This window comes from Natator depressus, chromosome 4, assembly GCF_965152275.1.
Source record: "Natator depressus isolate rNatDep1 chromosome 4, rNatDep2.hap1, whole genome shotgun sequence".
Taxonomy (NCBI): domain Eukaryota; kingdom Metazoa; phylum Chordata; order Testudines; family Cheloniidae; genus Natator; species Natator depressus.
The window spans coordinates 81599934-81744112 of NC_134237.1; the positions used below are offsets into that span (position 1 = coordinate 81599934).

Genomic DNA, 144179 nt, shown 5'->3' on the forward strand with positions numbered 1-144179 from the left:
ATGGGTATTGTAATTTTAAGAATTCTTGATAGAGATCCTGTAGGTGTTTGTCTCTGTCTGAGGGGTTGGAGCAAATGCGGTTGTATCTTAGAGCTTGGCTATAGACAATGGATTGTGTGATATGGTCTGGATGAAAGCTGGAGGCATGTAGGTAAGTATGGGGTAAGTAGGTTTCTGGTATAGTGTGGTGTTTATGTGACCATTGCTTATTTGCATTGTAATGTTGCCACTGTTGAGAATAGGCCACTTCCACTTAATTGAATTGGCTCGTTAGCACTGATCCCCCACTTGGTAAGGCAACTCCCAACTTTTCATGTGCTGTGTATTTATACCTGCCTACTGTATTTTCCACTCCATGCATTGATGATATTGGTTTTAGCCCACGAAATCTTATACCCAAATAAATTTGTTAGTCTCTAAGGTGCCACAAGTACTCCTGTTCTTTTTGCGAATACAGACTAATATGGCTGCTACTCTGAAACCTAAGAAAACACTGTTTGCCAGGCTCTCTCACCTCCTGTTTTCATCTGCTCAACCATGGACCTGACCCTACTCCTGGGAATTTTGCTTTTGACTTCAGTGGGAGCAGAGCTGGGCCCACAACAATGAATATCATGCTATAACTTTTCCCAGTATTTTCAAATGAATAACTGCTTATACTTATGATGATGATGGAATTTATTTGCATTTGGATTTCAATGATGAAAGCAGTGTAAAATGTTGAAATAATGTAACCTTTTCATTTAGAAATGCTGACATGTAAGTTCCCATCTCTGCTAATTCATTTGATACTCACTATCTGAACAATTCTCATACGTGGCCCATCTCATGCCCAACACATCAGAGCTATGCTCCAAGGGAAGGACTATTTTCAGTAGGGCAGCAAGCGGGAGATACAAAGTGCGTGTGCCTAAAAGAGCCATACCAGTGCTGGTTTGCTGCTTTATATACTCTGTATTTATCAACTTTCACAAGGGTTAATTTAAATTTTATCTGACTTTTTCTGCTTCCGGAATATTTTACTCTGTAGTCCATTACAGTGTTCAAATGATGTCTGCCACTTTAAATAACAGCAAAGTACTTTTTTACCATCTAAAATTGAATATTTCAATGAAGTTTAATGACTCCGGGCACATTCTTACAGCTTTTATTCACATGAACAGTACTTACTACTCACATGCATTAAGAATTGCTTTCATGAGTAAGGTTTGCAGGATCAAAACCTTAAACTGAAAATGCAGAATTTGCTAAACTATTTCTGTTGCACTGCTCAGTTGGGTTTGATTTCATGTTGGTTAGCTAATAAGAAGATTGGAAGAACTGTGTGTATTTATTACCTGATTCTGCCTTTATTAGATCAAATATATAGTAAGTAGGGTTGGTGGCAACACCTACTAATAAGATTGCCTGAACTTCCCACTAGAAGACAGTTTTCAGTTGGTTATACCTGAAAAGTTTGGGCTGATATTTTCCATACCAGGTGCAGGGGTGCTAGAACAGAGGGAACCAGGGGACCATGGCCCCATCACTTTTTACCAGCCATAAGGGTGAGAGATGCGGGGGTCAGAGAGGAGTAAGCAGGGACGGGGTCTCGGGGAGAAAGGGCGGAGCCTCAGGGAGAATGGGCAGTGTGGGGCAGGCTTGAGGGGGGAATGCCTTCACACTCACACTTTTATGGAGCTTCCACTTCTCCTGACCAGATGTCTGTCTCAGGCTGAATTGATTTTGGAAATTTTTGACCAGAATAGTTCAGCCATTTGCAAGAATGAAGTTAGGAGAAAATACATTGTTTTGCCCAGTTTAACAATTTCTGGTGAACTTTTCTTTATGTTTAGGCTCAGGGATTCAAAACTTGGTAGGTGGGTGGCCTCTGTGCCTTTTTCCTTCCTCCACAAACTCTGTACAAATTCGGCCAAGTTGAACAATCCCTGTTCACATGTACTCAGTACAGACGTCTGAAATGTAGCTGCTAACTTTGCTTAAGTTTCTGTCAGCACTGGACATACTCCAGCCTGGGGAGCAGCTCTGGACTGCTGTGGAATGTACTAGGTCCGCGTCTGGGCCCAGGCACCTGAGCAAATAGAGTAGAAACTCTCTCCTGTGCTCTCAGTGGCTCCCTGCTGGGTCTACACCACATGAATGAGACAGTTGCCGGATATGATTGCAGAGGGCACAAGACTTGAACCTTGGGGGGATAGGAAGAAGCAGTAAATTGGAATAAGCAGCAGGAAGGCAGAAACTGGGAGCAAAGGCTGGCTGGGCAGAGAGGGAAATTTGGGACTGGGAGCTTGGGGTGAAGGACTGGCTAGGCAAGGAGCATTGAGGTGGGGGGCAAGGGATAGGGAGATTGGACAAAGAGACTAGGGAGGGAGTTTTTGGACTGACGGCCAGGGGGATGAGGTTGTGGGGAGACTGGAAGCCAGAAAGGGGATATGAGAGTGTTACCTATCACTCTGTGTTCTTGGGTACCCAGGGTGCAGTACCCAGCCTGTCTGACTCACAAAAGACCTCCCCCACCCCACCCCAGTCTCTGCTTGAACCAAAGCCGATCAGAAGAAAGACTTACAAAAAGCAATGAAAAGGCAGTGGAAGACACACCTAAACCCCTCCAGACAAGGGTGACAGGATTAAGGAAACTCCCCTAGCCTCATTTGCATCAAAGATGGGACAGGGAGGCATCGCCATTAGCATACAGAATGGAGAACAGAGATTCCAAGGCAAGAACCGCACTGAACTCTGGGACCAGGAAAGCACTGCGTGATGGGGAATCTCTGCTGCAGATGTTAATGAACCCATGCCTGCACACACCCAGCTCAGTAGTTATCAGACCAATTCTAGTATTAAATCCTTTATTGGTATACTGAAGCTGCCTAATTGCATTTGTGAGCCTCCTCAAAGGAACACTGCCCATAGCCAGGAATGATCAGTTCCTATTGTCTAGCCTGAACAAAACAACTTTGGTATACTCCCTTGAGCCATCAGTTTACCCATAAACAAATCTAGTGTTCTCCCTTGAACCATTGTTCTTTCCCTACAAAACCCTCTACCCATGCTCAAGTAAGTGTTCCGATGCCTTGATCCAAAATCTGCATCAGTTCCATTGGGACTTCATCTTCTCCTGACTGATCGTGTTGGGGACTCTGCCTGTCTCCAGCACTCCAGACCCTCAGCTACCACCACCACCTCGGACCCCTGATTGAGTCAAGCTTCACAAAGTGGTGAGAACCCAGCTCTCTGTCTCAGTATAGCCTTCTGACCCTTGATCAGTTATAGTTTTCTAAACCTGACTTTTATAATCAAATTTAAGTTAGAATTGATATTATAACTGTTTTGTTTGTTTGGCTCCCCTTCTATGATTATTACCTGGCAATAAATAACTTTCATGGTTAAGCTGGTTGCTTCTCTCCTTCTACCCCTCTGTGTTTTTTTGACTCCCCATTCACTCTGCAGCAACGCTCCTCGTACCTAAGCTAAAGATCCCTACAGTGCCCAAAAATCTTGTGGGTTTGCTCATCAAGTGGGCTTCTACCAGAACAACTGTAATATGAAAGTGGGGATAGGGATGTCCTGAACCTGGGGCATATGAGGGGGCAGCTTGGAAGTGCTGTTTGACCCAGCCTGCTCAGGCATACTCTATTCCGGTGCGGTTGTTGACCTGAATTTGATGGGTTAGTTGTTATGGCTCGCCACTGATCGCGTCCGACCAGAAGATTTATAGGCTCTTAACCAATTCAGACTACAGAGTTCAAGAACTCAGAGAGTTCTATATTGGGAGAGGAGTCTCAGGGTGCTTGGCAAGAACACGTACGCTGAGGACAATACCAAATTGATAAAACCTTTATTGAAATTAACATAAAAATAAGAAATGCAATGAAACTTGTAACTGCAAAACAGTAAAAGAATTCCAAAACTCCTGGTGGTACCATTTTTCTTATACCTTAACCTAATATACTCACACCCTTCCTTGAGAACCCAGTAATAGGAGGTGCAGGACCAGCCTCACTCCTGGCATGCCCGATTACGCGATGGTGCTGGCTTCCCCAATGGTTAGGAATGTTGAGTAGTTATACTATACTGCACAAGCTGAGCTGATAGTGTGATAGAAGATAGAATAGATAGATAGATCTTAGCATTTAGAAGAGCTGAACTTAGCAGAACCCAACTACTAAGAGCTCTCTTACAAGGTATTTTATAGGATTCTGACCTATGTAATTCAGGCCCAACCTCCTATACCCAAATCTTATTTCCGTACGCTAAGAAATTTATGGGTATCCTTCTCCTATAGGTTAGTGGATTATAACACTTACTTTCTAAATATATTAATAAGGATTATCTCATTCCAAAACTGCCAACCTAGGCTCTCTTGATGACCTCCAAGCTGTGGTGTACCCTGCGGTTACCAATTGATGTAGAAGCTGGATAAACCTGTGATGTGCTGTAGATAGTTCCTCCCTTTGGTTCCCCAAAATTCAGGAACCATTCTTATCTGTGCCAAAGGTTGCCAGCTTTTATGCTGACATATTCTTAACTGATTATACTTTTTACTATATAGCAGATCTTACCGGATCTTACAGGCCAGTAGGCTTCTTGCATTTCAGCAAAACTTATTATTCAGAAACAGGTGCCTCAACACATCCTAAATTCCATGGAATTAATACTGATAAAATATAAGAATAAAACATATTAATTTCAGAAAAAGAAACACATTAATTGATACTGCTGGCTGGATTAGTAGGATATAATAGCTTCCAAAATAATCCTGTGGGCTACACAGTGCCCACAGCATATGAGGGTGACAGCTTGGAGGTGCTGTTCGACCCAGTCTGCTGAATCCAAGGGCATTTGAGGGTGACAGCTTGGAAGTTTTGCGTGACCCAGACTCCTGAGTCCAGGGACATATAAGGGGTCACCTTGGGAGTGCTGATTAACCTGGTCCTCTCAGACGTGCTCTGTTAATGTGTGTGAGTTCATCTGATTCTGGGGCTGGAAGAACTCAGCCCTGCGGAGCGTAGGTCCTGCAGGATAGCTCCACTGGGAGGGAACTTGCAGCAGGGAGAATTAGAGCTCCGTTTGAGAACACAAGTGACACAAGCAGTACATTAATAGCATTACAGACACCCCCACCCCAGAAGAGTAACCCTAATAAATGAGCGTACCCCAAAGTAACAGGCAAATCTGTTTTTTTTTAAAAGGAGAACTAGCATAAGAAGAAGGGAGTGGATGACTGGGTCTGGCAAGGCAAAGAGCCTGCAGCTAAGAAGCTGTGAGATAGGGGGAAGTGGAAATGGCTGGGCAAGGGGACTGGGACTATGGGGGCGGGAACACTGAGATGGGCAGTCTGGAGTGGTAACACAAGGACCTGCTGGACAAAGAGATTGGGACTATGAAGAGAAGCTGAGGAGTGGAGATTTGTGATGCATGGCCCGAAAGGGCTAAGCATCCTGCAGGATAAATGACTCAAATTCAACCCTTAAAGACATATGGGGAGATAATGTTTGTGTTTTTGTGTACTTACATATAAATGGGCAGGGATCAACAATGTAATCAACAGGCCCTGTCTAAGCTGTATTCTGTTAATTCAGCGATCAAAAGAACATCCTAGCATTGAAATGAACTGGAAACACGGGATATTGCTGTATTCATCTCTCTTTGAAATGTGTAGCTGCTCATCTGAAAATGGTGAAAAACAGGCAATTGCCTTATGTTAATTTGTGTAGCTAATTACCGGTGAAGGACCTATTTCAAAATCTCTCTGATTACCTATAGTAAGCCAAGGGACTCCGGCCTGTCAAAGGCTTGAAATTGTATAAAAGATCCTTGGGTCCTGATCCTGTCATCTCAGATCTGCTTAAGCTTCATCAGGGGAAGTGTGAGTCGCAAGATTGAGATCCCAGGTAAGCTGGTACACCCTGAATGTGCAACTACAAAGCTCACCATCTCTGCCATGAATCTGAACCTCAGGAATGTCTGCATATATATTGATTTTTTTAACCTATACGCTCTCTCTCCTCTTTTTTTAATAAATTTACTTTAGTTAATACGAATTGGGTGTAAGCATATATTTGGGTAAGATCTGGAATATTCAATAACCTGGAAGGTAATGTGTCCGATCCTTTTGGATTGGTAGACCCTTTTTCTTTTATATGATGAAATAAGATTTTCAGAAATCTTCATCATGTTTGACTTGGGTACCTGGCTGGAGGTCTGAGGCTGGGTTACTTTAAGGGAATTGTGTTGTTGGCTTCTGGGCAGCCAGTGAGATAAAGAAACTGTTTTGTGCTGGCTTGGTAAATCTGAGTATTGAAATATCCACCAGCTTTGGGGATTGTCTGCCCCATTCTTTGCAGTTCACCTTAATTGAGTGATCTCAGCTCGCTCCCACTGGGATCCCGGTCACAAGACTGAAACTGGCTAAAGGAGTATAGGATTGGATGAGGAGCCAGGGGTAGGGACAGGTTGCAGGGGAGGAGCAGAAGGGGTCATGCCTGGGAAATAGGCAGCGGAGTTTGTGTCCACTGCAGCACACTCCCCTCCAGAGCCTGGAATGGACCTCAAGATTCCTGAGGCTCACCATTCCTCTGCTGCCAGCAAATAGCTGTTAAATACACTAGCGAAGTGTCCCACCTTTCTGTAGTGCTGATTCACAGAGAGGATGACCTACTACTACTGTTATCAGTTATTGCCTTAGCTCTCGTGGCAGAGGTCTGTGTGGTGGATAAGCCCTGCTTATGACTCATGGAGGTGCCAATATGATGGCACATGACAGATCTTCTGGGTTTTTGTCACTTTTAAAAAAAAAAGTAAGAAAACTATGCTCAAAAAACAAAACCTCTTTTAAATGACCATAACATTACAAAGCCAAGAACGCAAAAGATAGAAAATGCCAGAATTAAAGTTGCCTGTGCAACCTTAACTTAGTCCCCTAATGACTATGCATTATGATTAATCACAGGATCACAAACCATTTTTTTTTCAGCTGGGCCCCAGCCTGATTCAGAGCATAGGATGGACTTGCTCTGGTGATGAATCAGGATTGTGTAGGGAAGAAGGCTGTTTGTAGAACCTCTGCTTTCTTTTTTGCAGAAGTTGGAAGGTGTTTAGTGAATGAGGCAGGGGACTGAAGGGAAAAAAAGAACTGTCTCAGTCTTAAGGCAGCTGAGCGCTGCCCATGAGAACCGGACTATGCTGCAGCCTCTGCCACAGAGTTCCTTTGTGATGCCTGTCAAGTCACCTAAACCAAATGTTTTATGGGTGATTACTAATTTTGTGTTCTTCATTTTCTGGGTCCCTGGGGGGTCTGATTTGCAGAAGTACTGAACAAACAGGCTCTTGAATATACAGAGTGCTATATAGTGCGAAATGCTCTGAAAAATCAGATCATAGGTGAATTGGTGAATATTTGTTTTACCTTCATCTCTCTGCAATTCTGCAACAAAAAAACTTCAGAAACAGACTCCAACGAGAGACTGCTGAATTGGAATTAATTTGCAAACTGGATACAATTAACTTAGGCTTGAATAAAGACTGGGAGTGGATGGGTCATTACACAAAGTAAAACTATTTCCCCATGTTTATTCTCCCCCCCCCCCCGCCACCCCGGCTGTTCCTCAGACAGTCTTGTCAACTACTAGAAATGGCCCACTTTGATTATCACTACAAAAGGTCCCCCCCCCCCCGCCCCAGCTTTCCTGCTGGTAATAGCTCAACTTAAGTCATCACTCTCCTTACAGTGTGTATGGTAACACCCATTGTTTCATGTTCTCTGTGTATGTAAATCTCCCCACTGTATTTTCCACTGAATGCATTCAATGAAGTGAGCTGTAGCTCACGAAAGCTTATGCTCAAATAAATTTGTTAGTCTCTTAGGTGCCACAAGTACTCCCTTTCTTTTTGCTTAATCTCTCTGTGACTCAGTTCCCCCTCCCCCTCCCTTCACAGGAGTGTTGTGGAAATAAATTCCCGTTCGTGAAGCACTGAGCTACTGTCATGGTGGGTACCATAGACAAGCCCATGAGGACATGAATAATTCTGACTTCAGAGCAAGGTTTGAATTGTGTGCAGGGGTTTGAGTAATGTGCAGTAAATAGGGACACATCAAACAATGAGGAAAACACAAATAATTGAATAGCTGCTCAGTATATGAGCTCCATACATTCTGTGCCCTAAGTAAAGCAGAGGTCTCTGGAAAAATAATATGCAGTCATTTAATTAAAGATTGTCTCACACTGCACACACACAAGGGGATGAATTGAGGATGCCCTGGGCAACCTTAATTCTTGCATTTCCTAACTTTGGCATGTTTGACTTTGCAGCCTTAACATTCTTTTAATGGAGGATGAGGCGATCTGTATAAAAATAGGATATGAAAACGTCTCCGTGGAGGAGCCTGCATTCGTGGAACTTTATTGGTACAATATTTTTAAGTTATAGGTGTTATTAAAATATTTATAAACCCAATGCTTCATAACTGACAATCATCAGGCTTGAGCCTTTTTTCCTTGTATAAAGAATACAGGATCAACGCCCGCTATTTTTCCCCGTTATATTCATTAACCCTGTTTCTCCCACTGATATGTCCTCAAGATTTGTGTGGCACTAGAGCAGCTATTCTCAGTAGCTGAAATGACACTGATTCAAAATTGACTGAATTTGAGCTTCAGCCCTGCAAACTGGAGACAAATTTTTCAGTGTTTAAATACTGTTAAAACATTGCAAAATGCTTGATTCTGTTATTTCCATCTTTATGCACACAACAACAAAATAAATATAACTTATTAAGGGGTTTCTTGGTCGTTTCCAGTATTGACAACTCCACGCATTCAAAAATGAGTCAGGCCCCCAAAATAATGATTTAAAAAAATTGGGGGGTTTCTTTTTGCTTGTCTTCGGGTTTCCCAATGGTGACACTGTGGTCACATTTTCAAGCTTTACTCTGCAACAAGGAGGGCTAGAAACTTGCTTTTTGTTTTAAATAAAAGCTGAGTCGCTCATCTAGCCACTGGACTCCAGGATCTGTGACTGAAGAACAACAGATGTTGCCAGATTCCCAATAAAATCATGACCATTGGGAACATGGTGTTTCATGTCAGTGATAGAAGTGCAGGGAAGTATGTTTTTAATACCTTAGCTATACTATATAAGAGGGTGTAATCACACATCCTGGGTTCAAAATCCCTTCCCCTCACAAAGAGCTTATGTTCTCTTGATTTTCCTTATTGCCTTGTATTGGATGAGAGAAATCTTACTTAGACCCTGATACTCTGAAGTCAGGCCAGAGCACCTGTATGGAGTCCCATTTACTGTTTCATAGATTCATAGATATTAAGGTCAGAAGGGACCATTATGATCATCTAGTCCGACCTCCTGCACAACGCAGGCCACAGAATCTCACCCACCCACTCCTGCGAAAAACCTCTCACCTATGTCTGAGCTATTGGAGTCCTCAGTTTGTGGTTTAAAGACTTCAAGGAGCAGGGAATCCTCCAGCAAGTGACCCGTACCCCATGCTACAGAGGAAGGTGAAAAACCTCCAGGGCCTCTTCCAATCTGCCCTGGGGGAAAATTCCTTCCCGACCCCAAATATGGCGATCAGCTAAACCCTGAGCATATGGGCAAGATCACCAGCCAGATACCCAGGAAAGGTTTCAGAGTAGCAGCCGTGTTAGTCTGTATTTGCAAAAAGAAAAGGAGTACTTGTGGCACCTTAGCGACTAACCAATTTATTTGAGCATAAGCTTTCGTGAGCTACAGCTCACTTCATCGGATGCATAAAGTGGAAAATACAGTGAGGAGATTTATATACACACAGACCATGAAAAAATGGGTGTTTATCATACACATTGTAAGGAGAGTGATCACTTAAGATGAGCTATTACCAGCAGGAGAGTGGGATGGGGGGAGAGAAAACCTTTTGAAGTGATAATCAAGGTGGGCCATTTCCAGCACATTTCCAGGAGTTAACAAGAACGTCTGAGGAACAGTGGGGGTGGGGTGCGGGTAGGGGGGAGGAATAAACAAGGGGAAATAGTTTTACTTTGTATAATGACTCAACCACTCCCAGTCTCTATTCAAGCATAAGTCAATTGTATCCAATTTGCAAATGTACAAGTACTCCTTTTCTTTTTCCGATACCCAGGAAAGAATTTTCTGTAGTAACTCAGATCCCACCCCATCTAACATCCCATCACAGGCCATTGGGCCTATTTACCATGAATATTTAAAGATCAATTAATTATCAAAATCATGTTATCCCATCATACCATCTCCTCCATAAACTTGTCGAGTTTAATCTTAAAGCCAGATAGATCTTTTGCCCCCACTGCTTCCCTTGGAAGGCTATTCCAAAAGTTCATGCCTCTGATGGTTAGAAACCATCATCTAATTTCAAGTCTAAACTTTCTGATGGCCAGTTTATATCCATTTGTTCTTGTGTCCACATTGGTACGGAGCTTAAATTCCTACCCCTCTCCGGTATTTATCCCTCTGATATAGTTATAGAGAGCAATCATATCTCCCCTCAACCTTCTTTTAGTTAGGCTAAACAAGCCAAGCTCCTTGAGTCTCCTTTCATAAGACAGGTTTTCCATTCCTAGGATCATCCTAGTAGCCCGTCTCTGTACCTGTTCCAGTTTGAATTCATCCTTCTTAAACATGGGAGACCAGAACTGCACACAGTACTCCAGATGAGGTCTCACCAGTGCCTTATATAATGGTACTAAAACCTCCTTATCTCTACTGGAAATACCTCGCTTGATGCATCCCAAGACCACATTAGCTTTTTTCACGGCCATATCACATTGGCGGCTCATAGTCATCCTATGATCAACAAATACTCCAAGGTCCTTCTCCTCCTCCGTTACTTCTAATTGATGCGTCCCCAGCTTATAACTAAAATTCTTGTTATTAATCCCTAAATGCATCACCTTGCACTTCTCACTATTAAATTTCATCCTATTACTTCAGTTTACAAGGTCATCCAAATCTTCCTGTATGATTTCCCGGTCCTTCTCTAAATTGGCAATACCTCCCAGCTTTGTATCATCCGCAAACTTTATTAGCACACTCCCACTTTTTGTGCCGAAGTCAGTAATAAAAAGATTAAATAAGATTGGTCCCAAAACTGATCCCTGAGGAACTCCACTGGTAACCTCCCTCCAGCCTGACAGTTCACCTTTCAGTATGACCCACTGTAGTCTCCCTGTTAACCAATTCCTTATCCACCTTTCAATGTTCATATTGATCCCCATCTTTTCCAATTTAACTAATAATTCCCCATGTGGCACGGTATCAAACGCCTTACTGAAATCTAGGTAAATTAGATCCACTGTGTTTCCTTTGTCTAAAAAATCTGTTACTTTCTCAAAGAAAGAGATCAGGTTGGTTTGGCACGATCTACCTTTTGTAAAACCATGTTGTATTTTGTCCCATTTACCATTGACCTCAATGTCCTTAACTACTTTCTCCTTCAAAATTTTTTCCAAGACCTCGCGTACTACAGATGTCAAACTAACAGGCCTGTAGTTACCCGGATCACTTTTTTTCCCTCTCTTAAAAATAGGAACTATGTTAGCAATTCTCCAATCATTCGGTACAACCCCTGAGTTTACAGATTCATTAAAAATTCTTGCTAATGGGCTTGCAATAGGACCCGGCATAGCAGTAAGGGTCCACCACAAGGATCAGCTTGTAGGATCAGGCTGGAATTTGTGAAATTTCTTCCCCTTCATTGAGAAACACCTGCTTTTGTACCACTTAATTTTTAGCATAATCTTACATTTTTAAAAGTTCTGCATTCTGTTGTTTGGTAGTTTGAGAGGGATGGTTAAACCTGTTGATACATTCTTTTTTCAAAAGTGGGGAGTCATGGACGTAATCAGCTAAACACGAGCTCCTAGTGCAATGCTGTGGCAAAATGGGCTAATGCAAGTCATAGGCTACACCTACAGTTGGAGCTGGGGGTGTGATTCCCAGCTCAAGTAGACATATTTGCGCTAGTTCTCATGACACTAGCCCTCTAAAAATAGTAGTGTAGCCATGGTAGCACGGGCAGCAGTGAATGGTGTTGAAATGGATCTTTTAATGGCCCACAGTTGAGCAGGGGTTTTCCGGTACTAGTGAGAATCTGGAAATCAGTACACTTAATGCACAGTCATTTATTTGAGAGAGAATCACTCAAATGTACTTAAAGTTACATGGTGTACATTCTTTTCCATAAGCCTCAGTTCCCCAAGCCTAAACCCTCAGTAACTACATTGGCTTTACACAGTATCCTGATTGGCAAAGAAAGCAGATATATCTACCAGCTCTAGATGGAGACTACTACTCTTTCTTCTTTCCCCTCTCTGGCACTTGGTCTGTCCCTCAAAGCAGGGCCTTGGTTACCCTAATGACCTCTGGTTCTAAGGTCCCTCGCGGCAGGATCTCGGTTACCCCGACGACTTCCGTCTCTCAGTCTCGAACCTCTGGATATTAATTGGGGATTGAACTGATTTCATTCACTTTGCTTAGCATTTATATACCCTTTTGTTCTCAAAGGAGTCACTTGTCACAGAAATATGCCTTGTAGGCATTTATTACTGGTTTTCTTCATAATTTTGGAAGGGACTGCAAAGCGAACACACAGACAGACCAAAGCTCATCCATAATTTACCCTCTCATAAATCATTCACTCAAGCACTTAGCGTGAGGTTATCCAAAAAGGGTCATTTTGACCCATGTCAGCTATGTCACCAAGCCCACTGATTGCATGATCTTACATGTTCTTTACTTTGTGAGCAGGTTTTTCTGCTGATATATTCCGAAGTTCAGAGCTAAAACACACATGCCCATTAAGCTGTTGTTAGCCATTCCAGTGCATTTTCAGCACCTCCAGTAGTATACAACTCCATTTATCTAATGCTAAGAGAATCCTGGTCCCAAAAATCTTCTAGCAGGTTCAAACATACCAAGCCATACCAAACTCATGCTTGCCACATTTATCCAGATCAATCACAGCAATTCATAAGAATTTAGCACCATCTCAACAAATGGCAACACAGGCTAGCTGCCCTGACTACACACACTCCCAGACCCCTGTGGGACTGTACTCAGGGCAGCTAGCCCATGCCACAGCTCACCCTGCCTGTGCAACCTCAGCTACACTACTATTTTTAGCACACTAGCCTAATGACAAACATAAGTAGGTCTACTTGAGCTGAGACTCACACCCCCAGCTCCAAGTGCAGCCATAACCTTAGATGCATAAACAGGGGGACCTGGCCTAGGAGCAGAGAAGTTATAGTACCACTGTATTTGGCAGTGGTGCAACTGCTGCAGGACTATTGTGTCCTGTTCTGTTGGCCCCAATTCAGGAAGAATGTTGGGAAGTTGGAGAGGGTTCAGAGAAGCGCTATGAGAATAATTAAGGGATTGGAAAACATGTCTTATTGTGATAGACACAAGGAGCTCAATCTATATAGTTTAACATAGAGACGGGTAAGGGGTGACTTGATCACTGTCTATAAGTACCTACATGGGGAACAAATATTTGATAATGGGCTCTTCAATCTAGCAGACAAAGGTATAGCTTCCAATGGCTGGAAGCTGGAGCCAGACAAATTCAGACTGCAAATAAGGTGCACGTTTTTAACAGTGAGAGTAATTAACCATTGGAACTATTTACCAAGGGTTGTGGTGGATTCTCTAGCACTGGCAATATTACATTCCAGATTGGATGTTTTTTCTGAAAGGTATGCTTCAAACAGGAATTAGTTCAAGAAAGTCGTGTGGCCAGTGTTATACAGTAAGTCAGCCTAGATGATCAAAGTAGTCTGTTCTGGGCTTACAGTTTATGAAGCTGTGGTGTGCATAATTGTGTATTCACTTTACACTTCCATAATTACATACAACCAGGTAATGACAGCAGAGCTGGCTGAATAATCAAAACAATTGAAAACACTGTATGTGAAATTGTTCTTCAATATGTTATACATTCAAGAATTAACATTCAATTAAAATCTTACAAGTCATTCTCCAACATGAGGAAGTTATGAAAAAAGTCCATTTATTTTTAAATTTTCACAAATTTTGTCCAAATTAATGATTAGACAAATGTTATTCAACAAAGTCTTGATCAAACGATAGGTACTCATAGAATGACACATAACAGGCGAAGTTTGGGTTTCACATACATTTATGTAGCTGTTATGAAATTCAGTGTAACTGAAAGCAGAATTGGGACCATCAAGTTCATTAAACTACCATCTCAGTGTACGGTGAGGAAGTTCCAAACACTCAGCCATAGGAAATTTGCAGGTAAACATATAATTGTAATAACTACATATTTATACTAGCTTGGCAGAACAACCATTTATAACGTACATATTTCAGGAGATTAAGCAAATCACTCCCTGCCTGGAAACTCCTCCCATAGCTACTTTATTGTGAAGTTGGTCATTAAAGAGGTTGTTCGTCTTCTTCAAACAGTAGTGGCTAATGTCAGAGAAGATACTGACTAGATGGACCATTGGTTGGATCCAGTATTAAGTGAAGCCATTAGAGTAGCTGTGCTAGGGAGGAGGGAAGGCCCCTGGGAGGGTAGGCTGAGTTGTGTTTTCTATCTGATGTGAGTCTTCTCCCTATTGGGAACCAAAACACCACCTCCCAGCTTGCTTTCTCATGGCTTGTCTACACAGAGAGTTCGTACGTGGCAAGCCAAGGCTGTGAATCTACAGTGCGCTAGTTTTTTGCACATTAACTGGCTGCATGGACCTTGCTACTGTGTGCTAAACATTCCATAGTGCAGTTTCAGAACTCCTGTTTCAGTGCATGCCAGGCAATAATGTTCCATGTAGACAAGTCCTCAGTGAGAGTTTGTTTCCTCCTGATCTTTAATCCTGGTCCCTCCCTCAGTCCAGGAAGCAACAGGGGAGGGTGTCATGTGGCTGGAGAACAAGATGAGGGGGTGGGCAGCAGGGTAACCACCTGCATTTCACGGAAATAAAAGCAAACTGTATGAAATATACAGGACACTTCTGTTGAAGGAACATCACCTCGTGGTGGTTTATTCATGGTACAAAAAATATACATTGGCATCACAGTGCAGAACCCTTTGCATGATTATTGCTTAAACTATATATTTGTATCTGATAAAATGCTTATCCGTATTAGGTATGGGTGGAGGACCATCTGACATCCCTTAAAATAAAGGATTGGTGGTTACATTGGGCTGGGGTATGCTGACACACAGCCGACAGCACTTCTCATGAAAGAGTGGATTGGCGGCTGCGGCCAGGTGGGTGGGGAGAGTCAGGCTGGTAGCCTGCTCAGACATGGGGTAGAAAGGGCCATAGTTTGGAATATGAAATTAGAGAAGGGTTAATACTGAAGGGAGAGCGAAGGAATTATCCTGGAATATGGCATGAGCCACATACTGAGTTGGGGCAAATGCTCAGGTTGAGCATATACATCATCAGTGCAACTATCATCCTTCTGTTCCAAGGGCTGTATACTGGTCCTTTGGATTTTAACATGCATATTTTGATATATATCCTGACCACAGATGCAAAGTCCACCTGAGGATAGTACTGCAGAGTTGGAATAGTTGCCGTATCTAAGCCGGTGGAGCATACCTTTTAGCATGGCTTGAAGAAGTCCTTTCAATGTGTAGCCTATGTAGTTATATGTAATTTAAAATATTTCAATTCTTTCTTCAAAATAACCACTAGTTATACTTTGTGTGTTGTGAGGGTGTGACCTAGATAATGCATCACTAAAGATTGCACAGAAGTGTAATTGTGTATCCATGTAACTATTTGATTTGGGGAGGGCGGGGAAATCAAGCTTACCATTAGCAGTATTACAACATGTTGATATGATTCTTGTCCATCCTTGAACAAATTCTCCAACGTCTCATCAGGGTATTCAATGTTCTGTCACACTTTCTAATTTATGGCTTCTAAGCAGTAATTTAGGTTACTATTCTAGGGCTTGATCCTGAAGCAGTTAAACAAGTAGTTCTTGCTGAAGTCAATGAGATTACTCCATTTTCATGAGAATACTTGTCTGAGTAAGAGTCTGTCTGAGTAAGAGTTCTCAGGATCAGGACCCCATTTACATGTTTATAATTAAATGCCATCCTTGTGCACCCATATGGGGACGTGTGTGTGGCATGTCTATTTTCATACAACCATAGAGTTACATATAGATGATAATTTCCGGATATCTGCCAAAAGCTTGTAGGATTTCACCAATATAGCAACAATGAAACATGGCTAGATAACAGAAGTTTAATCAAGCCATTGAGTTAATATATTTACTTTATTTAAAAAATAAATCACATAGACAACTCCATTGGATGAGGTTTATTTTGCAGAGATTTCGCAGGCAATTTCACATTCCTCCACAACCTTGGTATAGACCTGGATAGCTGACAGTGATGAATTTTTTAAAATGAAGAGAGAAACGTAGCTAGTGTAATGGTATGCTAGGTGTCCTGTACATGTATGAAAGTAAATATTGCCAGATCCTCATCTGTTATAAATCAGTGGGGCTATGCTGATTTACATTAGCTGAGGAGCTCGTCTTTCATCTTTAATATTAATATATTGGCATAGTTTGTTTATAGGCATGTTATACATGATGTATCATAAATATGATGGTCAATATTCAGTAATATGGCTGTTTTGGGTTGCCAATGTGTATTAAAGTAATCCCAGATCAGTTTTAACATATGCGCCTCTTCCTTTCACCTTTCCTTTCTTTCTTCTAGAACAGAATCTAAGAGGTGTGTACTGTGGGCAAGTTATATTCTTTTTTATATAATTAGAACTTCCCAGAAACATACAAGGTATTAAGGTAGGATTTTTTTCTTATAATTGAAAAAACTGAACCACAAAATGGGGTTCTCATTTAAATTAGGCAGAAATTTGAGCTATATTACATGGCATGTGAGGCCATGACTAGTGTGTTCTTCTGAATTGGCAAGCAAGTTTATCTTCGCTGGCACATATCCAGTCTAAAGCCTCAGTCAGCAAATGGCAAACAGTAGCAAGTCTTAATTCTTTTTAAAGTGCTGGGAATTATTAATTATGAGCAGAAAGAAAGTGCACATATTGGAAAGGGATTAGAGAATATCTGTTATTTTGCATTACTACTGGTTTAGAAACAAGCTACTTTGAAGGCTCTGGTTCTAGGCTTTTTACATTGAGACTGCATGTGCTTATTGTATATATGTTGTTTGCTGTGCAGTTTCAATGGACCAATGAATTCCTTTGTGTCATAATTCTTTTTGAAGCTAATCAACAATAACATTGCAAAAATAGTTCAAAAAGCAATCCAAAGGTGCAGTACAGACTGATCGTAGCAGGATGGGTTATTTGTTTCTACACAGACTGATTAGAATAGAATAGATGATTATGGATTATTGAAAGATAATCTTCTCAAACATAAAGAAAAACCAGACAACAGCTTTGTTGTTGCTTTGATGTCCATACAAAATAACACATTTTTTTGCTGCTTTTCTATATTGTTCCACTAGTAGCAGAGTGGAGCGAAAGAAATATTGCAATGAGCACTATACGTAAACTATTCAAAATTAACGTACGTAGCTGCAAACAATCACTGTTTAAATACTATAAACACTAACTAATATTAATGTGTTAATATTTTCTGTGCTAGTTAAAAGGAAACAGTGCTATACTTTTGTGTTATATAAAGCTTGCACTGAAAATCACCACCAATAAAATGAAGACTGTACCAAACACAGCAATAGTGTTATTCAGGATGTGATGACACACACAGACTGACTGTTAGCACAACCAGGATCATACAGAAAAAAGAATTTTCATAGGGAAAATTGAGACTCGTTTAGCCATTGATCATACAATGTGTTGCACCTGGGTGTATCCCTGCTCATGCCTGGATGTCCATTGGCTTCACTGAGGCTCAGCTCAAAAGCAGAGGTCTATCCATGTGTAACACATTCCAGGACTGGGTCCTTAAAGAGTGAAAATCACCCATATTCAAAGGGCCTATGCACCACTTAAGCCTTCAAAATACAGTTTAATTGGATTAAGTGGTGTAGCAGTCCTACGCAGGTCTTTTACACAGGGGTGAATTTCATCACTTTGAAGGTAAAAATATCTTTACTTATATCTTAGGGATCATCCATTTGTACAGTTCAATTGCAAGACTTGTTTGGGTAAACCCCACAACTGCCAGAGCTTAGTTCTATTTTTACTGAGCAAGAAGCATCCTATGTTCTCCAGGCATTACTTGTTGATTATAGATGGCCCAGTTCTTGAGATGCTGAGCAACTTCCAACAGAGGCTGTTCATCATGTTGCAAGCACCTCACAGGATCAGGCCATAAATCGTTCGAGGGAACTTAAACACTGGTACTTCGGTTTTAATTTGCAGTTGTTTTGCATTTGGAGGTGGTGATGTTGGTTGGGAGTGACTTTGGAAACCACTCCTAAAAACATACTATGGAATGGTTGAAAAATAAGCAGAAAAATTTGAAGAGGTCAGCAAATAATTTCCTAAAAGTTCCAGCCATATGGTCATCTGTGTTAATTTGGAGGCAAACAAATAGCTACAAGCAACAATACCCCCCAAAAGAGCAAGGGATTAGTCTTTTTAAAATTATTGCTCTATTTAGCAGCTCATATCATCACCAACATACACAATTTCTGTAGTTTTAATATTAATATAAATCCTTCAAAATACCAGATCTGAAAAATGCTCTCAATTTTAATTACAGGCCTGTTCACCAAAATATAGACCTTTGGTATAATATATGATTCATTGTGTCTAGCAAATGAGTTTTATTATAATCAAAAATATATTTTCGCACTTGTGAAATAAGAGGGATTTTAAGTCCTCAGATAACCCACACTAATGGCTGTTTCAAGGCTTATACGTGTGTAGAAGTGATAAACATGTAAGTTTCCAGTTTGAAATGGGCAAGTGAAAAAAAACCTTTGACAATACTACATTCACTGATGATTAGGCTACTGAAACTACTTTATCAGATTCCCCACAAAATATTACATTGTTTTAAGTGAAAATATTTGTTTTAAATAAGGCAAGACTTTTTGTAGTAATTTAAATAGTGTATTTCTTATGTGACTCATATAGGGTGGTCTTGCCTCCCTCATTATTGTGCTATAACTACACACTATAAGCAATGCCAGTACATGGCTAAGCATCCTCTAAGGATGAAATCACTGAAGGAAGCTGTGATGTACTTTATACTGTTAATCATATCATATGATGATACCACAATAGAAGAGAACTGGTTATTTACAGAGCGGTTTTGACTGCCCACACAGATCTGAATGTAAAGAAAGATGAGTCAAGCACCTTGATAATGCATTGACTGGTCTGTTCATCTGGACATTGTTTCATCATTAGTTAGTTAGGTTCATTACAAGCCTGAAGTGAGTGAAGGACAACAGGAGGCACCTGTTTTTAAGGTAAGAAACTGTTCAGATGCCAAAATATTAGTGTGGTTTCAAGTATGTATGAATGTTCTGTTTAGCTCATAATTTATATTAAGTCAAGTGTACAATAATATATGCCCAAAAGACATGAGATGCTTTTAAGGCTGTCTACAGTGAAGGAATTATAGAACACAGTGAGTATTTAATGTTTTCAAAGACATCTAAGGTGTTGAAATCCAAATCTTTTTCTAGTGTATCATGTAATTATTTTAATGAACCAGTTTCAATATAGTGTATATTTCAACATATAATAATAAAATGCTGATAAACTATTAAAACCTTTTAGTCTTGTAGAGATGGCTGGAACTGTCTTGGAAAAACTCAAGCATCAGTGATTGTGGGAAGTAAATATATTCCAGGATAGGATGGCTAATGATTAGAAAGCTATGATAGCTGAAACCTTTACAGATCTAATTCAGTGATCATTCCTTTTAATGATAATGCGAGTTAGTGAGAGAACAATCCTTGCATAGTGTTTGAAAGGATCTCAGTCCATTAACTGAAAAAGCTGAAACCTATTCTTGTAAAAAAAAATTTTTTTCACCAAATGAGTTCACTGTAAGTGGAGATTCACTGTAGAAGGCCAAGGCCTGCCTAGCTGCACTTCCTCCCTTCCCCACCCTCTTCATCTCTTGCCCATGCATGGAACACATCTATGGGTAGGCCACATAGGGAATGGCTGGTCCAATACTGGGAACCATCTATTCCTTTGTCCCTCTACCACAGGGTAGTGGTGCCTTCTCTTTTCTCTTCTCTATTATTCTGGTCTGTTAATCTCTCTAGGCTTTTATACCATTTTCATCCGTGTTAACTATGGATGAGGTGTTTAGATATCAACATTTCAAAAAGCTTTTTTGGACAATTTCGAGAAGCAGCCAGGGCTCTAACGGCTTCTAGAGCTTAGAACAGGGTCACAGGCTCATTTTGGGAAGCAGTAAGTGAATCTGATATGCTTATCTCAATCCTCCAGGCTTCATGTGGTTGAGAGTTCAGCTAAGCAGTCAGAACCCATGGAGGCCCTGTCACTCCCCAAAACAAACTCCCATTCCCCTCAGATGCCCTCATAAGTGCATTTGGCTTCTTGGTCCATGCCTGGCAATTCCCGCTGCCACACATAGGTCACAGAGGAGCAACAGGCACTTCTCTCTACTATCTCCAGAGGATATCTGCCCCATTCTCTCCTTTTGGGTGGCTTCCAGGCTTCTCCCATTGTATTTCTCCTGGACATTAGGGAAGTTGGAAGTTCCCATACCTCAAAATCCCCCCACGTTCTTTGAGCTCCTGCTGAACCCATGTGTACTCCCTGCCATCCCCCAGCATGCCCCTAGCTGTTCTATAGGCCCTTGAAGCTTTTGAGATAATCAGACATGCATATTTTTCCTCCTAAAAACAGTTTTAAAGAGGAGAACTAAACAAGGGCTGTGTAGTTACCTGAAAGGAGTGGTAAGGCTTATTTGCCACAAAGTTATGACTACTCTAGGAACTTAAATATATAGACTGAGATTCTTAGTGAAACATTTCAAGTATTTTCCCTCCTCTTTTCACGTTCCCACACACTGGAATAAATAGCTCCCATTTTTCCTTTAACAGAAGTTGTTAAGGGTGTCAAGATCAGTACCATAGCCTGCCTTGCAATTTAGGGAATCCAGATCGATGCTTTTTCAAACAGTCAGTTAATATGGCAGTTCAGTTCCAATCCATCTTCAGTTATCGATGTTAAACAGAAAATTTAAAAAAATTCTATAACCCTGTAATAACTTAAGCATATAAGTGAGTCATTATTTGAAAGATATATTGTACAACAGGAGGCTCTTTATGTCAAGGCTGTGTTACTTTGGCTCACAAATACTGTACCCAGAACATTGTCCAAGTACCTTTCATATAGGACTAGTATTTCAGTACAGCACTTCAACTGTGTAGCTAATAAAACAGAACTAGTGTTTGAATGTTGTAGATCGGCAATGGTGAGGGTCCCAATTTCACACTGAGTCTACCTTCACTTGATTGTTGTTTGTAATCAGTGGTGAGGGTTTGGTTTTCATCCTATCTGCTGCATCATTAGAACTATCCTGAAAGAAAACCTTTGCTGTACAAATTGTGACAATAATTCTCTTGTATTCTCTTCTGAAATTCTGGTTCAGGAGTCCATATATGATAGCATTAAGGCAGCTGTTGAAATATGCCATGTAGTAACTGGATACAAACAACCACTCTGGAATCCTAGGGATTATTGTGTCTGGGTCGACAGCCACAGCCAGGCCTATGAAATTCAAAGGAGCCCAGCAGATCGCAAACAGTACAAATACCACAAACATGGTGACAAAGTTCCTAAAGTCATGTGGCTTCAGCCTGGGCTTGTTGTCAGGTTTAACCCTTCGCCTTACCTGAATAACAAGGATCCATATTCTCAAGTAACAGAAAGTAACTATGCCTATGGGAAGCATGAAATGGAAAAACACCACTGCTATTGTATACGGTGAGCTCACAGATTGTGCAAAGGTGCACGAGTAGATTCGTGGATCATATTGTAGAGATCCAACAAACAGATTAGGAACAATAGCAACAAATGTCAGGATCCAGATGAGAATGACGTAGCACAGAGAATTCTTGTCACTATACAGCTTGTCATACTTGAGGCTGTGGCAGATGTAGCAATATCGATTAATAGCAATGCCTGTAATGTTGAATATTGATCCAATGACACTTAGGCCCATCAGGAAACCACTAATTTGGCAGTGGAGGTAGCCCAGATTCCATCCATTATGAAATACAGATGTCAGGACCAGTGGGTATGGGTAGATCGCCACTACCAAGTCTGCAATGGCCAGGCTTACAACAAATATATTTCCTGCAAAATAAATATGAAAAAAATATTTATTTCTCTTTTTTCTTTTGTTCTTTTTTCCTTTGTGTGTCTCCAGATTTTTAACAGCCAGTCTCAGAGCAAAACTCTACTTTCTATTAACCCCAAACTTTATTTTCATGTATCAGAAATAAGACACTTATTTTTCTTTAAAGAGGAAATGGTTCAATTCAAGGTGTACTTTTAAAACAAAAGGTTTTATTGGGTTTAGTTACCATAAAACTTCTATTTTTATTATGTCATTTACTTGGATTCTCCTAATCACACAGATCCAGAATTCATGTCTTATTAAAACAGACTCTCTTGAAAAAATGAGCATAAATAACATGACGACGAATATGGTGCCATTTAAAACTCTCATTCACTTTTCACATTTAACTCCATTGCTTTTCCTTAAATTATCCCCAAACTTTTCTACTTCTGAAACTTAAATCTGTTTTCCTGTTTGTATCTCAAGCCTTTATTGGGTGATATTACCTTAATAAATTTTAAAGACTCCAGCTACAATACTGCAATTGTATTAATATTTAGAGACAACATCCTTCTGGTATTTTTCAAGGAAAGAGTTTCTAAAACCCTAAAAAAAAACCCCAAATCCCAATTTTTTCATCCTGTTTTTAAAATCATGTAGGGCTGACAAAGATAGTTTAAAGATCTTCAGCATGGAACACTGATGCCACATACTCTTACTCCTTCTTCCTGATTGCTCTACCTAAAGGTAAGCACAGCAGATGCAGCAGCAAAGAGAAGTTGCTGAAAAGATACAAAAAGAAAAGGAGTACTTGTGGCACCTTAGAGACTAACCAATTTATTTGAGCATAAGCTTTCGTGAGCTACAGCTCACTGCATCGGATGCATCACGAAAGCTTATGCTCAAATAAATGTGTTAGTCTCTAAGGTGCCACAAGTCCTCCTTTTCTTTTTGCAAATACAGACTAACACGGCTGCTACTCTGAAATCTGAGAAGATATTGCTGACTTTTTAATGGGCTTTGGATAGGGCCCTCAATCAAGCAGGTAAATCAGAATCAATCTATTTTAGGCTGTAGCATCTGAGCACCTCATAATCCTTCAAGTATTTTACAAATGTATGAGTTTATGTTCAATTGAAAACACTAGTCAATCTACATGTTTATTTGCCTCTATATTGCAAGCACGAAGATTATTATTCTCATGAGACATTTACGTCATACACTGTAGGTCACATGGGAGGTCTTATTGCAAATATAGAGACTATCTTTCCTCTAGAGTGCTCAATCCCTGGTCTATTGAGCACTCACAGAACTCTTAGTTCTGCTAATCCCAAAGGAATAGTGTACACCAGGTTGTAAAATTCCACTCGGGATCACCACTTTACTTACCACACAATGCTTAGATATAGTGAAAACAATAAGTTTATTATCAAACAGAAATTCAAGTGATAGAGAGTGAGAATATTGGTAACAAATGGTTACATATAAAACAAAATCATAACATGTTTTCTGGAGACTAACAAAACAGCTTACCCCAAGTCCTTTCCACAGTGTTTTCAACTAATTTAGTTGAGACCTTTGCTCCTGAGATCAAGCCCACTGGCAGCTTGTCTTCACAGACTGAAGTAATCACTGGGGGTTCCTCTGCACCTCCTAGATATAGTCTCTCAAACCACTGTTTTAGTTTGAGATCAGGATATCATTCTGCACAGCTCATTTTTTCCTGTGTGCTTTTTTCATTGATTTCACATCCCTGCATTAGCATTTGACTCAGTATGTAAATGTGTCTCCACTGTAAAGCTTACAATACTTCACTTTCATGTAGCCAGACAGCTAAACATTTCTTACTTCCTGTCTGGTGGAACCATTCTAAAACATGTCACCTTATATGCTTTAAGAACATAATTTGTGTACGTACATACACAACTCTTTAAATATCACCTGTACATACATCGCTCAATCATTGAGATGACCAGTATGACACAGGCTTTCATTAGAGACCTTACTTGACACTCTTTCGTCAACTAGAATGTAAATTCCAGACCGGGGGATCCCTGTAACCCTAATGCACTGTTAGTAGTTGGTATCAAGAGGTCCCTACAATAATATGTGTTCATTGTCCAGAATATTATACAATGTAGGGAAGCATGAAAAAGAAAAGCTCTGTAGAAGCTGGAAAGCTTGTCTCTTTCACGAACAGAAGTTGGTCCAATAAAACATATCACCTCATCCATCTTGTCTCTCTGGGACCAACACCTCTACAACCACAGTGCAAATTAAAAACAATGACAAGCAAAACATGGAACCAAAATTCAGATAAAAGAAATTGTGGACAGATTATTGATTATAAGGGATGAAATCATGGCATCATGGAAGTTAATGTGTATTGGCTATTGACTTCAATGAGGCAAGGATATTTTTTAAAACAACCCAACATATTCTCTCTTATCTTTCTATATTTTTTTTTAAAAAGCCAACTTACTAAAAGCAAATTTTTTGGGACAGTGTTTTATTCAAGTTTTTCAGCATGTAAGCAAGTACCATACTGTTAAATTATAACTGAAAATCAGCTTTAAAATGAAAATACCAATGCAGTATCAAGCCCTTTGCACTGCTGCAATTCTCAACATTGTGCTCCACTTCTGTTAATATAATTACATTAATTAAAACATGGTAAAAAGCATTTTCTCCTGCTAATCCCATGCTTTAAATGTTCATGGGGAAATACTAAATCTCAAGACACATGCAGAGATCAGAAACGTGGAAATATTTGGCTCAGAATAGTATGTATTTTTTTGTATTTTAATTTTATTCAATGCAGGCACGTGATGCCCATGAACTGTTCCTACTAACAGAAGCTGAGATAAATGGCCTTATTTAAAAGATTAAGATATACTGGTTTTTTATAAGTTTTGTACCTAGTTTTCTAGATGCCTTTCTCTTGTTGATTTCTGAAATTGTTTCCTCTTTTTGACTGAGGATCTAATGCCATCCTAGAGTCTGCTTGTGATGAAGCCTGTGGCAGAGGTCCTATTAATTTCAGCGGCAGCATGAAAGGAGGAAGTTTGAATAGAAACAGAAGGAAAATATAAAATCCATTCCCTCTGTTGGTCTTTGCTCAAAAATCTGTTCATGACCCACTGGAAGATTGTTTGCAGAATGCTGTAAGTGTGTAAATTCAACACTATATAAATTACAGGTGGGGCTGAGTCACTTCCTATTATAAGGCTCTGTTTCATTTGCCCATAGCTTTGCCAAATTTTAACTATTTGGGCTGAAATTTTCCATGCTGGTTTCTTCTGCAGGCTGATTTTTTTCCCCAAAAAACTTTCAGCCACAATGGTTCAGCCACTTCCAAGAACAAGACGAGGGAAAAATAACTGGTTTGCCCATATTGAAAAACTTTGATCTTTTTTATGAAAAAAATGTGCTAGCATCCCCGGACTTTAGAGCTGCGGCTTGACATTTGGCAGCAGGGGGGGACTTCTGTTCATTAATTGAGCACCTTCCATTCTGTGCACTGAATGAGTAGGGAGTTCTGTGGAAAAAATAGTACGCCATCATGTAATTAAAGACTGTATTGCAATGCATACACACAAGAGGAGTGAATTAAGGTTTCACATGCAGTCTGAATTCTGGTATTTCCTAACTTTTGAGGGCTTGACTTTGCAACCTTAATAATGTTCTTTAAACTTGTAAAGAAGTGTGGAGAAAGCTGAGCTGGTCTGACTAGAGTCAGTAGGCTCTGCTTTTAGATACAGTCCAAAGAAATGCTCCATAAAATATTGGCAGTGCTGTGAATGCAGAAGAAACCTGTGTGACTGCTCATGCACAGTACATGTTCCATATCAGACCAATCTGCCATCTCACAATTTTTACGAAAGAAAACAAATGATCCACACAATTCCACTTTCCCCAAAGGGAAACACTGCATAAAATGAATGGAATAAATGTGACACAGGGAAGTTGTAGGAAAGACTCACACTATTAATTTTCATGATGCCATTGCCAAAATAGATGGAGAAGCAGCACAGAAGATCCACAGGCTGTTGTACTGGCAGTAATTGATATCTGTGTAACACATCATATTTTGTATCCTCGTAATGATCCCATAGACTCTGTATTTGGGCTTGATCCTTTAGCACTGAAGGTAATCAGATTTTTGCCTGTGACTGGAATGGAATCTAGCCCAATATGAGTAGAACCTATAAAGGAAGAAATTGCCAATGTCAAACCTCAGACTTAGCGTTCAGGGAACTCAGCACCATGCCGCCACATTACCAGGGGAAAGAAGCCCAAATTCTGCCCTCAGTTTTGCTGACACAACTGAGAGCAGACTTTGGCCTGGAGACCTGAGCTCCCCAAATGTCAAGAGGCAGGTATTGGCAGGGGCAGAGTTGACTTTCTCTCTGCTGGAAGGAGTGGTAAGAATAAGAAATTTTGGAGGTTTTAGATCTATGATGCAAAATAACTAAATTTTATAAGGTTGGTGAGTCCTATTTAAGATTTTGGGATTATGAAAAAACTTCAATTGAGTAGTAGAGTGGGAGGCCTGGAGATCTTATTTTAGTGGCAACAGTGATAAGGGATTGCTATTATTTTTCAACACATTTATTTAGACTAACATTTTTTAGTTTGCTGTTTCTACTCTTCACTTTCTTATGCTAACTTTTTATTCTTCACCCAAAGAATAAAATTATTTTATTACTAAATTTATTTTCAGGTGGCTTCATGGTCTAGCCATGGTGTTAATCCTTAGTGAACACAGCAATCTGGTTTCTGACTTTCAGGGACCAATTTTGGCCCCTATGAAATTTGGCTATGAGAAACAAGCAAACAAATAACCAGAATAAGCAAAGCAGCAATAACTTAAATATGAATAGAAACAAAAAATCTAGAATCATCTCAATGAAGAAGAAAAGAAAAACAGGCAAGTAATTATTTTACATGTATAGAACAGCAGAACGTTCACACTTTGTCAACAGCCACAGATTATTCTATGCTAGAAAGAGGGAAAATATTTTCCACCTAAATAGATAGATCAAATGAAACATCTGCATTCCCCCCCCTAAAAAGTTATTAAACATCTGTAATTGATCTTCTCCCTTTCAATCTTCTTTACACCTAAACCCCTATGCTTACATTGACCAGTTTGCATCATTAACATAATTTAATGACATATTTAGTATTTGTATTGTATTAATAGCTAGAGGCTCCAGCTCTAGAGATACAAGACTCCATTCCCAATATCTTCTAAACCTGTATGATGTGTATGCATGTTTAACATATTATCTGTAACCTTCTTCTAGCTTCTTGCTTAGGGACCTCCCACACCCATCTGTTGTTTACTGGGTATCCAGGAGCCACAAATACAGACTGTACTGCATTCAGGTAAATAATGCGTTCTCTTTCTTTTAATGGACTGTTCACATCTCATATGCACATAGGTCTGATGGGACCCAAGCATGTTTTTACATTTTTCTAACTTTGAGACATTTTTTCAATCTTTCCTTTTTTACCATAAGTGTTTATTTTGAGGCAGGACCTGATCCTATGGCCACTGAAGTCAATGGGAGTCTTTCAATTGACTTTAATAAGAGCTGGAGCAGGCCCTTAGTGCTTATTTATTAATTCCCCACTCCCTAATGATAGTGGTATGTAACATTTACAATCTAGGGTCAATTATGAAGTCAAATGTAGTTTCTGATTAGAATGTCTATGCAATTCCTAACTGCTTTTTTAACACCTCTCAAATATGCCCAGATGTGAATGTCGAAGCATTAGCTTCTGATCTTGATGTAACTAATTATAGGCTAGGCTTAATTATTGGGATTTTTTTTCTATAAATGTAGGTCAAATTCTCTGGAGGTATAACTTGTTCAAAATGCTTCACTGCCAGGATTCTTAGGACTTGGTACTCTTATCACCATATCTTCATAGTAAAGCACCTTGAATTCTTCTAGTGACATCTTATAAGATTTCCGGTAACTGCTAACATTTTTACTGGTTATGTCCAGGGGTCTCTCATTGTATTTTATTTAATCATAAAACTATATTTTCCCTTTAGTCTAGATATTTTCTCATTTAGTGCTATAAAATGCACAGGCTCAAAAGATAAACCCAAAGTTGTGCATTATTAGATAGACATAAACAACTAATTTAACATTATGCTCACCAAACACGTGTGCAGCAAAGAAGGGAAAGAGTCAAACATTGTGCTCCATAGTCATAAAACCAAAAATACAAACACGCTGATATTCTCCTGTAAAAAACTAGCAACACTTTAATAAACTAGCAATCCTACTCCAGAGCAACACAATGCTAGGAGTGACCACAGTTCCAGATTACAGTACGTCACAGAGAAACCAGAAAGTACTGGTCTAGATTGTATGGAAAACAGGACTAGAAAGCTAAAAACAGTACAAAGTGAATTCACCTTTACTTTTGCAGAACAGGCCATGAGCTACTTTCCTTTGGATGCCATTTTTGTTTTGTAAAATAGAATGGTGCATAGTCTTAGGAAGCATATCATGCTGCCATTTTCCCTGTGACCACACTGTTTTGTGAGGTCAGTGTCCCCTTTTGGTTTGCACATAATGGCATTCAAAAAGATTAGACCAATCATGAACAGGCTATCTCTATACTGTGTGACAAGGGATGCCCTAAATGTTCCTTCAATTTTAAAATGTGTTAATTAATAACTGCTCTCCAGTGGTTTTCTAAGTGCTCAGTGCTAGTTAACTAACCTACTCCTCTTTGAATTCCTGGTCCTGTAAACAAGTAATTTACAAAACGCTCCATTTACGTTCAAGGTATCAATATGTTCGTTACTTGGTACAACTATGATGGGCTGTTAGAAATCAGCTACAGTCTCTGATATAGTTATTTCCTACACAGTAGGGGGATGATCCTGCATTCCATGTGCCCACTGATATCCCCCCACAAACAATTAGTTAATATTGGGTTCAAGGAAAGCAGGATCAGCTCCAGTCCAGTATGTTCCTGGTGGCAATGCAGAATGTGAAAACTGCTACATCTAAGTATCTCATTTGGAATTCTACAAGGGTTAAAGTGCCCCAAAAGTATTATATGGAGAGGAATAGCCTGCAAGTTGAGTCAATTACCATTTCTTCCCTTCAGGGTTACTTCTCAGCCACCATTTCAAAGCCAAATAAGTTTGCTTAGATAAGTAAGTTTGCACAGACAGTCCCCAGTTTCACTGAAGCACAGGTCCTAGAGGATTAAGAAACTTAATGGTCTATACAACTCTGCATCAAAATGGTACAAAACCATTGAAAAGAAATGCAGAAATAAATATTGTATAAACTCCAGTTACTCTTGGGAACTTCATTCATTTTACAGATTATAATATCAGCTCCCTTAGATGTGAAATGCCTATTTTTAAAATCAAGACTCTATTTCTAAACCTGGCTTGCATCAAAAATTCCACGTGTATATTCAATTTTAATTGCGTGATGGAGGCCTTTGGGGTTTACTCCTGATTAACAAATTAAATCTGGTACCGCAGGTGGTCATGCAAGAGGATGTGAATGGCTTTAAGCCCAGCGTGTATATTTCAGCATCAAACACGTGCATGAAAACATCTCTCTCTAATTTTCTTTTTAATCTGAAAAGAGGCCTCACATTACATTAGGGCTTCATTGTTATAATTGTTATACAATTTCTCATAATAGAAACAATGTTCAGAAGGGCATGAAAAATCCAGTATTGTGATCCTTGACCTTTCAGGCATGTGTCCTCTTGTCATAGAAATATCACCTAGTGACGGCTAACCAAGCCTAATGTGTAATTATTACAACCATAGAATTTGACACATCCATAATGTCAGGCAGGAAGCTTGTTAGCACTCAGTAGACAGTATTAAATATTTACACTTCCATTCATTTATAACAAGTCTAGTAAGGCAAATATTTTGAATACCACAGTACAGCTCAGATTCTGTAAGGAGCTGAGTCTCTTCAGCTCCTATTGAAGTCAATGGGAACTCAGGGTGCTCAGGACTGGACCCCAGGAGAGCAGGAACAATATACTATACGTGAGAGATGAGAAAGAATAGATACATAGCTAGTGTTGCATATAGGAAAGATCATAATACTGTGTTTAGATTATACTTAATTGTATACTGCAGAACAGAGTTATCATACACAATCTTCCAAAGAAGCAACAGCAACAAATTGATTTGAAATGCCTGCTCATCCTCTAGCCAAGGATATTATATGCAAATTAGAGTGATTGGAGGAGAGGGAATAAAATATTAGGGATCAGTTCCAGATTGGCCTTGGCCAAATAGGTTGTGCATATGAAGAATAGTGACTAATAAAACAAGTTTGCAAATAAAGGATAACGTTTACAACAATGGTGCCTAAAGTTAGGTTCAAAGGTCCATATTTAGGTTCTTAAATAAGTTGCCCAATTTCCAAAAGTGCTGAGCAGCCAGCAGCTCCCTTTGACTTGTACAGAAAAACACATGTGAAATACTGATCATGAGGACAGCATCTCTGAATTAGAGCTAGTGAACAGGGAAGATTTCTGCAAACAGTTTTGCAAAAATTTGTTCCTATTTTTCATAAAAATTTACAAAATTCAAAATTTTTTGACAAGCTCTACTCTGAATATTAAAACCTGTATAAACAGAGTTCCTATTATACTAGTAAAAAGAAAAGAAGTACTTGTGGCACCTTAGAGACTAACAAATTTATTTGAGCATAAGCTTTTGTGAGCTACAGCTCACTTCATCGGATGTAACTCACGAAAGCTTATGCTCAAATAAATTTGTTAGTCTCTAAGGTGCCACAAGTCCTCCTTTTCTTCTTGCGGATACAGACTAACACGGCTGCTACTCTGAAACCTGCTATTATACTAGTATTCTAGGTTCTTGTGGGCTGCAGAGAACCGAAAACTGTCACCCAATTTTAGATTCCTGGGTAACATATGCTTAAGGACACTTCTCATTCTGATGTCTGTATTGTTCTTCTAACACAGACCTCACTTGGTGAAAATGATCAAACCGTACTGGAGTTGGGAGAACATGGAAAAACCCAATTGGGAACCTGGGCAAAAACCAAATGTAAATAAATGCTTGCTTACTTAACCTTTTCCATGCCTTAGTTGACATATGGCGTATTTTAGTCAAACACAACGTAGGCTATTATTATTATTTTGAATGTATTTATGGGGCAACAATATAATGCAGTTGATGCTTTACATAAAAAATAAGACACTATCTATCCTAAGTAGCTTACAGTCTACTTCACTTGTAGACAAAACAGATCACACCCAAATACTACGTAGTGTACCAAATGATTTTGGAAGGGTTTAAGTATCTAGCAGTGGTCAGCTTTATAGGCTTTGTACAAATGCATTTTCAAGAAGGATTTGAAGGAGAAAAGGGTAGGTTATCTGGGCTACTGAAAATAAACAAAACCTCTGTGCACATAATCATTCTGTTTTTAAAAATTTATCATGCCATAACAAATATTTTGGCTTGATCGTCCAATAGACGTGGCTTGATGTTGGTGTACAAGGTTTTTTGCTTAAAAAAGCAGCATCAAATCCATATGAGAAATATTCTCTAGCTTTTTTATCCTGGGGTGGAAAATCTGTTGCATTAAATTAAAACTGAGGTATATAAATCAATAGATTTTTAATGCGTTGGAAGCTATTGAAGAAAGTCACACTAATTAACTAAACAAGTACATTTCTAAAATCTTCCTATGCCAACAATTGAGATTGGCTAACAATCCATTACCATTGTTTGCATATCTGCAATAACCATTGAAAAAAACTGATTACTATTTAATCATTATTTTACAAATATTTGAAGTACTGTATGCTAAATAAAACTTAGTATCTTCTATGATAATCAAAATCAATATAATTTATCGTATCACAATGATAATCTGAACCATTCATTTTATAAAATGGGTAGAGAATTTCACAGCTGTACAGATTTAACAGACGTTTCAGGTTTGTCAATAAAGTGTAAAAATCCTACATTACCAAGGCGTTCCTATGTTTTAGCCCTCTCCCAAGGTCGTATGATCTCCTTTGATGCATGGTATGGAAGAGATCAAACAAGCTCAAATAATAAGCCAGATGAGGCCAGTAAAAACAGTGTGGGAAGCCGTATTAACTGCTATCCCCCTGAGAGGGTGAAGGCACATATACATCTCACTCTTGGATCAAAGGACCTAATCCTTACGCAGCATTATCACTGGCTAAACCTGTGGAGTGTCTGTCACCAATCCAATAGTGTGTTCAGGATTAATGCTGTTGATGCATTCTGTGGCTTCCACACCCACCCCCTCACTGGGGATTGAGGGATAGGGTGAACCACAGACAAGCCCCAACGGCAGCACAGCTTGTGTATGAGCCATGTTGTCATGGGGCTTGGGACTGGAGTCCAAAGCAAACACCATGGCATGCAGGCAGATTGCCTGAGCTCTGTGGTACTGGTTTTGACTCTCAGGGCATCTGCCAGGATGGGAATTCTTTATGGATCCCTGGGCACAGAGTGGTTAGGAGGTACCACCATTTGTCCTCTTCAAATGTCCATTAGCCCCTCCTCCTGAGAGAGAAATGCATCAGAAACTGAATGGATTTACCTGAGTAACTTATCCACTTTCACAAAATGGATTTATATTGATCATTTCCACCTTTCATTTCTATCATCCATTTACAAAACAATTCCTACGGCCCAGCCTGTGCTCCAGTGCTATTTCTTTGCCTAGATGTTTCAAAACACTAGTGTTGTTATCACAATTGTAGAAACTGTATGCAACTGCTTAGAATAACAATACTACTTAGTGCCACACACTGCTGCACTGGACCACTGCAGAAAAGTGAAGTGTAAGGAGATGAGCCTAGAGTAAAGTCCAAGCAAAGGGAGGGAAAGGAAATGAGGGTGGGGCCACAGACTAAAAGAAAGCAAAAGGAAAAAGCAGGGTATGACAGATAGAGAGAGTGACCCCTGCACATTATTATTATATTTGTATTGTCATAGAGCCCAGCCAGGATCGTGCCCCCCCCGGCGCATGCTAGGTGCTGTACAAAAAGTAGGAAGAAATGGCCTCTTTTCCTGAGACCTTACAATCTAATTCGCAGCATGACAAAAGTTAACAGACAACGGGGGCGGGGTAGAAAGGGTGATGGTAAAGATAATACCAGTCATACAGTTACCGAGATTGCTATGTGGAGTTACAGCCATGTAACTGACAGCAGAATTTGACCCACTGTATAAAACTCAGCTCAATAACATGGAGGACCAGAGCATACACTGATTTAGCTCTCCGTGCAGCTACATTCAAGTCATTGGTGTCACATGGGGTTTATGGGTTGAATTTGTCCATGGTATTTATCCCAGGGAAGGAAAAAAATGTTTTAAAAAAAGAACAACACAATATCCCTCCCACAGCCCCTCACACAAATCAGAAGTAATATAAGCATAATTAGCCGTCAAAGCAATCCCAACATTTAACAACAGGTTCCAGGGTAGAGAGCCAGCAAAGTTAATTAAACATGAGTTCTTAAAATAGCCACTTCACTGCTTTCTCCTAAATGCAGCTATGTAGGACACCCACCAAGGAAATACAAAATAATGTTACATTAAAAATCAACTGACCAGGGGTGGTGTGTGTTTACCCTTGCTCCCCCCAACCCATTCCCCTTTCATTTCTTTATCCCTTTCCTTCACTCTTGGACTTATTCTATCTCCTCACTCCCCTCTATCTTTCCTCACAGCTCCTCCTCTCCTATCTGTCTTCCCTCTGAGTTCCCTCATCTCTCCATTCAAATCCTTTTTCTCCTTTTGCCTCCTAGTTCCTCTTACTGCCCTGAGTCCCTGAGAGAGGTGGGGAGGAGCAGAAAGAAACAGTCCTTATTTCTCCCCTCAGAAAAAAAAAGTTCATGCTGCCTTAGATAGGAGCGCTCAACTCTGCTGTTACTGAGGGGAGTTGGTGTAGTGGCCTGCAGCTGTCTCTTTGTCTACCTGCAAGGCAGTTGGCATCCCTAGATAATTAAATAGAGCTGTTTTAATAAATTAATTAGTAGGATTTGTTTGTGTCGGTAACTTTACAGAGGGCTCTTTGGCAATGGAACATTGCTGATGTGCAAAGAGGGGGGAAAACTAATTGTGTGCATGGGAGGGAGAGGGAGGCGATGCAAACGGGGATTTAGTCCCTGGGGATTTAGTCCCTCTCGAGAACAGCTCCCTGCTCATCAGTGCATAAGTGGAGAGGGGAGACAGGAGGTTGCCTGGCTGGACCAATGGAAGGAGGAGCAAGGATCAGATGATCTACTACAATATGGACCTTCTTCCCTGTGAGATGCTTGTATAAGGATCTGCGGAATCTACTTCAGACACTGAGCTGCAGTAACCTTTCCAAAACAACTAGGCACACACCAGGTGGGGGGAGGGGGGTGTTTATCACCCAACATGTCCCTGCCCAATACTCATCCTAGCAGCTAGATTCTTGCTTTGCCCCTTACTATTTTAACAAATGTCAGAACAAAATGTTTAACCTGAACTACATATACAGAGTGCCAGTCAAAACTTGAATGTGTCAAGGCTACAATTTATGTTTCAGACACTTGGCTTAGGAATAGCATGTAAGCTAATAAATGACAGTCTATAAAATCTGTGTAAGAAAGCAGTACTCCTCCTACAGCAAGCAAATCAAGTAATTGCAATGACAAATATGGTAATGTCAAAAGCATCGCAGCAGTTGTATAACTTGACTCCTTAGCTCTCCCTTACAAGAACCCTAAATTCAAAGATGTGATACAACAGAACTGTTTAATAAAGGTATTTTGGGAAGAATGCAGTTTTTCATGGTGTTGATTCAACAAGGTACTTAAGCATGTCTCTAATTTTCAGCATATGAGTAGTGTCACTGACTCCCAAGGCAACAGTTATTAGCTTGAAATTAGGCACGTGCTTAAGCAACTTGCTGAATAAGGGCATAGAAAAGTAACATATCTGCAATCAACATTTTGCAGTGGGGAAGGTAGAATACGACTTTCAATCCAATATGTATTGTAATTTATTTCATAAAGTTTGGGAAACTCTCTACTCAGGAGTTGTTTTTTTTAATTAGAAGTTTTCAAAAAAAATTATTTGGTCTTGGGTACACTATCAATACTTTCATGCCACATCACATCATGATGTACAATTTTACAAATGCACATGTATTAATCTTTCGGTCACCACTGTAGTGTATTCATTAGGTCTTTTCAAAAATTAAAAGAATGCCAGTTGGCTGGGATATTGTAGTTATAACAATGTGGATAGTTCCATCAGAGCCTCACTGATAGCTGGTATATGAATTTGGAGTGTCTTGTCTTTATACAATATGACTAGCGACAGCTCATGATAGCTCCCTGTAACAAACCTTGTTGCCTACTCTCTCCCCATATCTACTCTAGCTATACCATCATAGGACCCAACCGCATAAGCCACACCATCAGGGGCTCATTCACCTTCACATCTACTAATGTGATATATGCCACCATGTGCCAGCAATGCCCCTCTGCCATGTTGTGACCTTATGAGTGTAATATAATATCTCATTGAAGGTGACAGGGCCAGAAAGAGTTAATTAACTCACAGACTGACCTGACCCAGGGCCGAACTTTAAAGACTGGTTAGGAAGATATGGAAATGAATAGAGCTTTGAAATGCAAGTCTGCATTGTTAGAGATGTTTGTTCAGGTCTTTTGATGTAAGCAAACAATTCTTGTCTATTGCTATAGCTTTGATTCAAAGATCAAAAAAGGAATATTAACATTTAGGAAGACACTTGAGTGAAATAGTATTATTGTCTATATGTCTCTTTGAAGGTTTTGGTAACCTGTATCTGAACTGTTTAATGGATAAATTACTTTGTGCTAATTTCAGAGTAACAGCCGTGTTAGTCTGTATTCGCAAAAAGAAAAGGAGTACTTGTGGCACCTTAGAGACTAACCAATTTATTTGAGCATAAGCTTTCGTAAGCTACATCATCCGATGAAGTGAGCTGTAGCTCACGAAAGCTTATGCTCAAATAAATTGGTTAGTCTCTAAGGTGCCACAAGTACTCCTTTTCTTGTGCTAATTGCCATGATGTTTGGGAGAAGGAAAGTTAAGTCCATTGTTTTCTCAGGCCAAAAGGCTGCTGGAAATGTATAAAAACCTTGGGACACGATCCTTCTTCATCTCAGATCTGCTTTGGGTTTCAAGAGGGGGAAACCTTAAGCCATAAGGATTGAGAACCGCAGTCACTGACTGGAGTCACCATGAATATGGACACTGGACTATAACCGATGGACTATTTCCAAAAAGACTTTTGGCAACTACAAGCTCATCTCTGTTATGTATCTGAACCTCAAGAATTGAATTCAAGTCTGTAGGTATACTGATCTTTTAACCAACACTCTCTCTTTTCTTTTTTAAGAAATTTTAGTTTAGTTAACAAGAATTGACTATAAGCGTGGATTTTGGGTAAAATCTAAGTTATAATTAGACCTGGGTGTGTGGCTGATCCTTTGGGATTGAAAGAACCTTTTATTTTATATGATGAGATAAGATTTTCAGTAATCATCATCATACATGACATGTGTGTCTGGATGGAGGCCTGAGGCTGGGTTACTTTAAGGGAACTGAGTTGTTTGGACTTCTGAGTAACCAGTGAGGTACTACAGGAGCTGTTTTGTACTGGCTTTGGTAAATCTAAGTATTGGAATATCCACCAGCTTTTGGGGTTTGTCTGCCCCGTTTTGTTTGCAGTTCACCCTAATAGAGTGACCTCAGCTGGCTCCCACGGGCAACACCGTCACACATGTACATTGGCCAAACTGGACAGTCTCTCGTAAAAGGATAAACGGACACAAATCAGACATCAGGAATGGTAACATACAAAAGCCAGTAGGAGAACACTTCACTCTCCCTGGACAGTCAATAACAGATTTAAAGTAGCCATTCTTCAACAAAAAAACTTCAAAAACAGACTTCAAAGAGAAACTGCAGAGCTACAATTCATTTGCAAACTTAACACCATTAATTTGGGCTTGAATAGGGGCTGGGAGTTGCTGGCTCACTACAAAAGCAATTTTCCCTCTCATGGTATTGACACCTCCTCATCAATTATTGCGAGTGGACCACATCCAGCCTGACTGAATTGGCCTTGTCAACACTGGTTCTCCACTTGTGAGGTAACTCCCCCTTCTCTTCATGTGCCAGTATATCTATTCCTATATCTGTAATTTTCACTCCATGCATCTGAAAAAGTGAGGTTTTTTACCCATGAAATCTTATGTCCAAAGAAATCTGTTAGTCTTTAAGGTGCCAATGGACTCCTCATTATTTTAGAGCTCATTATAGGGGATTAGAACTGCACTATTATTTGGGGAAATGTGAAATATGCATTAATGCTTGTGATTATATCTTTTCCCAATATAATCTTTCCTCCATTAGAGTGAATGATAAAACTTCCTTAGACTTTGGTGGGAACAGAATCAGTCCCTGAGCCCTGGTATACTCTACAAACGTATGTCGATATAACCACGCAGTTATATCGACCTAATGCCTGGTGTAGACAGCATTCTGTCATTGGGAATGCTTCACTGCACTGCTCCTGCCTCTCGGGGAGGTGAAGTATTTACACTGATGGGAGAAGCTCATATAGAGTTCTGTTTCTTCCTATCCAAGGGGATTTTTTTATTCTACTTAAAAGAAATTTATGGAGCAATGAATATACTCAAAGAACATTCAAGATGTGACAGAAGCTAATTGACCTTCTGTACCTAGCCCTAATGGGGTGACTCCTTAGCTATTTCCATAATGCACCCCATTGTGCTTCGGTCATTTGAAGTCAGGCTCTGTCTACACTACCCAGCTTTTAGCGACAGGGCTGTGCCACTACAGCCAAGGCACGCAGTGTAGCCGCTGTTTGTCATCAGGAGAGAACTCTCCTGACGACAAAAACCTTCCACCCGCAACAAGCGGCAGAAGCTTTGTTGGCAGGAGCACCCCCAACAAGCAGCAGCTTTGTCGGCAAGAGGGCTCTCCTGCTGACAAAGTGCTGTTCAGACGGGTGCTTTTCACTGGTAAAACTTTTGTCCTTCGGGGAGGTGGTTTTTTAAACGATGACGTTCCAGCCTTAGGGTATGTCTACACTTGTAGAGTTTTTGCGCTGTAAGTTTCACCGGTGATAAGGCACCGGTGAAAGTAAAGCACTGGATTGTGTTCTCACTCAATTCCTCAGGCGGCAGAGAGTAGTTACACGAGCAGCACTTCCATCGCCGATGAGAGCAGTGCTGTAGGGCAGCTATCCCATAGTGCAGCTCTCTCGATAGGTCTTGTGAGAAGGGGGGGTGAGTGGAAGGCATTCTGGGTCCCCGCTCAGTGCCCCGTGCTGCCCTGCTTCATGTCCCAGCAGCCCTATTACTTCCTTGTTTCGTTTGTGGCATATTTTTTTTAAACCCCCTGATGTCTGGCTGCTTTCCCTGCCATATCTACAAGCAAGGGAGTTTCAAACTTCCCAGGGCCTACGGGGGGAGGGGCAGATGTCCGTTTACCTTGCGTAAGAGCAGCCGAGATGCTGGCCACTTTTGGAACTGTGGGATATCCTTCAGAGGCCAGAAGGAGTTTATGCTGGTAGAACGTGTCTTCGCTTTCACAACAGCACAACTAGAACAGCGGTAAGAGCTATACGCCTCTCATGAAGGCGATTTTCTTTTTGCGGCGAAACTTCAGAGTTTCGCCGCAAAATGTCATTAACCAGTGTAGATGCTTCCGTGCTTTTAGTGCAAAAAAGGGACTTTTTGCGCTCTAAATGGTAAGTGTAGACATAGCCTTCATCTCATAAAGAAACTTCCTTCTTTTTAATACCTTCTGTCACACAGTCTTAACATTTGTCAATGTATTTTGGTTAGTTAATTAAATAATACATGGCTTTGTTGCACTTATGTACTTAGTAACATTAGAATGGGGTTAGAAAGTGCACATTTCCTCCTATCAGCACTGAACAAGGTACTGTACAATATACAAAGCTATACATCACCAGTGCAATGCATGCATTGGCAAATATGGCAGCTTATGCTTAGAATAGGCTGGGGAATTAGGACCAAATTCTGTTCTCTGTTAAAGTGATGCAACTAACTCCACTGACTTCAAACAAGTTGAACTAACCCAATGTCCTGAATGCCGCTCCTAAAGTGATTATTGAGGATATTATTTTGATACACCTGAGCCTAGATTTGATAACTTTAATCTTGCACACTTATCTAGGCTTTTCCTCCATGTGTAGTGGAATTTAATTTTTTTAGAAGCTTCTGTTTAATGTTTGATGGGTATGACTCAGTTACTCTCGGTTCATACCTGCTGTGATGCACCAAGCAATTCTGGCAGGTGCAATGCAATAAACAAAGGTGCCATAGCTGTTGGAATTTTTATTAGTGTAAGTCCCACCTGGATAGTTTCTAAGGACTAGAAAGAAGGATCTCAGTTTAATATCTCAGCTGAAATATTTGTAATCATTGACTTCTTTTTAATGATACAGAAATGGTATCTGCTCATTGCAAGAATCCAAAATGCTCACTGCAAAATCACAAGTTCAGAGCTTGCCATAGAAATGTGAACATAGCTCCCTATGCAAAATGAAAATAAATATAGAAAATCATACCTACAATATAATCCTGTCTCATTTTAGACTCATAATATTGTGTCTGTTATAACTTTGCTGATAGAGCCCCCTTTCTGCTTTTTTATTTCTGTTTTATGCAGTTTTTTCTCTCTGTTTAAACATGTAAGAATAAAGACTTACACCAAAAAAAGCTTTTAAGGAAACTGAACAGCTAAATATAGACAGCTAAAGATAGTTTCCTTTTAAATATTCAATGAGAACTCACTCAGCCTGTTCTCCCTCTGAACCTTTATTTTGAGTTCTCCATCCTTTTTTTAGCTACACATCTATATGCAAACCTACTTTATTATTTAACAAGATTTAACAAACCAGAAAACAACAAGGAAATTCTTCACTTAGGAATCTAAAAATAAAAAAGGGCGCTGACAGAAGATGGGATAATTATCTCAATGGATAACAATCAAAAATTCCATTACCAAATCTTGAAATGATCGCAAAATGCTGAGAAAATGGAGAGGTACTGCCTAACTAATATATGTACTTTTAAGGCCTACTATAATGGCACCACTGTGATACAAATGCATTATAACATTAAGTTTATTATTTAAATAGTGCATTGTGTCCAAGTTATATAACCTTAGTTCCTGCCTGGCCCCAATGACCAACCAAAGTGACCAGTTTTAAACTCATCCATTTGGTTTTCTTTGAGAAATCTCATTTCAGTAGGGACAATCACCTTTAAGTCTTTTAGAATGTCCACGTAAACTGGCTGAGCTCTTCTAAAGAGGGCTGAAGATTAAAACTTGGCAGTAACCCCTTGGCATCCCTACTAGGGCCTTCTAGCTTTCCTTGTTTCTATAAACAGCTCTTTATCCAGATTTTTAAGTGAAGTGGGGTCCCTGGCACAAGGTGGGAAGTGAAAGAGTTTTGGCCTCTTGGAGAGCCACTTAAATGTGATAGTGGGTATTTTCACAGGTGAACACAAGACAGAGTTTTGGCCTCTTGGAGAGCCACTTAAATGTGATAGTGGGTATTTTCACAGGTGAACACAAGACCCTATCCTGTCTGCAGTTAGGCAGAAGCAGATGAATGCCTTTGATAGTAACAGATAGGTTAATAGAAAGGTTGCGCCCAAAGAAATGAGAATGTTTAGTTCTTTAATCTTGTAAACAAGAAACAGAATCACTTACCTCCACCAGCATTCTTCGTGGAATTGCTCTGCCCCCATGATGCTACATGGGTGGTAAAGGGAAAGGGCTTTTTGATAATCTGGAGAGGTGGCTCCTTCAAATCCATTTTATAAAACTTAGGGGTGTCAATGCCAGCCATTGAAAAGAGAGAGTGCTATTTGCTACATCTCTATATATTCTTCTCCATAGGCTAGAGTTCATTACAAGTACCAATTCCAACCCCTTCAGTGAATGATAGCAACATTCTAAGTGTTGCAGGTTTTGTTTTCTCCGGCAACATACGAGTTAGGTCAAGCCATTTCTTCACTGATTGAACTTTTATCTTCTTAACTGCAATTACTCTATTTGTTACAATAAACACTAAGGCTGTCAATTAATCACAGTTAACTCATGCAATTAACAAAAAAATTAATCATGATTAAAAAATTAATAGTGATTAATCGCATTAACAATAGAATACCAATTGAAATGTATTAAATATTTTTGGATGTTTTTCTACATTTTCAATATTGATTTCAATTACAACACAAAATACAAAGTGCACAGTGCTCACTTTATATTATTATTTTTTATTACAAATATTTGCACCGTAAAAATGATAAACAAAAGAAAAGGTATTTTTCAATTCTCCTCATACAAGTACTCAAGTGCAGTCTCTTTATTGAGAAAGTGTAACTTACAAATGCAGATTCTTTTTTGGTTACATAACTGCACTCAAAAACAAAACAGTGTAAAACTTTAGAGCCTACAAGTCCACTCAGTCCTAATTCTTATTCTGCCAATTGCTAAGAAAAACGAGTTTGTTTACATTGACGGGAGATACTTCTGCCTGCTTCTTATTTACATCACCTGAAAGTGAAAACAGGCATTCACATGGCACTTTTGTAGCTGGCATTGCAAGGTATTTACATGCCAGTTATATTTAAACATTCATATGCCCATTCATGCTTCAGCAACCATTCCAGAGGGCATGCTTCCATGCTGATGATAGTTAAAAAAAGTAATGCAGCAATTAAATTTGTGACTGTACTCCTGGGGAGGGGGGGAACTGTACGTCTCCTGCTCTGTTTTACATTCTGCATATATTTCATGTTATAGCAGTCTCGGATGATGACACAGCATGTTCCTTTTAAGAACAATTTCAGGGCAGATTTGACAAAACGCAAAGAAGGTACCGATGTGAGATTTCTAAAAATAGCTACAGCACTCAACCCACAGTTTAAGAATCTGAAGTGCCGTCCAAAATCTGAGAGGGAAGACGTGTGGAGCATGCTTTTAGAAGTCTTAAAAGAGTAACACTCTGGGGTGAAAACTACAGAACCCAAACCACCAAAAAAGAAAATCAACCTTCTGCTGGTGACATTTGACTCAGGGTATGTCTACACTATGAAATTAGGTCGATTTTATAGAAGTCAATTTTTAGAAATCAATTTTATACAGTCCATTATACACTAAGCACATTAAGTCGGCAGAGTACATCCTCACTACCATAACTAGCATCGACTCATGGAGCGGTGCACTGTGGGAAGCTCAGTGGGCGGGAGAGATAGCTCAGTCTGTTTGAGCATTGGCCTGCTAAACCCAGGGTTGGGAGTTCAATCCTTGACGGGGCTATTTAGGGATGTGGGGCAAAAATTGGGGATTGGTCCTGCTTTGAGCAGGGGGTTGGACTAGATGACCTCCTGAGGTCCCTTCCACCCCTGATATTCTATGATTCTACGATTCGACGCGCTATGATTCTGGGTCATGATTCTGCATGGTCACCTGTGCTGCTGAGTTTGCCACGCTGACCAAACAGGAAATGAAATTCAAAAGTTCCCGGGGCTTTTCCTGGGTATCTGGCTAGTGTACCGGAGTTCAAAGTGCTGTTCAGAGCGGTCATAATGGAGCACTCTGGGATAGCTCCTGGAGGCCAATACCGTCGATTTGAGTCTGCACTATCCCAAATTCGACCCAGCAAGGTCAATTTTAGCGCTACTCCCCTCGTCAGGGAGGAGTACAGAAGTTGATTTTAAGAGCCCTTTAGGTCGACGGAACAGGGTTGGTTGTGTGGACTCAGTCATTTTTAAATCGACCTAACGTGGCTAAATTCGACCTAACCCCGTAGGGTAGACCAGGCCTCAGATGATGAAAATGAACATGCATCAGTCTGCACTGCTTTGGATGCTTATCATGCCATCATCAGCATGGAAGCATGTCCTCTGGAATGGTGGTTGAAGCATGAAGGGACATATGAATCTTTAGCGCATCTGGCATGTAATATCTTGCAATGCCAGCTACAACAGTGCCAAGCAAACCCCTGTTCTCACTTTCAGGTGACATTGTAAACAAGAAGTAGGCAGCATTATCTCCTGCACATTGTAACCAACCTTGTTTGTCTGAGTGATTGGCTGAACAAGAAGTAAGACTGAGTGGGCTTGTAGGCGCTAAAGTTTTACATTGTTTTATTTTTGAATGCAGTTTTTTTGTACATAATTCTATATTTGTAAGTTCAACTTTCATGATAAAGAGATTGCACTACAGTACTTGTATGAGGTGAATTGAAAAATAAAGTTTTTTTTATAGTGAAAATATTTGTAATAAAAAATAAATATAAAGTGAGCACTGTGCACTTTGTATTCTGTGTTGTAATTTAAATTAATATATTTGAAAATGTAGTAAACATCCAAAAATATTTAAAATAAATGGTATTCTATTGTTGTTTAACAGCACGATTAATCGCGCAATACATTTTAAAAATCGCTTGACAGCCCTAATAAAGACCAAACCCTGCTCAGTTATAACACTGCCTGTGTATCAGAACGATGATATAGCTGCCATTTTTGCTTATCACCTTTCTCTTTCTTTTATTATTTGTACTACTATAGTCCAGAGTTGGAGCACTTGTGTACGGGGTGCTGTACAGATACACATTAAAAGACAGTTTCAAAGGAGAACTGAGAGGATCCAAACACAATCAGCTTCCACTGACAATTAAGCTGGTCCATCCTTCCTCTTTTGTGGAGGAGGGGGGATAAATATGGCCCCATTTCCCATAAAAATAGTTCTCTTTGGGTAAATGGGAATGTTTCTTTTCCCTTCACCAACCCACCTGCTGTATGTAGATGGGAAAAGAGGCCATTGGGTCACATGTGCCTGTCCTGTTCCATTGCTTCCATTACTGCTGGTCTTTTTCACGGGTGTGGGAGGGGTTGATCCTACACCCTCTTTCCCCAAAGAGCTGCTAGTTCTTCTCCTTAGTTACTAGCTTCTGCTATGAGGAAGATCTAGGTTTCCCGTCAGATGTCATCAGCGGGAGACAGGCATATTCCTGTTATGAGGCAGGTGCCTAAATATTAACCCAAACTGATTTGTTGTTAATTTAGGTCAGATTGGAATCTAGCTCTTCCTGACCCTCACATTTCTACAAAGTGAGATTCAGGGATACGGCAATGCTTTAAGACCATTTTCAACACCGATATTCCTTTGCTTTGAATTTCCATGCTTTCAGGTGTTTAAGTTGGTCATTTTAACATACAATACATATCCTGTCTCATTTATCCCTATGAAAATGTAGACATATTCAGAGGTTTCCATACATATACAGATTTGCCTGTATGAGTGTGTATTCTAAACCCTGTGTGAACACAAATAAATGTTTCCGCTACATTATAAATGGCATAGTCATATTCATGTTAACTGAAAAGAATATTATAATTAGGGAAATAATTATATCTAAATTCTAAAGACCAGAAGAAGGAAGATTTTTTTGGGTAGTAAATGAATCATGACATCGAATGAAATCACTGCTGTCTCCAATTCATAAGTGAAATTTGGAATATTAAATGCAATGTACTATACTGATACAACAGTAATGCTGAGAACTGAAAATGGCCAGATGTCAGATCATTCAAATAAGTTCCCAAAGCAACATCAACTCAACTGTATTTTACAATACACAGTATTCTGCATTATTATTTATAGTGTTGAATTTATGTTCAAGCACGTGTTTCTGTGGTGATGTTATTGTAAGATATCGAGTTCAGTGGGCGACCTGATGCCACCTTTTATCTCATTAACAATCTGAGTATATCTTTACTGACTAATCACAGGACTCTTGCACCAGGCTGTGTTCTCCTGTTGGCCAGTTGGGTGAGGGACTTCCAGGACACTAACAATCACATTTTGAACCAATACATAAAAAAAAAAAATACAAACTTTATCCTTTATGAATAATACTACTCAGTTCTTACATAATGCTATTCTCACACAGCAATCAAAATGTTTAACAAAGAGAGGGGCTGTTTAATTGCCATGTAGACATTCCAGCTCGGGCTGCAGCCTGAGCTCTGGGACCCTCCCAACCTCACAGGGTCCTAGTCCCTGAGCTCCAGCAGGAGCCTGAACATCTCTGCGATTAAACAGCTCCTGAGCCCTGCAAGCCTGAGTCTGCTGGAACAGGCCAGCTGGTACAGGTTTTTAATTGCAGTGTAGACATTACCCTTAGATGCCTTATGCCACTAGTAAATATTTGTGCTTAACCACTCCTCTCCCACACACCAAGCCCTGTCAGCAGATCAGAACACATGTACATTTCCATTGGTTATGTTTGTTTGCAGTTGCCCTTTCACTCTTGATTCTTCATCCCTGTTACCAAGAGGCAGTAAGACTGGAGTTCACAGCTTTCAGAATACTGCTCTATTGTTAGAATACTATGCCTGGAAGTAATAGAATTAAAATGTTAGCTTTTGCTCATCTGTGTCATTCATCTTCTTGAGAGCTACTTGAAATGTTGTCTTTGTGGACAGTAGCTCTGGGTTATTTTTTTTTAATGCAGTTCAGAAAATAAAGAGCAGGTTTATTTTTTATTTTTAATTGAATTGAAATGGAGCATGAATAAATAACTACATATTAATGGTAAGATATTGATCTTTGCAAGTTCCAATGCTGTAATCAATATTGGACCAGTCCCCAGATTAGTATACCTGTCAAGTCTGACATTCTCTGTTGTAGCCACATAAAAGTTAGTTATTCTGTGAATGGAGCTCACTTACCTGCATTGAATTTAGGTTAGGAATAAATGCAACACAGGAGGGTCATTAAAATGTAATTCTGCATTCACTTTTGAAACAAATTCGAGGCAATAGGCAGAAAGCACAGAATGCTGGGAAATGGATTTTCAGAGTTCTGAAAAATATATATAGCTGAGTCCCCAAGTCCTCCAGTCTAGAGGCTGAATCAAATAATGGCTCACAGAAATAACTGATAGTGAAACCCCTAAGGTACTAATTTGAAGCCCCTTTTAAGAGCCCTTTAAAATGAATGATAGTACATGATTGTGTCACTAGTTGGTGAATGCTCTTAGCTAACAGACACGGTTGTGAATATTTCCCATATCCTGAGGTAGGTGCTCGCTGCAGAACTGTTCCTGCTTTTCACTGCTTGTTGTCCACGGAGAGGGACTGGATTTTTTTGTTTTAAAGCAGCAGGAACACTAGACTGGGTTGAGAACTTGGTGTGAAGCGGTAGCACTGAGCTAAGACACCTGCCTGAAATGTAGGTTCTGCTAAAAGGTCAGAGGAAGAAGCAGAACTCCCTCTTCCGCAAAAGCTGCTCCCCTTGGCATTTTCAGGGGTAGAGAAATGAGAAACTCCCCAGCCCTAAGGCTATCAGAGAGTTGCAAAGCTTTCTAGTGCACATCTCCACCAGCCAGAGGCTGAAGCTAGATGTACGGCGGCTGAAGAAACTAGAACTAATTCCCTTATTAATAACGTTCAGTTGAAGGGATTGCAGCCAGCATGGACATTACATGAGGCACATGGGGCAAGGATTTCTGTTCTTCTGGGGATGATAGAGGGGAGAATTGAGGAGGCGCATGTTCCAGCTCCAGTGAATGCCTCATAGATCGAGATCTGACACTGATCAACATTTAGAGCTGCTCTTTTTTCTTCTTCAGTTCTTATTATCATTGCATCTTTTTGACGTTTCCTTCAAGTAGACGCTGGGGGGGAGGGGGGGCAGAAATAGCATGTGTCAGGAGCATATACTCCATGATTCTGGAGCAAAGAAAGACAAAAAGACAGAAGGCAACTGAGAATATGTACCTACCATTCGTGACAGTTATTTTGATCTTCTTTCTTGGTAGGTACTGGCACACTGCTCTGCTCTGATGGGCTGTAGACAGTGTGACAGGGTCAGCCCGATGGCTACGGGAGAGTGATAGAGTTTTTTTGAAACAGAAACTTTCTGGAAACAATTAAGGCAGACAGGCTGATTAGAACACCTGCAGCCAGTCAAGAAGCTGCTAGAATCAGTTGAGACAGGCAGGCTAATCAGGGCACCTGGGTTTAAAAAGGAGCTCACTTCAGTTTGTGGTGTGCATGCGAGGAGCTGGGAGCAAGAGGCACAAGAAGCTAAGAATGAGAAGGCGTACTACTGGAAGATGGAGAAGTACAAGCATTATCAGACATCTGGCGGAAAGTCCTGTGGTGAGGGTAAAGAAGGTGTTGGGAGGAGGCCATGGGGAAGTAGCCCAGGGAGTTGTAGCTGTCACGCAGCTGTTACAGGAGCCACTGTAGACAGCTGCAATCCACAGGGCCCTGGGCTAGAATCCGGAGTAGAGGGCGGGCCCGGGTTTCCTCCTCCCTCCATCCCTCCCCAACTCCCTACTTGATACCGGAGGAGTTGACCTGGACTGTGGGTTCCACCAGAGGGGAAGGTTTCTGGCCTGTTCCCCGATCAACTAGGTGGATCAGCAGAGACTGCGCGGATTGTTCTTCTTCCTTTTCCCCATGCTGGCCAGTGATGAGGCTAACTGAGTGAATGGCAGATTTGAGCCACGAAAGTGGCCAAACTGAGGGCTGCCCTGAACCTCTGAGGTGAGCAAATCCGCCAATAAGCGCAGGACCCACCAAGGCAGAGGAAGAACTTTGTCACAATAGTTAAAGGAGACCCTCTCCATAACAATATACTCTCCACAACAATATATCCTATTCACATTTCTACTAGGCAGACACAGAACATTATTGAATGTCCCAACTTAATTCTTGTCATGAAGTATTTGTAGATGATACAGGCAGTTAAGAGGGAACACAACTTTTTCCAATGGCCTACATCATGCTAAAGGGGTTGTGATTGTACTCCTGATATCCTCACGTAAAGCTGCCCTGGGAGTCTTATACAAACTGTAGTGTAAGTGTCCTTTACTTGAGATCCTGATTTTTCTAAACACATGGCAATAATCAATTCAGACTGAGGCTGTAAAACTGTTACTGGCTGCAAACTATTCTCAGCTAGTGTAAATCAATGTAATTCCATTGACTTCAATGAAGCTATGCAGATTTTCAACAGCTGAGAATTTGGCTAGTTTAAGTTTGGTCAAATTTTAGGCCAAACAACCTTGACAATATCCCTGTAACAAAAAATAAAGCCAGTCTCTACTGATGGCCTGCAGACCTGCCAGAAAATGAAAGTAAAAAAGCCCCAAACTCTGCACTGTAATGTAATACCTTTTTGAAGTCTATGGCATTACACCAGCATAAAACACCTTCATGCTTTCTCCCATGCTTCTTCTCCTGGTTGGGCTGAGCTCCCCATAAACATTCACAAAGGTACTTCACTATCTTTCTTCAAACTCTCCTTTGCTAGGATAACTACAAATAACTTGACAATGGTAAGCTCACTGGTGTGCTGAGACCACTGTCTACCCTGCTGACCAATACTGCCTCATTATTTTCTTGCAATTCCTAGTATATTACTTCTAAGGAGGAGGTCCAGGTTGGTCAGCCTGTATCCATCTGTTGTCTTAGCCCTGGTCTACACTACAGGGTTAGGTCGATTTTATAATGAATGCGTCTACACAAGCAACCCCATTCTGTCGACCTAAAGGGCTCTGAAAATTGACTCCTGTACTCCTCCGCGGCGAGGGGAGTAACGCTAAAAATCGACCTTCCTAGGTCAAATTTGGGATAGTGCAGACACAAATCAATGTTATTGGCCTCCAGAGTGCTCCAATGGGACAGCTCTGGACAGCACTTTCAACTTCGATGCACTAGCCAGGTACACAGTAAAAGCCCCAGGAACTTTTGAATTTCATTTCCTGTTTGGTCAGCATGGCGAGCTCAGCAGCACAGGTGACCATGCAGTCCCCCCAGAATCACAGACGAGCTCCAGCACGGAGCGAACGGGAGACACTGGATCTAATTGCTGTATGGAGAGAAGAATCTGTGCAGGCAGAACTCCAATCAAAAAGAAGAAATGCTAATATATATGCCAAAAATCACACAGGGCATGGTGGAGAGAGGCTACAACAGGGACACACAGCAGTGCCATGTGAAAGTTAAGGAGCTCAGCCAAGCCTACCAAAAGACAAAGGAGGCAAACGGTCACTTTGGGTCAGAGCCCCAGACATGCCGCTTCTATGATCAGCTGCATGACATTCTATGGGGGGACCCTACCACTACCCCACCACTGTCCGTGGACACCTGCAAAGGGGAAGTCTCACGCAACACGGAGGAGGATTTTGTGGATGAGGAAGAGGAGGAGGAGGACGCGCAGCAGGCAAGTGGTGAATCCATTCTCCCCGGCAGCCAGGACCTTTTCATCACCCTGGAGCCAATACCCTCCCAAGGCAGGATCCCCAACCCTGAAGGTGAAGAAGGCACCTCTGGTGAGTGCACATTTGTAACTACAGTACAGGGTTTAAAGCAATAGTGTTTAATATTTGATTTGCCCTGAAGACTTGGGATGCATTTGCGGCCAGTACAGCTACTGGAAAAGTCTGTTAACGTGTCTGGGGATGGAGTGGGAATCCTCCAGGGACATCTCCATGAAGCTTTCCTGGAGCTACTCGGAAAGCCTTTGCAGAAGGTTTCTGGGGAAGGCTGTCTTATTTCATCCTCCACAGTAGGACACTTTACCATGGCAAGCCAGTAGCAAGTATTCTGGAATCATTGCAGCACAAAGCATGGCAGTGAATGCTCCTGGGTTTTGGTCGCATTCAAGCAACATTCGGTCTTTATCTTTCTGTGTCAGCCTCAGGAGAGTGATATCATTCATGGTCACCTGGATGAAATAGGGGAATTTTTGTAAGGGAACAGTAAAAGGACTCCGTTCATGCTGAGCTGTTTGTGCTTGGCTAAAAGGGATGATCCCATAGCCATGCGGCGGGGGGAGGGCTGAAGGGATCATCCCAAATAGCCACGCGGAGGGGTCGGGGGAGGTATGTGCTGCACATCCACCAGAAAACTGCAGCCCCTCCTTTTAAATGGCAAACCCAACCGGCATTGCTTGCTATGGGAAAGGAGGATGCTGCAGTTTGAAAAACATTCACAAATGTTATGAAGGCGTTAGAAGCCAAACCCGCGTACCCTGTGGCTTACCATGGCTGCCTGGAAACCGAATTCTCTTGCCAAGCCGTGTGTGATGTGCCACCATACCGGCAGATGCTCAATATAAAAGGCAAAATGCGACCTTGTACCTAAAGCACATGTGCTGTCTGCTGTGAATTGCTTGTTTCACTGTGAAAGAGTCTCCCTTTTGTTCTCAGAAATGTATCATCTTAAATTTTACTTTCCCTTTTTATCCCCCTGCAGGTGCAAATGTTTCTATGCTCCCCCTATCATCTCTGTCCCTGAGATTATCACAGATTAGAAGGCGAGAAAACTGCACTCGCGATGACGTGTCTTCCAAGCTCATGCAGTCCTCCCGCACTGATAGAGCACAGCTGAATGCATGGAGGCATTCAGTGGCAGAGTCCAAGAAAGCATTAAGTGAGCACGATGAGAAGAGGCAGGATGCAATGCTGAGGCTAATGGGGGAGCAAAGGGATATGCTCAGGCATCTGGTGGAGCTGCAGGAAAGGCAACAAGAGCACAGACTGCCACTTCATCCATTGTACAGCTGCCTGCCCACCTCCCCAAGTTCCATATCCTCCTCACCCAGATGCCCAAGAATGTGCCGGGGGCGGTGGGGAAGAGACTCCGGGCACCCAGCCACTCCCCTCCAGAGGATGGCCCAAGCCATCAAAGGGAGGGGGTTTGCATCAAGGAGAAACACACACAACTGTCACACCGTAGCCTGGCCAGTCATGAAACTGGTTTTCAAAGCTTCTCTGATGTGCAGCGAGCCTTGTTGTGCTCTTCTTATCGCCCCGGTGTCTGGCTGTTCAAAATTGACAGCCAGGCGATTTGCCTCAACCTCCCACCCCGCCATAAATGTCTCCCCTTTACTCTCAGATATTATGGAGCACACAGCAAGCAGTAATAACAATGGGAATATTAGTTGTGCTGAGGTCTAACCTAGTCAGCAAACAGCACCAGCTAGCTTTTAAACATCCAAAGGCACATTCTACCACCATTCTGCACTTGCTCAGCCTATTGTTGAACTGCTCCTTACTACTGTCCACACTGCCTGTGTATGGCTTCATGAGCCATGGGAACAAGGGGTAGGCTGGGTCTCCAAGGATAACTGTTGGCATTTCAACATTCCCAACAGTAATTTTCTGGTCTGGGAAGTAAGTCCCTTCTTGCAGCTGCTCAAACAGCCCGGAGTTCCTAAAGATGAGAGTGTCATGGACCTTTCCCGGCCATCCCACACTGATGTCAGTGAAACATCCCTTGTGATCCACCAGTGCTTGTAGCACCATTGAGAAGTACCCCTTGCGGTTTATGTACTGGTTGGCAAGGTGGTCCAGTGCCAAGATAGGGATATGCGTTCCATCTATCGCCCCACCACAGTTAGGGAAACCCATTGCAGCAAAGCCATTCACTAATACCTGCACATTTCCCAGAGTCACTTCCCTTGACAGCAGAATGTCAGTGATTGTATTGGCTACTTGGATCACAGCAGTCCCACAGTAGATTTGCCCACTCCAAATTGATTCCCAACTGACCAGTAGCAGTCAGGCACTGCAAACTTTCACAGGACTATCGCCACTTGCTTCTCAACTGTCAGGGCAGCTCTCATCTTCGTATTCCTGTGCTTCAGGGCAGGGGAAAGCAACTCACAGAGTTCCAGGAAAGTGGCCTTACGCATGCGAAAGTTTTGCAGCCACTGGGAATCATCCCATACCTGCAAGACTATGCGGTCCCAGTCTGTGCTAGTTTGCTGGACCCAGAATCGGTGTTCCAGTGTATCAACCAGCCCCGTTGCTGCCATGATGTCCCAATTGCCACAGCCCGTGCTTTCAGGAACGGCTGTATCCATGTCCTCCTCACAATTGTCCGTGTGCTGCCGTCTCTTAGCCAGGCTCTGCACATACTGCAGTATAATGTACAAGGTATTTACAATGCTCGCAACAGCAGCGGTGAGCTGAGCGGGCTCCATCCTTGCTGTAGTATGGTGTCTGCACGAGTAACCAGGAAAAAAGGCGTGAAACGATTGTCTGCCGTTGCTTTGATGGAGGGAGGGAGGGAGGGAGGGAGGGGAGGCCTGACGACATCTACCCAAAACCACCCGTGACAATGTTTTTGCCCCATCAGGCACTGGGAGCTTAACCCAGAATTCCAATGGTCAGCAGAGACTGCGGGAACTGTGGGATAGCTTCCCACAGTGCATCGCTCCATGTGTCGATGCTAGCCATGGTAGTGAGGACGTAGTCTGCCGACTTAATGCGCTTAGTGGGGACATACACAATAGACTGTATAAAATTGATTTCTAAAAATCGACTTCTATAAAATCGACCTAATTTCATAGTGTAGACATACCCTTAGATTGTAAGCTTTTTGGGACAGGAACCATCTTTCTGTGTTTGTACAGCACCTTGCACAAAGGGATCCTGGTGCTTGACGAGGGCTCCTAGACACTGTGGTACTACAAATAATAAATAATAATAATTAATCTATACTTTTAGCCTTAAATTATCAACGCTATGCAAAGAAGGATAGACACACAATTCTTATTAAAAATTAACATCCAAACCCTGTCCATTATTCTATTCTAAAACAGTCTGTTAGGAATATTGTTATAGATGTGAACATTCAATTCTTAAGAAACAAAGAGCATCTGAATGACTTATTTGTTCTAGGGCCTATTCCTCAATCACATTACTCAGTGGATGGCATGGCAATGAGTATGAATGTTCTTCAAATCACCCTATCAATCATGCTGTGAGTTATCCAAAGGGTCCTGCTCCTGGATGGATAAACTTGATATGAGAATCTTGCCATTATAAATGGCCATTTATTAACACAAGCATGAAACAGAACTCAAACAATTAAGCACCTAAGAACAGGTCAGCAATGACTTCATAGCCCCCTTCCAGCATAACATACTGGATCTAGTAGGTACAATCTCAGGGATTCCAGACTTCTGTTCCACAGCCAGAACTGACACAAGGAAGAAAGGAAAGCAGCAGAATACGGACCCTGGACTTCAGAAAAGCAGACTTTGATTCCCTCAGGGAACTGATGGGCAAGATCCCCTGGGAGAATAACATGAGGGGGAAAGGAGTCCAGGAGAGCTGGCTGTATTTTAAAGAATCCTTATTGAGGTTACAGGGATAAACCATCCCGATGTGTAGAAAGAATAGTAAATATGGCAGGCGACCAGCTTGGCTTGACAGTGAAATCCTTGCTGATCTTAAATACAAAAAAGAAGCTTACAACAAGTGGAAGATTGGACAAATGACCAGGGATGAGTATAAAAATATTGCTCGGGCATGCAGGAGTGAAATCAGGAAGGCCAAATCACACCTGGAGTTGCAGCTAGCAAGAGATGTTACGAGTAACAAGAAGGGTTTCTTCAGGTATGTTAGCAACAAGAAGAAAGTCAAGGAAAGTATGGGCCCCTTACTGAATGAGGGAGGCAACCTAGTGACAGAGGATGTAGAAAAAGCTAATGTACTCAATGCTTTTTTTGCCTTTGTCTTCACAAACAAGGTCAGCTCCCAGACTACTGCACTGGGCAGCACAGCATGGGGAGCAGGTGACCAGCCCTCTGTGGAGAAAGAAGTGGTTCAGGACTATTTAGAAAAGCTGGACGTGCACAAGTCCATGGGGCTGGATGTGCTGCATCCGAGAGTGCTAAAGGAGTTGGCGGATGTGATTGCAGAGCCATTGGCCATTATCTTTGAAAACTCATGGCAATTGGGGGAAGTTCCGGAGGACTGGAAAAAGGCTAATGTAGTGCCCATCTTTAAAAAAGGGAAGGAGGAGGATCCGGGGAACTACAGGCCAGTCAGCCTCACCTCAGTCCCTGGAAAAATCATGGAGCAGGTCCTCAAGGAATCAATTCTGAAGCACTTAGAGGAGAGGAAAGTGATCAGGAACAGTCAGCATGGATTCAACAAGGGCAAGTCATGCCTGACTAATCTAATTGCCTTCTATGACGAGATAACTGGCTCTGTGGATGAAGGGAAAGCAGTGGACGTGTTGTTCCTTGACTTTAGCAAAGCTTTTGACACGGTCTCCCACAGTATTCTTGCCAGCAAGTTAAAGAAGTATGGGCTGGATGAATGGACTATAAGGTGGATAGAAAGCTGGCTAGATTGTCGGGCTCAACGGGTAGTGATCAATGGCTCCATGTCTAGTTGGCAGCCGGTATCAAGTGGAGTGCCCCAAGGGTCGGTCCTGGGGCTGGTTTTGTTCAATATCTTCATAAATGATCTGGAGGATGGTGTGGATTGCACCCTCAGCAAGTTTGCAGATGACACTAACCTGGGAGGAGAGGTAGATACGCTGGAGGGTAGGGATAGGATAGAGAGGGCCCTAGACACATTAGAGGATTGGGCCAAAAGAAATCTGATGAGGTTCAACAAGGACAAGTGCAGAGTCCTGCACTTAGGATGGAAGAATCCAATGCACCGCTACAGACTAGGGACCGAATGGCTCGGCAGCAGTTCTGCAGAAAAGGACCTAGGGGTGACAGTGGACGAGAAGCTGGATATGAGTCAACAGTATGCCCTTGTTGCCAAGAAGGCCAATGGCATTTTGGGATGTATAAGTAGGGGCATTGCCAGCAGATCGAGGGATGTGATCATTCCCCTCTATTCGACACTGGTGAGGCCTCATCTGGAGTACTGTGTCCAGTTTTGGGCCCCACACTACAAGAAGGATGTGGAAAAATTGGAAAGAGTCCAGCGGAGGGCAACAAAAATGATTAGGGGACTGGAACACATGAGTTATGAGGAGAGGCTGAGGGAACTGGGGATGTTTAGTCTACGGAAGAGAAGAATGAGGGGGGATTTGATAGCTGCTTTCAACTACCTGAAAGGGGGTTCCAAAGAGGATGGCTCTAGACTGTTTTCAGTGGTAGCAGATGACTGAACAAGGAGTAATGGTCTCAAGTTGTAGTGGGGGAGATTTAGGTTGGATATTAGGAAAAACTTTTTCACTAGGAGGGTGGTGAAACACTGGAATGTGTTACCTAGGGAGGTGGTGGAATCTCCTTCCTTAGAAGTTTTTAAGGTCAGGCTTGACAAAGCCCTGGCTGGGATGATTTAATTGGGGATCGGTCCTGCTTTGAGCAGGGTGTTGGACTAGATGACCTCCTGAGGTCCCTTCCAACCCTGATATTCTATGATTCTATTCTATGATTCTATGAACTGACATCTGCTCAATTTCCTATTTAAAATGTTAATTGTAAAATAAAAGTTTAATTAGCTAATCTTTGGCACGGGCTGATGATTATAAATCATAAAACATGATTTATATTTTTAGTTACTGTCCTCTTGCTACAAATCAGCAAAATCAGTGTTAGAAGAATTTTTGAACTCTAAATGATTACCTTTTTGATGCATTATACTGGCCTTATATATGTTAGATAAACTCTCTTTTGGCCCCAGTGTTAACCTATAATTTTGAGACTGATATTACTTGAAAGAAGCAGAAAGGGCTTATCATGGCAGCTCAGTCACAACTTGAACTACACAGCTGTTACTGCTAATCTACAATGATTATGCCTGGGGGAGTGGAGGGGTCAGGGAGAGGAACGGATGAATACTTGATAGCACAAAGACTTATACATTGAAGGTGATCAACAATCTTGGTACTCCTCTGCTTCTTACCTGGCTGAATCTGAATGGTTCAGCGTAAGAAACTTTAAAAGAAGGGAGAAGGAGGCATACAAAAAGAAATAAGTGGTGCAGTGTCCAAAAAGCATTTACATTTGGCCACAGCATGCCTGCTTTTGGAGGCTCAATATGTGAATTTAGAGCTGGATGGGAATTTTTGGGGGAAGCAGGTTTTTGTCAGGATAAGCGGATTCATTAAAACGTTTGGCAGAAATGTTTCGGTTTTGATGAACTTTTGCTGAAACACAGTCAGGCAGGGTCCTGACAGAACCCTGCCTGGTTTCCTGCTGCCTCGCCTAGTGGTCTGCTGAGGAGCCCGGAGTTTCAGTGTCCGTGGTTCTGGGGCAGCCCCAACATGCTGACTGCCTCAAAGTTGGGGACCCCAGGACTTCCTGGTCCATGGCAGGGAGGCTGGCAGTCCTTGAAATGCTGAGTGGACTTCTAGGCTCCCCCACTCCCTTGCCTCACAGGGCTTCCCGCAATTCCAGGGAACTCCTTGGGCTGTTCTCTGCTCTCTGGGAGCAGCACAGGGAGTGCCATGGGGGAAGTGTGAGTAATCCCTGAATTGGGGCAGCTGGCTGCTCTGGTTCTTTTGGGGGGTGGGGGAGAAGCAAATAGCTCAGTTTTTCCAAAATGAAAATTATTTGACATTTTTCCCGAAAATGTCTAGGTTTTATTTCAATTTGAAACTAAATATGTTTGAAATGTCATAAGATCCTGCAGAACAGAAATTTCAAGTTTCTACTAGCTCTATCTGAAATATAAATGGGCCCAACTCAGAGAATTTGGACCTGGAATTCTAATCCCCTACCCACAAGCTTAGGTTGGGGAGGGGGGTTGGTTCTGGCCGATGTCTAATCTGCTATGCAGGAGAAATGTCTCTGGAATGAATTAGCAGAATCCCAAAGATCCTCAGTTAAGTAAGGCTTATTGTGAGTGAAAATGCTCCAAAGAGTCATTTTTTAGAGACAGAAAGTCGCATATCTGACGGCAAAATTTTGCCCAGGGAGTTTTGGAGAGCATAGATTTACTTGGGAAAAGTTCTGCATAGAGCCAACCATAGCCACCATTATGAATACACTCAGTTAATTCAAAGATTTTATTAATTCAATGAATAATTTTCCCCTAAAGAAGATTCCTGCTGCTTCATAAAGTTTTAATTTACATTTGTAATATATTTTAAAAATCCTAAACCGCTCTGTGCTGTGAGTTAAAAGACATGGAAACATCTTCTTCCAGGCACTTGTTTGCTCATGCAATAAATTACGTACAGTATTTATGTACCTGCCAAGCTCTACTCATTTGAAGTGAGACTAACAGCTGGCATGCATTCAAAATTCATTTGCTCAAAGAAAAAGTTATGTATAAAGAAATGTTGACATACTGTACCTAAAAAAGAAGCTTTGTTTGAGCAACAGTTGAGTATCCAAATTGCAGTAGTGGATCTATTCTAGGCAAATATTCAGTAAATTTAGCCATTTAAAACATACATTCCATGAATAGAACCAAAGATCTGTTTTAAAAAGTAGAACTAAGTGACCTGAAAATTGTGCCGTCAGGTTGCTCTCACCTTTTAATGTTTGGGTATTGAGTTAGTCTCTTCCCTCTAGGTGGGATTACAGACAAGAGAGGTGGTGGATAGGTTCATAAGTAAATATAAAGTGGAAAATAAATCTAGAATGTACTTGTAGCTATTGACAAGGCAAAGGATGTTTTGGATACATTATCTTTTAGTTTTTGTTTATAAAGACACAATTTTTAATATATTGAATATTTTTATCATTTTTCTACAAAAATTACCACCTATGCAAAAATCTTCCATGATATTCCAGAATTCATGGTCAACTGGCATGTGATAACTAACTCAGTAGATGTTTACACTGTATCTTAATTCTTTTTAAAGCTGGGGCTAGGGTGAATGCTGCCAGTAGTAAGGGACAGTGGTAGGCATACCACCCCAAGTAGGAAATGCACAATCTTCCTGAGGCTCCCTGCTGTGCTGGAGCAGGAAAGTAATTTGCAAACCTCCTATTCAGGAGGCAGCATACTCCTCCTCTGCATCTTCAAGCTAGTGCATAGGGAGGCAGCATTATGGTTTCCCACCTGTTCTCATGTTGAGCGGGAGGGGGTAACGTGGCATGCAGCCATTATGCTCCCTCGAATACTGGAGCTTCAGTTAAGGTAGCCCTAATGCAGGACCTGTGCGGGTGTGTTAAGGCTAGGCACAATCTAGCCTTTAGTCTTGTACACACAAAACCACTCTCAACAGTTTAAATAGAGTGTAATTAGTAATCACTGACTTAAAAGAGAACTTGATAGTTAAATTTGTAACTCTAGTCAAATCTGAAACAAGACAAATATCTGTTTCATAAGGCATACATTATAATGTGTGATTCAATACTGTTGTTTTTTGTTGTCTGCTCTGGGATGTACATTGAAATGGAACTGTCAACTCATTCCAACTTTTCTATAGAAAAATAATTATAATAATAGACTATACTGAATCCAGTGACAAACATATAAATGAGTTTTTTCCTATGGTCCAAGATATTGATGCATGAATTTTATAAACAGGAAAACCCATTCCAGGCGGATTGGAGGATTTGGCACTGTAAATACAAGTTTTAAATGGTCATTTTAGACAAAAGATTTACTGACAGTTTTGTAATAAAACGAATTACCTACAACCACCAAACTGAAAGCCAACAAAGTGTAATATGTGGGAGCATATTATCTTTAGAGATGTACATCTGCATTACAAGAAATGGAGATGCTTTGAAGAAATGAGATTCAGCTCCAATGGATGAGCCCTTCAGCATCTAATTACAGGCACGTACTCCCAGTTACAGTAATTCAAATAAATCATCATCATCTAAACCAGTAGTTCTTAACCTTTACTGCAGCCTGCACCCCTTTGCTTCTCAAAGTATGTTCTCGCACCCCTTATCAAGTAGGTCAGTTCTTTAAACCTAGATATATTTTTTGTTTGTATATTACAGGAATCGTTAAAAAATGTATAATGTTAATAAATACATAGGTTTGATGAAACAAAGTACAGTAGTTGTACTTATGTGCCTGTGCTTAATTTGTGTTTTCAATGATTTACCTTCTAAAAAAATCTGGCATGTCTCACACCCCCAGAAAGGGCATCTTGCACCCCCAGGGGGTGCGTGCACCCCAGGTTAAGAACCACTGATCTAAACCATAAGAACAAATTAAGGTCTGCACAGTAATAAAGGACTGAAATACAGTAATTTAAAGACTAGTATTTTCCTACTAGCTGGACGCACGATGAAAAATTATTGTAATTTGGACACATGTGGTATGTAATTGCTTGAAGTAATAACGAGACCAAATTATGCTGCCAGTGATCCCCCACAAGTATAAAGCAAGTGAAAAGCATAACCACTATCAGGTACTTTTAATGAATTAAAAGTTTAGTAAACTACATTTCTTAGGCAGTAAAAGTCATAGCCAAATCAGGTAATGGGTCTGATTCCCTTCTCACTCACCCCAGTGTAAATTAGGAGTAATTCAACTAAAGGCTATAGAGTTTGGCCAATGTAACATTATTCGGAGAGGTGAATCAATCTCAGTGTTTTTAATGAATATTTAGCTCCGAATCATGGTCAAAGCTGCATGGCTATGCACCGGAGTAAGAGGGAGTTAGACCCCTCTCTCTGCTTCCATGCAGCATCCCTGGTCCTTGGGTCTGGGAGCATAAGGGTAAGCGGATTATGAGCACATGCAACTTCCCCTTTTGAGCAGGTGGGCGGGATGGGCCATAGAGTACACAGAAACTAGGTTCTCACCTCCAATCTGCCAGCAACTCAGCTGAGACAGCAAGAAGGAGTAATTCTACTGTACTGATTTGGGGCCAGTAACTAAGAAGCCACTGGAGCAAACTGGGTTGCAAGGAAGGAACATGTTTTGAGAGCCCTTTTAATGAGGCCAAAATAAATGCTGAGGAAGAGCCATAAAGATTCACTAGATGAAAAAGATAAAACAGCATTAAAATTAGCTACAAAAGGCCACATTTGTCTCCATATGAAACAGTCACATGTAGCAGAAGTATCTCATGGCCTTTTTCACTCCAGTGCAGCTAATGGATGTGGCAAGCAGCTTATCAAGCAAGTCAATCTGAATTCCATTACAGCAATATCAACCAATCAGTTATCTATTTGGAGGTAATGGCTGATGCAGCAATGAAATATAAAAAGCAGTCAATGATATATATTTCTCCAGTAACAAGAGAAAGCACTTCCTTGGTGGGTTATATACAGTTATATACTGCAAATGAAGCATCAGCCTGTTCCCCGGTGGCATAGCACCAACTGGTGAGTGTCAGGAGGAAGGTTAATCTCCTTCAGAAAGGACCCTGGTCCCTTAATCTCATTGAATGATACTTTCAAAGCTACCTTGGGTATTTGCATTCACATTTGACATTAATTGTAATTGGAAAAAGAAAAGGAGGACTTGTGGCACCTTAGAGACCAACAAATTTATCTGAGCATAAGCTTTCGTGAGCTACAGCTCACTTCATCGGATGCATTCAGTGGAAAATACAGTGGGGAGTTTTATATACACAGAGAACATGAAACAATGGGTGTTACCATACACACTGTAAGGAGAGTGATCACTTAAGATGGGCTAATACCAGCAGGAGAGCAGAGGGTGGGGTGGAGAAAACCTTTTGTAGTGATAATCAAGGTGGCCCATTTCCAGCAGTTCACAAGAACGTCTGAGGAAGGGGGGGGGGGGAGATAAACATGGGGAAATAGTTTTACTTTGTGTAATCACACATCCACTCCCAGTCTCTATTCAAGCCTAAGTTAATTGTATCCAGTTTGCAAATTAATTCCAATTCAGCAGTCTCTCGTTGGAGTCTGTTTTTGAAGGTTTTTCGTTGAAGAATTGTCACTTTTAGGTCTCTAATCGAGTGACCAGAGAGATTGAAGTGTTCTCTGACTGGTTTTTGAATGTTATAATCCTTGACGTCTGATTTGTGTCCATTTATTCTTTTACATAGAGACTGTTCAGTTTGACCAATGTACATGGCAGAGGGGCTCATGCAGCTCAAGAACACAGCAGTATATCTGGGATGTTGTATGATATTTCAAACTCCTCACTATACCTGAAAAAGATCTACACCAGCAATGCAGGGCACTAGAGACAGTGTTGACACATGATGACATGCGCGATATTGATGCGAGTGATTTAGGTGATGAACTGAAAGCCTTTTCAAGATACATTTCAGCAGGATCAACTCCAAAGGCTGTTCTGGAATATATGTGCACAAATAAGATGCTCTTTCCAAATGCTTTTGTTGCTCTGCGCATACTTCTAACACTTCCTGTAACAGTTGCCAAGCGCAGCTTCTCCAAGCTGAAGTTGATAAAAACCACATCTACGCTCCACAATGACACAGGAGAGGCTGGTCGGCCTTCCAACCATCTCAATAGAGCATGAGCTGGCCCAGACTGTGGACCTTCACGAAGCAGTTCAAATCTTTGCAACCAAGAAGGCACGGAAAGCACCACTTTGATTATTCAAACAGATAAAAATGTCAGTGTTTACTATGCAGACAAGAAAAGTTACATTTGCTGTTCAGGCGTTTGAAAGTTAAGTGTTACTTAAAATTTTTGAACAAGGCATTTTAAGTTGTTAGTTCTCCTTTATTGGAGTAGGTAGCAACGTAGTTCCATGAGAGGAGCAGAACAGGAAGAAGGCAGAACTGAGACCTTTCAAAGTTTTGGCCCAAGCGAGGGGGCACCGGGGCATTGTTTGAGTTCCCCGCCTCAGGTGCCAAAATTTTGTGGGCCGGCCCTGCCCCCTGTGCAACTTACAAGAATAAGAGAAGCAGCAAAAGACAGGGAACAAAACCACAACCATACCAAACCCAGATCCTGGAATTGGTTACACTAGCAACATGTCAGATTTCCAGGGAGAGTCATTCTATCCTCTAAGTTATCTGGTTAGAACTGAGGCAGCTGTGACCCTGAATTAAAAAAAAAAGTCACCTTGCAGTTTGCAAGAGGCTTTTTTCTCCCTCCCCTTTCTGATACTTCCTACATGAAAGCAGAATCTGTGCATGTCAGTGTGCGTGGGGGAAAACCCTCCCAACATCCCCCTCCATTTCAATTACTCCACTAGAAGCACTTCATTCTTGGGAAACATCTCTCACACGTGCAGTATCATTCAAATAAGCAAAACTGTTCTTGTGCCACATTCTTAACTGAAGGGTCAAGAAATAGAATGAAAAACTGCACTCCAAATAGTCTGATCGCTCAGGAGGGACCCTTTCCTGCAGCTCACAAACTCCCTTTATGTCTATCAGAACATTTAGATATACTGTATGGATCAGTCTCGTGATTGAACTAAGTTGCCACTCTCTTTTGACTAAAAGAAAAGGAGTACTTGTGGCAACTTAGAGACTACCCAATTTATCTGAGCATAAGCTTTTGTGAGCTACAGCTCACTTCATCGGATGCATAAAAGTGGAAAAAGCAGTGAGGATATTTTTATACACACAGACCATGAAAAAATGGGTGTTTATCACTTCAAAAGGTTTTCTCCCCCCCCCACCCACCCCACTCTCCTCCTGGTAATAGCTTATCTAAAGTGATCACTCTCCTTACAATGTGTATGATAATCAAGGTGGGCCATTTCCAGCACAAATCCAGGTTTTCTCTCCCCCCACCCCACTCTCCTGCTGGTAATAGCTTATCTAAAGTGATCACCCTCCTTACAATGTGTATGATAATCAAGGTGGGCGATTTCCAGCATAAATCCAGGGTTTAACAAGAACGTCTGAGGAAGGGGGGGTGGGGGGGGGGTGGGGGGACGGATGACGGACGGACAAGGGGAAATAGGTTACCTTGCAAATGACTTAGCCAGAGAAAACCTTTTGAAGTGATAAACACCCATTTTTTCATGGTCTGTGTGTGTAAAAATACCCTCACAGCATTTTCCACTTTTATGCATCCGATGAAGTGAGCTGTAGCTCACAAAAGTTTATGCTCAGATAAACTGGTTAGTCTCTAAGGTGCCACAAGTACTCCTTTTCTTTTTGCGAATACAGACTAACACGGCTGCTACTCTGAAACCTCTCTTTTGACTATCAAGCTGTATACTGTATATACAGAAAAGGTCAGAGAATGTCAAGCGTATAAAAGTGAGATACCTACCGAAAATAGCAAATTAGAAAAGGGTTAACCATTTAAAATCTTAAGACACAATTGGAGTTATTACCTACCTTTCTCCCCCACTGCTCTTTGTCTCTCTCCCCCCCCCCCCACCCCTGCCACACACACACACAAACTATATTTTCCACTCATGTTTGGGAACTCATCTCCAATAGAATCTCTTCTACAAACATTGACAAATACATTAAAATTGGCATAAAATCTGCAGAGTTTAAAGAACATACACCTAGTTCACTGCACAATACACACATTTATAGTTTCATTAAAATCAGTGTTACTTTAGTAAGGGCTTTTTTACCCCGGTATAATTTCAGTGTAGATTTCCAAAATTTTGAACCGTTTACATTTTAATGGGCTACAAGCAACCTGGAGGACAAAGAGTTAATCCTTTTTGTTCTTGCAGACAACGTAACTGGTCTTTATGTTCTGATGTTGAATCTCCCCAAAAGGACATGATTCAAAAGTAGGTGCATTTAATACTTCGAGGGTCATATTCACAATAGTGTCCACACAGGCCCCACCAAGGGGGCCACCAGAGGCTGAAAGCCCATCAGTCTTGGGAAAAAGTCTACGGAGGTTATTATTTGGGTTTGACCATTCATAACCATGAAATATGATCTGATCATGTCCTGAGGTATTAAAGTTGCAGTCTATAAAGTTTGGGACCATAAAACTTTTAGAAGATTATCAGAAATATGTAAATATACTTTTTGAGGTTTCCCAATTGTCATTTATGTTACAGTCTTTGAGAAACAAATGAAAGAACCAAACACATAGACTGTAGACTAGAGTTTTACTCAGAATTAACCTTTATATCACACTTTTATTTGTTACATTAATTATCAACATACCATATTGTATGCAGTGAGAGAATGAGCTTTTAATCACTGGGTGCATAAATAAGGATTAGGACTCCATAAATCTTGAGAGTTGAAGCTGGAGTGGAACACTAAAGGGTTTTTTTTCTTGATCTATCTTTTCAGATTTTGCATTCCATTTAAGTGGCTGTATGTTGGACACCTACAACTTCATAACTAAGAAGACGATGGGAATTGAGGGCACTCAAACACCACACAGGATCAGCCATTTGAAATCATGTATTTGATGGAATTTGATGGGCTGTATTTTTAGAATAATTTCAGAGTCATGAGTATAATTGTAAGTGGCAGACGTTTGTGAAATTCATAGAATAAGTACATGCTGGGCCATGTAAGTTTTCTTTTTTAATATGTAATATGAGAAATTATATTGAACATGATGTAACTCATGCTTTTGAAAGTTTGCTGGGAGATTAACTATGTCCTCGGGGGTCAATTTTATTGGATTTGGAAAATAGTTTTAGTTGCTGTGAAAATAATGGTTTAGCAGTATTTTGTGCTAAAACTATTACCAACTGTATAGTTATCTATACATACATACATTGTGACACAGAAAGACTATGACTTCTAATTTGATTTCACATATGCCTCCATATAGCCTAGAATTTCAGCTAATCTAAACAATATTTTGTTTTCTTTTTCCTCATAGTTTATCTCAGGGAACTTGATAAGTACATTAAAAGAAAGATGAATGTCCAAGAAAGTCATGGAGACAGTAGAGAAAAATGAGGAATTAACCTACACAAGTAAAGTATATATATAGATGTATATATGTCTAGTCTCTGTTTTTAATTCTCAAAAAATTGGTTGCATAAGGACATAAGAAATTCAATAAGGACAAATGCAAAGTACTCCACTTAGGAAGGAACAATCAGTTGCACACATACAAAAAAGAGAAATGACTGCCTAGGAAGGAGTACTGCATAAACGGATCTGGGGGTCATAGTGGACCACAAGCTAAATATGAGTCAATAGTGTGACAATGTTGCCAAACCCCCTCTCCTCCCCGCCCAAAAAACCCCAAAGCAAACATCATCCTGCAATGCATTAGCAGGAGTGTTGTAAGCAGACACAAGAAGTAATTATTTCACTCTACTCTGCACTGATTAGGCCTCAACTGGAGTGTTGTAACCAGTTCTGGGTGCCAGATTTCAGCAAGGATGTGGACAAATTCGTTAAAGTCCAGAAAAGAGCAATGAGACTGATTAAAGATCTAAAAACATGGCTCTCTACCCAGCTCTGCGTGGCTCCTGGAAGTGGCCGGCATGTCCCTGCAGCCCCTAGGCAGAGGCGCAGTCAGGGGAGTCTCCACGCTGCACCCATCCCAATCGCCTGCTCCGGTACCTGCAGGCAGAGGCAACACGCAGAACTGCCTGGCTATGCCTCCACCTAGGAGCCAAGGGAGGGACAAGGGCTGCTTCCAGACCTCCATGACAGACTCACAGCCTTACCTATGAGGGAAGATTGAAAAGACTGGGTTTGTTTAGCCTGAGAGGGGATATGATAACAGTTTTCAAGTACATACAAGGTTGTTACAAGGAGGAGGGAGAAAAATTGTTCTCCTTAACCTCTGAGGATAGGACCATAAGCAATGAGCTTAAAGTGCAGCAAGGGAGGTTGGGGTTGGAAAAACATTAGGAAAAACTCCCTGTCAGGGTGGTTAAACACTGGAATAGAATGCCTAGGGAGGTTGATGAATCTCCATCATTGGAGATTTTCAGAGCAGGTTAGACAAACACCTGTCAGAAATTATCTTCATAATACTTGACATGAGTGCAGGGGACTGAACTAGATGAGCTCTGAAGGTCCCTTCCAGTCCTGTGATTCTATGATAAACTGAAACTGTCCTGAAACAGCTTTTACAAGCATGGCTAACACTTACTCAGCGAGTCAACATGAGCTTCCAAGACCTTGGCAATCCAGCAGTGATATGTCATCTCACAATGAGTAATTCTTGAACCATTACATTTATTAGATGCAAACAGGTTTTCCCAAACTATCATGAATGCAAATCATCTTTCCACCCTGGTTTTTTTTTAGGAAAAAAATTAACATTGGTATTGTTAAGAATCTGCAATTTTTTGTAAAAGTTTCAGTTTTCCCATACGTCTTAGGTTACAGAGGGAATGCCAAGCCTTATTATACAACCATTTCTTCTTCTTAAAGAAGTCACCTGAACTTAAGGTACAGCCAAACAAATAATGTCAATCCACTAACTAGCACTAATTTTTTTTTTAATACAAAAAGTTCTCTCCCGTTCCAAACAGTTATAAAATCATATCTTTTAGAAATAAGTAGAAAATACATGCCATAAAAATGACATAACCACAGCAGAAAACCCACTGGATACTATTGTGCTAATAGTAACTAAATCAATACTGTACTTTTAATTTATATTGTATGAGTTTTCAGCTTCATTATGACTGATTTTCTCAATGAGAATTTCTTTCATTGAGGATTGATTGCAATGCGATGAAACAACAGGCTTGGTACTGAGTACAGCAGAGTTCAATTTTGTGGAATGCAGGTTAATCCTTCTTGAATTGCACTTAATCTTTGTTACTAGATTAACAAAATGTGTGTTTCTGCTTCTTGCATATTACATAGAAGTGCTTGCTGTAAACTAGATGGGAGCTCAAGATCCAAATCTTCTACAGTTATGGCTAGAACAAAAAACATTAACTGTCATTGGCAAACTCTTTATGAAACATGAAGACACAGCCAAATCAGAAAAATAACATTTATATAAAGGAGCTTCTTGATGTATCAAGAAATTCATCTTTTAAGGTCTTCTCCTGTTCCCACACTTAAGTCAATGGGGCCCTCAGTGCTCTTTTAAAAAATTATATACTTAGGGTCAAATTAATCAGTGGCATAATTACAGTGACACAGAGTAACCCAAATGATAAATTTGGCACACAGAATGCTAGACATGTGAGTGGTGGTAATGTAACTATGTACTGCAGGAGGTACTGAACCCTCACTTGAACTTTAGGTAAATTCAGAGCCATATCCAAACGTATGGCTCAAGCCCATCTCTGTTATTAACCCAGATCAGCCTAGTATTTTTTTAAGATGCATTTATCTGATCCAACCTGGTAATTTGATATAGAAATTGTTAAATAAATAGTGTTAGAAAATGGTGTGATACACTAGTATGCTCCTTGATTGTTTAATATTATTCATAAATCTCAGCAACAGGACTCATGCATTAGGGATATATTTTCTCCTTGTTGAGCATACATCAGTCTCATTAATATTACTTGGACTGATTTATGCATATTGGGAGGTGAAGAGGACATTTAGCAACTGCATGGATATGTGCTGAAACAAGCCTATCACTTACTTCTGTGTACTTGTGGAAGTCATTATCTGCAATTTTTCAAATCATGCTAAGTAGGACGGCTTGCTGTCTTTGTAAATATTTTCAGTCCATTACTTATAATGCCTTTCAAAATGTGTACTTTAAACATCTCCTGGATATATTTTACATAGTATTAAATATATCACTTCTAATTTATTTAGCACCCTAAAAAGTTCTTCTCATTAGGCATATAAATTCATTATTAGTCAAGTCATTATAATACAAGAGAGCCAAGCACTGACAAATAATTGGTAGGAAACAAAGTTTCAAAGTCATCATATAGTCACATTCCTAAGAGATTAAATGAAAAAATTATAGTCTGGTAATAACTTTTAAGAAGTTTAAACTAACTGTAAACAAACTCCAAACATAAAACTTCTAATCTGGTTAAATATATACAAAACAATCCACTTTCTTATGGAAACTGATCAACTTGTAGAACTCCTTTCATTAATATTTGGCTGCTTTTGACTATCAGGACATAAGCGCTTAGGCTCCACCCTTGATACTCTCAGCTCGGAGCATGAGGGACATCACAGTACATATGTGGCTGCCCCTAAGGGTACAGCTTAAGAAAACTCTCCTGCACTGGTGCATGAGACATGCACTGCCTACAGTATAATAGATATGTGCAACATATCTCAAAGAACATTAGTTACAAGAAGATGAGTAACCGCTTCTTGTGGAGAGATGGATATAAAATAAAGAAAAGCTAGCACTGAAGAAGCATGTAATTTTCATTTTGAATGGCTGCCAGCTATCTCAACCCAGCAGTGAGAGGAAATACAGTTAAGTCTGTTGGTGAAAACTAGGCAATAGTAAGAATATTCACTAATAGGTCCTATATAGATTAACCGCTATAAAAAACTTAATACCTTGAAAATCTTTTTACAGCAAATAGTAATTAAGGCAATCACTTAACAAAATCCAGACTCTTATTTTTACACTGGTATATTATTTTGGAATAATTAATAGTTAATGTCATTTCCAACTGCATTTTCAAAAAATATACTATTTTTTCCTGTAAAACTGTTTGCTCCATAGAAAACTGAACAGCATAGAGCAATGCAAAATAAAGGCAAGCAGGAGAAACTGAAATTACTGAAGAAAATCACAGCCTACAATTTGGACTGGGAGAGCCATGAAGAGTAATTTAGCAACATGTTCTATATATTTTTCATCAGGCCCGTGAAGAGTGACTTTATTAAAATGGTCTTAAATTATCTATAGAAGAACTCTGTTCCCTTCATATTTTCTTGGACTTCATAAGAACTAAATAAGAATCAATATAAAAGGATAGCCGGTGGTTCTATTGATATTGTCGGAAAATAAAAGTAGGAACACCCCATACATAAATGGAACGATCCTTTTCAAGTATTCAAAAATTAACAGAAAACATGACTTCATATTAGCAGGAAGGATGATTTTACCTATAGATTTTCTTTTCTCTTACATAACATGACCATCAGTCCTTCCAATGGACTTGCATCCTTCTGTGCAGAAAAGCTCTAGAGCGGTCAGTCATGAGTTGGTGAATAAAATGAAGCAATTGTTGTTTCATTCCACTGAAATGAGTTCTGTTGCCACAAGAAGGATTTTCTGGAGGGGAAGGTTAAGGCCTCCAGCTCATTATTCATTGTGTAATTTTGGCTTTGAGTTTTCTTTTCCTTTGCTTGCTTATTTTACTTATTTCATTTCTTTTCACATCCGCGTTCAACCCTGTTCCAAATCTTTGAGGGTGCTCAGGAAATAGATTTGCTTCTAGATGGCAATAAAATGAGACAGTGTGGTTAGTGTTCGTATCTTCCTTATTCTGTATTTCTTTCTTAGTAACCCAGTTTTGTGGAACAAAATGGTGCCCTCCCCACAGCATGACCTTGCATGCCCATAGAGGACACCATTTTGTAGTTTACGCCTTGCATGCGAAAAAATTGTGGCGTGCTTTACTGAAAGTGTCATGGTATGCCACTGCTCAGGCTGAGTTTCAAGACATTCAGGTGCTGCATATCCTGTTCTGCAAGGCTTTCCAGATATGACCACGTCACTGTTTGCCTATACAGTACATGTATACACTTTGTACTATATACGCACTCCTCCTTTCAAACTGTAATCTCTTCAGTTTAGAGATCTGGTTCTTTATTCAGCACAGTCTTCCGACTGTAAAGCACTAATGGCAAAATGTAAATAAGAACACTAAGAGCAGCAGAAAAGATATTGGCTGATCAGTTATTTAAAAACTCATTAAAATAACATAGCTGTTTTCTCTCTATCTTCTTTGATGGACTCTGATAATAATGATAATGACGGAAGAGGCTGCTGCTAGGGTCTTCTCTATTTTTTCACTTGAGAAGAACAGAAGTACAGTAGCTTTCTTAACTGAAAAATAAAGTTCATCATGGGAGAGCCATACTGAAGAGAAGAGGTTGTAAATGCCATTCTTTCTCCCAGGTTTGGATTACTCTCTTCCCTTTGAAAATAATCACATAGCAAAACTGGATAAGTCAGGAAACTCTCCTCTTTAGGGTTACTATTTGTAATCATTGAGAGTCTGTCTACCTGGGCAGGAAGGCTCATTGTCAGCTGGATTGTAACCATCCCTGCAGTGACTACAGGTGTATATAGGATAGGTATCCTAACGTTCTGTCTCTTGGTTGTTTAGAAAAGTGTGATTAGAAAAGAGTTGTGGCCTCTGTTCATTTCCTAGCAAAGAGATGTTTGCAGATCACAAAAACCACCACCAGAGGATGACTCTGATTGGCAATCTCAGCAGAGAGGCCAAGTAGTGAATGGATCTGAACTGCACGCTCACCTGTAAAGGTCCTCAATCAAAGGAGGCAGCATATTGGCAGTATGGGGAAATGTGTGCTATTGGCAGCTAGGTTTAACTTTAATTTCTAAATTAATTTTAGAAGAAAACAGTCAGATGGAGAAAGTTTCTCCTGAGAATCCAAGTCAAAGTCCTTATTACCAAAACAAGAAGTGAAGTACTAACACTTTTCTTATTGAAAAATAAAACAACAAAAAACCAGCCGCTTGTGGAGGACCTTTGCTGGATTCTGAAAAAAATCTGTAGGTTCTTCTGGGGTCATACTTTCTGCTCAACACAAAACAAAAGGAAGAAGTATTGTCTCCTGAAGCAGTAGACTTTTGGCCCTGTCTTCTTCCCTTACTTGCTATTACTATGTCAGGTAGTGGAGGTGCTATTTCATTAACAAGATTACAAAAATTGTTCCCTGCAGACATAGCAAAAAGAAGGAAGTAGAAATTTGGGTAATTCATTGTTAAATGAAAGAACGTTCAAACAAAAACTAAATCTCTCTGAGAAAGTGAGTGCCAAAATATCAGGACTGACACACACTGAGGGCCCAATATTCTGGTAGAAACAACAGTAGGCTGCTCCTTCATTTTAACTGACTGATGATTGATAGCTTTAAAATTGCTTTCAGTTCTCTGCAAGGAAGGCCATAACTAAGTAGTAATGATTAGTAGACATTTTCAGAAAAAAAAAAACAAAACAAAAACGCAGCACTTATAGTCAAGGGTGTTTATTGTACTGAGAAGAAGGGAAGAAAGGAAAACATTAAAACTAGTTCTCTTTTGGCCTAATTCTACAAGGTGCTGAAGTCCCTTAATTGTTGAAGAGTTGAGGGAACTCAGCACTGTACAGGAGTCATTCTGATTCTGTACCTTAAAAGATCAGAGCTTCTGGAAAATTCAGACACCATTGTAGAATATGAGACTGACCCAGCACTTCTTAGTCAGGCAAAATTCCCACTGAATTCAGTGGTGGTTTACCAAAGTAAGGACTGCAAGATCGGGGTTTATCATAGGCTGATTGCAAATGACTGCTCAGTAAAGAAATATATGTTTATGGTGCCAGTGTTGTTTGAAATTCAAGCACAGTGCTGATTCAAGAAGCTATTACTGCTGTATAATCAAACAATTGTTACAAGTGCTAGAATATGAGTAACAAATCCTATTTAAGTAACAGTATTCTATTTATGAAAAGTGGTGGGTAAGGTGAAAAGTACTACATTTTGGATTGTTTCTCTAGGCTCCAAAAATGTGGAATATTTTTCCCTCTGGTGTCTCATAGGTGAAACTACAACTGCTTGAATGGATTTTTGAGCAATTTCAGTATTTTAATGGATGTCTAAAGATTATGAAACTTTGCTATAGGTCAACAGCATGTTTAGATATAATTTGAATTTATTAGACTTTATTTTCTAATTAACTATAGATTATCGGCCCAGTCCTCCTCCCACTGAAGTCAAGGAGAGACTTGCCATTAACTTTAATGGACAGTACATTCCTCACTATAATAAAAATAATGGGGGAGGGGGAAGCTACTACAAATTAACGTACACAGCTAATTTTTGTATCATACTATGGAGTCATAAAAACAATAAAATTTTAGTAAATGGCAGTGAACATGGCAAGAAACTCCTGTTGCACAGAGAGAGACTAGAAAATGTGGGTAATTTAATAGGGGAAGATGTGGAACAATGCACGGCTACATATGCCAGTATAATCTGTAATAAAAGGCCATAGCTTCTAGACATGGCCAACATACTTTCCCAAGCCCCTTGCAATCTGAGATTAAGCCTGCCACTGAGCCCCACTACGTATCAATGGGCCTTACATGCTTAAGATACTCACTTCTCTGTTAAATTTTACCACAAGACTCTGCATATTTTTGCCTATAAATTAATGCCACTCAGGACAGTCCCATTTTCTGTAACTTACTTGCCCAAGTAGCATTTGCAGCACTTTGCTGGTGCTATCTGACTCCTCACACATTTTTTTCAGACCAAACTCCTATTTTTTTCCGATGAAGGGTCTGCCCATTTCCAGAAGCAGCATGTGGAGGAAGGTGGAGAAAAGAACAGGCCTATGGTTCCCTCCTACTCCTCACCATTCCCCGCTCTCTTGCTCTTGAAGGTTTTTTGGAGAGGGGGAGGGGAAGGCACGTAACCTTCCTGCTCTCCCTCTACCCAGACTCATGATCTGAATAAGACTTGAACGATCACACAGAGGGGAAGTGTGGAAGAGGGACTTCTTGCAGCTGTGTAGGACTGAGTCACAATCAAGTTGTCAGGTGTTAGTCCCACTGTTGCTATTCTCACAGTAGCATTGCAAGCCTCACAATAAAATCAGACATTGCATGAAAATCTCAGCTCCCTGATCTGAACCACTTTCCTAGAAACGAAAAGCTTACTTACTAATTCCAACTGATTTTCCAATTTAGTGTAGAATCATTCAGTTTCAGTCAGGTTCCAGAGTTTCATGGAGCATATGTCATTTAGAAACACCATATGTTAGTGCTTCTGAAATGAATTTTTTTTTCTTTGGGTTTTTTTTTGGAATTTTCAGTTCATGGAATTTTCTAAGCCATATCTTCTATGCACCAGAAATTCTGTGTTTCGGACAGCTCCAGTTAAATCTCATGAGAACAGCTCATAAGATTTCTGTGCCCTTGATTCTGAACCCATCCCCTAGCCCTGATCTGACTTCGAATCTATTCCCAGACTCTGATTCAGTCTCAAACCTGAACCCTACTTTGAACCTCATCTAGTTCTGGAATCAAATTCCATGCTTTTGGTCATCTCTATTATTTACTTTGATCAACTTTTCATATCTGTTTTCCAAAATCTCAAATACCATTATTTCAACTTTTTTATTGGATCTGTAGTATTACAAATATGATTTTGCTGTCCCCTAGGTAAGAAAAGATGCACTGGACTAAAAAAGGCAAGCCTCTAGATGAAGTGGAAATCTTATTAAGGTTTCTTTTTATTCTCAAGCAAGTAACCATTCATGCACAATAGTCAAAAAGAGCGAGCAAGATGATGTACTTCATTTCACTGAACCAAAATAAGCAGAAAGAAACCTTTGCTCTTTAGTAGTGCACAGTCACAATACAATCTGTTAGGTATATATCTACATTCATACCCGGAAGATATTTACCTCCTCCAGGGGAAAAAACAAAGCAAACCATGCAAATATACAAAACATACAAACATACAAAAAATTTGTTAGTCTCTAAGGTGCCACAAGTACTCCTTTTCTTTTTGCAGATACAGACTAACACGGCTGCTACTCTGAAACCATACAAACATGGGTTTTTGTTGGAATTGAAAACAAGAAAAAGAATTAGTAACTCAATCTTTCCATCAAAATATTTACTTTACCGTGACCATGGAATACCATCTGCTGACAAAGGCTTAAATAATTTTTTCTGAAAATTCAAAACAAATTGAAAAATTTGTTAGAATATTTATGCCTACACTCTAAAACTGGTGATGGTTAATTATAATTTGTATTAACCTTCACAGCTGATGGGAGAATTGTTTTCAATATATACAATATTATCTGCTTTGTATGACAAAGAATATGCATCACTGTTTCTACTGCAGTTAAGCCTTGCTTTCCTACCTGACCCGAATGAACAAACAAACAAACACAAACAGCAAAACAGGTACACATGGACTATTTACTGGAAAGGAGAGTAATAAATCTTACTTTTATTTTTCTGCTGAATACATCCAAACCATTGTGCATTACTTCAAAAACAAACATTTTTACTGATCTCAGGTTGAATGTGTCATATGGGGCAAATGTAAAGAGGCAAAGGATTTAGGAAAAGTGCCATCAAATGAAAATTAAAAACCTAGCTTCTTATTTCATAAGACCATACTGACATAAGAGTGGCCAGACTGGTTCAGACCAAAGGTCCATCTAGCCCAGTATCCTGTCTTCCAACAGTGGACAATGCCGGGTGCCCCAGAGGGAATGAACTGGTAATCATCAAGTGGTCCATCCCCTGTCACCCATTCCCAGCTTCTGCCCATTCCCAACATCCCTGCCCAACATCTGTTTTGTAACAAAAAGACTTGCATTAGCTCTGCAGGGTTTCAAGTAACACCAGCAGTGGGAGAGATCATTTTCAGTATGAATGAATAAAAGGATACCATCCTCCCAACTAGATTATCAAAAACCTTACCTTTCCTCTTTTCTTCCTGTTACCTTTGTGTTCTAAAGTATACAAAAAGGAAGACTAATTTTGAAGTAGGTTTTAATGCTGGGTTTAATGTATTTGAAAGAGTAAACTACTGTATTTTATTTAAAAAATATGGAGTAATGTATGGAAAATATTTGATTTTAATGGGTTAAGTTTTGAAAAGGGACACAACCTAAATCTGCATTCAGAATTTTGTAGAAGAAAACCATCTGTGGTTGCTAATAATAGAACTCATATATATCTCACTTTCTGACTGCTTTCACAAAAGCTTCTACTGGAGTAAGTCCTCTACCATACACTTTCTCCCAGTATACAGTTGTCCTTTCTTCATTCAGTTCCACTGGACAAGTTCCACTCTTCTCTGATGCAGACTCATTCCTTTGATCCTGCTTCTCTTATCTACGCTCATGCATTCAGCGCCTTAAATCCTGTTCCCTTTCCATTTCTTTTCCTTCTCTCTCTGCCCATGTTCCCTGTCTTCCCTTGCACTCTCAGTTATTCATTCCACGGCTTTTAACTTCTCTCTCTTTTCTTGCTTCTTCCTTTCTGCACTTACACATGCTGTTATTATTCCTATCCTAATAAAACCCTTACTCAACCCACCCCCTACTTCCCTTTTCTCCAAGCTCTATCAATAAGATGCCTACTTCCAGAGTCTCAGCTTAATCTTCTCTAGTGCTCTCCTTGATTCTCTCCATGCAACCTAAACTGCCCGTGAAGTTACTCATAACTCTTCCTTTCCAAGTCTCCTCTCTATATTCATTCTTCACAATCACTCTCCTGTATTTGATGTTGTGGAGAACCCTCTTTTCCTTAGGCTTCTGTGACTGTTCTTTGCTTGTTCTCCACCTATCTTGGAGACTGCTCCATCATTACTTCTACATTCCTCCTTCCTCTTACTCTGCACTTGAATTTCCCAGTCAGTCTGTCATTAGTTCCCTCCTTTTTTCCCTTCTATGCTAGCTCTCTTGTGGCCTAATCCACTCCCACTCTCATCAGCTCTGTGCTAATTACTCTCAAATCTTTCTCTCCTCATTACCTCTTTGCCCGTGAGCAGACTCCCATCTCTACTTGTTGCTCTTATATCGCCTCAAAGATTTCTTACAGCTCCATAAAAATCAATCTGGAGAAAAAACAAACTTCTCATCTTTCCTGCTAACTCTCTCCTCTGCCTCCTTCTCCATCACCACTGACAATCCCTTCTTTATCCACCCAGTCACTCAAGCATGCACTGTTTTTGTGAGGATATGCCATTACCTCTGTGATAAGAAAAAAGAAAACAAAACAGGAATATTTACCAGCTGGAAGGAACAGAAATGCAGCAGAGAGCTGTCAAATGGACACTATCTTTGTCAAATGGAAAGGGCCAACGATCAGAAAAGCATGTTGGGAAAGATAATCAACATATTCAGCCAGTTATCATTACTATTCATTATTTGTACTACAGTAACACCTACTTGAAATTCGTAATTCTAATAAGGGAATGGATATGATCAGCTTTGCAGTCTGACAGCTAGTTTTCTCCTTAAGAGACTCTCAGTAATTGCAATAGAGACATTCTTGCAGTGATATGTAAAACTTACTAAAAATAAGAAGAAATTATATACCTGTAGAAGCAAGTTCCAATGCCTTGTGACAATCCAACTTAAATATACTCTATGTGCATCAATAACTTCTGTCACTAGATGTTGAAACTAAAAGAAGCCGCATCATATTATTTCTAATGTACTTTAATGAAGACAACTGCCCTAGGGGAAAAAAAAGTTCCAAGGAGTGTTCCATTCAATATTATTAAAGTGAACAGATTTTTAACATGGTAACTACTGCCAAAAGCACCGCCAACAGATTATTTTCAAAATCTCAAGCAGCAAAAAAAATCTTATAAAGCTCTGGTGAGCTGTAAAAATCTGATGTTTGTTGAACCTTTGGCTAAGTGGTGCCAAAGGAAGTATAAATCAACTACTTTGCCTAAAATGGCTTTTAAAGAAAATCCCTCAGAGTTTGCTGTAGATGAATTAACAAGCAATTGGTTGTAGAGGGATTTCTCTGTATGGCAAGCTAATGAAATCTGACAGGTTGAATGGTGCAAAGATAATGGGCTGAGCAGTCCACTGACTGTAAAGCAGAAGCTGATTAAGGTTAAGATTTTGAAAACAAAACAAAACCCCAAATCCTAGAATTGGGTCGAAAGGAACTATGTGTTCAGTTTAAGGGTTCAATTGCATAGGTTCAATTTTCTTACTAAAGTATTAATCTAATTCAAGAAAAATAGCACTCTCTACTTTATGTTTATTTCATCACTGTGTAATTCACCATTGACTCTATTCTCATGGTATCATTCACCTCTTCACTCTAAGTGTGAGCACACAAATATAGTTATATTTAGGCATTCTAATAGAATACCTGAAACATCTCTCTGATTCAGTTCAGCATAGAGATTCTATCGTCACTGCATCAGAACACAACCATTCCTTAGAATAATTTTTCAAAAACACAGATATGTCCTGAATTGGACTGCAGACGTTGAAGAATTACATTAATAATCACAACAACAATCCACTAATTCAAAGAATTGTTGAGCAATTTAACTTATAGCAGAAAAAGCACAATTTGGCGCTTGTAAAGTAATGGGCTGCTGTCAGCAAGACTATATGTAAGAAAAAATATAAAAGAGATATGTGAGAATGGTGATTGACTTTTGGCTGACCCAGAAGTGGACAAACATAGTGAGCTGTATAATCAACAAAAGCTATCTCCCCACAACCACAACTCAGGTGCCAACCAATGCAAAGAGTTCTCCTTATCCACCACAGAAAAGGTTTGAAAGTTCCACAGGGTCATACTAAAGCCAAGATAGAATCTGAATAGAATAAGGTGACCACATAGTTTTGCCAAGTTGAGTCAATCACAGGAGACTAAGAAAGTGCTGATAAATGTGCTTTTTACCACAAGAGGTATTAAGTACTAACATCAGTAAGATGCAACTGACAAAGCCCAGCGAGAGCTCTCAGGGTACAGAACTCGAGGATAGGGTTTTCTCAATGGAGAGCTCTCAAGTTTGAAACACTACCTTGCCAGCAATCAGGTTGCGTTGTGACTTGCCACTCTCAAAACATGACACAAAACTTGCTTCTTTCTCTCAATAAGGAGTATTGTAAAATAGGTCAATGACATTTTTCCCTTTGCAGAGAGAAATCTATCACCAAGCACACCCCATATAAATACAACATAACTTTAAAAGGAGCAGAGAATTTTGGACCCAATCCTGCAAACACTTAAACTTGTGTATACTTTTACTTGCATAGGTTTAAATAGGACTACTCATGTGAATTAAGTTATGAGCTCACTTAAAATTTTGCAGAATCAAGTCTATGGTCTTTAACTGGTAGAACTCTTTTGGGCAATTTTCATTAAATGTTTATGGGTGAAAATAGAGGGAAATGGCATACAGTTTGGTGATACATTCTTCATATTTTTCTATCCGTTCTATTAATTAGAAGTCAGTTAAGCTTTTTTAAAATCCTTGTATTAGAGTCACAGATACTGATGTGCAAGGCACATCAAGGATAGATTAGAATAGGTTTTATTGAGGTATGGAGACCAATCCAGCATTCCTCTGAATTGCTGTCACTAGAGCATTTCTTAAAGTGTGGGTGGGTAGAGGTGAGGATTAGCAATTCCAGCCAGGAAAACAAAAATTAAAAAACAGAGCAGGTTGACTGAGTGGTACACTGCAAAAGCTGAACTGCCAATGTTGCTGCTTCCAGATTATGATCACTGTAAGCACTGCACTAGAAACAGGAAGTAAGGAGACTAGGCAAATAACAGACAATTTCCTGGTGAGAGTGAGAAAATGGGTACCACGTTCAGAGACTTAAAGCTGATCTCTGCTATTCCTAAACTCCACAGTGTACACAGAATTAATTTAACAGGTTGTGAGAGAAAGTGATGGACTGGAAGTAGGAGATATATCCAGCCTGAAGATGTAAGAGGGCCCTTCATGTTTTATCCTAAAAGAATACAAAGATTAACAAGATGCAGGACAGGAGGATGTGGCAAATCAGAGTTTCTTGCCAAAAGCAAATGCCATAATTAATATGCCTTAGTGCCTGACAAATGCCTTAATGCCTTTAATTACGCAATTCATCCATTCTTCATCATTATTATTTATATTACAGGTGCAGTATAGCCCTATTCCACTGTTTGCAACCAAAAAAGCACATTACGCTCATTACAGTCTATCAGCTAGAAACCAGAAAACAACTCATATGTACACTTAGTTTCCAGCCTCTTCAAATATGCTGATGTGAAACATGTTTCTAGTTAGATAACTAGAATGCCTAAGTATAATGATAGATGGAATGTAAGAAGGGTTCCCATTCAGTGTGGATGTCATTCACAGTAATAGACAGTTTATCCATGTCCGGAAGAGGCATTCCTTTCTTGAAAGTTTAGTTCAGAAGTCCAAAAATGAATGAGCACCAGACAGATACTACTTTATCATGATGGCCAGCCTCTTAGAAACAATTAGAAAAAAAGTAGCTGTGTGACCTAGCGCGGGAGACACAATCAAAGCATTAAGTCATCAGATGCAGTAGTGAAGCAGTTTATCTGGTCGAAGTGATCAAATCTGACCTATTATTACATGAACCTTAGTAATACTTTCTGAAAATGGAAAAAGATGCCTATATCAGGGTCAAATAGAGTTCTTAAGATGACAAATATTCCAAGATAGAATGAAATGCATACTGAGACAGATGGACTAAAATCATCCAGAAATTGACTTTACAAACCAGGTAATCTAACCTCCAGAGACCATCCTGAACTTCAGATTGAATGAGATGGAAAAAGTCAGTTTTGACCACCCAGCATGCAAACAAAGGTATCACAAATTGTATGTTGATTAAATGCAGTTGCAACGATTAACTTTTGTGAAAAATCAAGCCACTAGAAGAGCCCTACTCCCATCTGTAGGAAATCCCACACTGGTACCATAAGATACTCTATGCCCTTTGGACTATTGATGGCTGGATTTTGTTTTAGTCACCTCATATTTTAATATTCAGTCCCAAGTCTATGAATGATAAGGGAGACAAGGAGTAGCAGAAGAATGATGCCATTTGATTGGGGAAGGCGGAAGGCAATGGTTCGGAGGAGATGGCTGACCAGGGGCAGATAGCAAGAGGACATAGGAAGCAACTGGAGAAAGGAAAAATCATGGCATTAACAAGACATGCCTCACCCTTGGTGTTAGTCATTTTGCTAGTATGTTTTGTGTATGTCCATTGTTTCCTTTGTTCTACCCTTTTCCATTGTTCAAACCTTTTCAATTTTCTATTTGGATCCTAAACTCTTTGAGGCAGTGATTTGTCTAATTCTATATACGTGAGGCACCTAGCATACTTTGGCACTCAATAAAATAATAAACGATAATAATACCGAAGCTGTTCCTGGATTTTTTTTTTTAAATAAAAAAATCTTATGAGAAAGATTTATTCTTTTAAACTGAATGAATTGATCTCTGGTTGGGAAAAAAAACAAAGCAAACCCATATTTAAATTAATCCTAGGGCCAGAGAACAAGATTCAAAGGTTTTGTGTAATTTTCCTCCCAAAAGCATGTGCTCCAGTGAAGTGGTTATCTAAGGTCTGTTCCTACTCCATGGAAGTCAGAGTTTTACCATTGACTTTAAGGGGAGAAGGAACCTAGAATAGCCTATTATTTCTTAAAGATGGATTAGAACAGCGGTTCTCAAACTGTGGATTGGGACCCCAGAGTGGGTGACAACCCAGTTTTAATGGTGTCACCAGGGCTGGCTTAGACTTGCTGGGGCCCGAGCCTCAATGTCTGGGGCCAAAGCCTGAGGGCTTCAGCCTTGGGCAGTGGGGCTCAGATTACAGGCCCCCTGCCTAGGGCTTAAGTCCTTGGGCTTCAGCTTCCTCCCCCCGACTTCCCCTTAGGGCAGCAGGGCTCGGGTGGGATCAGACTTCAGTCCCCACTCCTGGAGTCATGTAGCAATTTTTGTTGTCAGAAGGGGGTCATGGTGCAATGAATTTTGAGAACCCCCTCGATTAGCACATGCAAAAATAATTACAAGGGGGCATATCTTCAGCTGATGTAATTTGTCATAGATAATGGAGCTATGTCAATGTACACCAGCTGAAGATCTGCCCTCAAGATACTAATCAACTGGTTAAAGAATTGCCTAACTCTGTCATGACACATGAAACTCCATTATCACACAACAAACTATGGGCAATGCAGGCATTACTAACACAGTTAAGTGTAAAAATTCAGCAGGCTTGAACATAGTTTGGCAGACTACACTGAACTTCCATCATAGAGATGAAATAATACAGTGAAGTGAAAGAACAGATTGACAGACTCAGCAGGAATCTCTTTTAAATCCTGTTCGAAGATAAATATACCAGTAGAGTTGCATGTATTGTGAGGACAGCCATTCCAAAAACCTGCAATTAAAGGTGTGAATGTGTTAATTAAGATCAAATGATATTCTGATGATTAATAATATACAGATGTTTTTATGAACCTGCTCACTTGCAGTCTGCCATCCTCTAACATACGTAAAATACAATTTAAGGCTGCAATACATAGACTTAGAATGTAGGACAGACCCAGAATACTCATTTAGCTAATTTCTAATTAACTGATTGTAAGTCCTCTGGGACAGGGACCAACTTTTTGTTCTGTGTTTGTCCAGTGCCTGCCACAATGGGACCCGGGTCCATGACTGGGGCTCCTACACACTAGTACAATACAAATAATCAATAATAATAGTAATGGCCATGTCATAAAAATAAAGGGAAGGGTAAACCCCTTTAAAATCCCTCCTGGCCAGAGGAAAAATCCTCTCACCTGTAAAGGGTTAAGAAGCTAAAGGTAACCTCGCTGGCACCTGACCAAAATGACCAATGAGGAGACAAGATACTGGGAGGAGGGAGAAAAACAAAGGGTCTGTGTCTGTCTGTATGCTGCTTTTGCCGGGGACAGAACAGGAATGGAGTCTTAGAACTTTTAGTAAGTAATCTAGCTAGGTATGTGTTAGATTATGATGTCTTTAAATGGTTGAGAAAAGAACTGTGCTGAATAGAATGACTATTCCTGTCTGTGTGTCTTTTTTGTAACTTAAGGTTTTGCCTAGAGGGATTCTCTATGTTTTTGAATCTAATTACCCTGTAAGGTATCTACCATCCTGATTTTACAGAGGTGATTCCTTTACTTCTATTAAAAGTCTTCTTGTAAGAAAACTGAATGCTTTTTCATTGTTCTAAGATCCAAGGGTTTGGGTCTATGGTCACCTATGCAAATTGGTGAGGATTTTTACCAAACCTTCCCCAGGAAGTGGGGTGCAAGGGTTGGGAGGATTTTGGGGGGAAAGACGTGTCCAAACTACTTTTCCCAGTAAACCCAGATAAAGTTTGGTGGTGGCAGTGGAAATCCAAGGGCAAAGGGTAAAATTAATTTGTACCTTGGGGAAGTTTTAACCTAAGCTGGTAAAAGTAAGCTTAGGAGGTTTTCATGCAGGTCCCCATATCTGCACCCTAGAGTTCAGAGAGGGGAAGGAACCTTGACAGGCCATTCTATCCTAGTAAGCATAGTCCTCTTTTTTTCACCTTTTTCTGAACACTATAGTATATTACAATCTCATGAAAAACAGAACAAAAAAAAGAGTAAATAAAAACCAAGACATTCTTCCTTCTAAACACTCACATAAGTGGGATTGGAGAGAAGGGAAGAAGTTTTATCTTGGGAAAGTGGAGAGGTCTAGATCTAGTGAGCTTTTCATCCTGGTGAGTTTTGTATGTGTTTATAACATCTGTACAGCAAATAGAGCAAATAAATATAAGTACAGGAATCTGACAGTCTAGATCCTCAACCCTCCCGTGTTGTACATGGGGAAGCACTACACCAACCTGCACCTGATACCATAGCACTCGGAATATACCCTGGAATTTCTACACACAAAACCCACTGGGACTAAAAAAAAGTCTGTCATCTGTACATGGAAACGTTAAAGTTTAAAACTTGAAAAGTTTCACATATAAGTGGAGGTCAGAGTCTGCTAATCAGGTTCTTACTGACTACCCAGTAGAGTATCATTATACCATTTCACTTTAAAAGAAAAATAAGTAAAAAAGATTTCAAAATTAACATCACTGACAAGGCAACAGTAGAGGTAATAATTTATATTAATTTATCTTTCCACTGTCATGGGTATTACATTGTTTCAGCTGTGCACAGGAAACAAGATGTCTTATATTAGGGAATTTAATAATGAACCACTGTGATTGATAAGAAGAGCATTAAAACTAGGATATGAGGGGAGAAGATTGGGAGAGAGTCAGGAAATCTCCATGCCTGGCTTCACAGGAGAATGAGTATATAGAAATGGAAATTACCACATCTGAGGTGGGAGAAAAACTTAAGGGAGCTTAATGAGCTCAACTGGGTATAAGAGGATAACTTCCCATCACAGAATGCTGAAAAAATTGGCACATGAGACTGCTAGTCTGGTAGCAAGAATGTTTCATGAATCCATGTATCTATCTACCTATTTGGGCAGGGGTGGTGGCTGAAGAATAGATAACATCAGACCTATATTTAAGAAAGTGGGGCTGGGGAAGTGATCTGGGCTATTACAGTGAAGAGGCTTTAGAACAAATTGTGAAGAAAAGAATAATTAAATTAAGGGAGGTAAATGGTAAAGGGGAAGTAATGCAACCAAAATAGATCATGCCAGACTAACCTGATTTCCTTCTTTGAGAAAATAACGGATCTTTTAGATAAGGGAAACACAGTAGATCTAATATACTTGGACTTCAGTAAAGCATTTGACATCATACCACATCGGAAATTATTAGTTAAACTAGAGAATATGGGGATTAATATAAGAATTGTAAGGTGGCTGAAGAACTGGCTAAGGGGGAGAAGGTAATGGGCTGTGCTGAAAGGTGAACTATGGGACTGGAGGGAAGTTACTAGTGGAGTTCCTCAAGGATCAGTCTTGAGATCCATATTATTTAATATTTTCATTAATGACCTTGGCACAAAAAGTAGGAGTGTGCTCGTGAAACTTGGTAATGATACAAAGTTAGGAGGCATCGTCAATACAAAGGAAGATCAGAATATTACACAGGAAGAGCTGTATGACCTTGAAGACTGGAGTGACAGAATTAGGATGAAATTCAATAGTGCAAAGCGCAAGGCCGGGCACTTGCGCTTTAATAAGAATTTCTGCTATAAACTGGGGTCTCATCAGTTGAAAGTGACAGAGGAGGAGAAAGACCTGGGTGTGCTTGTTGATCACAGGATGACTATGAGCCACCAGTGTGGTGCACCTGTGAAAAAGGCAAATGCAATCCTAGGATGTATCAGGCAAGGCATTTCCAATCGTGACAGACAAGTATTAATGCCACTGTAAATGGCACTGGTAAAACCTCATCTGGAATACTGCATACAATTCTGGTCATCTATCTCTAGAAAGGTGAATCCAAACTTGAACAGGTGCAGAGAAGAGCTACAGGGATGATCAGAGGAATGGAGGGCCTATCCTATGAGAGGAGAATGGAAGAGCTTGGCTTGTTTAGCCTAAACAAAATGAAGGCTGAGAGGGGATATGATTGCGCTCTATAAATATATTAGGGGAATAAACACTAGGGAGGCTGAAGAGCTATTTAAGCTAAAGGAACAATGTTGGCAGAAGAAGAAATGAGTAAACTGGCCCTGAACAAATTAAGGATGGAAGTTAGAATGTGGTTTATTATGAAGGGGGGGTGGGGAGGGGAAAACAAATTAGTTTTAAGAAAGAGCTGGAGAAATGTATGAGTGGAATTATCTAACAGGGATCTTGTGATGGTAGGGGGCACGGCAGTAGCACTGGAGATCCCTTATGGTTTATCTTATGTCAGGGGTGGCCAACCTGAGGTTCCTGAGCCACATGTGGCTCTTCAGAGGTAAATATGGGCTCCTTACCTAGGCACTGATTCCGGGGCTGGAGCTATAGATGCTAACTTTCCAATGTCCTGGGAGTTGCTCACTGCTCAGCCCCCTGCTCTGCCCCAAGTTCTGCCCCCACTCCACCCTGTCCCCCAAGGCCCCTGCCTCTTCCCCTGAGCCTGCCATGCCCTCGCTCCTCCCCCTTTCCCCCATACCCCCCTGTGTACATGAAACAGCTGATTGTGGAGGGAGGAGGTGCTGATTGGTGGGGGCTGCCGGCAGCCAGGATGCGCTGGGGAGTGGATGGGGGCTGCTGCTGAATTATTGTGGCTCTTTGTCAAGGTACATTGGTAAATTCTGGCTCCTTCTCAGGCTCAGGTTGGCCACCCCGTCTTATGTTATTAAAGCTCAAGCTTCAGTTCAGCCATGCACCTGCAGAGGTCAGGAAAGCATTCTCTCCCCACATTCTCCCTAAAGCTATTTTGTTTTGGCTTGGTTTGTTCTCCTTCCTCTGAAGCATCACAGATGGCCACAGCTGGAGATTGGGCAATGGACAGGGAGGGCTAGGGCTCTGAGGTGGCACTGAGCATTCTCTCTCTCTCTCTCAGGGCTGGCTGGCTGGTTCTTGCTCATGAGCCCAGGGTCTAACTGATCCCTATATGTGGGTTCGGGGAGGAATTTTCCTCTGGTCAGATTGGCAGTGACCTTGGGGGGTTTTCACCTTCCTTTGCAGTGTGAAGCTGTGGGTCACTTGCCAGGATTGCCTCAGTGTATCCCACTTAGTCAATTCCCTGCCATTGCAGGGGCTGCACATATTGGTGTATCTCAGTCCCTTTTATTCTCTGCCTGTGACACATAACAGTTTAGTCTCTTTAGAGCTGTAACACTTTATTCTAATTTTAGTGTTGTATTTAGTTTGTAGTTGCTGGGTATTGTTGGTGGCCTGTGATATACAAGAGGTTAGACTAGATGATCTAGATAACTAGATGGTCCCTTCCAGCCTTAGACTCTAGGACTCTCCTTCCAGCAAGAGATTTTTAATTTTTAATCATTAAACACATTTCATAAATAACTTACACTGTCTTAGACTAAATACAAATTCCATTATTCAGTCTTTTTACTCCACTCTTTACTCCTAAAGTACTCAAGCTGTGTTTTTAAGATTTAACACATACGACTTATTTGACTCAAATACAGGCTAGAATTTAATCAGGGACTATGGTATATCCTAAATGCCAGTAATCAAAATATAAATATAAGAGCAGCACTACCTTTCTGGCCTGGATACCCAATACTGTAATATCACCTAATATTGTGCCAAAAAGTATATTTTCACTAATTTTATTGTAAATCTTTAACAGATTAAACAATGATTGTGCACTATTTGCATCTTCTCATTTACTTAGGCCTTTCTGCTTTACTCTCACCTATGAATTATTTCTGTAATATGGGCATGGGAAATAATTGAACTATTTCCTCATATGACATAAGCTCATCATATATGTTCCACTTCATTCTCCTGCACTAAAGGTTATGCACCTCATGCTTTAATTTTCAGTGTAATGCTTAGAGTTTTTAATAGGGTATCCATTTTTTTTTGTAAACAACATTACTTTGGGATGCCCGTGGAGCTTCATTAAAAGATGTTTTGAACCTTAACTCTTTTTAAATGCAGTTTGTTGTTTGCAAATCCATAGTTAAATTGCAAAATTCTCCTAAGACTAAGCTTTGTGGGGCAGGAATTGAGTCTCCTTCCATGTCATGAACAGCATCAAGCTTGCTCGGGTTGCACAATAATCAAGTATGAATGTGTAAATAAAGTGCTGTGTAAATTAACTATATTATATACTTTGGTTCTTGGGTTTTTTGTTTTTAAATTAATTATTGACATTTGTAATTCTCTCTAGAACACTTCACAACTAACTTCACTGTTTTGATGAGCCACTAGTCTTGGGGTAATTATGTATCTTATGGTTCACAGAAGCATTACTATCCACCAAACTGAATTACTAGTATCCAGATTTGAAAGGGTCAGTTCAGTAAGTGTGTCAAAAATTTAACCTGGGATGGTTCCAGCTGGTACAAAATACAGACACCTGACTACTATGGGCAATAGGTGAGTTTACAACTACAACTTAAATTGCCTTACACCTTCAGTTTGCCAGAGACCCTAACCAAGGCCAAACAAAGGCAAAAGTCAGGTTGAGGGAGTTCTGTAGTGTAACCAGTGGTCAGTGTTAGAAATGATACTAAAGCTTCTGCACTTTTAAATGTCACACAAAGCAGCTGGAACATATTTGAAATGCCTCACCTAAAAAACACAACACAAACAAACAAGGCTAAAACCTGTTTGCACATTGTTCACTTCTGCATAAGCACCCAGTCAGCAGCTGATGAGGTATAAGACATCCCTACATTGTGTGGCTATGGAGGATTCTGTTTAGTGGTGACCTTTGTACTTTAGCTTAGCTCCCACGGGGACAAAGCACTGAGAGTTGGGGAGGTAAGGACTGGACACAACAAGCATTGCCAATTACTCTGTTCTGAACTCGGACTTCTGGCCAAATGCTGATCCTTGCCACTAGCAAAGAAGGGAACAATATTCATTTGGTGAGCTGTGGGATTTTGAGATGGCACAGCTACATGTAAGGCAGTGGAGCCAGAGGGCAGCTGCTCTAGATTACATGCTTCTCTTTGAATCCCACAGAAATCATGTTGCTCAGAGCATCATTAACCCCATGCACTTTTTATCCCTGTGGGGTTAATGCACAGCTCAGGAGACGTTGGAGGGGAGACTGTGCAAGCTGTGCAGCAAGAGGGGGATCCACAACATCATGAGAAAGCGAAAGCAACCCTGGAATCATCAGGGCTAGTACAAGGGTTCCTTGTAAATATCTGAGCTCTACAAAAATGATAGGGACCATTCTTTGCTCCAAGTCTGTGCCTGTGACTCTGTTGTCCCAACCCACCACTAACGGAGGAAAAAAAGTGTCAAATTTAGTTTTCCCCTTCTGCCCGTTGCTGCTTCGAAAAGGATTATTTGGTTTATAATACTTTATATGCTGCAAGCAAGACACTGACTGCTCCTCTGGCCTTTCAATAGGATTCCCTTGTGGAGCGGCACACACCTTGTTGGTAACTGCTAGATTTCTACTTGTGCACAAAGAACATATGGATTAATGAATTGCGTTAAATACTATTGGCAAGTGCCTGGAACATCTCTGTCATTCATAACAGAAGAGGCAGCTCATTTTGGCCTCCCAGAGAGAGCTGAAGGTTAAAAAGCAAATGAAGGGCAAGCAAAGAACTTAAACCACAGAATTAGCCTACAGGCTTCTTAAGGTCATTGTCTTTAGATATAGAATTTTATACATATGGAGAAGAAAAACTAAAAAGTAATACGTGGAGAGTAACAAATATTTCTGCTTTTTAATATAGGTTTAAGTTTCTAAGAAGGAAATTAAGGAGCAACTTGAAACAACTGCTGTTATGACAAAATTAACTTTTACTGAGTAGGTACAACCTAAAGAATTAAATGAGATTCTCAAAATAACCCACCATTATGAATGTCTCATACTCTATGATGACACTGAGGAGGAAGAATTAGTTGGAAACACACAAGAAGGAAATGTTAATCTCAAGCTGTAGGAAATTGAGAAACATGTTTTGTTGACCTGGGGCCTGATCCAAAGCTAAGTCAAGACAATGGGAGTATTTACAGCTATCATGACATACATTTTACATTATTTAGGTGTGGAGGAAAAATATAGAGTCTGCCTGTCACAGGTCCAGTCAAGTACCCCATCTTGGCCACTCACCAGACGCTGGGAGGGGAATCAAACAGTTTTAAACTTCCAGAGTCTGAACCCTATCTAAGGGTACACTCTCAGGGTGCAGATCCTCTACCGAGCATCCCCTTCTGAAAGCAGAAACCTCTGTCTTGCCCGTTACCAGTGCTGACCCACTCAGACTCCTTCTTAGCTCAAAGATACCTGCTCCAAGAATTCCAGTCATGTGCGTGTTTTAGGTCCGCAGGTTAACTCTTTGAACGGCACACAGAAAGCATAAGACATAAAATGCACATGATTCTAAAACACCACTGCTCTTTATTTAAGCACAAGAAATACACAGAGTATATATAAAAACAACAAACATTCTGAACACAACGCCCCTGACTCTAGCTCATTCTTCCTTTGAGGGACCATCTGAATTCAAGGCAGGGTTCCTCCCTGCCACATCAGACTCCTACAGTAGCTTCCATCTGTTTGATCTGGTGAAAATGGCTAAAGACTATGAACAGATCAGCTCCTGCCTTTTGTAACCTTCCAGTCCCTTTGTCTACAGGATAAGCCTGCTCAGGTGATCCCAGACATTTACCACGTGACTTCTTTGCCAGGTGACCTCATTTTTGATAAACCAGTGCTCTTGGGTGGAAGCCAGTCTATTGTTTAGCATGTTTGTATTTGAATGAAGGGCCACCGAGATTTAATAACCCTCTTTTGTCAGCCCTGTATCATAACCCTTTGGAACGTTAGTCTAATATGGAGGTAAAAGGACAACAGAGAAGACAAAAGGCTGCACCTTTAAAATGGAGTTTGCAGCTTGGTCAAGTCACAGAGTGAGTTCGCAACCTCTCACAAAATTCATAAATTGTACAAAACAGATTCCCCCAAATCATCACAGTGTTTATTTTTTATTTACTAGAAGATTCCTTGCATGCTTAAAGTTAAGTTCATGTATATGCTTTTTCAGGATTGTACTCATCACATTCACAGTGACTGCAATGAGCATACATGGAGTATGCATGAAGACCACTAAGGCAGGGGTTCTCAAACTGGGGGTTGGGACCCCTCAGAGAGTCACAAGGCTATTATATGGGGGGGGGGGGTCGCAAGCTGTGAGTCTCCACCCCAAACCCCGCTTTGCCTCCAGCATTTATAATGGTGTTAAATATATTTTAAAATGTTTTTAATTTATAAGGGGGTGGGGTCACACTCAGAGGCTTACTATGTGAAAGGGGTCACCAGTACAATAGTTTGAGAACCACTGCACTAAGGGTATGTCCACAATGCAATGTGAGCCCAGGATTAGGAGAACTTGAGTTAGCAGATTGTACATTTGTTAATGTGGAGCTTGAGCATCTACATTCATTTGTAACCCCAGGTTAGGAATAGTTAAACTCTTGGTCCCAACCGGTGGCTCCAATGTCCATGCTGCATTATGCAGGCCCGAGTCCAACCACTCATATCCCAGATTTCTTAGCGCACTCCCAAAATGTGGCCACTCTACCCCTTTGTTCATGGTACAGTGTGGAGAAACCTGACTATCCACCAAACTTGGGCTGATTTTCTTTGTCCTCTGGACAGTTATGAGCTTATGGGATACTTTTGGCAGATGTCCAGAGCACGAGTCAGGTGGGCCTGCATTTTCCCTGCAAAGCAATATGGATTGGACCCTAACTTGACTCAGACTTCGATTCTCCATCCCCCGTTGGGTCCTGGGACCCTGAGTCTGAGCCCTTGGTAAGCGTGATTTGTGTGTAAATGGAAGGGGAAGGGGTTAGGCTAGAGCCGGAGTTTGAATCCTAGTTTACATTGCAGTGTAAACATATTCCAAGAACCTTCAGCTTGCTCAAAATGTAGCCAGCGGTGAAAGTAAGATAAAAGACTTACCGGTATGGAGGCAGGTCCCTGGGCACAAGTGGCGGGGGGGGGGGGGTCAGCCTCCCCCAGCCAGTCCTTCTATGCTGCCTCGCCCGCACCACTCGGGGCTCCGGCGGCGATTTGATCAGCCGAGGCTCCAGCCACTGCTGCAGGCCCCAGGCTCTTTTAAATCACCAGGCTCCGGGGCAGCTGCCCCTTTTGCCCACCCCATCAGCGGGCCTGCTGGTAGGGTGCCTACCCGTCGGCTGCCCTGGGGAGGGGGGGCAAAAGGGGCGGTGACGTTAAAGTGCTACCGCGGCAGCACTTTAACGTCGGCTGTGAACGGGCCAGTACCGGCGGCCACTTCTTACTGGTATGCTGTACTGGCCCACTTTCACCTCTGAATGTAGCTGAATGAGTACTAAGCAGCATTTCTTAGACAGGAGAATTTTACAATTGTACGCCACACAATGCCCTTACTTCCTTCCTATCCAACAAAGAGTGAGTCTGGCTCTCTGTGTTTGACCTTTACTATACTGGTGGTTCTGGCATCACTGCCATGTTATTCAACTCATTTCCTGCCTGCACCAGTTTCTTTGCACACTCTTCAATAGCCAAATGCATAGGAGGAGAAAATAGAGTTCTGTGTGTGGATGAAGCATAGAATGTCAGTTTAAGAGCAGATTCTTACTTGGAGATTTAGGGCCAAACTCTACACTTGTTCACACTCTGTGAAACCCCATTTAAACCAATAGGATTGCATGATATAAAATCAGTACAAAAAGTTTTGAATTTATCTCAGGCATTAAAAATTAGAATATGACAAAAACAGCCGAGAAGAAGAAACAAAAACACAAACATGACAAAAAACCTAAACAAACTTCTGCTTTGAGGGTGATGGATTTTTGGTTTTTTAAATAACAGTCTTCTCTCCCAGATTTGGGACCCGACACTTAGCTGGTGAAAATCAGAACAGTATCATTGATCAAGCCAGTGTATAGAAGCTGAGGAACGAGCCCTTTATTTTTAAAATAGTATCCACTAGTAAATGTCTGCTGAAACTAATTTGAAGACATTAATAAATAAAGTTGTATACCAAGAACAACATTTTCTGTGCATCTCCAATCCCCCCCAAACGTGGCCTCAATTTTGCTATCTCAGGTCGGTAATTTCAGTAGGCAGAGGAATTGTATATTGTTTTTAATGCAACAGAGGTGGTTTAATTTAGGAGAGTATTATGCCACTAATTCTGTATCCACACTGTAACCTCAAAAGAGTGTAAATTCTTCAATGATTTCCTTTACATCAGAATATTCATTGTCTGTTAAAATTAGCATCAAATTAGGAAAGTAATAGCAACGGCATAATATAATGAACTGCTCTAACTGCTTTTGATGGTGTGAAGAAGTAGGATGAGAATTATAGTAACATGTATTACTATCATTACCTGCTACAATTTTAGTGCCAGGCCATGCCCTTGATCCATGACTGAACTCTCTTGTTGTCAATGGGATTTTCACACAAAGATTGGGGGCAGTAACTGACCCTCAGCTGGCATTTTATCCTGCTCACAAGAATATAAACAATTTCATCAAATGCTTAAAATGATTCTTAAACTAAAGAATCGCTGTATTTCTCACTGTAAATAGGTTTCATGGAAATCTTTTAGTGGGAACATCTGAAGGACAAATCAAGGACAATATTCACTTTTGAAGCTGTTCAAAGAAAAATTATGTTTAAAAACTGCTACAAGTTAATCCACCTGACTTTCAAAGGTCAGTTTAATTTCAGTTTATGAATGTTTAAAAATAAATATTTGCTCCCTTTGATTTGACATCACTATATTGTTGTAAACATGCCTAGAATGTGAAACAATGAATTAACACGTCAGAGGAAGCCTAAGCAGTAGGAACAGATGAACCATCTGAGTGGAATAATCCCTTTTGTCCCATAACTGACTAAAAAAGCAACACAAAACACAAGGAAAGGAAGATAAAAGTATAAGCAAAATTGCTTTAAGTATTTTTAGCCTCCTTGTCTTGGTAGGTGAATCTCAAAGGGTTAAAAGGTTTGTGGTATGATTAAAACCAGTGATTAAAGTGGAATGTCAGACACAGCAGAATTCTAAACACACCAATCAATTCTCTGTTCCCATTACATTGTGCTAATTGCCTAGCAAAATCACTTAGAACAGCATTCTCTTTGGTTTCTGGAGACACAATTACTGACTGATGAGTGAGTTTATAATCCCTGCCCAGGGTAGGGTGACCAGATGTCCCGATTTTATAGGGACAGTCCCAATATTTGGGGCTTTGTCTGATATAGGCACCTGTAACCCTTCTGCCCGTCAGAGTTGGCAGCAACAAGGGCCCGGTTCAATATCTAGGGGATCCATTCCAATAACACAATGCAAACTGACTCGAGCCCCCACCCAGTGACCTGGGACAAATATATACCACCCCTGCTGGGCGCCTCCAAGAGGCAATACTTCCCCTCTCGCAAGCACATAGTCTGAGTGTAGCAAAAAGCCTTTTAATAAGAGAGAGAAACAATGTGGCATTATGTTGGGGAAATACCACCAATAGGATTCATAACACAACCCATGAGCAAAAACCCACCCCAAGCAAATTTGGGGCATGCCCTTTCCCTTTGGTTCTTGAGTCCAGCAACCCCAGATCACCCAAAGTCCCAAAAGTCCAATGACCCAAAAGTCTCTGTCGCTGGTCAGGACAGCCCAGAGTTCGAAAGTTTATCTGCAGAGCTTTACCTCCCAACCTGGGTGGAGATGGGGGGAGAGGGGAGGGGAGAGAGGTAAGATGACCACCCCACAGCTCCATAGGCCTTCGCTCTGCTCCGCCAGCCGCCCCACAAACTGCTTTGCTCGGCTCCGCTCTGCTCCCCACAAGCAGCTCCCGCCGTCCCACGAACTGCTCCACCAGCCAGTCCACAAGGCACTCCAACCGTCCCAGAAACTGCTCCACAATATATCTTCAGGATCCCCCACTACTTAACACAATGCTCAGTGATTTCAGCTCTTAGGTGAATTCAGCTTGTAGTAGGGGAGCCTCAGTGCTGGTACACCATTAGCCCAAAGTGAGCTCAGCAGCCTGTAACTAGACTCCTAATGGAATCAAAATTAGCTCCGATATTCCACAGTGGAGAGAGGACAAAGTGCAATAGCATGTAAGGCCCTCACCAAGGGGCCCATACCACCAAGTATTAATATTTGTCCCCAGCCTCTCTCAATTCACACAGTTTTGGAACCCATGACCCTTGCCCAGCGAGTGCTACTTAGTTGATGGTGAGTCCCTCCATCATAACAAAAGGCCCAGCACAGTTCCAAGCACAGTTCCCATAATCAGGGTAATAACAATTTATTCTTCCTGCCAGAGACACTGGGGATCCCACAGCAGCCAAAGTGACCATTTGGGCAGCTATGGCCTCAATCTAGGTAGGGTGGGTGTGCCTATGCAAATGAGATTGGCCCCTGAAGTTCTTTTTCACAACTTGCCACATCTCACCACCAGATGTCAGGGTGGAGCTCATTCTGACACTGCTTACACACCTATTACCCCCCACCCCGATTTTTCACACTTGCTGTCTGGTCACCCTAGCCCAGGGTATTCTTGAGGTCAGTATCTTGTCCACACAATATCACATTTTACACAGCAACACAAACCTGGGTCTCACATTAGGCACTCTGACCACTCCTTCAGACTTATTTTCCCAAAAAGGCAGGAGGAAGCAGTCCTCGCGTGTTTACAGGGGCTCTTTAGTACAATTTGGCCCGATTTTACCAATGAAAGACTACCTTCCAAGGAGCTAAATTACCCTCTCCAAAGTCTGCTTCTCTTGGCTCTAGTTCGACTAGAACCATTTTACAGAATGCTCAACCTTTTGATTTACTCAACATGCATCATGGAATCCTAGTAATTAAATTTGCAAGATTTATTTGTCCAAGTTTTACAGCAAAATGAAGTCTCTCAAAAGAAGGAAAAAGCTGCTTTCAAGTTTAAAATCCCTGGCCATGACAATACAATCTGATTTGCTGGCACAAGAACCTTCTGTATGTGGCAACAGTGTGAATAATAAAATCTTAGAACTTTGTGCAAAAAGCTGCTTGGTGCAAGGATGATACTTCCCAAGCCCAAGATTGGCTTCTACAAATTGTTAGGGATTTTTGTTTTTTATGGAAAAATATGATAATGAATTTGTCCATCAGAAATTGACAAAATTCCAGTGGATATGCAGCGGAAACAAAACAAAAATCTTGAGTATCTCAAACAAGCCATGCCACGTGTACATCACATTGTAGTGACTACCAGGCTACCATACTTGAATAAATAACTGGTTGTTTTTTGTTTTTTTGTTTTTTAAAAAGGGAGGGAAAACTAGTATTTACTACTTTGTTTACTATTAAACAAGCTGCACATAGAGATGCAGGCCTGATTTTCATACAGACCTTGAACAAGCTTCTGATCCCATTGAAATCAATGAGAGCTTTGTCATTAGAGATGAAAAAGACCGATTAGGTTAGCTAGGAATGCATCCGATGAAGTGAGCTGTAGCTCACGAAAGCTTAACTAAATAAATTGGTTAGTCTCTAAGGTGCCACACATACTCCTTTTCTGTTTAGGTTAGCTAGTTCACTCTCGTAACAGTGAAGGACGATATTCAGAGAAGGCTTTCTAGTGCTTTCTCCAGTTCACTGTTAAATAACTCACTTATATCACTTTCCTTTACAAGGCTGTTCAACATTGACACAGATCACACTGCTAGGAAGTTTTTCCTTTTCCTGATATTTTCCCTAACTATTCCCCTCTCTTAATTACATCCCATTACAATTACATTTTCACCCTAAACAAATCCTCTCATATATTAGTGTTTGCATCTTTCAAATATGTGTAGAGGGCAAAATACAGTACAGATGTATTTTGAAGCTGCTCAGTACTTTCCATATTATCCTTACAATACCAGTTTTCCTCCTCTTGAGCAAAGTAATGTCCCACTGCCCCACACAGAGAAACCCTCAACCTGTTCTGTTTTTTGCTTATATTTTTCTCAGTACCACCTGGGCTAATAGCAAGCAGAAAGAAAGAAAGCAATAAATCTCTCTCACTTTGAAGCAGAACATGGAACGTTCTACAGATCAGGATTTTTACTCATTCTGTTTTGCTACCAGTTCAAATGAAGTATTATGCAGCAGCAAAAGAGGGGGAGAGAGGAACAGAGGAGGGAGAGGAGGAGGAAGAATAGAGGAGAGAGAAAGCGTGAACACCCCCAGGGAAGGAAGAACAAAGAAGGAGGGGGAAAACTCAAAGCAGGTAGAAAGGGGAGCAGTAGAAAAGTCTACCTGGACTAGTGTTCTGTTTCAGTTACAACGCTCTCTCCCATGTGGTCCCTTCCCAATATTAAAATGACAGAATAAAACCTTCCACATCTCAGTGTCCAGGAATCCAGTGATTATTAAAATTATCAGACTTTTTGAGGATAAGGACACTCGGTGCTCCCTAATTTAAATGTTCACTTTCAGCTCCATTAAGTCTCGGAAGGTTAAAACAGAATGAAAGCTTAAAAAGTTAGGAGAAGAGACACTGTAAGTGGTTTTGCTAGAGAAGCTGATATGCGGTTCCAAGCTGTTCTGCTCTCTAAGCATCTACTGATTAGAGTATTTTTTAAAAGTTTCTAACCTGATCATGTAGGAGCTTCTGTTTTATGTACACTGTAGTCACAAAAACAAGTAATGACGACAGCTTATCTGATTATTACTGAACCACTTTACTGTCACCGTTGCTCTTCTATGCAGATACTTTGCAGTATTTGCATGTCCCCCATTCAAATCATTTTTCTTTGGCCCACTAAACTAAGAAATATTTTTATATACCGTCTGCTAATCTGAAGGTTTTCCAGAGAAGTTCAAAATGTCATCTAAACAATGGAGTGATGATCAACACGACAAATTTGCCCTAGCAAATGCAATAGTAATGGGACTGAACACATTTACTCCAATATCCCCGCTCCCCCCACCCCCACACACACACCTTTAATGGGAAAGAGAAGCATTGCTACTGTGTTTCACTTGCCAATTGTTTGATGGAAGAAAAAAAAAGTGGTTGAACTAAGCGTTACTTTAATAGTATACAATGCTGAACTTCAGCACACACTATAACCAGGCACAGAGCATTAAAGTGCTGTGGAATCTTTCATAACTGACATTGCCAATTTCTAAGGTACCTACATAGCTCAGCTTTGGCTTCTGTTGGGTTACCTAAAGCAGAATCATGCCATGTTGTTTCTGGCCATGCTTGAGGAACTACACACACTGTAAACTCATTTTACTTGTAATCTAATTCAGCTCTGAGGTTTACAGATATGAAAGGCAAAAGCATTATCCTCCTGTACCACCAGGCATCCAGAAGGCAAAAATTCTTCATATTATGTCTCTGGGAAGCTTACTATATAGCTTCACAGATTGTTAAAATTAAAGTAGCCAGCCCAACAGATATGGTTGTTCCTCAAAGATCACTTACTATCTCCTAAGACAGACAGACAGACAGACATAGGAACATGTCTCCTAATTGTCACCAACCTTGTCTCCTACGCGTAACTGTCTAGCTCAGTGGTTCTCAAACTTTTGTACTGGTGACCCCTTTCACATAGCAAGCCTGAGTGCAGCCCCCCTTATAAATTAAAAATATATTTAAAAGTGTTTTAATACCATTATAAATGCTGGAGGCAAAGCAGGGTTTGGGGTGGAGGCGGACAGCTCGCGGGCCCCCCCTCCACGTAATAACCTCACGACGCCGAAGGGTCCCGACCACCAGTTTGAGAACCCCTGGTCTAGCTAAATGCCTATAATTCAATCCTTATGCATAAAAACCTCTTAAGAGAATAATCTATGCAGTTCTATAAATCATGGGGTTTATCATTATTTACTACCAGAAAAAATTCTCACTTTGTTAGAAAGCATAATGATTTCTGGAAGGCAGGAGATTAAATGTAACTGGATGAAACATTTTCTGTACATCATGCTGGACAACAATGTGCTAACATTCACTGTAAAACTTCGGAATTGTCTTTCAAGTTAATGCTCTCATCAGTAGGTCAGCCACACATGAGCTACAGTGATGTTTTTATCACAGCTGTTTAACAGAACTCTTTGCTCAGTGATACCCTTCTTCTTGATTTCTATGTCATACTCCATAATAGCATCCTATTCAAACTGCTTTGCTGACTTTCTACAAGGCAGAACTTAAACAAAATAAACTTGAAAATAGTACTGCGGGCTATTCCCTGAACACTCAGACATTTCCCTAACTTATGTCAAGTAGGATGGATCCAACTTTCTTTCACTGCATTTCATAACATTTTTTGGAATCCATTTTAAGTATGAACTCACGTCTCTATTTTCCATGTTCCATTCTTACACCATGATTCAGTAAGGTACTTCATGACTCATCTAACTTTAAACACAGGAGTAATTCCAGTGAAGTCAGTGAGACAACACTCATGGTTAAAGGTAAACATATGACTAAGTGCTTTTCTGAACCAGGTCCTATCTATCCCTTGGTTTGTTTGCACATAAGGTACAAAAGCATTTTAGTAATGTTTCATTCTAGAACATTATAATCCACTAAGATTCCTGTAAGTTTAAAAAGACATTTTCAAAGTTTGGGGCCTTAGAATTTATGTACCTCAACAACTATCTCATTTGCTATATAACATATCCTAAAGATCTGTTAATGACTCATCAGAAAATATTTTGTTTAGATAACCTTTTATCATATTTTCTGACCTCTCTTCCTATTTGTTTTGTTAGGCAAATTTGCATTAAAAGTTTATTATTTAGGTTTTCATCTGCTCCCGAGGTTTAGTCCTCAATTGAAGTCATAATCCAGTTTGTGACCATGGACATCAAGCAACAACGTCCATGATGCACCTTCCAACATTGGGAAGAGCCAATGCCAGCCATACCTCCTTTAGTACCAGTAAGACTGGTTCTGTTTTCTTCTCCTTGGTTGATTCAAGCAGAGATCCTTTTGTTAATCTGCTCCAAGTGCCTCTCTTGGGAGCCATTAGGTCTTTGGATTGCCATCAGGAACGTAGCTCACGGCCATTGCTAGGGTTCATGAGTATCCTGATTAAATTAAGTCTTCTTATCCTCTTACTTCCTTTTCCTAATCCAGCATCTACTTTATCCAGGCCTAAGCCCTCAGGTAATACAGATTCATGGAGGCTTTCTGGACCTCTCCATCATCATGTAGACATGGGTTCCTTTGGCTTTTGTGGTACCGCAATATTTAGAGTCAGAACCAAACGGCAGATCTCCAAATAGGCTAGACAGATGTCTCCTTACTGAAAATCTCCACCTAAGGAAGTAAGATCTATCAGTCCTCCTGCTGCTGCCAACTCAGCCTCCCCACAACTGTTGGTTTAGACTGAGATCAATAATAGAGAATTAATGTAGATAGGTCTGATGAGCCAGTCAGAAAGACCTCCACCATCCTCATATTTCCCAGAGGAGTTTGCAGCCTCCCTATCCCCTCCCATCTTGAATCAGTTATAATTTATATCAAATCCCTTAGAAGAGCTTCAGTATCTTTAACCTACATCTGACAGGTTTCCTATAAGTAGCAGTTGCCCATGAAAAAAAAAAACAACCGAATCTGACAAGGCTGGATTGTTTAGATCCATGTTCAAAGATAGTCCTACTGCCCTTTATAGTCATTATTGCTGATATCTGGTTTTGAGTACCAAAAGTATGATTGGGACTTAAATTGCCCCTGCCCAAAGGAGCGTACAGTCTAAGATGAAGAGAAAAGAATACAGACCCAAATAGTGCATAGTATGTAAGTATGAGTCAGAGGTGGCACAGGAAACTTGCAATGATCATTTCTGAAAGGATTCACAGAAGTAGTAAATGGGAATTTCAGGTGCACAGGGACTGCAAGTTCGTATCTGTAATATCTTTAATTGAATCACTTAGCTCAAACTCATTTTCAAGATTCATATTTTCCCTTTACACATTACCATTATCCTGGGAACTCTTAAAGGCAAAATGAAGTCATTAAAGAAAGTGATCTGTTCGGACAACTAACAAAGCATTAGTTACTGCATTAAACAGCTTAGCTGCTGCAGCTTTTTTTTCCAAGAGGTTTGAAGAATCCTTAATCCAAAGAATTTAAAGGAGCAAGAAGCAAAGAACACTGTTCATTAAATCTCTTCAAGAGCCTTGCACAACAATACCGTATTTAAGATAGACTGGTAGTAAATTGAGAGAGAAACACAACGCGTTTCTCCTTCTGACATTCCTTTGTCATATAAAAACTGCTGTTTCTTTTTTTCTGTTTCCTTCATTATTCTATTAACTGAAATAATAAAAATATTGTCTTCATAGAAAAGACTGATCTGAATGGCTGAACATCCGGGGGTGCTTTACACGGACTTATAAACGGAAGAGATTTGATATGGAAGTTACTGAAAGAGAATATATAAAAATTACAGCTTTGACATTCCATAAAGTCACTTTTTTCTAACTGTAGTCACACTTTAAAATTGGGTAGTGCTGTGTACTGCATAGAGAAGTAATGGATTGAAAAATGCAGAAAACAAAAGGAACCTGTGATGTTTAGCTATTTTCTATACTGAGCTAATTTAAGTATAGCAGCAGAGTCCTATATTTATAAGAAATGAACCTTTTCCAGTGCACAAAATTCTGTCAAAGTAACTTTCTTCAATCGAAAATTACAATACAATGTATTTTAATACAGCATTTTTCATGCAGAGTATCACAAAATGCTGTACAGAGTGAAAATTAGGACAAAAAAGGAAAAAAGGTTTAAAGGTGAGATTTAAAGAAAAGGAATGACTCAAGAAAGCATTAGTTGAGAAGGAAAATGTAAAGGTAATTGAGACAGATGGAACAGCAAAAATGAAAGAACTGCCCCAAAAATCAAAAGTCACAGGGGGAGAGAGAGGAGTAGAGTTTCCAGGTGTGTGGGAGGTCAGAATTATAAGATGCAACAGGTCCACAAAGAAGCCTGAAATACAAGAGGACAGTTTTGAACTCAGTTTTGAGATGGATGTATAGTCAAGTCAATGAAGATTATAAAGGATACAATGATATGGTCCCATTTCCTGGAGGGAGCAGGAAATCTCACTGTAAAATTCTGGACTCTATGAAACAGAGTAAGGCTGCAGGAAGACCATAGAAGAGTTAACGGAAGAAGTCATAATAGAAAATCATTAAGGCACGAATGAGAATTTTTTCAAGAAGCACAACTAAGTTAAAAAGAAATTATGGTACTGAACCAGAGGTGATGACAAGGAGATGTGGCAGAGGACAGGGAATAGAGAATTTTCAAGGTAAAAAATTCCTGAGATTTCTAGCCTTGGGAGCTATGTTTTTGGAGTTAAGGAAACTAACAAAGGCAGAAACATGCATGAAGAAGAACTTTTTTACCTAAAGAAAGGATGTCAAATGTTTAAAACAATATATGTAAATGCTGTAGATGGGAGACAAAGGGATAGGGAGGATAAGTTGACAGAGATAATAGAGCTGAATGTCAAGTGGGAAACCACCAAAAAAATTAGACATCCCAGGGAGTCTGAGGCATTCCACAGGAGAACAGATAGGGAACAATTTAAAATCTCCACTAGAAGTGAAAGGGATTATGTAAATAGGATTAAAGCCAGGATAGGAGAATGCTGGAGAAACTGGCTTCTTGAATGAGGTTCTCAAAGCATGATAGTGTGAGCCATATACTATAAAGGGTGGCACTGAGAACAAGTAGGAAATTAAGAAATTCATGCTTAAAGGCAAAAGTAAATCATTAACCACTAGAAGAAGTAGATTTAAAATCAAGACAGAAAATAACCAAAGAGGTTGCTAAGTAAGGAGAGAGAAAGTCTTACAAAGGGAAAGAGGATGGAGGTAGAACATTTGTAAGCAAGTGAGGACTTTTTTCTACAACAGGCATGAGAGTTGCAGTAAGACACTGAAAGATGCATTAAATATGGAATGGTTGACAATGGCAAATGATGTAAAGGGCAAATGCAAGGAGGACATAGGAATTATTATCTAGCTCTGTTGAGGACTGTAACGCAATGTCATAAGAAAAAAAAATCATGCATTTGGATGATTATAACCATGTTAAGCCAAATCCTCAGAGGATGTAAATTGACACACCTCCATTGATTTCAGTGGACCTATTCTAACTTGCACTAGCTGAGCATCAGGCCCAATGTGTCCTGCAGGAAGAAAGTGTCTTTTTGCAGGAACCCATTGCAAATTCAATTAATGTCACCTTTCCAGCAGAGTGAATTTTTCAGGCTCCCAGACTAACAGTTGACATACTTGCCTACCCTTCTGAAGTAGTATTTTAGGTTTAATTAAGTGTTTCCTTTAGTCCTAAGAACATGTATTCCTATAGTCTTGATTGAGTAAGTGCAACATGAGTGGTTTATGTTATAAACCAAAACTACATTTAGTTACATTTAAAGTTGCATCACAACCCGCCTTATCAACCTGCCCAAAATCTTACGAGTGTGAAAACAAGAACCTCACAGAACAGTGTCCAGTATTTCTTCAGACACACCTCTGAGCCACAATTCTTCTCCTGCTTCCTCCTTGTTCAATGGGGGTAGTAACTGACTATTGGCCTACCCCAGCACTAAATGATTACCCCCTCCCATACCTCTACTCATGCTACGTCAACTTCTCTACCCAGTGAGGGTTGAGATGGAACCAACGCTTACCCATTCCCTGCCCACCTGTTCCAGGAAGGGAGTATGCAGGCGTGCACTTATATATAGGCATCAAGTCCCAAGGTCCAGGTAATCACAAAATGATGTAAATAGAATTCCTAGTTCACTTAGGCCCAGATCCTCCAAGGTATTTAGCCATTGAAGTCAATGGATCTGGACCTTTGAGGATCTAGGCCTTAGTCCTTTGTGTGGCCATGTAATCTAAGCCACAATTTAGCCCTTACTAATCAGCTAAATTGGGAGCGTAATGTCAATCATGAAGTGTTCTCTGTAAATTCAGATTTTTTGCTCTTTAACAAGTATGAAATGCCTGCAGTGCTTATATATTTAAGATATTTGTGTTTGAGTCCTCTATTTTTAGTAACATGCTAAAGCATACATATTTCTGAGAGTTTATAGAAGAAATGATCAGTCACATGCTTCATACTTCAAAAGCACCTTTCATACAGGCACTCTAATACAAAAAAAGAAATAAAAATTTAAAAGCCATATTTAAACTTAACCACATGATGCAACTGCTCCCCATGTTACTTACGTAGTAGCTCCTGAATTTCCATTGAATATCCATTAAGGATGTAGCAGGAAAGAACAGCTATGAAGGAGTAAATGATCTGAAGATCAATTTGTGAAGGAAGCAGGTTTGATGTTTTTAAATAAGGTAAGCAAAAGATGTAGACACAAATATTGTTGTCCTATCACAAGGAATTGTCAGCAGTTCAATATACAGACAGGTGAACATAATGGAATGATGATTAAGAAGGTTTTATGAGGAAATATGGTAGGAAGAGATAATGGAGAGTTCTGAATATAAGCAAATATAATAGAAGATCTGCTGGTAATCTGTGACATTCTCTCAACACAAGAGTAACATGCTCAGAGACATTGACTCCAGTCAGCATGCTGTCAGCCACGTTCTGTAGCTGCTAGCGCTCGAGGGAAGTAAGAGGGACACCCACTAACAAAAACTTACAATGAAGTCATGTAAAAGGGCTGTGACAAATGAGTGATATCCTAAAGAGAAAACAAATACACACAGGCACTTGGATTGCCAATTCACCCTTTCCTGAGATCCTTGAACACAGCTTACTTACCATTACCTTAACTTCAACCAACGTACCTACATTAATCAGGTCCAACGTCTTTTTTTAGGGCCTCATGTTACTTGTGGAGACTAAGATTACTCAGGGTTTCAGGCTTTATATCAGAGAAGCCCACAAAGAGCTCCGTTCAATTTGACAGTCATCTCTAGATTGTCTTTATTATGTTACAGCGAGTCTTACAAGGAAAAATTACCGGGGAAGAATAGCGGTCCCCTTTTAAAATGGCAGTGTGCTATGCCCTGAGAACATTTCAATATCCTAACACTCCAGAGACTTATAAAACAATATCAGAGAATGTCTAACATGAGCCTTAAAGGAAAGCCCACAGTCAAAATCAGCTTGTAATTCCACAAGATTTCAGAGCAAAACTGAAAGATCCATCATCAAAACAACAAGAGAAAAAAGTATTATTCGATTAAACACAGCAGGCAACTTAAGAAAGATAGTACAAATTTAAACCTTGCTATCAGAAAAGTAATCCTGCAATATGAGAGTGGTCAAAGAAGCTACAGGAATCAGCAGATATATCAGGGAGCCATCTTCATACTTGCATATTAAGCCTATGAAGTATCCATTGAAAGAATGCAAATGTACAACAAATAGAACCAAGAGAAATTCTTAGGAGCTTCCAGAAACTACTGGAAAAAACTGGATACATGAGACAAACATATAATGCTGTATGGACTGAAAAAAGTCAAATCTTTAAATAATGCAAGTTCTGTGCCAAGAAAGCAATGAAAGTCAATGTAAGTGTTCCAGCAGCCACCAAAACACCTATAGTCAACATTATTTTCAGACACTGCAGAGATTCCCAGTAGTAGGATATGATGACTGTGGAAGAAACAAGGCAAGAAGTAGTGAGCTGAAAAGGTAGTGTGAAAAGGTAGGCAGACTTATAATGGAAGTAACCAAAGAAATGCTCACTAAAAATAATGCTCGTTAAAAATAATGTTTAAAATAACGCATTTTTTTTGTAGGAAACAGCAAGTGCGAGAATCTTATGAGCTTTACATCAGTTAACACCACATACTGGGACACATCCTCGGCCCTGCTCCACTCCACTCTATCCAAGCTATGCATAGAGGATGGAAAACTGGCTTAACCAGCCATCTGGAAATTATCCTTGTTGGCTCTACAGCACCCATTCTTGAGCCCATCCCTGACAGACTCTGTGTGCACACATGCATGCAAACACAAATGCATATATATATGCAGATCATGTACATATACACTCACACCAGCAATTTTATGCAAACAGCTCATACATTTGCAAAATTTGATAATCTGGAGCATTTCCTGTGAGTAGAAAGCAGAGGGGGGCAAAGAACAGCAAGAACAGATTGATGTTATCCATCCAGACAACGTGGGCCAGGCAAACTGTCCTTGATCCACTGAACACAAAATCCATTTACTGAAATGGTTAGACAAGGGAGGTATTGCAATAGTCTGTGGTCTTCTCCCTGCCGAGATAATCTTGAATCATCATCTGAGTCATAATTTGTTTGTCTAACATATATGAAATTTCAACTGACTTTCCAATATATACTGCCCAAAGGATAAAGGGATTGGCGAAGGGTTAATAGACAGATAGAGTATATATGGCTAGGTATGTAGCCATGTACTTCCACTAAGTGTACTAGTCCCAACTATATAGCTCTCTGGGCATCTGCACTGATCGTCAGCCCCACTGTGAGCTGTGTAAGGAGAAGGGGGACCAGAAAGCACAGCTGGCTTGGTGGTGATAGTCTAGCCAGGACAGTTCTACGTTTTTAAAGATGGTCCCAGGGCACACAAAGGATGGGGAGAAAGATGTTATGTCTTGGTCCCTTACTGCAGTTACTATTCATGCATAAAAAGGGCAGCTATGGCAGGATCCCCAGTGCCTGGTAAGTATTTGGATCCTGACTATGGCAGATCAAGATTCCTGCCTTTCATAGGCCAACTATTGCCCCATATAGATGTTGAGTGGGAAACCTTGAACTCCAAGTTTTCCCATTGACTTCACTGTAGCCAGGTTTTCACCCTGAGTTTGCTGAGACTGGTGAAGAGGGATGGGGGAATTTGTAAAGAAAATATTTCCCAGGGAGTACTCATTTCCCAGAATACTCATGGGACACAGAGCTGGGCAGATGGGCACATACTGAGGGGGGAGAGGAGACAGTAATAAAACAAGAATAGGGAAACCCCAAACCTTTCCAATCCCTAGAAAAAGACGACCAAAGTAGCAGAGAGATCACGCACACAGCCCTCCACTGGAGAAAAAGAATGCAGAAGATAGATTAATTAGATATCAAAGTGAGAAACTGGTTGCTGATGATGCCAGTTGAGGAGGGAATTGAAGGTCACTGGGCCTCCCCACGAGAACAGAATCATCTGTAGGTGAGGGGGCACCAGTTATGAGTCAGAATTTTTTTTTTTTTTAATTAAAGGGAGAAGTGGGATCTTCATGGGTTCTGGCTGCTGAGCTGAACTCAAAGCCAGTTGAGGCCTTGAGAATTAAAATATTCATGTTGCAAATCACTTCACATGCTCTTCAGAAAGCATGCACGTACCCTTTCCCTCCCACTTCCCCTGAGCAGACTCCAGATTACCCCAGCTTGTTGTCAGGATCATTTTTTGAAATGCTGGCATCTCTGAGCAGCCACGTTGCTTTGGTCCCTCTATCTAAGGTAGGAACAAAGGAATTCAAGGCTCCAATGAATACCACTAACTTCTGCTGAGCTTTCGGTGGGAAAATCTACAGGTTCTGAAGGGGAACATTCTGTGTTGAGAAACTGTTCCCCAGACCCATGATATTTCAGCCAGTCACAGTACCTCCCAAAAGCTGCAGAGCCCCAAACACGTTTTCTTCGTGTGGAGGGCTTCACAGCTCAGGTGCCGGGAAAGCACACTACAAGAGTCCACTCCCCTGCTTTGTGGCATAATTTTCATGATTAGATGAGGTCCGCTCTGCTCCATGCCATGTAGTTTTAGTTTCACTTAGCTCGGAGCCAAAAATATTCAAATTTCATGATCTTAAAAAAATGTGTTTAAAGAAACAGATTAATGAACGTCCGCATGCTCAATTGGAATATGGAAAAACATTTATTTTGTTTCTTTAAAACCATTCACATGGTAACAACAAAAGGGTTGGTATGTTTTAACTGTAGAAAAAGCCATCCTGGAATCCCACAGTTACAAAAATATTACACTTCCAGCCTGTAAATATATCAGTAATTAAAAACAATTTGCAAATTGAATCATATTAAAAACTGTAATTATCTAAATGCCCTATTATTAACCACTGCATTACTAAAACATCAACACAGATTGTTAGTAAATCATAATCATATGAACCTGAATGTTAGATTAATAGTATTACACTGCTGAAGTATTATAATCAGATGGAATCCCAGTAAAAATGAATTCAACAAAAGATAATCTGAAGAGATACTTTCTATGTAAAGATTTCCCATAATTGAGCCATGACAAATGCATGCACATTACTAATAAAATAAAAACAATGTTTAAAAACATTTTATTTGTAGATCACCCATACTAATTTGCTCCCCATCCAGTATTAGAAAGTTGCCTAAACTAGAGAAACTCCTTTTGAAGTCAATGAAGTTGTACCAGGAATGAATTTAGTCCATATGAATTTATACAGAGAACATTTATTTAAAGTTAATGACCAGTGTCTAGCTCTTCACCAAACCTAAAAGATCTTAGGGTCCTATCCTAGCAAAGCATCACCACTGTCTCAAAATAAGACTGTGGATATTGACACAGGCTAACCTATCCAAGGGAGCTGAAGAAAAGCAAAAATGCTAATACACCGCTCTAGCTCAACAGCCAGGAATTACAGAGCTGCTCAAAGAGTGAAGGGGTGAAAGGTGCCATGTAATGAGAAGTGAACGTGGAAGTAGCTTTTGTCCTTTCAGGCTTTCCAGGTGTACATGCTAAACTTGTTCTTTCCCCACCTCCAATTGGGTCATACCGCTCTGTCAACTCTAGGGGTGAAGTAAATTCACTTATTTGCCCCCAAGACAGATTGGGAAAGGAATAGGTCTTTATAATTAGCTGGAAGTAGGAAGGCTCACTCAATCTAGCTTATTGATGTTGACAGTAGAGGCATTAATTAAGTTTGTTGCTGCTGACAATGGAGAGGAGACTACCCACAAGGGCTGCTCAAAAGTTTTCCACTGAAACTGTTTTTCAGTCGAAAATTGCGGTTTGCATTAAACAAATTTTTTCATGAAAAGCACCTGCTTTGGGGGGAAAATTTTAGGAAACAAATGCCTGAAAAGCAAGAAGTTTTTAGCTTTGGACTGAAATATTGCAGTTTTTGGATGGAAAAACATTCATTTTGGACAAAATATGTCAGTTTTTGTGTTTTGACAAAAAACACTTCAGGGAAAATTTTGATAAAAAAAACCCCACTTTTGTTGAAATTTACTGTAGCAAATTTCCTACTACTCACATAAGCAGTCTGCTTCTGGGACTTCCAGTATTCCTCCTCCACACACTCTTTACCTTCATCTCTCATATAAAGACTGCATGGAAATCTTCAAGACTGTACATGGCACTTACCCCTCCATCTGCTTGGCCAACAGCTCCTGAGTGGTCAGACAAGGAAAGACCTGCATGGGCTTTTTTACCTATTTGTCAAAGGTAACGAATGACCAGAGTTCCCATTGACTTCAAATGGAGTTATGAGTGTTCAGCGTGTCTGAAAATCAGGCCCTAAATGTTTTCTGTGGCTGACTAATACAAGATTGTACAGTAGTACTGTACTCCTATTCAGGTTTAGTTGACATGGCCTACTAACAAAAGCTATGTTCTTGATTAGTCACATGGAATATCAATCAGCAAGATAAGAACTGATTCCTGTGTTAGGACATGGGGAGGATTTATTTACTTGGAAAGTCCTAACCCAAGGAAGTCCTGCTCAGAAAATACTGCTAAACCTGCCGCTGCAGTGGGCTCCATCCCAACAGTGACAGGCTAAGGTGATAATGCAGTTTACCATTCACATTCCAGTGCCCGTGGTATGGAATGAGAGCTCTGTGGACATAAACTGAGTCCCCTGGGAAAACACATTAGTTTTGAGCAAATTCCCAATTGGGCCTCACCCTCTGGATCACAAACCTTCCCCCTGTTTTTATGTCAGAGTTATTTGAAGAAGGGTGAAGGTGTAGGGTCCAGAGAGAAGTATACACATGAATCTTGGGCCTTGCAGATGGCAACCCAATTGAATAGCTTTACAGGAGTCCCAGATTTGTTTGCCTTTCAGCCACCATGAAGCACTATTCCCATAAATCTGATTGTCATATAGGCCAGTTAAGTGAAGTGAAGCTGAAATCCATTCTTGAAAGGGGAAGAGGGCCGTCAACCACATACATTGCATTGCCAAAGGGGATTTAGGTAATTAATTAATTAATTCATTCATTAATATCAATGAGAATCTTATGAGTAAATGTGGCAACATGAGTCAAAGGAAAGAATAGTTTGTATCCTGTTTTCTACCTTTGCAAGGAATGTCATCTTTAATGACTGAAAAATGGATGTTATACATTTAATGCATAGTACATACATAATCTCTATAAAATATCTATGTAACATGATTTTATGGTCAAAATAAACTTTTCAATTCTGAGTTGCTCCAAATGTTAATTGTTTAAAACTCATTGGCTTTACAGAAGTATGTTATAAAAATTTTAAAAAACTTTGAAAAGCCGATAAACCATAAAAGTACATTTGAAATACAATTACTTTTTGGATCTCCTTTTTGTCATTAGAAGAGAAAATGATCGTGCATCCTCTTCAAATTTTGTACCCGGACTTCAACTTCTAAACCAACAGGCGGAAGATCTATTTCTCCACTGTCATGTAACATGTACAGTCACTTAGTCACACACATGCAAAGTGTGGGGAAATGCCCCTATTCTAAACTGATAGCATTTTAATCTCATTTTATTTGTACTGGTGGAAACTACCAAACCAGAGGTCAATTTCCTGAACCCCGCTAGGACACTCCCTATTGGTTTCACGAGCATATGCCTCTATCCAGGGCCGGCTCTAGGATTTTTCCAGCCCCAAGCAAAAACTTTTTTGGCCGCCCCTGCTTTTTTTTCGTGTCCCCCCACCCCCAGCTCCACCCCAACTCCACTCCTTCCCAACCCCTTCCCCAAATCCCCAGCCCTGCCTCCTCCTCCGGGCGTGCCGTATTCCCCCCTCCCCGCATTGCTTCCTGCAGCTCCCCCCCGCAACAGCTCACCTCCGCTCCGCCTGCTCCCCTGAACACGCCGCCGCTCCGCTTCTCCCCCCTCCCTCTCAGGCGAGGGAGAGGCAGCGCGTTCAGGGGAGCAGGCGGAGCCGAGGGGAGCAGGGGTGGGGGGGGGAGCGCAGGAAGTAACGGAGGGGGGAAGAGGAACCGCTCCCCGCCCCAGCTCGCCTCCACTCCACCACCGCTGCCTCCCCCGTGCGAAACGGCAAGCCTGGGAGGGAGGGGGGAGAAGCGGAGAGGCGGCAGTGCACTCAGGGGAGTGGGCAGAGGCGGAGTGGAGGCGAGCTGGGGCGGCGGGGGCACATTTCTAGGGGCGGCATGGCCGGCGCCTGGATGCCGACCCTAGAAATGAGCTGCCCCAAGCACCTGCTCGTTTTGCTGGTGCCTAGAGCCGGCCCTGCCTTTATCTCCTGTTTTTGCTGGAAGAGCTGGGGCGTGAGGGAGAGGTGCTCCAAGCTGCAATCTCTATAGTTTGAGTCCTTTAGGTCTGTCCTAGGACTCTAAGCTATAAAGACTGCTCAGAGTCCTCCAGGAGTTTGGAGAATGGTCCCTAATCTAATCACATGGCTGTAGCACTGCATAGGGTGAAGTAATCACTAAAGCCACATCTCCATAATCATGTGTAGGTTAGGGACCATGCCTTAGGAAGAGTCTATATAGTTAGTATGTTATGGAGGGAAACAGGAGTGTCTGAATGGGGAAAAACATGGATGTTGGGGAGGAAGAAACTTGAGAAGGGAGACAGAGAAAGGGAGGATGATGGGAAATCTTTGGGGCTGAAGGGAAAAGACGGTAGCAGTATGCAAACAAAGTAATGCAGTATCTCCGTATTTCTGTAACTGTGGCTTTACAAGGTATGCCAAACAAGGCAGTAAGCACAGAAGAATCAAGAACAGAATTCCTGAGCAGGTGCTAACCCTGCCTGAAAGAGTGTGGAACCAGAAGCTGTGATAGTCAGGTATGATTTCTTTGTTTCAGTCTTCTAGCTATTGGGGTGAGTTGGTTGAAAACATTTCTGGTGCAAAACTGCTTTTAAATGGAAACTGACATGGTTTTGCGCTTTTAAAAAAATACTGAACTTGGAGCTTTTGTATTATTTATTACTGCACATATTACTGCACAATGAAAGGTGTCCATCCAGTGCTCAAAGTAACCCATCCCATAAGTTACAAATCACAATATAAACCAAAGATTGCCCCTAAATATATTTTTTCCAACCCACACCCTCCTCAATAGCCTAACATAGGAGAGGAAGATGGGGTTTGCAGCATGCCCACAGGGTTGACAAATCTGTTCTCTGGCATACCATAGGATTCTTATTTAGTTTGTTTCATTGTATCTTCCATCCTTAAAATGACATAGTTCAAAAGAATGGGGAGACTCATTTCAGCATGAAAGATACACAGCTTTACAACCCTATTCAGCTCAATCATTGCCCCCAGTGCAGGTGGACTTTGGAAGGGCTACCCTACTGAAAGGGTACTATTCTCTTGGTACTATTTATATAATAAAGGCTCAAGCATTATTTACAAACATATTAAATACATGTTTATTTGTTTACAAAAGATCCATAAATTCTTTTGAAAAGCTATTAACACACATTTGTGTCTCATTCCAAAAAAGAACTCATTTAGTAATCATGTCCTCCTGGAGGAGTTCCATTACTCAAAAGTGGAACGTTAGTGTGATATTTCAGGAAGTTTTGAAGCAAGTGCATAAGAAAAAGAGGTTGCCAACAGAAAGGGTGCAAGGTGTTTTTTCAGACTGCAAAATTGCACTCTGGATGTGTTAGTCTCTAAGGTGCCACAAGTCCTCCTTTTCTTTTTGTGGATACAGACTAACACGGCTGCTACTCTGAATTCTGGTCTGACATTGCAGAAGTTTTATTTCCCTATGAAAGCAAGCCACAATGTCTAAGAGGGTTTGTTAGTGGTCCTACTGGTATCTGATATCTACTGCTGGTAGCATTTCTATCATTAGAAACTAGAATTGTCATTATGCTAGAAACATGTATAGTGGTGAAGGAAAAGAAAAAACAGCAAAGAGTAAAAGAAACAGAGTAGCAGAGTACTGGGGGGGAGGGGAGGAAGAGAGGAAGTGAAAAGAGACTAGAGACAACAGACGAAGAATAGAAAAAAAAACCCCGAAGAAAAAACAGAAAAGGGGAGAACCAAAATCTAGAAGAGACAAAGAAAAAAGTGTTTCCAACCAGAAACAGTGTTTCATGACAGCAAGAGACAAGAAGCAGTGCCTCCAGAAAGGTAAGCCAGTTCATAAAATTAAAAACTGGCAGGAAGAGTAAGGAAAGACAAAAACTAAAAAAAAAAAAACAACCCCATACTTTTTTTAAAAATGCTGACCCCTAATTTTTGGTTACTGAAAGGACAAGGTCCCACTTCAACAAGTTTCTGAAGTGAACCCTAAGCTTGAATGAATTATTAACCAAAAATCACCATTTACTACTCTAAAGGAATTGCTTTGTCCAAAACTGTACATTTTGCTTTGTAATTTTGTCCATCAGGTGGACAAGTTCAACAACTCAGCTAGACATTTCCCCCTCCACCCCCAATTGGCTTACCATTTTTGCTACCTGAAGTAACTCAAGTCTGAAATACCAATGTTCATTGCCATCAATATGTCAGTCAATTTTCTTCAGACCCTTATTTCACGTGTTATTATTTGGTCTTCTACAGCTGTTCTCTCTGATGATCCAAACATTTCTTGGGCTACCCATTTTCTCCCTGGGTATGCAAAAGTCATCCAGGGAAATCTGTAATAGAGACAATAATTCCTTTAGTCTGTTTCACAACAGAAGAAGTTTCATTTCTTTTTGTAAACAGATCATGACAAATACTCTGTTGAAGAATGTCTTGACAGAAAAAAAACAGATCATCAAGAACAATTAACAGAATGAAAAGGCTGAATGAAAGCTGCTCTCTGATCATCTGAAAACCCCCATGTATAATATTTCTAATAAATGTAAATACTGAAACTAAGAAGTCTCTTCACCAACCAGATTAATATGCTGCTATGCAACATATTTAATTTTTAAAAAGCAAGAGCCCAATTCTGTAAGCCCTCCACATGCAGGATTCCAACTGACTGTGCCCCGGATTCTAAAAATACAACAGTATTAATAAAAATACTTCAGGTTATTTTTTATTTAAAGGGACTTTTTAAAAACACATTTCACATAAGTAGCTGTCCTCCTTCATTTTTTCCTAGATGTCCCAAATGAACATACAAATTTAATTTGGGGCTGCTCTCAACCTCACGCACTGACATTCTTGGTCCTGTCTTTACAAACTACGCTCCCTGAACCCAATTTAGCTCCCCAGGAATTCAGTGGGTGGCTCTTAAGACCACTTTATGACTCCTTTATGCTGGCTCCTCCAAGTAGCCATGCAAAAACAATTAACTTGGCCAAAATAATACAGTTTGGATGGGGAAGAGGAAGATGAAGAGGGATAAGACTGAAAGCAGCTCCCTTCATTAACTAATAAGGTCCCAAACCTGCAGTCCTTGTGTATGCAAAGCTCCCAGTGATTACAATGGTCGTTTTGTGCGTATGCAAAGAGTGTAGAATGAGACCCTAATAGGGGAGAAATCATTTTTAACTTACCACGTAATAAGCTATTTTTTACAACTGCTTCATCGCCTTGTTCTTGATGCATTGTTTTCTTGACAAGGAGAACAATGAAGGTATAAGGACAGTCAATCATATGAATTCTTACTTATACCATTTTATAAACTTCTTTAAGTTACCTGCTTTCTGCATTCACTGAGGTGCTCTAATATTTTGCTTTTTTAGTAATAACGTTATGCAATGGTTTGAAAACTATTTGTATTTCCCCACTTACCTTTCCTGAGGCCAGTCACTTTGGCCCAGATTTTTAAACTATTTAGGCATTGCTCTACTCAGTGCTCAAAGGCTTAAGTGACTCAGGAGTCGAAGTCTCATATTCACAAGTGATTTAGCTAGAGCCTCAAAAGCTATTTAGGCACCTAACTCCCCCTGATTTCAGAATTTAAATGTCTTTGAGAATCTGGGCCTTACGCACTTAAAAGCCTAAGTCACTTTAGCCTTTGCAACACTGAGCAGAGCAACTCAGCAAAAATCTGTGTCTTTAATTTTTCAACTCAGGACTTTTGTTAAAAGAATTTATCAGGCAGAGCTATAAGCATTAACAAAGAACCATGAAATACATTCCATGATTTATACTGAACCTCTTTATAAAAAAAATAAGAAAGCCAGCACATGAATGGCTTACTAAAGTTTCATCGACCTGGACATCAGGTCAAGACTTAAAACATCAGAATCCTTATGCCTTGAATGTTTCCCATTAAATCTGTGCCAAAGTTAAAAGACATCAGGAGCCAAATTCAGCCCTGGTGTAAGCCAATGTGACCTAGATCACAGCTGCTTGCACCAAGACTGAACTTGGCCTAGTAATATGTTGATCGTAAAAATCACCATAACATTAGGTCAGAACTATGAAACTCATTACAGTCAAGTACATTAAATAAAAGAGGATCCTACCAGTTGCATCATCGGCTTCTGTGTCTAGAAGAGCATCTACTGAAGCCACGTCTGTGACTATGAAGGAGTCTGTTGTATCAGACACTCCTCGCGTGCTGAGACAAAGCTTCTTTGAGATACTGACTCCTTTGCTTTGATCACAGTACCTCACTAACCTTCTGACTGGCAGGCAGGTGATACCACTTCTTGTGAAGGTTTTTCTAGGTTTTCCTACTATTCCCCAGGGCATATTTTAGCAATAAAAGAAGTCCACAGATTGACGTTGTAGTTATCTTCCAAAAAATGTGTGTGTGTGTGTGTGTGTGTGTGTGTGTACGTATGTATATATATATATATAAAATAGAGAGATGGAGATGCAAGATATTTTCCCCCACCACATCCACCTGTTTTGGTACAATGTTAAATATTCCATAGTTCAGTTTGTCCTCTTTTTCAGAAGGAACAGTAATCTTCATTGAAATACATATTCTTCAGAAGGCATCTTCTGCTCCTCCCTGACCTGTTTCAGGTAGAATTTTCAGCCCGTGTCCTTTTTTCCTCAAGGAATGGGTCAGCAAATGACTCATTAATATATGATGCTGCAAAATCAGAAGTTTCTTTCTCATTATGGCTAAGCAATTAGTTGCAACTTTCCTTATAATTAACAAATTATAAATAAGATGTATCAATAACCTGACATTTAAAATTTAGCCTGTTCCTAAATATCCTGGTTTAACAGCACTAAAATTAAAGAAAATCCTCCTTTCCCCAATCAAAATAATATTAGGCCCGGATCCTGGAAATACTTACATACATGGATAACTTTACTCATGAGTGGTCCCACTGAATTCAATGTAATGTTCAATGGGGCTAGTCACATCACTGAAGTTACGGACCAGCTTAAATTTTCGCTGGGTGGGGCCTAAAAAGTTACAGGATTATAAAATTTGTTCGTTTAACCATTTTCCATGTTTCCCAAGATCCTGAAGTCCATACATTTTCTTTCATCAAAGTATTCAAAGTTTTTCTTACAGGACAGAAGTTTTAATCTATCTCCTAGGAAACTACTTTGTTTTACTAGTAAATTATATCCTAAAACACAATATGAATTATTTCCTACTATAAACCAGTTTCTTAGTTAAATTACAGCAGTATCTGTCCCACTACCTAGCCTAATACAATTCAATATCCCCAAAACATTCTCTGGCCTTAGCTCTGTGTTATCATAGTTTGCTGCAGTTCTCAATAGGCACTGAGAAAGAAAAAGGCAGAGAGTGAGAAACGTGAAAAGTGAGCATTTGAAAGAATATGAGTGGGATGTGCTGAGAGCTAAAGCAGAACAAATATAGATATAAGAGTCTAAGGAGTCAATTCTACTCTTGGGTACACATCACTATATTTTGTGGGGTCTGTTACTATGGCTCTCTAGACTTCAGATTCCCAAGAGAAGAACTGAGGAGTGTGAATTAACATGAGGGGTTTATCTAAATCCATTAACTCTCACCCACAGACCCATTAAAAATATATACCTACTTCGACAAAAAATCCCTAGGATAAAAAGAAAGGTCTAAATGAGAAAAAATGGCAAGACAAAGTTCAGCTTGACTTGGAATTCTAGAATCTGATTCTGATCTCACATCACTTTTGGTTTTGATGGAAGTACTCCTTATTTACATCAAGGTCTAAGTGACAGAAGGCTCAGATCAGTGATAACGACATAAGAAAAGAAGTTTGCCTTCATTTTAATCATGCTTATTGACATCTTCTGTATTTTCCACAGTATGCATCCGATGAAGTGAGCTGTTGCTCACGAAAGCTTATGCTCAAATAAATTGGTTAGTCTCTAAGGTGCCACAAGTCGTCCTCTTCTTTATTCCTTGAAAAGAAAACTATAAACCATTTTAATTACCTTACTTAGAAAGTGACCTTAGAAACCTTTTATGCAGTGTCAGTTAGATTTAGAATACAAACAGAGAACAGTTACATGGCAGTTGTCTAGATTCAAAACCAAGCTTCGTCTCTAACACCAGTCTCAAGCCAGTCTAACTCAACTGACTTCTGTGGCGTGAACACGGAAATTCTGCAGGCCATTCATCAATAACCGGAACCAGTCGTTTACAACAGTTAAGGGCAGGGGTCTCCAAACTACGGCCCGGGGGCCGGATGCGGCCCTGGGCTTCCATTTGTCCGCCCTCCGACCAACAGGGGAGAAGTGGCGAACAGCTGAGTAGGCACGAGGAGCAGGCAGGGAGAGGGGCCACGGCAGGAGCTCATGGGGGGGGGGGCAGTACAGCTGAGCTGTGCAGAGGGGTGAGTGCCTCTGGGAGCCAGCTTAGGGGCGAGTGGTTGCTGCAGCCAAGCAGGAGAAGCAAACAGGCGGGCATAGATACCCATCAGCACAAAGCAGGCAGGCTGCAGCTGAGTAGGCACGCGGAGCAGTCACTTGAACTTCAAATGGAAGTGACTGACCTGCAATCCTATGACATGCTGAAGTACAAATATAAGGAAGGAAGTCTGGTAGAGTTCTGTAAATGCCTGTCAAGTGATCAATATGCTCATGTAAAAAACTCTGTCTGTGGATTAATGTCAGTGTTTGGCACTACTTATGTGTGTGAAAAAACATTTTCAATGATGAAATATGTGAAATCCCACTACAGCTCGACCTTGTCTGATGAACATTTACAATCAATTTTGATGCTAGGGAACGCTAACTTTGAACCACAGCTAAATGCAATGTTGTCAGAAGAACATCAGTACCATACTTCTCACTAATTCTAAAATAATATTTCTTTATTTTTGAATATGTGTATTTGTATGATACAAATGTGAGTTTTTAGAAATAAAAAAAATGTGAAATGATTTTTAACGTATCAATAAGTATTGTGTGATTTCACAGTACCTGCATTGATTAACTTTTATACCTGATTTAGAATTTAATGCAACACTGACACAGAGTAGAGTAGTGGTTTTTTTAATGATTTTGCATATATTTAATTTATTTCACAGTTACTTCAGCCTGCGAAGCCCCTTCAAAAAATCTAATATGGTCCTCGTCTCATAAAGTTTGGAGACCCCTGGTTTAGGGGGGAGGAAAAAATAGCAACACAGAAATAGCTGTTTTGTTTAGCACCGCAGCTCCCTGCATATATTCCCTCTTTATTTTTTTTTCAATGACAGTTTCAAAAGGGTTTTGAGTGCACAGATTTGGTACACGTGCGCAGCAGCTGGTCTGACCTGATAAAGCAGAGCCTCTGAAGGAGAAGTTCCTGTCTGTCGGACCAATAATCAGTAAACTAAGAGGGATTTACCCAATAGCCCGTCACAGATCCTATCCTGTCAAAAATCCACTTTTCTGAGGCATGCCTAAATCTGATTTTCTGTCAGATGGCTTCAGTCTTTAAAAGAAGTAAACAGCAAGTAGTTGGTGAATAAAGAGAGATGCTTATCAACTTTGTGCCTTTATTCTGAATTATGCATCAGCCATAACTAAACCTTTGGACTTTGTCAGATGTCACAACCCTCTGTTATTTTATGCAGAGAGACGTATTAAGTAATATTCAACTTAGAGATCGGTAGCGTGACATCTGGTCTGTTCACATACTACTACAAGCTCCGGCATCCTCTCTCCAGGTTTCATTCTTTGCAAAGCAAAGCTTGTTTGTTATACCGGCTCACACTTTTACTGAACGAAAGCTTTAAATAGCACCACGGTTTGGTTGCAATTGCTAAAAATACACATCACAGAGCTTGAGCGCCGATTTGCCGTGAAACATCTGTCGCATACTGTATCCGCGGTCTTGCAGGGACTTTTAAACCCCCACCCCCCGAATACCCATCCCGAGTTTTATCTACAAACGAGCAAGGCTCCAACAGCGAGAAAAGCTCCAGTCGAGGCCGGTTAAAAATAGCTCTGCAGAAGGGGGCTGGCCTGAGGCTCGCGTTCTGCACCGCTGCGGAGCGCGACGCGTTTGCCACAAGCTTCCCACGCCGCGGCGCCAAGGCAATGAGGACCAGCTCTCCCGGGGCCCGAACTCTCCGTGCCCGTCAGGTTGGCGTGAGACAGCCGTGGGCTAGCAGCGCCCGACGCCTGAGCGAAGCTGGACAGCTGGGGTGAAGTGCTGGAGCTGGCAACCCCCCCGGCACTGCCCCCCCTTGCCCTTAGACGCATGTCAAGGTTGGAAGGGACCTCAGGAGGTCATCTAGTCCAACCCCCTGCTCAAAGCAGGACCAATCCCCAATTTATGCCCCAGCTCCCTAACTAGCCCCCTCAAGGATTGAACTCACCACCCTGGGTTTAGCCAGTCAATGCTCGCTACCCCTCCCCTCTCCTTACCAGCGTTCCGCAGCTTCTTGTTCCTGTACACGGACAGGATGACCAGCAGGTTGCCCAGCACGTCCACCACGATGGTGAAGATGAGGATGGCAGCCAAAGTGGAAGCCACCCAGGCGGGCCGGTCCAGGCTGAGCTCCGCGGGCGGGTGCGAGGCGTTCAGCCCGCTCCCATTGCCGCTCATGCTGCTGCTCCTCCTCGCCCCCGCCTCACTCGCCCAACATCCCAGGGCCACCTTGGGGCCAGGAGCGGGTCGCCTGCAGCCCTCGGGGATCCGCCCGCCCGGCTCACAGGGAGGGTGCCCGGCGCGGCGCAGGCAGCCCCAGCGCCTTCTACGGCCGCGGCCGGGCTCTGAAGTTTCCCTGAAGTGTGCACGTGCCGCGGAGTTACTTTTATAGCCTCCCCTCGCCCCCTCCCCCACCCCCACCACAGCAGCGGCCTCCGCCACCGCTGCCTCCAGGTGACATCTAGCGTTGGCGGCGCTCGGCCTCCTCCGCCCCGGCCACGTGCGCGGCCGGGAGATTCCAGCCGCCGCCGCAGCCGCCGCGGCGGGGCAACAGCGCCCCGGTGCGGCGCTGGGACGCTGCGGCCGAGGGGCGGTTCATTCATTGCGAGCGGGCGGCGTGTGGCTGCGCAGCCGGGCCCCATTCATTCTTTTCCCGGCTCTCCCCATTCATTCGTTCCTTCATTGATTCCTCTGGACAACGCGGTGTAAGCGTAGGCACCCGTCCTTCCTCCCCTGGGGCTGTCAGTCGAGATCGGTTCCCTTCGAGCTCTGTGTGACAGTATTTGGGGCTGCTTTTTTATTTACTTATTTTTTTTACCGGTTGCGTTAATATCTCTTGGTAATTGCACTCGTGCTAAATTGCACCCTTTACTGACGGACAAGCGAACTCAGCCACGAAAGTGAAGCCGACGAGGAGAGCTTGGATGTGCTCTGGGAGCTATAAAAAGCTCTTTGCGAAGCTGCTGGCTGGGGGGTGGGGAAGAAGAGGCGGGGAACCTCAGGACCCGAATCCCCAGAGTAGCACATGCCATTGCTCCACAGAAAAGCGAGACAGAGCGAGAGATGACACCCGACCGTCTCAGCTTTGCATGAAAATACACAGTGGAGACGGTTCTTCTTTTGCAATGCAGCCTCATCTCCTTTCCAAAACGTGATTCGGGGCGGGGGGGAGGAATGCATGGGCAAATGTACGAATCTGACACAGTCTGCCTTCGCCGCTCCCCAAAAGCACGACAGACAAAATGAGGTGCCGTTGCTAAAAAAAGAGCGAGGATTTGATTTTAGTGAACGTGTTGTTTATCGTGCGTAGTTACATTGGATTCTATAATAGGAACTTCTCAGCCCCCAGAAAGTGTTTTCTGCTGAATGTCAATCGCTGTATTGAAATACCTCGTTTATGTGATGGTATGTCGCATGAGACTAAAATATATAACCCGAGAAAACTGATCTGCACAAAATGTCCTAGAAATCATACTTCTATTCGGGACCTATCAGCTGTGATTTAAAATGGTAATTCACGTTGTGTTGTGATAAATGCCATGCCACAGTAGTGGATCAAACCCAGTATTTGCACTATTCAAACAGCCATGAACGATCGCCAGCCCCTGAAATTTATCTTGAAACCTTCAGCCGGGAGCTGTCTCTTTCGTGGACGTGAAATCGAGTGGGGGAAGCGATGATGGAAGCCTAACGTCTTCTACACAAAGTTACATTGTGGAGAATGACAACTGTCATTAGTTCGATTTGTGTAATTTGAGAAATTGCTGTTTTCAAATGCATTAAATATTCTGCATGCGACAGCGGGCTGGTTATGACTTTATGATTATAATGGAATGTGCACTTTTTGAAGTCCTTGCTCGTGAATAATTAAAACCATAATGATGAGCAGTAGCAACATAATTATGGATCCATAAACCACTGAAGTCACAAAAAGTCATATATTTTCCTTGGAAACTAAGTAACCTTAAAATAAGCAATGTTTTAGGTAGCCTTTGTTTGCCAGATTGTGACCTGTCATTTATGAAGAAATTAAAATAAAAATAGAATCCAATGGTAGAAAATTCAAACTCCCTGTTTTTCAAAATGTTTTGATGATAATGTTGACAGATATTCACATTAAAAACCTCAACAGTAAAGCTACAGGTGCCTTATCCTGCTTCCACTGAAGTCTGATAGCAAAACTCCCACTGACTTCCATTGGAGTAAGATTGGGCTCATTTATACCAGAGCTGCAAAAGCTGTTAGAGCGCAATCCCAGCCAGAGAACCCTTGGCTCCCGTTGAAGTTCCTCTGAGCTGAGGGTGCTCAACACCTGCGAGGAGCAAGCCCTAGAGACAATTCTGTGGTGGATCGTGTTTAAGGCTAAAATCCTGCTGGCCTTACTTGAAGGCAACTTTTGTTTGTTTGTTTCGTACCAGACCTGATGCCTCCCACTGCATTCCTTTCAAGTTTTAAGTCTGACTCTGGCATCTAATCATCCGTTCCAAGAATCCTCTTGCACTGATGAAGGGACGGTCCAAACCTCAATAAATCCTCCATCTCCAAATTTGCCCTTAGTTCATGGAGTATGGCTGCGACTGAGGAAGTAGCTGACTGCCAAGTACAAAATACCCATCCTGAGGGCACGACCCAGAATGTGAAGCAATAGATATCGCATCTTATGCAGTAGTCTGTATCTGCTTCGGCTTCCCTCCTTTTGCCTGGGGTCTTCCATTGCACCACTTAACTGAGCCTCAGTTTCCCTGGTAAAGGAAGGCAGTTGTCTTACCTCTTACTGGGATTTGGGTAGGCTTTCTCACACCTTCCCTGTGTCATCTGTGTGAAGCACCACTCCTCCTTAAACCTGCCACACTGGAGACTGAAACTGCTACCTGCTGGGGCACTTGCCCCACCATACACCTTCTCCACACAGGGGGGCTGCACTGTCAATAGCCTTTGGCCCTGCATTTCCTCTCCAAGTTAGATCAAAGCTGGCTGATCAGTAACATGGTGCCTGTAGAAGATTCCCCCACTCCGTTGGCTGCAGCCCAAACTATACATGGCCTGCAGGGTACCAGGCTTCACTACCCCTTAGTTTCCAGACACTAGGATCTGGAAAATCCCCCATCAGTATTTCCAAACCCTGCAAATGTCCCTGCCCATCCCCCATTCTCTTTCCTGCCCCTCATAGCTCTGTCATGCATGGTGGGAGGAGACAGGGGTGAGGAGAGCCCAGTAAGCCATCCTGGCTTACCAGGAGCCACTTCTAGTCCACTTCTGGTCAGAGGGCTTACGGGAAGGGATTGGAGGACATCATGTCTGTGTTGTGATGACCCTTAGTTGAACTTCTTCATTGTAGCTGCTTTGGGGTCTGCCCCATAGCATAGGCAGCAGTGGCTACCTCAGAATGTAGCTCAGATAGAGGCATGTGGATGTATGAACGCAGAACACAGTAAGGAGAAAAAACTGGCAATTGAGCCTGAGTTAAGTCCGCACTGGAGACTAGACCTAAGAATGTTAGACTGAGGTTAGGACTGACCTGGTACTTAACTAAAGAAAAAAAGTGGATCCCAGCCACTGAGCACTGTAAGATTTTTCTAGATGCAACACAGGTGATAACACTTTAGGCCTGGCCAAATGCTTGCAAATACTTTGCACTGAAAAAGTGAAGGGAGCATTCTACTCCTGCTAACCAAATGCAAGTGCAGTATTAAATGCAATAGTTGATGAGAGAATTGCTCAGAGGACAACCATCCAAAAAGAGAACTAAAGATGTCCTTATCTTACTATCCTTCAGCACTTAAGGATCTGAGTGTCTTGGCCGGTAGACAACACTGAAAGGATTAAATGGATAGATTGAAGAGCTATTGAAATGGCAGGTGCCTGCATGCTCTGCTGCAGTAGGTATCTTCTGAGGGGCAGCTTTGTATGCCTGAAGCTGCAGATCCTTTCAGGAGGCTGCTGGGGGCTGACTTCCTTGCCTTCCAAAAAAAGCAGGATGGGACTTACTGCTAGATTCGACTTCGCTTCCGAGTGGCCTTTGAACATACATATTCAAGCATTTGCAGTGGAAAATCTCTGGGTGCAAATTCCAAATCTTCCATAGCTACTGCCCCCAAGCCCCCATTTGATCTCAACAGGGAGCCATTTTGGAGGTTTCTTTGGCTCATCTCAGAAATTCCTATTCACACTTGTTTTCATTCCCGTTGCTGTGAGGTGGCAGTTTTTGAGAAGGACATCTCACCCTTCAGAAGTTGTTACTGCTACTCTTGGAGGGTTGTAGACAGACAAATCATTTAGATGCCACCTGATAAGCAGTATATGAAAATGTCAGGAATAAAATAAAATAAAAACTCTCTAATTCACAAGAGTTGGAAAACACAAGTCAGGCAGTATCATGGACAGTGCATGTGATATCATGATTTCTGCCTGCCAAACAAACCACATCATGTGCATTGCTCTTGTCCTTTTATAACCTCTCCAGTTAGTGCTTTGGAAAACTGAAACTCTCTGTTTTACCACCCCTAAATCAGTTTTGCATTTTGGATTTGTGATTTTCCAAAATGTGACCTAATGAAGTACAGACATACTTGAAATGAGTAACAAGGAAGTGATACAGTAATGGTTGGTGAAAGTGCATAACTGAGAAAATCAGGTTTGAGATTTTTACTTATAGCCTGATTCTTCCACTTATATTTGTGCAAATCAGGACAAGCTACACTGTGATCAATGCATTTAATAAGTGTGAGGTCAGAACCAAGCCTTTGGCAATTTTGTTTTAATGCATTAAATAACACGTCATAAATATCACTGATTTGACTTGTTGGTGTACGAAAAGTAGGTCAATGAAGCTGCCCGAGTATCCCTGGCAGGTGATGTACCCATTCATTACAGCAAGACTACACACATGATGAGGTAACTTGTGAGTAGATTCATAGATTCCAAGGCCAGAAGGGGCCATTGTGATCATCTAGTCTGACCTCCTGTATAACACAGCCCAAAGAACTTCTGCAGAATATTTCCTACGACATATCTTTTAGGAAAATCATCAATTTTGATATAGAAATTGTCAGTGATGAAGAATCCACTCTTGGTAAATTGTTCCAATAGTTAATTAGTCTGTAAAAAATTTATTCATTTCCAGACTGAATTAGTCAAGCTTCAGCTTCCAGCCATCAGATCATGTTATACTTTTCTCTGCTAGACTGAAGAGCCCATTATTAAATATTCAAACTCCTGTAGATACTTATAGGCTGTGATCAAGTCACCCCTTAACCTTTTATTTGTTAAGCTAAATAGAGTGAACTCTTTGAGTCTATCACTTAAGGAATGTTTTCTAATCCTTTAATCATGCGTTTGGCTCTTCTCTGACCCCTCTCCAATCCATCAACATCCTTCTTGAATTGTGGGCGCCAGAACTGGACACTATTCCAGCAGCAGTCACACCAATGCCAAATACAGAGGTAAAATAACCACTCTATTCCTACTCAAGATTTCCTTGTTTTGGTATCCCAGGAGGGCATTAGCTCTTTTGCCACAGCATCACACTAGGATCTCATGTTCAGCTGATTATCCACCACAAGCCCCAAATTATTTTCAGAGTCCCTGCTTCCCAGGATAGAGTCCCCTAAGTTGGGCCTACATGCTTTGCTCCTAGATGTATACATTTGGCCATATTAAAACACATATTGTTTGCTTGCACCCAGTTTACTAAGCGATCTAGTTTGTGCTGAATCAATGACCTGTCCTCTTCATTATTTGCCACTGCCCCCAATTTTTGGGTCTTCTGCAAACTTTATCAGTGATGATTTAATGGCTTCTTCAAACTCATTGATAAAAAATGTTAAACAGCATAGAGCCAGGAACCGATCCCTGTGGAACCATACTGGAAACACTCTCTCAATGATGAGTCCCTGTTTACAGTTACATATTGAAACCTCTCAGTTAGCCAGTTTTTAATCTATTAAATGTGTGCCATGGTTAATTTTATTTTGTTCTAATTTTTTGATCACTATGTTATGCAGTATCAAGTCAAATGCAAGTAAGGCTTGTAGGATTGGGCCCATAAAGAGGACAAGGAATTATGCCTAGGTCTATAATACTATACAGTAGTAGTTAGGGGGCTGTTCTGCTTTTTGTATAGCAAAGAAGTGAGTCTATGGCTGCTTTTCTGAAAAGCATAGCGTCCATTGATAAATACGCCCTCCCACATGACACTGAACACATCCTGTGAGACTGAGTGCCTTTAGCAATTCTCACAGGTGTTAGCACCTTACAGGATTGAGCCTTTATGGCCCTACTTTCAGAGATGCTGATAGGAAATTCCACTTTTCATTTTACAGGAAATTTGCTTTCATTCCAAGTCAGAACAAAACCAAATATTTTTCCAGTTACTGTACAATGGTAGAATGAAAGTGAACAGTAAATAGACAAATGATTCCAGGCTAATAAGGATATTGAAAACAGCTGCATCTCTCACTAGAACACAGTACTTAACTTATTTCCTAGATCAAAGTATCAAACTGTTTCATTATGATACAAACAGGAGACACTTTGATCTGGGAAATAAGTTAAGGCATTTCAATCCGTATGAAGTACAGATTGAAACGCCTTGACAACCTTAAAAATAAAATGTTTTGATTACAGTGTCTCATCATGTCACATCAGTAGTAGTGTTGGATCATATTAAAGAAGTTCTGTATTAAAATCACAACTGAGTTTGATTCCCCATAGTTTAAATTCCAGGGTATTACTAATTAAGAGGTCTCTTGGTTTTTGGTACTGTTTCTCTCCCGCTATGTGTGAAACTGGCAAGCTGCCAATTGTGTTAGTACATTCTAAGACAGAGTCTGTTCTCAAAGCAATTCTTTGTAACAACAACTACTCACAGAGAGAGAGACTCAAAGCAATACTCTGTAACAATAGAAACAGCACCCAGAGACTCCCCGCGCTTTTGTTGTATTCATCTCGCTGTGTTAACAATTGTGATTAAAATAGAGATAAAGGATGTATGTGGATGGATGCTTGGTGTGGATAATAACTGAATGATCAGGGAGGTGCCAGCCTAAGAATCCAGTGTCCATTGGCTGAAGAAGGCGTCAAGTGGAAATAACCAGAGGACCCCCGGAGGGCAGACTGGAATCCACCCAACAGCCTCAAGAATGGGAGAACCAAAGAACAAGATAACATCTGGCAGCACGGAGCCATCAGGAATGTGCCATCTGCTGATTGATTCAGCAACAGCATGATGAAGCAATTCCATAGACTGGCATAGGAAGAAATTCCTATAAAAATGGACTCTAGAAAGTGAGAACTTTGGGGTCAGATTCTGCAAACCAACTTCCAGGAGCATCAGATGTGGATCTGACAAGGCCCTGCTCCCTCCTCATGTCCAGGCCACCTGGCCAGTGGCTTGGCATGAGCAACTCTAAGGCTGGTAACTATAACAACCACCTTGCAGAACCTGTGTGTGTGTGAATAAATATGAGATTGAATGGAATATTATAGCTATAACTAACTGCTTACTATGATTCTTTCTGTATTCACAATAAATGTGGTATTTTGCCTTTTCCCCTTTAATAAGATCCTGCTGGTTTTTATTTTACTGGTATAACAGTAGTATATAACATTATCCACTACTCATGATGTGTCGAAATAATGTTCAACATAAGTAAATTAATGTAAAACATTTTGAAGTGAAAATTATGTTTCCAAACAAAACATCTTTTTTTAAACAAATTTTCTGAAATGAAGAGCACAGTATTGAACCACAGTCTCCTAAGCACTGCACTATACATAATTTCCCTTACGGTGAAAAAGGAAGTATCTTGTATAACTCCCACCATCATTTTACAACAAAATGTGAGTACACTGGAAGAGTGGTTCTCAAAGCCGGTCCGCCGCTTGTTCAGGGAAAGCCCCTGGCGGGCTGGGCTGGTTTGTTTACCTGCCGCATCTGCAGGTTCGGCCGATCACGGCTCCCACTGGCCACGGTTTGCTGCTCCAGGCCAATGGGGGCCGCGGGAAGTGGCGAGGGATGTGCTGGCCGCCCTTCCCACAGCCCCCATTGGCCTGGAGCGGCAAACCGCGGCCAGTGGGAGCCACTATCGGCCGAACCTGCGGATGCGGCAGGTAAACAACCAGCCCAGCCCGCCAGGGGCTTTCCCTGAACAAGTGGCGGACCGGCTTTGAGAACCACTGCACTAGAACAGGATCAACATAGCAGTGGTATAGCACCTGGAATATATTTAAGCTTAAGATTGAATAAATAGTTCTATGTTCTATATGACCATTCTGACCCTGTCTGGGGTAGAGGGCATGATAACTGGATGAAGGAATTATGTAGATCTGTGTGAATAATGGATGTTTTAGTATTTGGTCATTACCCAAAAAAATGGTTTCCGGTCAAACAAAATGTTTGATTTTGAGCATTTTTAATATTTAGTCTTTTAAATAAAATTAAAGAAAATTGTTAAATAAAAAGTAGTTTCAAATTAAAAACACTGAATTTTTCATTTCAAAGGTGTTAAATGAAGGTATTTTGATTTTTTTTAATGTTTCTTTTGACTGAAACAATTCAGAAAAACCGACATGAATTCATGAAATGTTTTGGTGTTGCTGAATCAGTATTTTTCACTGAAAAATTGGACCCAGCTCTAGAGTTACAGCCACGTGGTCTTCTCTGAGCTTTGATCTTTCATTTCAGGTGGATGATTCCAGAACTCTGTCCTAGTATAGTTGCTTACACTGAAAAATCTAGTCACGAGGATGAAGTGTACCTGATTTTCAGAAATGTTCAGCACCTTGTTTCCACTGACGTTGGTGGAGTTCTTAAAAATCAGTTATAAAAAAAGCTTTCCTTATATAATGCTTTTCTTTTGCTGTTGAAAGACCAACAACGTTATTCACAACTTTACTGTTTCAATGGTCTATGTCAAGGGCAGGACTTACATGATTCTATTTGACATGAGATTTAAATAAACAGAGTGCATTTATTTCATTACCCATCTAAACAACCAACTTGTGTGATACCTGGAGTTGTGAGCCTGCCCTGTGTCTATCTGTGTACTGTGTTCCTACATGTTACTGGCCCTTGTTGTCCACCCTTAGGAGTGGTTTGTAGTTTACTGGGACTTGTAAGCTTGTTGTTTAGTCCAGATGAACTGAGGGTTCTGGATACCTGGTAGCATGTATCACTGTGTGCTACGGTGCTTATAGTCAGAAATAGTTGATGGAACCCTACAGTAATGCTGCTGTGATCTTTTGGCCACCTCCTGCATTCTCCATTTGACACCCTACAAAGATATCCATGGGGGTTTCAGGTGACTTGGCATCTCTTTGAAGTCATGACACGTCCTCCTTTGGTGGCCAGATATGGTCTTTACAGTGGCAGTTCTGGGTGCTTGTTGTGCAATCCTAACACACAGAATCCACTTTTACTGACTGTGGAAGCTGAAGTACTGACTCAACAGCTTAACCATCTGGTAAGCCTAACTGAGACTCTCTCTGTCCCAACACGTCTAGTTTATTAACTCTCCCATCCACCTATCACGCTGCTTTGCCGCCTGCCTAGGAGTATCCAGCTTTGCTACCTTATAAACTCTGGAGTGCATACTGCCTCCTACTCACAGATTTATTGTCTAGTTTTCTCCCCGTGTGTGACCAGATGCAGGGTGCTTGCTGCTCATGGGGAGGAGTAAGTGATTTGGTGCAAGAGGCTGTTATACCCCATGATATATTTAGGGCCAGAACCGTTCCTTCATAACAGGAGAAACATGCTAAGCAATTTTATTGAATTCAGCGACAGCAAGTTCTCTCTTTACTACTTGCCTTTTTATTTTCCTTTCAGTGGTAGTCTTCTTTCTCCTCAGAAACTGCAGCAGCATCTTGCTTTCCCTTGAATTCTTTTCAATGGAAGCTGTTTACTCAATCCAGTTACTAGTTTCTGAGTTTTGTGCTTTTGCGGAAGAGCCAGGGGACCATGTTTAGAGTTGAAGGTTACTGAATGGAAAGAGATTGCTAACGCAACTGGTACTAGCTATCAAAATTCAGCCAGTTCAATTTCCCATCCAATGGTGAAGGGTGGAAAATTAGATATTGGCTCAGAGTAAAGTGAATGGGGAAGGAAATATGAAGGTAGTGAGGGAGAATGGGAAGACCTGGGAGGATAAGACTCAAACCAAGTTTGATGAGAATATTAGTCAGCAGGAAAAGAGAAGGAAGTAGTAGTATTTAAGCCTGGGATGAGATGTGAAGGGCCTCAGTTTTCACTGCAGTATTTAAGTTTTATGCCTCCGATACACCATTGAGCTCAGTGGAAGTGTGTTGGCAAAAAACTGGAGTAAAACTGTGGTGAATCAGGCCTGTCCTGTTTATTTGGAAGTAAATCTATAGAATATCTAGCATTGGACATTACTGAGACAAGAAATATGTAAACAAATATGGTAGTAGAAAAATCACTAACAGATTTTGAAAATATGAATTAAAATCATCTGAGGTTGCATCATGTGTTAACCAACCTTTGACAGAACCCAGCAAAAAAGGAAACCATGCCATGGCTGCTTTTTTTAACTTCATCCAGCAAACATATGCTGAGCCATTTGCATGATTTAGAATATCTTCATCAGTAAAGGGTGCTTTAATAATATCTTTGTTATGCTATACAAAGCACATGGGATCTTTTATAAGAGAGAAGGCAAATACACCTGTCAAGGTTCCTCCCCCACTCTGAACTCTAGGGTACAGATGTGGGGACCTGCATGAAAAACCTCCTAAGCTTATCTTTACCAGCTTAGGTCAAAACTTCCCCAAGGTACAAAATATTCCACCCTTTTGTCCTTGGATTGGCCGCTACCACCACCAAACAAATACTGGTTACTGGGGAAGAGCTGTTTGGACACGTCTTTCCCCCCAAAATACTTCCCAAAACCTTGCACCCCACTTCCTGGACAAGGTTTGGTAAAAAGCCTCACCAATTTGCCTAGGTGACTACAGACCCAGACCCTTGGATCTTAAGAACAATGAACAATCCTCCCAACACTTGCACCCTCCCTTTCCTGGGAAATGTTGGATAAAAAGCCTCACCAATTTGCATAGGTGACCACAGACCCAAACCCCTGGATCTGAGAACAATGAAAAAGCATTCAGTTTTCTTACAAGAAGACTTTTAATAAAAATAGAATTAGAAATAAGAAATCCCCCCTGTAAAATCAGGATGGTAAATACCTTACAGGGTAATTAGATTCAAAACATAGAGAACCCCTCTAGGCAAAAACCTTAAGTTACAAAAAAGATACACAGACAGAAATAGTTATTCTATTCAGCACAATTCTTTTCTCAGCCATTTAAAGAAATCATAATCTAACACATACCTAGCTAGATTACTTACTAAAAGTTCTAAGGCTTCATTCCTGGTCTATCCCCGGCAAAGACAAAATGTAGACAGACACACAAACCCTTTGTTTCTCTCCCTCCTACCAGCTTTTGAAAGTATCTTGTCTCCTCATTGGTCATTTTGGTCAGGTGCCAGCGAGGTTACCTTTAGCTTCTTAACCCTTTACAGGTGAGAGGAGATTTCCTCTGGCCAGGAGGGATTTTAAAGGGGTTTACCCTTCCCTTTCTATTTATGACAACACCATATATATTGAGAATACAACGGTTAGCATGTGCTTTTCAGTCAGACACACATACACATCATGCACAAAGTCCTGCCAGTTGATGTTTTTATCGTTACGATTCTGTTGTAGCTCGAGTCAATCTAATGGCCAGTTAGACTGAATACGAGTGAGGAGCTGGGCTCTGTCGGTCGCGATGCTCCGAGGTTTTGGCAGGACCGAACCCAGAGTTTCATGGCAAAACACCCCAGCTTTATACTTGTAAATTCCCATTTGAGTCCATCATTTTGCAATGTCATCCTGTAATCATTAGTCTTTAAGTGGTGGTAATCTTGCGGTTTTCCACTGTTATCATTTGATGGTTATTGTCGGGCTTCCCATCGTTATCTCCCATTTGTTGTCTTTCCTTCGGGGGTGGTTGCCTCACCTCTGCGGCCATCAATGCTGCTAATATGTTTAGCATCTGATACAATGGATGTTTTCTGATTGTCTCCTGGTGTTTCCAAGTCTCTCACTTTTTCTTGACCATCTGGACATTTGTGATGGCTTTCACACCTTATCTTTTCCTGATGCATGCCTTCCTCATTCACACAAACAATCTCTCACAGAGAAGACAGCAGTATTTTATATTCAGCAGAATACATTGTAAATTAAACTTCACTAAATCTTGTGGTCAAAACAGTTTACATTGTGGCTCAGGCCTCTAACATTCCTTTAATCTAATTAACAGACACAACACAAGATCCTGTCTTTTACTCACTAAATCTTAAACCAAAGAAATGACTAGAGGGAAGTTTATAATGCATATAGGAAACAAGATCTCAGTCTCAGACAGTCATTCCTTTCTTTTATTCAAAAAGGGTGGCTGGCAGAATTAATTCAAAGTTTACATCAATTTTTATAGTACAATTATAAAATCCTGTCCCTACATCTTTCTTGTCTACCGTGTACCTTAGATTTTAGCACGGACAGAACCTATTATGACAGTAGACACTACTGGCTTTAAAATAAACATACCATATGGCCAGGATAAATTTTGAAAATGGATGTAAAGCTTCACATGGGTGGTTTTGCCTTTCACGCTGCACCTGTGAAAATAACCATATGCATAGCACACAATTTCTACCGATTCAGACAGGTGGTATACTACTGTGAGCATTTTCTAAACTTTTCCTAAGAGAACAGAAAATCTGTACGAACAGATGGAAGCTTGGAAACCCAAGTAGGTCAGTTTTCTAAAGATATCAATTGTGCCCCTCAGAGTTTTTTCTTCCAAGTACTTGATCATCTCCTGACAACTTTCTTGCTGCCTTTGGTAATTTATTCCACATACTTTACCTAATGTCTCTGTTAACACATTTCATTTTCTTGATAGTTACTGCTATTTCCAGATCATTAATAAAGATGTCAGATAAAACCAGGCTTCATGACAATTCTTTCAGTAACCTATTCATCACCTCCTCCCCAATACAATGCATTGGTTTTTGTCATTATTCTTATGTAATACCCCTTCTGCTAGTTAGCGGTCCACGGGACAATGTAAAGCACCACCACAAAGTAGGCTCTGCTCATCAGCTGAGAAAAACATCGGAATGGTTATTAAATCTTTTAGTGTCTCAATGTCAAAAATCTTCATCTGCGTCTCACCAAGTGACCACACAAATAACACACCTGAATGACTTCAAAATGGAAGCACCACATCCTGCAGTGCTCAGTAATCAAAGGATACTTTTCTTTTTAAAGTGAATTCAGTGCTCTTTAAAGGTACCTCACTGACAGTTCTGAAGACTGAAGTCTTCTATACATAGAAAAGATACAGTGTACACAGTGGGTAGTAGTACAGACTCCATTGTCAATGTGCCTGAACTTCTACTAAAGGGACAATTTATAGGGATGAGAGGGTAGTTCTGTCTCCATGCTGATTCCCTTGGCATCTCCGCTGAAACTACAAATTGTGATAGTGGTTATATTGAAATGAACAGTGGTATGCTAGGATCTGCCAGGAGATAAATCTATTTTATTCTATTCAGGTTCTTAGACCATGCTGATAATCTGAGATCAGAGTACTTAGCTCTCGCAGTTCACACTAGCCATCAATCAGCTATGAAATTTTGGACAGTACTGACCTATGCTAAATTTGAAAAGGTGAACTAGAGGTGAAAGTCTTCACATGGGACTGGGAATTAGGACTCCTGAGTTTTAATTCTAGCTATGCCAATGATTTGCAGGGTGGCTTTAGCCAAGTCATATAACCTCAGTTTCATGTTCCCTACATGCAAAATGGCAATAAAATACTTTCTTATCTACTGCACAAGTTTATGAGGATTTGGTGATCCGATTCAAAGGTGATGGGCACGTTATAAGAATGTAGATTAGTGTTTTGGTAAAGTGCTATATAAATGCCACCTATTATCAATGATTATCTAGGGCTCTCTACTCCTCCATAAGCTATTTTTTCATGTTAGTCCCCCTACACTGTCAGCAAACGATCCACTCGAATCTGTACAGAAGAGATGAATGTCACAGCAAAAGATAATACATTAAAACCAACACAGAAGTGTAAAGACAACTAATAAGTCACTAACTACCACTCACAATGAATACAATCATCATTAAGCATAGGCCAATTACGTTTAATAGATTAGAGGTTTTACAAGGAACATGTCCGAAGCAATCCTTGTGTTTAAAGTCCACATTTCTGTATTCTTTATAACTACTTAACTTTTTAAAACAAAGGAATTAATTATGAAATGCAAACAGCAAAAAGCAACGGTGAAAACAAATAATGCAACAAAAACCCCACTGATTCCAAATTAATTTTGAATGATTTGACCCAATTAGCACTGGGTATTGTTCACATGAAGGTTAATTTCCAGCTGTTTACAGAAGAATACTGTACTCAGAGGCCCTGATCCTGAAAATACTTGGGAATACTCACATAAGATTACTCACATGTGTAAGCGTTTGCGGGATTGAGTTCTTATACTGTTATTTAAATAAATCCATTTACAGAATTAAAAACCCTCTTCGTCTAATATGGCAAAATGCTTCTATTTACAGCTCTCAGAAATCTTTAGAGCTCTTGAAACCACATAGGCCAATACCAACTCTTTTGTACTCCATGAAAGAAGTCAAGTTGAAATGAACAGAGCAACAAGGATTCACTCCCTTACAACAACAAAAAAGTACCCAAAACTAATATGTAAACAGATATCATTTCTGGCTTTTTCAGATATAAAACTTTTTCCATTTTCAGTAAAAATGTCAAACAAACCAAACACCCATCCATAGCTATATGTCAACAAACCAAACACCCACCCATAGCCCCTTCTAGCTATATGCCTGGCTCTGCTGTAACATAGCAAAAAGGAGACATTTAAATCCAAGTCTCACATGATGCACAATTAGCTTCTTTTGCAGTAGCATTCCCTTTTTATTTCTTGTTTTCTCCTTCAGTGTGCAGGATATCCAAGTGGTACTTTTGAGTTTAAGGAAGTAATGAATGCTGGAATTTGCACTCTTGTTATTTGTTTCATTGTGCTTATCTTATACTAAATTTACTTTAAAAACAGAATGTTAGGTGCATAGAGATTTAAGATGGCTCCACCATTTGAACTGTACAGTTACACTACGGTCTACTGCTAAACATTTCTCAGCCCAAGTGCTTTCTTGCCTTTAGACAGAGGCTTTTTTCAGCCTCCCATGATTTTATTTCCCCATCTATAGCTGATAATGATTTATTTAGCCAACTTGGCTCTGTTTGTAAGGAATTGTGACTCCCTTTAGAGAGAGAGAGAGAGAGAGTGTTATATCCAAGAGGGCAAAAACTCTTCAGGTGATTAACTGGTACCTGAAGTTAATGTGTCTCAGTGCTGGGGAAGGAGTGTCCACCAAACAGACTTCCTTTAGAGCTCATCACTCCAGTTAAACAAGATGAGGGACCCGGAGAGAACACTTAATCTATTTGGGGCCTGAGATCATCCTGCAATTCCCTTTCCCCCGCCGTATGTAGAGCCCTGGGGGCCAAATTCTTTACTGATTTACACTGTTCATTCCTACTGACTTAGAGGTTGTATGGTGCATAGACCACTCCTGGGGGAATTGTGCACCAAAAAATTAAAAATTTGGTACCTAAAAATTCTGCATACAATATTTTAAAATTCTGCATATTTTATTTATCAAAATAATGCAATATAATTATGCTAGTTTAAATAAATTATCAAAATAATTGAAACTACAATACAATGGATGTAGAATGGGAGTGGGGAGCATTGGAGAAAATCCCCAAACCCCCTTGCCAAATAGTAATGTAGCTAGGTTTGACCCTTTATTTCTAGTTATTTGTCAACAAATAGATGCAGCCATATGCTCAGTGTTACAGCACAGAAATTGAAGAGCAAGTGGGGGCTGGGGAATCAAACTCACAATTTATACCGGCTGCTGACCACCTCCAGAAAGGTCAGTAGCAAACAGTTCATGGAGCAGAGTTTGATAGGAAATTTTTTCAGTCCAAAAATTTATTTCATTTCTAATCACTAAAGCATCATAAGCATTTATAAGGCCACACTGTTCTTTTCACCACTCTGGCCATGTAAAGGAGCCTTAAAACTTTTACACCTGTTTTATACTCCTGGGGAAATTCACAAGGACAATGGGCACAATTTACTAAGCAGGCAGGCTGCTATATTCTGCTCCGCCTGAGGTGACAGAGTCTGCTCCACACCTATCTCCTCAGAAACACCCTGATGCCCTGCTCCTCCATGCTGAGCATGCTGCAAAAGCAAGCAAGCAAGGACAGAGTGTCTCTCTCAGACACGCACAACTGCCCAGACCTCCCCACCCCCAGCAATGATTTACGTCTCTAGTGGCTGCTCCAAATGCCTGAACCGACCTTCCTGCGCTGCTGGAGAGGGGCGCGTGACCACTCTTGTGGCTTCCCTTTGCTTCCCCATCAGAATTCATTTTTTTTGCAGGGAAACAAAGAAATCTGCGGGGGGGGGGGAATTCAGTTCATGCACAGTTACACAAAATTCCCCCAGGAGTAATAGACATCAGAGAATTTGTCCACAGAGACTAACAGATACTCTTACCTCTAAGTTGTGGAAATTGGACACTGGATCGCCTTCTGTCCCTAATGAAGCGATTGCCTAATCTTGATCTCATTGAAATCAAAGGCACAGTCAATATATCAGAATCTCACAGTCATTATAGTGAGACCAGATGAGAGAATCTATTTAAAATGCACTTCAAAGTCATAGATCTTTGTCACTAGCATTCGTGAAAGAAAATGAAACCTTAAGTAAGAAAGTGAAGCCCTTGAAGAATAATTGAGAGTGGTAACCTATGCATTTTAGTTATAATTTAACCCAGGTTGAGCTACAGAAATCTAAATTCTGTTTAGGACTTTATATTCTGTTTTGGAAAAGAAGCGTGCCGCCTCTAGAAGTTCTGTGTTGAGCAGGGTCCGTCCTTATACATTATTATGCCCCCTTTGGTCCCTTGTGCAGTAGCATGTGGACCAGTTACTGTTAGTCCCTTAATCATAGTTATGTACATATTCTGGTGTAAATTTATTTTAGTGGAGCTGTTTTGATTTACATGAGCTGAGGATCTGATTATCCATAATTGTTATCAATCCTTACCAGAAAATATATTTTTAAAGTAAAACATTAAAATTTTCTTAACTCTGAAATAACTGACGTTATTTTAAAGAAGGAATTACAATTGTCAAAGTGCAAAATGATTACGGCACAAATAAGGATTTCAAAATGTGCAGGATGACAAAAAGTGCTTTGGTCTTAACCGAATGTGAAGAGCTACAAAGGGATCTCACTAAACTGGGTGACTGGAAAACAAAATGGCAGATGAAACTCAATGGTGATAAGTGCAAAGTGATGCTCATCAGGAAAAAAACAAGTCCAACTACAAACACAAAATGATGGGATCTAAATTAGCTATTACTACTCAAGAAAGATTTTGGAGTCATTGTGGATAATTCTCTGAAACAATCTGCCCAATGTGAAGCAGCAGTCACAAAAGCTAATAAAATGTTAGGAACCTCGAGCAAATGGATAGATAAAACAGAAAATGCCAATATATAAACCTATAGACCCCACACACCTTGAATATTCTATGCAGCTCTGGTTGCCCCATCTCAAAAAAAGATATTAGAATTGGAAAAGGTACAGAGAAGAGCAATAAAAGTGATTAGAGGTATAGAACAGCTTCCACATGAGGAGAGATTAAAAGGACTGGGACTGTTCAGATTAGAAAAAAGATGACCAAGAGGGGATAAGATAGAGGTGTATAAAATCATGAATGGTATGGAGAAGGAGAATAGCGAAGTGTTATTTGCTCCTTCACATAATATAAGAACTAGGGGTCAACTGACAAAATTAATAGGCATCAGGTTTAAAACAAACAAAAGGAAGTACTTCTTTCACACAATGCCCAGTCAGCCTGTGGAACTCATTGCCAGAGGATGTTGTGAAGTCAAAAGTATAACTGGGTTCAAAAAAGAATTAGATGAGTTCATGGCAGATAGGTCCATCAATGGCTATTAGCCAAGATGTTCAGGGACACGAACCCATACTCTGGGCATCTCTAAACCTCCTCCAACTGCCAAATGCTGGAACTGGACAACAGGGGATGGCTCACTCGAAATTGCCCTGTTCTCATCATTCCCTCTGAAGCATCTGGCACTGTCCACTGTCAGGAGACATAGACCCTTGGTCTGACCCATTAGGGCGATTTTATGTTATTAAGTACTTAACAGAGACTTTCTGTAATTTTTCCCCACAAAAAAAAATTCTTTATTCTTGAGCTGCTCACTTTGGTGTGCAGCATCTGAGTACAAGGAATTCCCACAGCATCCTCTCCCTGGTCCCTCTTTGTGTTGGTATTACAAGCAGGTATTGCTGCGTTCACATCTTTTCCCCCTCAGCTCACACTGTGTGGGTGTACTATACAAGCTACACTGCCACTCCAGGATACAATAGGTTACCAGTGACTTGGCTGAATACTTTTATTTCTCCATCTAGTGAAATTACATGAAATAACGTGTCCTCTGCTTACAGTACTTGACAACTGGCCCTGTGATTATTCCTAGAAACATTGCAACATGAGAAGGAAAAGCCAAGGGGCATGTTAACAGCTTTTTGGATAAGTGCTCAGGCACCTAGATAAATACTTCACCACTGTGAAGAGCTCCTCAGCTGTTTGCAGATGCTTGAATTTTCGCATCTGTTCCTCATGGTGTCTTTGAAATTTTTCTGGGAGTAATTATGTTCAAAATATACATTAAATAGGTTCAGTAGTTTGGGATCAAATGTCAGTGGGACTTTTTCACCAAGTACCAACCTTGGAGTTTGCAGGTTCTTGTACCACCAGTGCAATTGGACGGAGAGACAAAGAGCCTGACCATCAACCTGCACATCAACTGCTTCTCCCATTGTCAAGGAGCAATTCCAGACCATCCATCTTTCCCAACATCTAGCATAACTGTAGGTCTCTTGTGGAATCCCCAGCTAACAGGATTCCAAACCTCACTTAGTCAGTCCCTAGTGCCAGGTAGACCACAGCTGAGGCAAGTATTGTATATGCTTTAGCAGCTAACATTTTTTTGCCTCTAGCACCTGGTGTGTTCCAATAACATCTCCCAACATCTTTCAACACCATGCTCCTCCCAGGGCCCCAAACACCCTGCTCCTAACTGTCAGAGACCTATCCTTCCCCACCCCCCACAGGAGGAAAAGAGCAGCCACTGAATCACCATTAGCAGGTTCATCATTCTGCCCTTTCCAACACTGCTCAGCCAATTCATCATTCTAGTAAACTTTTCCTTGTTCAGGAAGAGCCACATACCTCATTCTTAGCCTCCAAATCCTCAGACCTCTATCCTGTGACAAATACCCTTAACCAAATGCCAAAATTCTCCTACTACTTGAGATGCCAACCACTCAGACCAACAGTACCTGTAGCTCCCAAAGCTACCCCATGACCTGATATGACCTCCATTCTAGCTGCCAAATTCCCAAACACCCTTATTGCCAAAATCCATCCTACAACCTATGTGGGTGTTGGTGGTCCGTGATATACAGGAGGTCAAACTAGATGTTTTAAACACTGGTCTTAAACACTATGACTTTATGACAACTTCCAGTGTTAAGCTACTCTTAACTGAACTTCCTCCCAGCTGCCAAAACCCACCCGCCACTCATAGCCAGGCACCCCAGCTGCCCACATACCAGCTGCAAGAATCCCAGGGAAGAGTACTCTCCCTTTTGCCCAAATTCCCTTGCTGTTGCTCACCTTCCTGACACAGTTCTCCAGCCACCCCTCTGCATATCTCATAGCCACACTATCCAAATGCCAACAGCCTTGCAAGGTCCCATAACATAAGGCTGCCCTCACTTTCCTGGCTATCAAAACCAACAAGACACCCCAATAACAGACCCTCCCCTCAAGAAGCTTAGCATCTAAATTAGAAATAATGCAGGCAATGGAGGGGAGGATGCCACAGAAACAATGACTTTCTTCATGTTTGGCACCTCCCTTGTTAGTTCCTCATTTTTAAAAAGCTTAGCTATTTGTAGCAAAGCTTTAATTGTAATTTCAAGGCTCTTTGCTCTGCCTGGAATATCAGCTCTAGCAAACCTCTATTCTTTCTCCCATTCCACTCATGTCTAAGACTACAAATTTATTGCACAGATTGACAGCATAACTAAAGATGGTGTCAGGCTCTACAGTCTGAAGCTCATTATCCAAAGCCACAGGTCCTGCGTCTGCAGAGTCTGAATATGCTTGAAAAAATTAATTTTATCGTTATTTATACTACCAAGGCAGGAACATGTTATAGACGAATTAAGGTCTGAAGTTGCTTATTTCCAAACACTTCTCCAAAGTGTCAATTCCAAACACCATTAATTGTCAGCTTTTATTTAGAGAAACTCGTTTAGCACTCAGGGAAATTTTTCATTCCATCTAAATATACAGAGCCAAATCCATTCCAGGTGCAACTCCTTTGACTGTCCGGGGAATTACACCTGGGCAGAATTTGGTCCACTCTCATTCTTCTTACATTTGTATTTCAATTATGTGAGTTTTAGGGCCCAGGAAAGTGAAGGACTAGCAATTTCAGGACAGCAGGCAAGAGCAACAAGCAATGTTGCCAACCCCTCCCCCCTGCTCAAAAATTATGGGCCAATCATGAAACTGGCTTGCAAATTATGAGATTTATTTTTTATTTTAAATTCTCATTTTTTGGTCTGTTTTCTGATTTTCCTGGTTGTATTTCAAAAAACTCAGTCTAAAATGCACAAAATAATACTTTTAAATGTGGGGAGAGGATTCCCTTTTACTTCCTCAATATCTTTCCTTGATCCCCCCTCCTCTCTCAGCTATGCCCTAGGCCTGCAGCACCTCCAATGGACACTCATGGGGCTGATTAAAATAAATGGGAACATTTTTATTAAACTTTTCACACACACAAAAACCCATTCCTTTTGTGTTGAAAAATTCCAAATTCAGCTCTAGGAATGACTCCCCCTCCCCTGACACTCTCCCCCCACACTGCACTTTCTTCTTACATGGATATTTGCCCCTCTAGCTCCCACCCATGGATACACTCCCCTGCCAACCAATATCCTTCCCCCCCCCCTCCTCCAAATCTGGACATTGGTTCTCCCCAACATCTCCCCCTGTTCCCTCCACACCCACCCCAGGCACAGTGACTGCTGATCCCTGCCCAGCCATTACCCCTGGCTCTCACCCAGCTTTCTCCCCTTGGATACTTCCCTGACCAATTGTCCCCCTAGTTCCCATCTTCTGGATATGTCTCTTCTATATAGCAGCTCAGTAGCAGTGGGATACACAGGGGAGAGTGCAAGTGGGCTGGAGCTGAGTCCTTGCAGGCCAGAGAGGAAGGGGGCAGACACTCCTGGGATTCCCCAACTCCTCCACCCCTTTGCTCATGTGCCCCTGCTGCCTTCTTCCACTAACTGACACCCCAATGCTGTCTCTATCACCCTAGGCTGCTGCTCCCATGCTTTACAGAGGAGGCAGCCAGTGCAGCAGCATCCTTTCCAGGCTGCATCCAGAACTACAGCCCAATGCCTACCCTCTTGCTCCCAACAGAGCCTCTAGTAGCTGCAGCCAGAATTGCAACATCTCTTGATCAGGAACATCAAGTGATCAGTAAGAGTCAGCATCAGTGATCAGGAACAGTCAGCATGGATTCACCAAGGGAAGGTCATGCCTGACTAATCTAATCGCCTTCTATGATGAGATTATTGGTTCTGTGGATGAAGGGAAAGCAGTGGATGTATTGTTTCTTGACTTTAGCAAAGCTTTTGACACGGTCTCCCACAGTATTCTTGTCAGCAAGTTAAAGAAGTATGGGCTGGATGAATGCACTATAAGGTGGGTAGAAAGTTGGCTAGATTGTCGGGCTCAACGGGTAGTGATCAATGGCTCCATGTCTAGTTGGCAGCTGGTATCAAATGGAGTGCCCCAAGGGTCGGTCCTGGGGCCGGTTTTGTTCAATATCTTCCTAAATGATCTGGAGGATGGTGTGGATTGCACTCTCAGCAAATTTGCGGATGATACTAAACTAGGAGGAGTGGTAGATATGCTGGAGGGCAGGGATAGGATACAGAGGGACCTAGACAAATTGGAGGATTGGGCCAAAAGAAATCTGATGAGGTTCAACAAGGATAAGTGCAGGGTCCTGCACTTAGGACGGAAGAACCCAATGCACCGCTACAGACTAGGGACCGAATGGCTAGGCAGCAGTTCTGCGGAAAAGGACCTAGGGGTGACAGTGGACGAGAAGCTGGATATGAGTCAGCAGTGTGCCCTTGTTGCCAAGAAGGCCAATGGCATTTTGGGATGTATAAGTAGGGGCATAGCCAGCAGATCGAGGGACGTGATCGTTCCCCTCTATTCGACATTGGTGAAGCCTCATCTGGAGTACTGTGTCCAGTTTTGGGCCCCGCACTACAAGAAGGATATGGATAAATTGGAGAGAGTCCAGTGAAGGGCAACAAAAATGATTAGGGGTCTGGAACACATGACTTATGAGGAGAGGCTGAGGGAACTGGGATTGTTTAGTCTGCAGAAGAGAAGAATGAGGGGGGATTTGATAGCTGCTTTCAACTACCTGAGAGGTGGTTCCAAAGAGGATGGTTCTAGACTGTTCTCAGTGGTAGAAGAGGACAGGACAAGGAGTAATGGTCTCAAGTTGCAGTGGGGAAGGTTTAGGTTGGATATTAGGAAAAACTTTTTCACTAGGAGGGTGGTGAAACACTGAAATGCGTTACCTAGGGAGGTGGTAGAATCTCCTTCCTTAGAAGTTTTTAAGGTCAGGCTTGACAAAGCCCTGGCTGGGATGATTTAACTGGGGATCGGTCCTGCTTTGAGCAGGGTGTTGGACTAGATGACCTCCTGAGGTCCCTTCCAACCCTGATATTCTATGATTCTATGATTCTAACAGCTGATGCAGAAATCCTGAGCTGCCAGGAACTTCTTGTGAAAGCACAAGAAGCCAATATTATGGCTGCAAAATCATGTGGCTTGCAACAGGGTGACATCCTGCTTCTGTCTTCACAGACTCAGAGACCTTCAGTTGTTAAACAGCCCAGGGAAGTTGGCTTACATTTGTTCTTACACAATAACTATTTCCACTTTCTCCTAAGTTCTCTGCCAAGGACCGGGATGAGCACTCTCTTCCCAGAGATCCTTCATAGTCTAACTCTGGGAGACTGTATTTCCTTCCTGTGCCTTCTTAGATCTCCTGTGTTCATGGACTAATTTGCTCATTAGTCCTTCCCCAGCCCATTCTAACGCACTAATTAGGCCCCATCAAGTCCACCCTAGGGGGAATTAATTCGTGTTTTTGTGACCAGAATGCTGGCTCATCTTTTAGTTCCCAGCACTCTGTAACACACCATCGTGTCTTGCCTGTTGATCCTATTTTTAATTTCTTTGGGCTCTCCCTCCCTTGCCATAGGTGTTACGCCACCTGAGTCTCTTCTCACCCCAGGATGGTCATCTGGGGTCCCCTTGTGGGGGTCTAACCCACAGAAATCGTGTTTGGTGGGTGGAGGTCACCCCCACAATTCTGTTTCTGCCCACAAGTCATCACACTTGGGGGCAACCTAGGGGACCAGCCTCCCTACTCTTGACCCATTCACTTTGTTGTGGGGCCTCTGGCCTCTCCTCCGCCACCTGGTCGCGCAGGGTCCATGTTTCTCCCAACCCTCCAAACTGTCTGGGCTCAGTCTCCTTGGTGTTCTGCCATGTGGGGTGGGGGAGGTTCTGATGACCACTCAACCCCAGCTACCAGTCTTGGGCTATTTACTATCCCTGCCTCAAATACCATATTTTTCTTCTCCTCCCTCTCTGTTTCTCAAGGGACGCTGCTTTCATTCCCTTCCTGATGGCTTGTTGTCCTAAAGCCCATTGTTTGCCCATCCACCTACTTTCAGTTTTGGTATTTCTTCATCTCAGTTTTATTTCCTCCCACCTGGGTTTCATTTTACACTGCTTGGGCTCCCTGGTTCCACACTGTGCCCTAAATGGGAATAGGATCCAATCTGTGCCCAATACAGTGAGGAGGGCAACCTGTCTACTACCCCAAGCTGTTTCCACCCAAACCTTCCTTGGATCTCCAGGGGTAGCTGGGCAAAAGGGTAGCACCACTTCTCCTCATGGATACATTCCAGTTCTAATCCCCATCCTGGAATCATCCAGTGGGGTTTCATCAGCTCCTGCTGGTCTGACCCCCCCCTCCAAATGGTCAGACTTGTTTCCTGGGGAGGGCTGCCCCTATGGATTCTGTCAGTTTAACACCCCCTCCAGTGTGGCAGGCTGATGTGTCCTGACCCATACGTGGGTGTTCTGAGGGAGGCTCTGTAGAAACTGTTCAAGGATCACAGCATCCATAATAACCCCCAGATACTGGTTTAAAAATAATAATGTTGGGGTTCTTTGCATTTGCCTTCTCTGTTTTTAGCCTTTTACTTTTTCAAACTTTTCTTTGTGTTGCCGTCAGGGCTACAGTGTACTTTAAAAAAATGGGAACTGAGGTTTTCATGCATTCACCTGATTCCAGGGACGAGGGCTTTAAGAAAAAAACACCAGATTTCATGGATTTAGGAAAACATTGCAAGAGTTTTCAAGACTGAAGCTCATGTGATGTACTAGCTTGTGTAGTACATGCTGAAGCAGCTACTCCACCGCACTGAACAAAGGGCTGTATTTTTGAAGCTGAAGGACTTAAGTTTGAGTTTGGAATATACAGAACATCTCTTCTGAGTATTGATAAAGAGACATGTATACATGTTCTAGATTGAACAAAAGAAAACATTACCATTCTATCCCATTGGTTTCCCTGCACTGAGAATTTTCCCGTAGCCCTATTCAGCAAGTGAAGCAGAAAGAGCAAGAGAAGGATTGAGCAAATCTAAGGTTTTGTCTACACTAGCACTTTTGTCGGTCAGGAGTGTGAAAAAAAACCAAAACACACCCCTGACCAACATAAGTTTCACTGACAAAAGTGCTGGTGTGGACAGTGCTATGTCAGTGGGAGACGCACTCTCCAACCGCTGCTCATTGGGGGTGGTTTAATTATGCCAGCAGGAGAGCTCTCTCCTGCCAGCACAGAGCGGTATGGGAACCTTACAACAGTGCAGCTGCAGCAGTACAGCTGTGCCACTGCAAGACTGTAGTGTAGACATAGCACTGGAGAGGAAGAAAAAAGTTCTGAGACCCAGCAATTCATTTTTTTTCTTGATACTGTTAATACTGATTTATAGGAGAGAATTAACGGGACTGTATTCATTCTGTGTCTTTGGCATGTTCTGCAATGTCAGATTTTGAGTTCATCTGGCAAAGCAGAGAAAATAATAATTTTTGGATAATGAAAATGCCATTTAAATCCTCAGATTTAACAAGCCAGCAGACTAGATTGTATGGAAACCGTGTATAACCACACTTAAGGTCAGATGCTCAGCTGGTGTAAATTGATGGCCTTCCTTTGAAGCCCACAGTGCAACATTGGTTTGCAGCAGTTGAGGATCTGGCCCTTAGAATCATAATGAAACAACCTGCCTAGCTGGGATGTACAGATGATATCAGTAACTATGCAGTAGGAAATGAAGCTGAAGACAGTTTTATACTATTTAACTGTGCTGTGAAAGAGGATCAGTTCTGAGCTTAAACAGCTTGATACAAATGTTGCTACATAAAAATGAGGGATAGGCAAACCAGTTTTGGATGTAATAAGAACTGGACTGCACCTTTCCTCAGAATTCAGATCAAACCTTTACTGCAGTTCGAGTAAGTCCAGCTATCGTTTGTTTCCTCATTTTCATGCGCCACTACCCTCTCTGGTTTGGGCCAGG

At 41.0% G+C, this 144179-nt stretch overlaps 1 protein-coding gene across 6 annotated transcripts; it reads right to left on the minus strand.

The window, feature by feature from the left end:
- Positions 1-14494: 14494 nt before the first annotated feature.
- On the minus strand, positions 14495-118534 carry MTNR1A (melatonin receptor 1A). 6 transcript variants are annotated; one of them, XM_074951298.1, is made up of 4 exons: positions 118183-118534; positions 111909-112100; positions 26298-26519; positions 14495-22328 (listed from the first exon to the last, which is right to left on the minus strand). In XM_074951298.1, exon 4 carries the CDS (start codon positions 22192-22194, stop codon positions 21460-21462), a length of 735 nt encoding a protein of 244 aa, XP_074807399.1. In that variant the 5' UTR covers positions 22195-22328; positions 26298-26519; positions 111909-112100; positions 118183-118534; the 3' UTR covers positions 14495-21459. The 6 variants fall into 6 exon arrangements, 5 of the variants coding, with proteins under 5 accessions (XP_074807399.1, XP_074807398.1, XP_074807402.1 ...); XM_074951297.1 differs by lacking the exon at positions 26298-26519; XM_074951301.1 differs by lacking the exons at positions 26298-26519; positions 118183-118534 and adding an exon at positions 113871-114081.
- Between the last annotated feature and the right edge of the window lie 25645 nt (positions 118535-144179).

Excerpts from the sequence above, each read along its gene's own strand:
- MTNR1A (XM_074951297.1), bottom strand. The coding sequence starts at position 22,194 with ATGGGCCTAAGTGTCATTGGATCAATATTCAACATTACAGGCATTGCT.